This window comes from Symphodus melops, assembly GCF_947650265.1.
Source record: "Symphodus melops genome assembly, chromosome: 5".
NCBI classification, from domain to species: domain Eukaryota; kingdom Metazoa; phylum Chordata; class Actinopteri; order Labriformes; family Labridae; genus Symphodus; species Symphodus melops.
Genome location: NC_136695.1, coordinates 24,179,256 through 24,317,046, shown reverse-complemented (window position 1 = coordinate 24,317,046; position 137,791 = coordinate 24,179,256). Strand labels below are relative to the sequence as shown.

At 40.4% G+C, this 137,791-nt stretch overlaps 15 protein-coding genes and 1 long non-coding RNA gene across 23 annotated transcripts in view; 11 read left to right on the top strand and 5 right to left on the bottom strand.

The window, feature by feature from the left end:
- Positions 1 to 2,167, top strand: part of zc3h12aa (zinc finger CCCH-type containing 12Aa) — a 7,203-nt gene extending 5,036 nt beyond the window's left edge. Inside the window, exons 4-6 of the mRNA XM_079344808.1 lie at positions 1 to 60; positions 194 to 300; positions 442 to 2,167. The exon at positions 1 to 60 is cut by the window's left edge and continues 175 nt beyond it. Of these exons, the coding sequence (XP_079200934.1) occupies positions 1 to 60; positions 194 to 300; positions 442 to 1,466 (1,192 nt within the window). The 3' untranslated portion in view covers positions 1,467 to 2,167. The remainder of the gene's footprint in view (positions 61 to 193; positions 301 to 441) is intronic.
- A 1,026-nt stretch (positions 2,168 to 3,193) lies between these two features.
- On the bottom strand, positions 3,194 to 7,610 carry LOC306823990 (uncharacterized protein). The gene is made up of 8 exons (XM_079343947.1): positions 7,441 to 7,610; positions 7,182 to 7,325; positions 6,971 to 7,055; positions 5,312 to 5,496; positions 5,142 to 5,238; positions 4,910 to 5,057; positions 4,010 to 4,246; positions 3,194 to 3,401 (listed from the first exon to the last, which is right to left on the bottom strand). Exons 2-8 carry the CDS (start codon positions 7,254 to 7,256, stop codon positions 3,344 to 3,346), a joined length of 885 nt encoding a protein of 294 aa, XP_079200073.1. The 5' UTR covers positions 7,257 to 7,325; positions 7,441 to 7,610; the 3' UTR covers positions 3,194 to 3,343.
- Positions 7,611 to 12,009: 4,399 nt separating this feature from the next.
- LOC306824022 (uncharacterized protein) lies at positions 12,010 to 17,561 on the top strand. Its single transcript, XM_079343979.1, has 9 exons — positions 12,010 to 12,097; positions 13,563 to 13,655; positions 15,073 to 15,675; positions 15,798 to 15,844; positions 15,948 to 16,043; positions 16,226 to 16,385; positions 16,511 to 16,581; positions 16,751 to 16,846; positions 17,065 to 17,561. The coding sequence occupies exons 2-9, from the start codon at positions 13,625 to 13,627 to the stop codon at positions 17,314 to 17,316; spliced, it is 1,356 nt and encodes a 451-aa protein (XP_079200105.1). The 5' UTR covers positions 12,010 to 12,097; positions 13,563 to 13,624; the 3' UTR covers positions 17,317 to 17,561.
- A 1,845-nt stretch (positions 17,562 to 19,406) lies between these two features.
- inpp5b (inositol polyphosphate-5-phosphatase B) lies at positions 19,407 to 39,142 on the top strand. Of its 2 annotated transcripts, XM_079343529.1 has the most exons (23): positions 19,407 to 19,637; positions 20,113 to 20,191; positions 20,538 to 20,635; positions 20,801 to 20,830; positions 20,947 to 21,057; positions 22,439 to 22,582; positions 27,002 to 27,092; positions 28,427 to 28,597; positions 30,338 to 30,439; positions 30,730 to 30,844; positions 32,119 to 32,235; positions 33,198 to 33,385; positions 34,134 to 34,245; positions 34,342 to 34,451; positions 35,201 to 35,336; positions 35,602 to 35,712; positions 35,941 to 36,106; positions 36,366 to 36,601; positions 36,695 to 36,802; positions 37,424 to 37,508; positions 37,963 to 38,090; positions 38,195 to 38,306; positions 38,617 to 39,142. In XM_079343529.1, the coding sequence occupies exons 1-23, from the start codon at positions 19,580 to 19,582 to the stop codon at positions 38,724 to 38,726; spliced, it is 2,718 nt and encodes a 905-aa protein (XP_079199655.1). In that variant the 5' UTR covers positions 19,407 to 19,579; the 3' UTR covers positions 38,727 to 39,142. The 2 variants fall into 2 exon arrangements, with proteins under 2 accessions (XP_079199655.1, XP_079199654.1); XM_079343528.1 differs by lacking the exons at positions 19,407 to 19,637; positions 20,113 to 20,191; positions 20,538 to 20,635; ... (1 more) ...; positions 20,947 to 21,057; positions 22,439 to 22,582 and adding an exon at positions 24,302 to 24,467.
- Positions 39,143 to 39,210: 68 nt separating this feature from the next.
- On the top strand, positions 39,211 to 53,279 carry mtf1 (metal-regulatory transcription factor 1). 3 transcript variants are annotated; one of them, XM_079343526.1, is made up of 11 exons: positions 39,211 to 39,296; positions 40,498 to 41,029; positions 43,614 to 43,852; positions 45,384 to 45,515; positions 45,826 to 45,899; positions 46,744 to 46,877; positions 47,301 to 47,378; positions 47,815 to 47,911; positions 48,019 to 48,641; positions 49,259 to 49,328; positions 49,782 to 53,279. In XM_079343526.1, the coding sequence occupies exons 2-11, from the start codon at positions 40,562 to 40,564 to the stop codon at positions 50,255 to 50,257; spliced, it is 2,391 nt and encodes a 796-aa protein (XP_079199652.1). In that variant the 5' UTR covers positions 39,211 to 39,296; positions 40,498 to 40,561; the 3' UTR covers positions 50,258 to 53,279. The 3 variants fall into 3 exon arrangements, with proteins under 3 accessions (XP_079199652.1, XP_079199653.1, XP_079199651.1); XM_079343525.1 differs by lacking the exon at positions 39,211 to 39,296 and adding an exon at positions 39,307 to 39,769; XM_079343527.1 differs by lacking the exons at positions 39,211 to 39,296; positions 49,259 to 49,328; positions 49,782 to 53,279 and adding exons at positions 39,306 to 39,769; positions 48,905 to 49,135.
- A 1,014-nt stretch (positions 53,280 to 54,293) lies between these two features.
- Positions 54,294 to 60,414, top strand: yrdc (yrdC N(6)-threonylcarbamoyltransferase domain containing). Its single transcript, XM_079343530.1, has 6 exons — positions 54,294 to 54,544; positions 55,716 to 55,911; positions 57,221 to 57,335; positions 57,421 to 57,540; positions 57,697 to 57,827; positions 59,647 to 60,414. Exons 1-6 carry the CDS (start codon positions 54,403 to 54,405, stop codon positions 59,714 to 59,716), a joined length of 774 nt encoding a protein of 257 aa, XP_079199656.1. The 5' UTR covers positions 54,294 to 54,402; the 3' UTR covers positions 59,717 to 60,414.
- Positions 60,415 to 61,659: 1,245 nt separating this feature from the next.
- Positions 61,660 to 75,940, bottom strand: LOC306824054 (glycoprotein endo-alpha-1,2-mannosidase-like protein). Its single transcript, XM_079344013.1, has 4 exons — positions 74,976 to 75,940; positions 72,356 to 72,465; positions 63,617 to 63,693; positions 61,660 to 62,820 (listed from the first exon to the last, which is right to left on the bottom strand). Exons 1-4 carry the CDS (start codon positions 75,484 to 75,486, stop codon positions 62,184 to 62,186), a joined length of 1,335 nt encoding a protein of 444 aa, XP_079200139.1. The 5' UTR covers positions 75,487 to 75,940; the 3' UTR covers positions 61,660 to 62,183.
- Positions 75,941 to 78,928: 2,988 nt separating this feature from the next.
- Positions 78,929 to 88,044, top strand: lin28aa (lin-28 homolog Aa). Of its 3 annotated transcripts, none has more exons than XM_079344670.1 (4): positions 78,929 to 78,953; positions 79,830 to 80,002; positions 83,935 to 84,119; positions 86,976 to 88,044. In XM_079344670.1, the coding sequence occupies exons 1-4, from the start codon at positions 78,944 to 78,946 to the stop codon at positions 87,193 to 87,195; spliced, it is 588 nt and encodes a 195-aa protein (XP_079200796.1). In that variant the 5' UTR covers positions 78,929 to 78,943; the 3' UTR covers positions 87,196 to 88,044. The 3 variants fall into 3 exon arrangements, with proteins under 3 accessions (XP_079200796.1, XP_079200795.1, XP_079200794.1); XM_079344669.1 differs by lacking the exon at positions 78,929 to 78,953 and adding an exon at positions 79,158 to 79,343; XM_079344668.1 differs by lacking the exon at positions 78,929 to 78,953 and adding an exon at positions 79,476 to 79,598.
- Positions 88,045 to 92,279: 4,235 nt separating this feature from the next.
- mecr (mitochondrial trans-2-enoyl-CoA reductase) lies at positions 92,280 to 95,933 on the top strand. The gene is made up of 10 exons (XM_079343674.1): positions 92,280 to 92,546; positions 93,590 to 93,687; positions 93,859 to 93,990; positions 94,087 to 94,230; positions 94,648 to 94,750; positions 94,995 to 95,097; positions 95,205 to 95,278; positions 95,370 to 95,430; positions 95,526 to 95,598; positions 95,685 to 95,933. The coding sequence occupies exons 1-10, from the start codon at positions 92,386 to 92,388 to the stop codon at positions 95,846 to 95,848; spliced, it is 1,113 nt and encodes a 370-aa protein (XP_079199800.1). The 5' UTR covers positions 92,280 to 92,385; the 3' UTR covers positions 95,849 to 95,933.
- Position 95,934: 1 nt separating this feature from the next.
- On the bottom strand, positions 95,935 to 99,347 carry smpdl3b (sphingomyelin phosphodiesterase acid like 3B). The gene is made up of 8 exons (XM_079343675.1): positions 98,865 to 99,347; positions 98,550 to 98,763; positions 98,317 to 98,414; positions 97,985 to 98,128; positions 97,702 to 97,871; positions 97,272 to 97,452; positions 96,985 to 97,118; positions 95,935 to 96,829 (listed from the first exon to the last, which is right to left on the bottom strand). The coding sequence occupies exons 1-8, from the start codon at positions 98,923 to 98,925 to the stop codon at positions 96,467 to 96,469; spliced, it is 1,365 nt and encodes a 454-aa protein (XP_079199801.1). The 5' UTR covers positions 98,926 to 99,347; the 3' UTR covers positions 95,935 to 96,466.
- Positions 99,348 to 100,357: 1,010 nt separating this feature from the next.
- Positions 100,358 to 106,772, top strand: rpa2 (replication protein A2). Its single transcript, XM_079344257.1, has 9 exons — positions 100,358 to 100,514; positions 100,685 to 100,779; positions 100,990 to 101,091; positions 101,810 to 101,923; positions 103,184 to 103,258; positions 103,459 to 103,575; positions 104,412 to 104,537; positions 105,342 to 105,436; positions 106,315 to 106,772. The coding sequence occupies exons 1-9, from the start codon at positions 100,502 to 100,504 to the stop codon at positions 106,400 to 106,402; spliced, it is 825 nt and encodes a 274-aa protein (XP_079200383.1). The 5' UTR covers positions 100,358 to 100,501; the 3' UTR covers positions 106,403 to 106,772.
- A 378-nt stretch (positions 106,773 to 107,150) lies between these two features.
- themis2 (thymocyte selection associated family member 2) lies at positions 107,151 to 115,247 on the bottom strand. The gene is made up of 7 exons (XM_079344248.1): positions 114,973 to 115,247; positions 113,302 to 113,422; positions 112,782 to 112,922; positions 112,267 to 112,692; positions 109,250 to 110,466; positions 108,902 to 109,016; positions 107,151 to 108,343 (listed from the first exon to the last, which is right to left on the bottom strand). The coding sequence occupies exons 2-7, from the start codon at positions 113,402 to 113,404 to the stop codon at positions 108,231 to 108,233; spliced, it is 2,115 nt and encodes a 704-aa protein (XP_079200374.1). The 5' UTR covers positions 113,405 to 113,422; positions 114,973 to 115,247; the 3' UTR covers positions 107,151 to 108,230.
- On the top strand, positions 114,736 to 120,356 carry ppp1r8b (protein phosphatase 1, regulatory subunit 8b). The gene is made up of 7 exons (XM_079344256.1): positions 114,736 to 114,861; positions 115,364 to 115,424; positions 115,781 to 115,934; positions 116,118 to 116,335; positions 117,561 to 117,705; positions 117,953 to 118,017; positions 118,436 to 120,356. The coding sequence occupies exons 1-7, from the start codon at positions 114,803 to 114,805 to the stop codon at positions 118,787 to 118,789; spliced, it is 1,056 nt and encodes a 351-aa protein (XP_079200382.1). The 5' UTR covers positions 114,736 to 114,802; the 3' UTR covers positions 118,790 to 120,356.
- A 401-nt stretch (positions 120,357 to 120,757) lies between these two features.
- cyp4t8 (cytochrome P450, family 4, subfamily T, polypeptide 8) lies at positions 120,758 to 128,228 on the bottom strand. The gene is made up of 12 exons (XM_079343933.1): positions 127,862 to 128,228; positions 126,124 to 126,265; positions 125,972 to 126,016; positions 125,761 to 125,888; positions 125,479 to 125,603; positions 125,189 to 125,343; positions 124,960 to 125,066; positions 123,170 to 123,360; positions 122,905 to 123,038; positions 122,460 to 122,524; positions 122,279 to 122,361; positions 120,758 to 121,242 (listed from the first exon to the last, which is right to left on the bottom strand). The coding sequence occupies exons 1-12, from the start codon at positions 128,045 to 128,047 to the stop codon at positions 121,065 to 121,067; spliced, it is 1,539 nt and encodes a 512-aa protein (XP_079200059.1). The 5' UTR covers positions 128,048 to 128,228; the 3' UTR covers positions 120,758 to 121,064.
- A 2,544-nt stretch (positions 128,229 to 130,772) lies between these two features.
- On the top strand, positions 130,773 to 131,807 carry LOC306824643. Its single transcript, XR_013779167.1, has 3 exons — positions 130,773 to 130,869; positions 131,431 to 131,646; positions 131,732 to 131,807. It is a non-coding gene; the product is annotated as an uncharacterized lncRNA (long non-coding RNA).
- Positions 131,808 to 132,820: 1,013 nt separating this feature from the next.
- On the top strand, positions 132,821 to 136,521 carry med18 (mediator of RNA polymerase II transcription, subunit 18 homolog (yeast)). 3 transcript variants are annotated; one of them, XM_079344650.1, is made up of 3 exons: positions 132,821 to 132,971; positions 134,386 to 134,487; positions 135,868 to 136,521. In XM_079344650.1, the coding sequence occupies exons 2-3, from the start codon at positions 134,415 to 134,417 to the stop codon at positions 136,422 to 136,424; spliced, it is 630 nt and encodes a 209-aa protein (XP_079200776.1). In that variant the 5' UTR covers positions 132,821 to 132,971; positions 134,386 to 134,414; the 3' UTR covers positions 136,425 to 136,521. The 3 variants fall into 3 exon arrangements, with proteins under 3 accessions (XP_079200776.1, XP_079200777.1, XP_079200775.1); XM_079344651.1 differs by having other exon boundaries at positions 132,821 to 132,975; XM_079344649.1 differs by lacking the exon at positions 132,821 to 132,971 and adding an exon at positions 133,807 to 134,231.
- Positions 136,522 to 137,791: the final 1,270 nt, after the last annotated feature.

Here is a 137,791-nt window from a genome sequence, read left to right as displayed (position 1 = left end):
ACCAGAGTGGAAGAAATGCATCGAGGAGAGGCTCCTCATGTACTCCTTCGTCAATGACAAGTAAGCGATCGGCCAGTTTGAGGCCGTGACGTTTCATATTTTCCTTGTTTAAAGTTGTTGCATCATGTGTCTTAAGGTTGTGATCACGAAAACACAGTTGTAGAGTTCATATCTTGTTTTTCTTTTTCTACAGGTTCATGCCCCCAGATGACCCACTTGGCCGCCATGGGCCAAGTCTGGAAAACTTTCTGAGAACAAAGCCTCTGCCTACAGAGCAAAAGAGGCAGCTCTGTCCCTATGGTAAGACGTGACTAATATGTGGCTTTAAAAGAGGAACCCGTCTGCTGACTTTCGTTCTTTAAAGGTTTTGGTCAGTGAATTAATGTGGTTTCTAAATTCGATGAGCACTAACGTTTGTGTGTGTCCCATTTTTCTTTTCAGACAAAAAGTGCACTTATGGCATCAAATGTAAGTTCTACCACCCAGAGCGAAATAACCAGTCGTACTTGTCCTTGGCTGATGAACTGAGAGAAAAAGCCCAGATTTCTACTGTCAAAGAAGAGAGAAATGCCAGGTTTTCACCCAAGCAGCTTCAGGCCGACCCTAAGACTACCCACAATGCCTGTTCCTATCTTCAAGACTCAGAGTACATAAGAGGGAGAGACCAGCAAAGTTCTTCATGTCCCAGTCTGGTTAGTGAAAACGCGCTGCTGTACTGGACGGACCCTAGAAAGAGTCCTAATCATATGCCGGGTGCAGTAACAGGAAGCCAGTGTCAGAATGACTGGTCAGGGATGAACCAGCTGCCCAATCATTACTACGCCAACGTCTCTCAAGAGTACCTGGATTCTGGCCTTGGCTCTTTTGAGAGCCAGTGCTCTGACTTTTCATATAGCAATAATACCTCCCAAAGGCTCAGGGCCCAGCAGCAGAGTGCCCTCACAGGATGCAGACATACCTCAGTGCCTTTAGAGAAAAGAAACCGCTGCCAATGCAACCATTGCTGTTCCCATGTAGGGTCCTCAGCTCCTCAGCAACATCATGGGAACCTAGAGTCAAAGGGTCTAACCAAATATCACACCTACCCTTCTCACATGTTCCAGCATGGTGTACCACACCAGCAAAGCCTTCCAAACCATTACAATTACCAGGAAAACTACTGGTCAGATCCCTTTCAGGGGCTTCCCCAAGCCAGACAACCATGTAGCTTGCCCCCCTCCATCCACTCTTCAAACTCCCACAACAACTGTTGCTCTTACAAAGACCATCAGCATCATTCGTGGGGCCAACAACAAGCTGCATCTGCTGTGTTAGACCCGCAAAGGTTGGAACTGCGAAAGAATCTGCAAGCCATCTTCAACCCAAATCAGGTGGACGCAGTCTTGGAAATGTTTCCACATCTGATGGATGCTGAGAAACTGGCTGCAGAGATCCTCAGCCTGAAGGCTCAGAGAGGGATATTCTGATATATATATATTTACACAGTATATTTGTGTTGAAACAAAAAGCAAAAAAAGACTCTCTAATAGTATGTACCATTGGTTGGTTTCAAAGCCAATCATTACTATGTAATGTGCCTTTATAGAATTGTAATTTGCTTGGCTTGAGCTATATGCATTTGTATGACATTGTCGTCAGTTGTGACCATGTCGTCCATGTTTTGGATGAAAAAAGCCTCTGGACCAGAAGTAATCAGTACTGGTTTTCTAGAGTTTTGAAAGTTGATGCATATTGTGTCGAATTTTGAATTTTTTAGTCCTTTAATCTTAAAATAAGTTGTCATGCAAACATAATTCTCCATATAAAGTGTTACTTTAATTCTCCGAGAGTTCTCCTGAACTGCCTGCTGTTCAAACTCTGAGAAGTGGACTTATTTTAATTAGTATTCCCAATCACATGGGATTACAGTAAACCCAAACTGAGCCAGGAAACTCAGAAAACACTTTGACACGAGCCAAGAGTATTTTTGCTTGTAATTCAGTTTACAAATATTATGTCGCTCTCCATAAACGTGTTACTGTATAATGAAAGATTTTGTATCTGGAACTAAGTTCTCATGAACACGGGTAATTTATGGCTTTGTAGAAAATCACTTTGTGAACCTAAACTGTAAAAAGTCATGTTCAACCTGTAAAGAAAAAAAAAACTAAGAATTAAAAAATGTGAAATGTAAAGCGAAATTCATTTAAATTGCATCTGTGGTCAGTATTGTGGTCTTTCTTTTCTTGTAAATATCTCATCGGTGTCCAAAGTTTATTTGGAACTGAGCAACATGACATTTACACTCCCTCTACTGTATATCAACCTCACTTCCACTAAACACCCTCATAGTTACATGTCATTCCTAAGTCTTCTTTTAACAGACTTGTCTACTTCCATTCCATCCATTTTTTTTTTTGTGGAACAATGTTGCCAATGCGAAGGATTTGGAGACATTTTTACCCTCCATCTCATGTTGCAAGCGCCAAAACACTTTTTGTTGAGGGGAAAGGTCAGCCTGTGTGCTATGGTTTGGAATCTATGGTTTATCATTTTGTACAGACATCTGGAATCTTTCAGCACCACCATTAGCTTTGCTTTAGAATTCAGTGATCCATAACCAACACAACCATGGTTTTATGGAAGAGATATTCTGGTGGGGTAATAGCCACTTACCTGCAAACTAACAACACTGCCATCAACTCTCAATCTACCAGGTTTTGGATAGAACTGTTTTTTAGTCCCATGGTTATTATTCTTAATTTTTTTTTATTTTTTTTTACGCCATAGCTGACTGAGTGCTGGAAGTTCAGCATTTCTTTGAGATTGACATGTAAGGTTGATTTGAAAGCAGATTTGAATACCATACTGTAAGTCGATAAAAGAACATCTGATACCTTTGTGTTTCTAACATGAGATCACACCCACATTTAAACAAAGGATCTGTTTGTTGAAATAATATTTTATTGAGATTATCCGATAAGCCAAATGTAGGGAGCAGCTGAAGGTTAAGGTTAGAAAACAAAAGTAAAAGCCATTTTTCAATCCGTCACCACAGATGGTAAATCTGTGCACACAGACTTCCAACCTGTGTCTAACGTCTCGGTAACATTACTCAGGGTGTTTTTCAACTGCACACAATTTTTCAAACTTCAGGCATGGTTTTACAAGCTGTGGAACTGATTTACAAACAGCTTTTTCATTTTTTTACTCTGAGCCTTCAGTTACTCGGTACAAATGGCATGCATAACTTTAGGTACAATATGTCAATACGAAGATGTGTTACATTATAATAAGGTAGCTGTAACTACTGTTGAGCAGTCAGTTTTCTGGCGTAACCAGTTGCAAAGCTCTGTAATTTTTGTCATTCCCAGGCCATCAGTAGTTTGTGGAATGGTACAAATGCCCCATAACCAGGTTTGCTGTAAAGGGAAGAAACAGAAAAGGCAAAATGTTAAAATAATGTTTTTGTTTGGAGTCAAATTAAATCAAACCTTCGAAAATGTAATGAGAAAAAACTCAACATCAAACAACAACAAAAAGTTTTCACTTTGATGTATTTTCAGGTCAAACCATTTTGTAGACTGCATTACTTCTGTGTATCCCGTTTTGTTTTTTGTTTTTTTCCTACAGGAAGTCAGATCTGTCATAGCTGCCGGCAAATGAGTTCACATCTGAAGTGCACACACACACATCACTACTTAAAAGCTGTAGCTGTCAAGATTACCTCAACCTGAGATTTGCATATTCACCTCAACAACGAAGAGCACAGTCATGTCTGGAGGCATAGTTACAGGGACTGTGATGTAATGTCTTCATTCTCAGAGTGAATCCTATCAAATATTATGTTTAACTGAGGCACTGGAAATCATACTTTTTTTAAAAACAGATAAGCATGCAAATACCTTCTTCAGACACCTTATGTGTAATTCTGTAAAGTAGTATCTTAGTTTAATCATCTTCTTCTGTCTAATCAGTGCTGAGTTACATGTGGCTTCTATTCACTCAGTAAGAAAAGAAGATCAGTAACCATTCAAAGTAGCAGTGTCCCCTGTGGTTGCCGTCATTCATTCCGTGATGAGCTGTTTGCAGCTCCACCCCAAGATGGAGATCTGCCTCCCCCTGCAGGTGACCCAGGAAACGGATTGTTCCTGTGCTGATCCTTCCATTAGGCAGCATGATTCTGACACGGTGACCCAGCTCCAGGTCCATGGGGGAGTGTGGTACAAAAACCCGGTGAGGCGGTTTGGATGTCCTCCATGATCGACTGGGGGAACAGAAAAGGTTCAGTTTATTTTATAGAGCTGAAAGGGGCTGCTTTTAAAATATAAGTTTATTCATCATACCCTACCTAGAGGATTTAAATCTCCACAAATCTTTCATCATTGCTGCGTAGTTTGACATTTTTAAACTACTTTGTTTTTCAAGTACAGATTTGTATCAAGAGATTGACTGTACTCTGTTCAGTAAGGCCTGGCCCTCTCTGAAAGGTTATATGTAAAACTCCCGCCTACTGCTCCATGTGTGTTTCAGTAGTAGAAACACAATAAATGGACACATTGCTCTCCTATGCACTTGTCTTATATGAGAAGGTTTTTAGTAGTTCTCTATTTAAAGGTTGCACATTCCAACAGTAGCAAATCTGTCTGCACAAATCAGTATAGTCTTAGATTTTTCTCACTTGTATAGCTCTTGTAAGTCAAGTCTTTCTCCTTGTTTTACCTTTTTCTTAAAATTCAAAATATATGATATTGATCAGGGAGCTTTGCAGGAGCTGACGGATGGATTTTATAATACATGGAGATGTAAGACTAGCTTTTTCTCATGTTTCAACTTACCAATTGTGGGATGTAATTGGTGTTTGCTGTATTGATACAAGAATTGTCTTGTCGTACCATTCTTTTGCAAACCTTTTGTGAAAAGGCTTCACCTGGTGCCTGAAGACGCCGAGGAGACAGGTCTGGAGCTCATTGCTGAATATGCGGAGAAGTGGCTGCCTGTCAAACTGCTGGCGTACGTGAGGCCTCTCGTTGACAAATCAGATCCTCTGCGCTGGTACGTAATTCTCGGTAGGTTCCCTGATCATCGGAGAGTCGCAGAACATGTTATTAATGAATTCAGTAGCATTGTAATGTTAAAAACTAGATGTTATTGTCATTTACTTGGACACTCCTGATATACTTCGCCATTGTCCACTCCTGACCTTCCCTGGTCATCAAAACTGCCCACTTTCACCAACACTCCAGCCTGAGAGGCCATCTAAGGAAACAGACATCAGTTATTCACTGCATACACACACCTTTGTCTGTCACTGACACATTTAAAAGCACACCTGATTGTGGAGCTCTTCCTGTTTTCTCTGCAGACAAGCAAACCTCCTTTCCCATGATGCTCTCTCACAGGCAAACCTGGTCTTGAGCGACAGTATCTCCTTCTCGGTTTTGGTGATCCGTTTATGAAGGGCTGTAGTGCGGTCGGGACTTCCTGGTATGGATATAATCCCTTTACTTCCAGGACCTGACAAAGAAAAACAAAGGAGGTAATCACATTGTGCTTGCACGCTGGGATGTAACGTAGATTTAGCGCGCGATGCAGATAGACCTTTGGCTCTATAAACGAGATAAGATTACACAGCTTGTAGTTGGTTCACGTTCAAACCCGATACATACTAAATAGACTTTCTGTTTTATGTATTATGCCAGGCAGGTGTCTATTATCAGAAATTTATGAATGAGATGGAGGCACCTCATCAGGCTGTTCACACCAACATCCCTGGTTTATCATCAAGATGCCACAAAGTGAAGCATTTGTATTTGACATGTCACCCATGCTGCTGCCATAAAAACATAAATCTCTCATTATTACCCTATAAGGCTGCTGTTCCCCAAACGTTTTCTTTGTGGCCCACATACACATCACGTGTACCAACACACACCAGACACCCTCTTTGCTAATGAATTCAGATATTCTTAGAATTTATCTCAAACATTGGCTGCAATAAGGACAGAATATAGCGACCTAAGTGTGTGACAACAAACTAATAAAACTAACGATAAGCTTTTAAGGAGGAAGGAATTAAAAGTGATACTGTAACAAGAATGTGCCAAATTTGTGACATCTGGTGTAGATTCATTTTCTCCTTTGCGGGTAGAGAAAAATAGAGTGCATCGTTTTTGTTAAGCCTCCCTGCCGCAGTGGAGGTGATATATACATCTTCTTTATGTGTTAAAAGTTATCATCAGTTAAAGATAAATCATCATTTGTTGACCAGTGATGGGTTCTGGGATTGAATTACTCTCAACATCAACCATTTCCCCGCACAGGCTACAGCTTAAGCCTGCTGAAATTCTGGTGGATGAAAGTGCTTGTACTACAAAGGCAAACCAAAATCCTTCAAAAAACAAATCCCAGTCTATTCCAACAGAACTGTGTTTTCATGCAGACACTTCAAACAGAGATTGGCATTTACTCTGCTCTGAAGGGGAGAGATAATTGTAAGTTTATCGCCTGAGTGACACTGTCTGTGTTGCTGCTTGTGTGTACAGACACAATCCTGAAGCATTTATAGACTGAGGAACTGATCGACTTCAATCATTTCTGTTTAAGACAAAAAGTGTCTTGCTTTTGTTTTTAGTTTCTCTCTCTCAAAGCTGTCATACTCTATATATATAGTCTAAAGAAATATTAAAGCCTCTCATCGTCTGTATGAAACATTAGCTTGTAAAAAAGTTGCAGAAATTTTAGAGAGGCGTTTGCTACACGCTATTACGTAGCAATCACATTCATTTAGAATAGTAAACAGACAATTTAACTGAAACTAACTTATCGGTGTCAAATTCTCAGGATTTAATCGACATCCTTCACTACAGGCTCATGAAGATAGGTCACACAAGCTAGTCTAAACACATTTAATCCAATTAAGTCTTATTAGCTGAATGCTTGTTGAGGTTTTATTGGGTAATGTTTATCACTAACTTTATATTATCCTTACCCACAAGCTTTCTCTGCCGTCGGCTCGTTCCCTCAGTGATGAATTGTTGCCTCGGCAAGAATTTGATTGCATTATATGGACAGATCTGAAATGCAAATCAACATGGTTTACATTAAGCATAGAAAAAAAACCCTCAGCAAAAAAAACATTATATGGATGAGTTACCTCAATTTAAATACAAATGACAAAATCTCCCAAAGCATGCACTCACCCACAGGTACCTGCAGGTGCACAGGAGCCCCTTGAATGTCCATGTGAACACACTCCAGAGGATGTATGCCGTCATGTTGAAGCATGTTCACGTCACATTGTGGTATGTCGTAATGTCAGCTTAAAAAGGAGTGAATCGCTGAAGCTGAAAATAAATTAGATCAAAACATTGGAGTGGATTGATGAACAAAGAAAAGGATGAGGCACAATCTGCAAAACGCAGATGTACAAAATGTATGGAAACAAAGATGAAAGCTTACTATTAGAAAATGTGCAGGAGGAGGTGTACACTGACATTTGCCAGGAGCTCAGATGAAGGATGGTAGGAAACAATCCATGGTCTTAAGGAAATGATAGCTTCCATTTCGGCCCGGTTGGTCCATGTCCTAGTCCATAGTGAATCCTAACGTGGTGCACAGCGCTCATTGACTTGTTGCTATGCATCAAAGTCTGAGTGAACACTCCTGCTGACGAATGCTGGGTTGGTAAATCTCATCTAATCTTCTTACCTTGTATTAACGCAGTTCAGTTACGTCCAGGCTACTTAATTTGGTCTACTGAGCCTTATCTATAAACAATGTGAATAAGATTCCACATAGAGTTCAACTGTTAGCCTTCTTAAAGGAAGGAGGTTTCAGTGTCAACATCTGTCTGCCTGTCTGTCTGTCCTGGGACACATAGAGCTGAAGTAATACAAACATGTAAGGCTGAAAATATGCTCATATTTCCTCTAATGTGCTATAACGGTTTGTTTTAAAACAGTGATAACAAGATATTAGTGTACTCTGATTCTACTGAACTGTAACTCATGACTGATCCTTTAGGTGGGCCCATCATGGTCCAAAACATGTTGAATTTTGACATCTATATATATATATTTTTTTCTTTTTATCAAACTTTGCCAAATAAACTCATCATATATTGATTCAAAACTATTTAGATTTAAGAAACATTAACCAAATATTTCCTTCCATACCTTTTTATTAAGATTTATTTTATAATATCAAGCAACATTGTTGAGGAATTTGGTTTGCTGTACTTTGCTGTCTCTCTTGGACAACATGCATTTGTTGACAAGCAGAGATCGGGAAGAAGGGCTTTTCGTCCATTGCGAAACTCTTCTTTAAAACTTTTACATGTGGGTCCCACATGTGTCCCATTCCCTAACAGTGAAAGTGATCTTTTTCTTGTAGCATTATTTGTTAGGGGGTTATAAAGTGCCTCTGCTATCCTTTCACGCAATAGTATCATTATTGTACAAGGTGGCACATCTCGACAGAACAAGGGCAAAGAGGTTGTGAGACGTCAAAGAACTGTGGACTGACAAGGTACGATATCTGTACTCTTGTTTGTCTTCTTACTCGGTTAATCTCTCTATCTCTCTTTTTTCTGAGTTTCATTCATCAGGTTTTCATTTTTATGTTATCTATACAGTGAAAGGCAAATAAAACCCAAGGGACCTTTGGCCTTGTTCTCTTGGACAAAATTGCACATGCAGACTGAAAGAATTCTAGGAAAAGTTATCAGAGGCGGTAAAAAAAAAAAAGCAAATGAATCAATAAACACATGAACAGTGAAAAAACAAGCACACTCTTATTTCCAAAACTTGCTGTGAAGAGGTCAATGTTATAAAGCCACTTTGAGGAACTTTTAGTTTGTTTATTTTGGCGCCCCCTGTGGACAAAGTGGTACATCGTTTTGCTCCTCTCGCTCTAGATGTGTGTGTTTTCATAAGAAAAGAAACAATCCTTATTTCTTTTAACAAGCAGAAGTGTAATTCTCCATTAATCCCTGCTGAGTGAAGTGTTTTAAAAAAAGCTAAAAAGGGTGTTGTAAGTCAATTTTTCTGACAAAGCAGCAATTAAAGTCATTCAGAAGAATGTATAGGAAGTTTTGATCTTGGTACTAATGGCCGTGATTTTTTTCTTTTTCTTTTTTTTTTGCAGGCGATAAAGTATGTGTTATGACCAAAAATAAAACTCCTCACTGGAGCTTTAAAAAATCCTAGCCAGGTTGGCTTACTTTCTCTTTTATTTAAATATGACTGAATGGATGAATTATTTGGCTTCATACAGTTTAAATATATTTTGAGAGCTGTAATAAGCTATGATGGGGGACTCTTGAAAAAAACTCGGAAGGACATGTGTTGTTGGTTTAGTATTTACAAGACAAAACATTGAGCCGATGCAAATTATTTCATCCCAAGTCATCTAGAACATTTCTTAAGATGTGTTTTTTACACATCATTGAGAAGCTCAGACGAGCTGAAACAAAGGCGTAGTGGCACACACTTAGGAATCTGAACTCTCGGGTACAAACAAAGATCGTACTGTTTTGAATAAACAAAGCTGTAAGATTCAAATAAACTTTTGTCTTGATGTAACTGATTGTAAATAAACTTGTTTACTTGAACTTTCTATGTTAGGTGCTGGTCACAGAAAGTATTACTGAGGACATGTTTTTTTTTTCAACTTTGATGCATTGTGCATCATTCATTCATAGGAGAACAAGTTCAAAAAACACAAGTTTTTAGTTTCAAGGAAAAACATTTGCATGAAATCTGAGCCTTTTCAGGGAACATTTAAAGGGTGGGAATGTGTATAGAAATTCTGCCTTTACAGGGGGAGTTTCTGTCTCGGCTTTGCTCTGTATATCTGTTGTCTGCACGCAGAGAGACAGAAAAACAGTCATAAGCCCTCATACTGTACAAACACAGCATACGAATATGCAAACAACAATTTAACAGTCAAAATGAATTCAAGCTTCAGGTAATGACAATGATGTCTCTGTTATGTGCACTTTTCAGACTCTTATTTGTGATGTGCAAATAATTGTAAAGGTGTCAATATAAGAGACATTTTTGAACAAAGGCATTTAAGACATATTACGCGTAGCATACACCCAAAATTTGTCATTAACATTACAGTATAAAATAACTTTCCTTACCTTTGTCAACCGAATGAAATTCTTGAGTTAAATAATCCACACTTTCTTTATGTCTTGTGACCAGACGATAACTGCTGAATTCAAAAGAAGAAAAAGGGCACAACATAACAGGAAGTGCTCATCAAATAAAAACTGGCTAATTCTATTGAGTTGGATTTATTAAAAATTCTCTTGATTTAGAATTACATAAACATACTGATTACATTTAATGCAACCAAAATAATCAGATACTATCTTAAACATTTTTGTTTGAAAGTTACTTAAATAGTTGCCACAAATTCAAGGACGCATTTATATTGAATACATTTTATCAGATAGCTTAAGTTCAATGTACATGACTACAGAATCATTTATTACAGTGTTATAACATAAAGATGCAACCTCAATATCATTCATACTTTATCTTGTTATCTTGTTATCGGGACTTGAACCGTCGACCCTCCAGTTCCTAACCAAAGTCCCTAAAGACTGTTCTAAGTGCCAGAAAAACTCTGTCGTGACCTCTACAAAAGGATGGTTTTTTGATTTTAGACATCATCCTCTGACATCACACACTAATTGATCCGGCTGGACTGCGAGACCTCCCGTTTACAGTAAAGAGCCAAAAGGCCTGTCGTGTGTAACCAGCCGAACAAGGTGTTGATATGTAATCTTTCTTCATAACTGGTTTAGAAAAGGAATTGTTGTCAGCTCTGATTTTGCTCTTAAAGTGTAAAAGACACAATTGATATTTTTTTAAATTTGATGAAATATCTCTGCTGCTTTTTGATTTTGTTTTACACCTGATACAAATGTCACCCCTCTAGAGGCCACAAAGATGTCCAGACCACACAACCAAGTCAGTATTTTACATCAACATTATTAAAGTGTATCCTAGCACAGCTATATACACTGTGCCTATAGAGAGCTAAACAAGTTAGTAAAATATTAAAATATTGGCACTGATTAAAGCCACAGTTGATTTACCAGGATTACGATTTAAGAAACTGACATTTAATTTGTGTTTACTGGCAAAACTTCAAATAAGGCATAACCAGCAGTCAAATCGTGTTGCTTTTTATTTCCAGGCAGCTTGGATGGAAAGAGAAAAAAAAAAAAGGAAGGACTTCTGTCACCTAAATTGTGCAAGTGCCTTTTGTGATGTGCCCAAGAATTCTACGTTCTTTTTGGCCACAAAGAGCTAATTGTAGTCTTTCGGGGGCTTTATGGCCGACAGAGAGAGGGGGTCTAATTTCACATTGTGCTGAACAGAAACCAGGAGTTTCCCTATACAATCAGCCCCCACAGGGCTCTGAAATCTCACCTGAGCTCTTATAGGCCAGCAAAGGCTTAATCCACTGAGCTATTTTAGTAAACCTGTGATTGCTGTGTGCACAGTTTGAGTTTGCTTTCATTAAAGCGACACAAGTCGTGAGTTGTAACGTAATACATTCCTTAATACAGAGTTGACACACATTTACATGGTATTTAAGAATATTTGTACAGCTCAGAGTCACACAACAGTTGGAATGTTATTCATTATTTTAATCTGGCATAGTTTTACAAAGAGTTCTTGAACATTCAGCACACTACTTTTACTGAATTACAGTGCATACAATATTAATGTAATTTTATCATCTCTTTTTATGACCAGTAAAGATGGGATATTCATGAAAAATAATAGTTCTCAGCATTGATGAAACATGCATATTTTTCCATTCTTGATTCATTTTTCTGAAAATGACTGTCACAGGAGTTCTGGAGCATCTTTAGACGCACCCAGCAACAGCCGCGTTTAGCCTCCTCCTCCTCTCACACTGAAAAAGCGGGGCAGGTGAAAGTTTCCACTTATTAGTTTGTCACTACAGCACTGTGGGTAGGAGGCGGATGGGGGGAGGTGACAGAGAGTACTAGAGAAAGGGGACGCCAGACAGAGAGAGCTCATTCACTTCAACCACAGCTGACTAAAAAGCCCAACGAAGAGCAGCACAGGTCAGTGGTCTTTGGTCACAATATTGCTCATTTCAAATAATTAATTTTGGTAGCGTGATGTAAATTCAGCTACATGGAGCTTCGATATTATTGCACGAACAATCAGGGACAGATGTCGACGAACAGTGGTACTATTGTAGCCTGGATGATATGGCAGATAAAGGCTCTGTATCTGTTAAAAGGGTCTCTAATAATGTTTAAAACTGTCGTTCATCATGAACGTGTTTTCATAAATGACTAAAGTTAAGCCAAGTATTTCCTTTATTATCAAACAGGCTTATCGGTTTTTTTCCCCCTATTTCTCTTGAAAGATAAAACTTATAACTGGACTCTTGTTCCTTCAGAAGTCAGACTCACAGTCTTTATGTGATCCTATGTTGGCTGATTACACATTTATTCCCTAAACAGAACTATGTTATAATATCCACAACACATAGGGACCATGTATTCACATTAAATCGATTTCAAAAATATCTTTTGAAGACAATAACTGTTCTTAGGTTTCTACCTTTTTCACACCTGGTGTTGTTGTCAAGGTTGTGTGATATCATTTCACAAGTTCAGTAATTAAATCTTGTGCATGACTCATCAGTTCCAGATGATGAAAATGTTCATCGAGAGTTTACGTAACAGGCACATGTGCCGTTTGCTCTACGATGATTTAGCACTTTAACACTCTTGTTGATGTATTGTAAATTTAATAAAATATTCTCTATGGAATTATTTATTTTATTCAAAAAAAAAAATTTCAAAAAAAAAACTCTTCATTTTGACCTGGAAGCCAAAATGGCTACTGTTGTCACTCAGTTTCCAGGGTGTAGAGCCCAAAGGACCCGGGCTGGGATCCAAGGGAGAGAGGGAAAAACAACCTGTGCTGCTTAGAGGTCCTCCCAAGGGGACTGAACGACGAACAAACACTTTTTAATTGAGTTCAGTGATTGACCCTCAGCACACAGAGACACTCATCATATAATCCTACGTCACTACAGAGGACTTTTTTTAGTAAGAGTGACCTCACTTGGGACTGACCATTGCTGAAAATTTGCTTATCATGCTTTAGAAAGTTTTCACATAGGGAGAACAATAATCCAAAGAAGGGTCGAATTTCAGCTTTAAAACTAAAATTCATCAACCTGCTGTCGTGAGTGACTCATCCAAACAATTATGAGATCAGTTTCAACAGAACAGTTGGAGAATTGTTATAAAGAGTAGACCTCAAATGACTCTCACAGATCAGAGGAACTGCCAGGGTTGTTACAATGAGTGGGCACAGCTGCAATTCAGGGACCAGTTAGGAAACAGTCTGAATTGTGCCTGCAGCTACATCCATCACAAAGGTATTTTATCAACACTTAAATTAAGTTTGTAACTCATCAGTTTATTATGCACGTTTCATGTTTGAGGATATTACAAACAGAGCAGCGGTCTGCTGTTTCATTAACAGTGTGACTCTTGTCTTTCCCAGGATTTTGTTAGAAGTTGTCTCAGGCTGGATAAATAGCTCCCTCCGTTTCTGCTTATGAGACGATGGCCTCCATCTCCTTGATAAAAGACAAAGGTATGATTGTATTTGTTCTTTTAAAATCACTTTCTGTCCCTACTCCCCTCCATCGCCTGCCTAATGGTTTGACACAGAACAACTACTGGAGGGTGGACTGACTGGCACAATATGTCATATGTACGGAGTAGACAGAGGTTAAAGTATAGTAAACTGTCAAATTTGGGTTTGTTTAAGCACAATTAAATGTTTATATTTTGGGAATTTGACCTGCATTTACTTCAGGTCTTTCTCAAACACATATAAACAGGTCTGTCTGTAGGGTTAAAAGGGTTGTTTGCTGTTATTTTTTACCCAGTGATTTTTTTTAACATATATCAACCCGTACATCTTAACAATGTAGGTCACAGTGCACTGTGGAAACTTTCATAAAGTACCGTACATAACAAGTGAGTAATAAATTAAAGTAGAACCGTTAACACTCTGGGACTCCATTGTCAGTGTCCCAAAAGTAAAGATGAAATAATGGAGCTCTCTCATGAATAGATGACTCACAAACGTTGGCATAGATACTGCACATGGGCTTCTCTGGCCTGCAAGAGAAAAGGTGGGGATCATCAAAGATTTAAGCGTTCATTGTGTTAGGATAATTTAATATCTGTCATAGAATCCATGGTAATGCAACCAATAGATAAAAGTCATTGTGATTCTCGAGACTTTGACATCTTTACTGATTTCAAAGGCCAATGTTGGTCTTCCCAGACCCAGATACATGTACAACCCAACAGCAGACAGGAGTGTCAGAGACAAGTAATAAATCAGTACATTGGCAGGGATGTTCAACTCTTAAACTTTCATGGATCTTTACCTTGGTGTCAGAGATAATGTCTTGGGATAACCAAACTTAACATGTATAGTCTGAAACCTTTAGTACAACATTTAATGGCAAATAATGCAATATTCAATGCAAAATGGTCTTCATCAGGCTGAACAACATTGTCAACTCTCGAGCAATGAATATTGTTTAACCTGTTCACTCAGGAGCAAAACATTTGCAATTTTAGGTGGATTTTGAGATTTTATATTAAATCAAATTCATCATCAGGGACTTTGTATCATATTTCATTGTCATCAGTTCATCAATTTTTAGCTAAAAAACAAACAAACAAATAAGCCATGGTAGCATTAAAGGAAGAGTCAGGGAATTGTAGTCAGTTGTTTTTTATTCTGTGAGGAACATGGATTGAACCAAACTTCATACATAAGCTGTTTGTATATCCAAGTGACACACTGATATTCGAGTATCATCTAAAGTGAACATTTATCAAGAAATTATTACATGAATCATTTATATCTTAACCAATGTATTGTTTTTTAAGAAATACACAACATAGCTAAAAATAAATGAATTGAAAATCACATTTTTGGATTTCTTATGCTAAAATGCATGTTCCTCTTGTGTTTCCCACAATGCCAGGCTGCAATGGTATCCTGCGCCTCCTCATATTTGGAATATTTCTTCCATCAGTATTAGTATCGGGTCAAATTACCACTGATAAGACTTCCACTGCTTCAACTGGTACCTCCACCGCCAAGACTGCCATATCTACTATGATGTCCACTGGCAGGCCCACAGGTACATCCTCAGGAAGCCAGGGAGCCTCGACCAATCAGCCTACCGGCGCAAAAATGACCACTACCACCACCCAGTCTGCTAAAACCGAAAGCACCTCCACAGACTCAAAATTCACCAACACAGTCTCTATTTCAGCATCCACCTCCATCCAGTCTCCCACCACCACCGCCAAGACAATAGGCTCAGCACCCCCCACAGGGTCCGACCAAAGCACAACTTCTTCTACCGATTCGTCATCATCATCCTCACCTGTCAACTCTAATCCAATCAGTTCTACTAAATTAGAAACCAGTTCTGCCCCCTCCACAGCTGGTTCAATGGCCATGGCCCAGTCCAGCACCACCATGAAGGCTTCAAGCCTGACCAGTTCATCAAATGATATGACTTCAGGCTCTTTATCCTCAAACACAATGATGACCACCAATCAGCCATCAACCGCCACTGGTATGGTTTATTTCAACCACTAAAATCATGTTTCAGTTCACTTTTTAGACTTTTTGTCCCCCATGAAAATTAAAAAAAAACGTCTTTCTTCTTTGGGCTTTCCTTCTATCTTTTTGCTGCAGGAGCCATGTCCGGTATGACCAATACGTACCCTTCTTCAATGGGCATGGCAAGTCTAACTTTTAAGATGGAAGAATGTTGATGTTCTCTGCCTTTACCACTCCATTCTTGTTTCAATTGTGCAGTCTTTTTAAATCTCTCTTCAAACACAGATCAACTGCCCCTCATTCGCCTGTAACTATTCAGACTGCTACTCAATGTACATGAGTCAGAACACCACTTCATGCGCTCCTGGTTATTGGTGTGAGGTAAGAGAAGGCAACTGACTACATCACAACCTGAACCAACTCTTAAAATCTATAATATATGTGCAAAAATGTATTACGTGATAACATGCATAAAATTATAGAATACATTTATATGTTTGGTTCAACGTCTTGTGACAAGATCATTTACATGTATTCTTTTGTGTCTGTCTGCAAATGATCAGCTGATAAAGCAAACGGACATGTACTACACTGTGGGCTGCAGCGCCTCCTGCTCTTACAGCTGCTTCAACTCCTCACAGACTAACTGTTCTGTCAACTGCTGCAACTCCACAGGCTGTCTCAATGACAGTTTTGCATCCATGATGATGACCACAACTCCAGGTGAACACACTTACAAATCTTTTCTTCCCAATTTCAAAAGCTCTCCTAACTGTTCATAGAAGTGCACATTTAGTCTTTGGTTTAAGTTTTTTGACATTTGACTGAATTTTGTTATTTGAATTTAGCAATGACTACCACAACTAAGGCAACTCCAGTGGTTACGACCACAGCCATGCCCCAAACAACAGCAAACAAAGTAAGGATGAAAAGATGCATGAGTGAGTCTGTGCTGGCTTTTGTCTAAGAGACGTCAATGTCTCTTAGACCAAATATGTAATATTGTGATGGAATAATACTTGTCCTAAGTGCAAGTCAGCTCTGATGTTAGTTTAATGCGATCCTTCCCTTGTGTGTTTTTTTTCCAGGGAAACAAATGCAGTCAGGGTAAATGTACAGGTACAGAATGCTACAAAACGTTCAAAACCCTACAAACGTGCTCCTCTTCAGAGATGCACTGTCAGGTGAGAACTGCTGTGATCAACACCAACTTAACACAAACGTAACATACATTTTGGCTGATAACACACAACACAGTTCTGAAAACATTAATATCATATATCCACATATAGGACTGATTAAAACGTATATGCTTATGGAGACCAGGTTGCTTTCTTTTCATTGTTTAGTACAGTTACGCAGGCCTGCTTCTGTTCTAACTTACTCACTTTTGCTTTTTCAGCTGAAGAAGGAGACTGCAGGGACCTCGTTGCAGTGGACCGCAGGCTGCACCACCAACTGTTCAGCCCAAATCCCATGCAAGGCCTCCACGACACCTCCATGTCACCTAGAGTGCTGCAACGCCACGATGTCCTCCTGCCTCATGTTGAACGGCACGCTGAATCACCCCAACTTTGCCACAAGAGGGCCTCATCTAAACACAGAATTGATTGCTTCCTTACTTTGCCTGCTCGCCCTCACGCTGCTGCTTTAAGTGCGTGAGTTAAAGCTTGCTCAGCAGCTGTGCGGGTCATTAGGTAAACAAAGCTTTGTGCAACTCACAGTCTATCCAGGAAACTAAAAGCTTATCAATGCAGAGGATTAACACTACTACATTTACAACGATTTATCTCTGTGTCCTTTAAATATCAGATTGTTGTATATATGTAAGGGAATATGGCAAGCATTTTTTTAGGATGTTGATTTAAGTTCTTGTTTTATAAAAACTTCTCAAAAATGTTTGATGTTTGGTTCAATCAAAAAAAATGGCTTTGAATAGTATTTATATAAATGAAATCAAGACAGAAGATGTTAAAACAAGCCAGATGCATTGAAGGAGTCTATAACAGTCGTGATTAAAAGAATCACAATTTAGACAATCATTTTCTATTGCTTAACACTTTGTCATTTGTTTGAGCCATGACCTTACCCATTGCTTTGGTGGAATTCTTGAAGAAAGCCAAAAACTGATTCAGTGCCTTTCCATTTTAAAAATATTTTTACACCTATTTCTATTTTTTTTTTGATGGGTGAGTGAGCATAAACACACACATTCAGTAAACGTGTTTATAAAAAATGACATTACCAAAACGTCTCCATAGAATATCCTCTCTTAAAGCCATTGTGAGAGTGACACAGCTGTGACTCTATATGCACTTTATGAAACACAAACGTTGAGCTGTTACAGTGTGTTATGAAGGTTTCCTGTAGCATTTCTGTAGATGCAGTCTGAATTATTTGTGCAATTTAGTACATTTAAGGACAGATGTGTTTGTGTGTAGTGATTTGGTTGCAGGTCTATATTGTATGGTTTACAAATTGTGCTTTAATGTATAATAGTGTCATGTGAATGTTGAAATCAGATTTTTCCAAGCTGTTCTAGTTTTGTGTACTGTATGAATATAATGGTTGCCTTTAAATGAAATACAGTTAATAAAAATATATAAGGATGAAGGGTCAGGATTTTATCGAGTCATGTATTTGCATTAGTGTTTTGATAGAAAGTGGCTATCAAGAGACAATATTTCTACTGGAGTAGCAATTGTTTTGTTTTCAAAAGCTTGCTGTATTTCAGATGTGTAGCACGAGAAACATCTGATCCTTTAAACATTACAGAGATAAAACAATTCACGTTTAGCAAAAAAACAAAAAACAAAAACACAGTGATGAATTTCAACTTCTCTGCCAATTCATAACTATTACAAAAGCCCTCAGATTCATTTTAGGGTCCTTTTGAGGGGCCCTCCAAAGGGTCATTTCCAGCTATACAATCCCCATTAGTTAAACTACTTTTAGAAATAAAATGTAAAATGTAATGTTTACTGATACATTAATATTGAAAATATAATGCTTTATACAATAATAGAGCCACTTAGTTTGTGGTTCTACTTTAATGTGCAGTTTTAACTTTTGAAAGACCTTTTTTCAACTTTCAACACTATCTCTGTCACACTTTTTAATCTGATTGTTTGTAACATAACAGTGATGAATGGTAGTTGGAGGGGCCCTGTGTAAATTGTTTGCCTATAGGGCCCTAACAGACTCTAGAAGATCTGGGTTAGGCAGAGGGCCTTTCCCAGATAATGGGTCTTCTACATCAGTTTATCTGGGTCATGTGTGTCTTTGAGCTTTTTAGGTTGATGCCAAAACAAAGCTTGGCTAAAATGGTTCAATATCAGTTCCTCTTTTTAGTCCTGTTGCAAATGAGCAACGGTCACCAGGCCACACAACAACAGAATTGACCATGGAATGAAAAGTACCACATGCAGGCTATTCGGCTCCACTCTTGATAGGCTACATCTATAGTCAAATCCTATAGAACTTCCTATAACACACACCAGAAACCATTGACCTCATCAAACTTTCTCGAAAGCGTCCACAAAACGTCGTTTAATCAGTAGGTCTACGGATCCTGCCCTTTTGGAGGAGCTAATCCTCATTGGATCACTAATCCAAACCAAACCGAGTAGACGATGACAGCCCAGGTGTGACGTCACTCGGGCTGCACGCAACGATTGTGAATCAGTGCGTGGCAGTCAGACTGGGTCGGGCCAGCGGCGGAGGAAGAAGAAAACATCTGGATCGAAAAAGGGAATACAATGCCGGATTACAAGGGACTCTTAAAGCCTCTCTTCTCCTGCTACACATTCATCTTTTACTTGTGATAGAAATTATTGTCCTGTTCTTCAAACTCCTCCGGGTAGTTTCGTGTGGGGAAACCGAAGTTGTCACATAGCCTCCTGCGAGCTGTCATCGCTATGGATCAATCCGTGGCAATTCAAGAAACTTTGGAAAGGGAAGAAAACTGCATCATAGTATCCTTTGAGACCGTCATGCATTGGTTTGAATCAACGCCACGTCAAATGGAGAACTGCCTGATTCAAACTGCATTGAAATGCGACAGTGTTGAAGACTATCAAAGTCTTGAGACAGGCCTGTGTGATTAAATCCTCCTGACACATGGTGCACCACTCTGTAGATATGTTGGAGCCAACAACCTCACTCGGATCGTCATTTTAATCCAGACGATACATGTCTTCCAGCTCGTGTTTTTCCAGTGCTTAGGATAGTCGGGTGTGACTTCCCCCCCAAAAAAATAATATATATTTGTAGGAAAACCTTTCATCCACAAGATGGCACCTTTGTTCCACCAGCTGCAGCTGCTCTCTTGTTAAACTCAGTGGAGAGCGATGCACAGCCTACTTTTATTTTCATAAGCAAAAAGTAACAATGCAGGCTTTTTGTTCTATCATGCATAACCTGATTGATCCTTAACATAGCTTTAAACATGCTGTCCAATGTGAAGTCCTCTTTGATGACATCGTAGAAAGCCGGCTGCTGGGATTGGTGGAGACTTCAAAAGAACATGCGTGAGTTTTGATAAATTGTATAAATCCGCCCCATTGTACAGCACTGTGTTTGTGGGCTAACTTTAAGAATGAGCCCAGTGCCAGCAACATCCTCTCCAGACAGGATGTCATCACACACTGCAATGAAAATGACCACACAACCTGTGTGACCCAGTAACCAATAAGTCATGTTAAAACCATGCTGCTTTAACACTGCAGGCCTCTTTGGTTGTGATTTCAGTGCCTTATGATTTAAAACCAACACACAAACAGTTGAGTCAGAGTGCCAACAAAATCAGTTCAAACATGATTTAAATTAAATCAAATACTTGTTTAAATTAAACATCCATCTTTAAATATTTTGAAGAATCTTTATTTACACCCATCGGAGGATGGCGATTACTGCTGACGACGTGTCACTGGAGGACATCCTACCCATCTCCCTTGAGTTCTCTGTTGTGGAGGGTGAGCTGCTTTCTTTTCTTTTTGTATCATTAAAAACAGAGTGACAGTTAAAACACCACATAATATCATGTCCCTCGAGTTAAATATAGTTTCCAGTGAAATAACAGCATGGCAGTCATTCCTCTGAAGTGCTTTCACACATTTCTCATGCTCCTCCCTTTGTAGTCTCTTCCCCAGAGGAGCTCGCAGTTGTGGGTGAGTTGCCCTCATTTCCCGAAAAGCTCTGTCATTCTGTGATGCCTAACTATATTCGTCACATAAATAAGCATTTTTTTTTTTTATCGTTCTTGTCTGTCTTCTTCTGATTCTAGGTGGTGATACCAGGGTGAGAGTCAGTTTCCAGGATGAGGAGTTGGAGCTTAGACTTCCTTTCGGCTCGCACTCGCGGCTCTTCCTCAGTGAGGTCAACAGAGCGTGGAGTGGTAGGTCAGCCCTCTGAGACATCACACCCTGCTGTCATTGCTTTTATTTGGGATTCTTGCAGCCTTGCAGAAAAATCCCAGAAAGTTTGTCGGGGGAGAAATATATTTGGTGTGTTGCATTTTACTGACAAATACAACACTCTTGAAACTGCAAACAAGCAGTAAAGGAACACAAACATGGACAGTATCCTCTTCAATTCATGCGCTGTAGGCCTGCTGGAAATGATTACGGTAACATTATAAAACTTACAGTTAAACGGGTCTGACTCAGTTAAAACAATTACACTAAAAACAAGAATGTGCGACTGTGTTAAATGGAATGAACGTATATTAGAAACACAAGTTAATGCTAATGTTTGTTCATCAGATGGTGTTTATATGCCTGATTATAACACCTGACTGAGGCGTTTGTCCTGGTATGATGTGGGGACTCATTCTAGATAATAATATTTTTTTTGTTTAGGTTTACTTATGTCTGAACCTAGTAGGAGGAACATTTTGTCTGAGCATCCACAAAATTGCACTCCAACAACCCATTTAGAAGAAACCTGGTCAACCAGTCTTATTGGCCTCGAGGTCACATTGTGGTGCAAATCATACCATACTTCAATTCGTGTAAGTTTGCCCTCAGTTAAAGAGAAGATGAGTTTGACAGCTGAAATAAAAACACAAATACGTTTGTGATACTCTTCGCTGTTGGGGTTAAAAAGTTGAATAGAACTTACAAACCTGTAGTTTCACTTCACCTGTCAATCACCGTCTGTACACGACACATGGCTGCCAAAAACAGGGAGGGCAGAGAGAATGGGTGGAGTTTGGACGTGTTTGTTGAGTTTGTCTTGTCACAGAAAGTAAAAACCAGCTTTAAAAGGACGAGTAACTTCCTCTTCAGTTCATCTGCTTACGTTTTTTTCCCCCCCCCTGTATCCTGTTCTTTTGAATGGAGTTATCCACTGAAAGGTGAAAAGAGCATCTCCTTTGTTAGGACTATGTCAGTTTCGCCACTGGCTCGCCTTCTTTTTCTTTTTACATGGAAAACCCCACGTGAGCATGGACGAAGACAGATGTGCTTTAGTTTCTTTCCATGGTACTCTGAGATTAACCACAAATGTTTTTAACGCGTGATGGAAAGATTAAAAGAAGTGGCACCTGATTTTGTCAAAAAGAGGAGTGTTAAAAAAGGTAAAGGTAAGCAAGCGTATGCTACCTCTCTGCACTGTATCTGTGACTTTTTGTGACATTTAAACTAAGTGAGTAATACAAAGCATACAGGTGGCTACATACAAACAAGGAGAATGAAACTGTTGCTTCGAAATGCTTTTACTTAAAACTATCCTAACATGTTGTAATTTCCTCGCTCTCTCTTTGTGTATTTCTTCAGATGTTTGCAAGTCTCCAACACAGCAACCCAAATTTGAATGGATCAGCAAGTACCGAAAAAGCTCGAGAGGCCAGGGAGTTGTCAAACAGACCTTTACACCCCTCAGCAACACAATTACCAGACTCAACCAGCAACGGAAAACAGGTTTGCCATCTTGTTTCTATTTGTAGACCTTCACAGTCACCATGTCAGTCCCATAAACTTGACTGAATTGAAATAGGTTCATGCAGTGTGTAACAGGAAATGCTCCTTGTTATTGCTTTAGTGTTTGCTCTGTTCTGACATAGATAGCGTCACACTGATAAAGGTCTGCTTCAAAGGATTGCATAATGTAACGGGGTGGTTTTGCAAGAATCACTTCCTTTGAATGCAGTTTGTCAAACCTGCATATGAATTGTGAAATTGTATTTAAAACAAATTTCCCTACAAGTCTTCACACCACTGTCACATCTGAGCTAACAGAGCATGGGCGTGTCACTCTGGACACAGGTGTCTAGAGTGACGAAATCTCATGGTTACCCCAGGTGCAACCCCAAAATCCTAGACTATTATTGGCTATTTGCTTTGTCAGAGGTGGTATTTATGTTGCAGACCAGTTTTCAGTTTGCAGATGTTAATTAGGATAGGATGTTACTTTATTGATCCCCAATGGGGAAAATTCGGGCGTTGCAGTAGCAGTGCAGAATCAAAACAAAAAGTCAAAAAAACGAATAAAATAGTAACATAAACATAAATACAATTAACAATATAAGGAAAGAAAGAGTCGGAGCTGCTGCTGACTCTCAGCACCCCGGAAGTTAACAATGGAGTGTGTATTGTGTGTATTTTTAAAAATACTTCAAATTGTGACCTTGGACATGTTATTTTGAGTCATTGAAGAACTGAGCTTCAAAAATGTATGTTGCCATTATCTTGAGTTACTTAAAAGTCGATGTGATTGGACAGAAGGGGTAAGGTAGGGTTAGGGTTAGTTCTTCATTCATGCGTGTGCACAACCTTCAGTTCAACCAAGCTCAAGTCAGCGCCCCAGTTGGGCAAAAGTTTGGACACTCCTCTGTGACACAGTGATCACATTTGTTATGGCTCCTTTTAATTAAGTGTGGCATTTAGCCAGGCAAGCCAGCGTGGCTGCAGTTCGCCCGCAAGCACGACAGTAGGTGGCAGAACTTTGTAAGCATTAGTAATTACACAAGAGCTTTGCCAGCTAACACATGTAAAAATGAATGCAAGTACAGTAAATAAGTTAACTTTGTTATGTTCACACCTTTAAAGGTGCTGCCCAGGGGTACATAAAATGCAATATCTAAAAGCAATGCAAGGAAATGCTTCAAAAACAGAATACACAGCTAATCACTGGCTATCCTATACAGAAATTATATAATATTATCTAAGTTAAGTATAATGCAGATTCAACTTGTCTGATACTCCTAGACAAAAGCAAGATCACCGCTTTACATCATGGACTGATGAACGTTTAACAATATTTGGTGCACAATAAGCCAACACAAGGCCACATGATTCTTTATGGAGTTATGATGTAAATAAACAAATACATTTATGCAAACATGATCTCTGTTGATGGCGCTTTTTATACAGCTTTCATTATATCATGTTTTCGCAATGCTAAATAAGAGCTAAAAAAAAAACTTGTTAAAACGTCAAGTGTATCATCAAAATATACACCACAATTAAAACCTGTAAGAAGCGATACGGGACATTGCCGTATCGCATTTTAATCATTTTAATTATTAATTTTTTACAAAGGTTACATAAGAATATGGCTATTTAAACATGTATTTCCTTTTTTCTCGTCTGTGAGCGTAATTTCCTGATCGTAATACTTGTGTCATTAAGTACTTTGTGGTCGCATGTGTAGTGCATAGTAGTGTCGTTGTTTGTGTGCAGTAAGGTAAACTCCTCCTCCTACGGCGTTAGTATGGGCAGGTCTCAAACCGGACTGGACATTGCTCTTGTGCACAGAATGCGAGGGAGAGGTACAGAGAGATGTCTACGGTGATGAGAGATTCCGGTATGTGTAATATGTAAAGATTTGACGATTGTCGAGGCGGTGACAGCGAGCGTCGCTATTTAGCACTTAGTCTATAGAGCCTATGTGTTTTAGCTAGCCTCCAAGCTAATGCTAGCAAGTTGGAGTAGTAGTTCTGATTTTAAAGAAGCTATCTTTAGCCAAAAAAAAGAAATAGCAGGAGAGTCACTGTCCGTGTGGTTCGCTTCAGATATAATTAGTGTGTCTACTGCTGCCTTAGAGTCAAGCTACATGACTTCATGTTAGCCTTCATAAACTCTTGGTGCACTTGTTCATGCTAACATTAAACTGCTCATGATGGAACTGGTCGCTAAGTGACAGAAAATGAAAACACCTGTTCAGATTGGAGTCGGCTCATATTTTTTTCATTTATTAAATTCCTGCTTTTTGTTTTGTAATTGAGGCTGTGTGTTGTTTCATTATCGATCTGTTTTAGAGATTGTGGCTCACCCTCCCTACTTAGCATGTTAGCCTGAAATCACTGAAAACTTTCTTCTTCTTCTTCTTCTTCTTCTTCCGCCTCTCAGACAGACAGACAGAGAAGAGCTGAACTGTGCTTTGTCCTCTGCTGTAACAGAAACCTCTCTGTGATAAACTGCAAGAGTTTTATTATGAACATTGTTGTCTTTTTTTTTCATTTAACATTTGAAGAAATCCTCATGACATTTAAAGAGCACGAAGAGAAATTAAAAGCACAGTGGAAAACTAACAATTAAACAAAAATAAACGAACAAAAACAAACTGGTTACATAAGTCTCAGATACAGGAGCTGATCAATGTCTGATACATTTATAGTACAGGGATAGTACAGTAATAGTGTATGTGTCTACATACAGACAGATCTGGACGCACATGCAAACGCATCTAAATTCATATTTCAGTTCATACACACTTATGTAAATATACTTACAGAGAAGTCACACAACACACTTTTAGGGTTAGGCAAGTTTTACATCCACATATAAGAAAGATGACAAAAGTGGTACCCCATGCAGTTTATCATCCATAGTTTTATCTAATTATTATTAATGTCTGTCTGAGTCCTGATGGACTACGATGAGTTTTATAACATGGGGAGGAATTGTGCAATGTTGTTGACCTTTGTGCAAAGCAACCACAGTTTTAATTCAGAGAGTCTGTGAGTCCTGTTATAACTACTTTGCATTTGTGCTGACTTGCGATTTAGCCACAGATAGAGAGGTGTTTGTAACACTCACTGAAGATTTGAAGAAAAAGAACAGATGCTGTATCGGTTTGTTGTCAGTTTGAAATATCAACATTGTCTGAAGAGCTTAAAGAGTGTCTTCTTAAAGTGTGTTTATTTCATTGACAATCATAAATTCTAACCTTCATTTGTTTCTAGTTCTGTAGGTTAGGTTGGGTAACTCTTGAGACAATTTGACAGCTGCATGTGGAGGTTTTTTTTTTTCTTTTTCTGTGGGCACATCACATTTCACAGTTTGGTGTCGATTTTATCAGTCAAACAGAGAGCCACCCCTTTGTTTCCTTTCACACAAAAAACCGTCACTGACTAAAAAATGCATCATCAGTTGATTGTAGCAGCATTTCCTTTTTAATGATAGTTCCAGTAGATGCTGTGCAGCCTTACCTTTTAGTGCTCTACTTCTTTCTTTCTTTTTGTCCTTTGATTTGATTCACAAAAGGAGCAGACATTTTGACATTTTCAGAGAGTTTGTTACATGGTTACATCTCGAGTCATATGAACATTTATTTTGAAGCAAAGAGGCAGCAATAACACTGATAATAATAATCTGCTAATGATGTCTTTGTTTAGATCAGTTAATGTCAGCGTGTTCGAGCCCTCGGTCGATTAGTTGAAGTCTTCATACGTTTCAGAATAAATCCCTCACAACATGTGATGGCATCTTAAGAGAAGAGACAAGAGAGGTCAGCAAAGTAAAAGCAATTACAAGCAGTCATGCTGTCTTGTTAAAAAATAAGTAATGTAGTGGGACATTAAGCACGTCTGTTGCTCAGGTGCGCTCGTAATAATCTATCCTGATTCGTGCTTTAATTTGAAGGAGTTTAATTTCCTGCTCTTAAGGCTCGGCTTTGCCTTTTAGAGGAGCCGGCTGTGTTGCCTGCCAAGCTCCAGCAGACAGGGGCCATGCTGTCTCATACCTCACACTCGCCCATTAAATCCAGCTACTTAGGATGCAATAACTGTAACCAGCTGCAAAACACAGCTTCAGGAAACGAGAGCAGACAACCGAGACCTGACTTTGCTCTTTGCATCGACTTGTGTGTTACTGTGCTTTGTTGTTAGTGTTCTTTGTCATCATTAATTTATTCTCCATTAGAATAATTTCAGAGTTGTATCGGGGTTGTTCAGGTCACGGTTCTGTCTCAGCAGCCTCTCATTACTGAGGGCAGACTCTCAAAAATGTTGATGGCAAGATCTCCCTCAAACAAGACGTCTGTCATTCAGCTCATAATACTACCGTGTAATCCTCTAATAGTTATTAACACTTTTCTCTCCTGCTGTTTCCAAACAGAAAAATCCTCGGACAAAAAGGGAAATCTAGACAAGGAGAAAGCTTCGAACAGCGTCTCGCAGAAGTCCAAAGCGTACTCCAGCCCAGAGAGGTGAGGCCGCTCGTTCAGAGTCGCTCCTGGGAGCTTTCAAAACCAGAACTCTTCATTCAGCCTGAACGCATGAAGCTTTGTTTATTTATTTGTGGCCCATGAGCGAAGCATGGTACGCAGCGATTTGCGGAGAAGAAGTCACCTGTTGGTAAAATGTGTGTTCATGGTGACGCGTGAAAGAAAACGTCAGCAGTGTGGGAGCCTTACGTCACCTCTCGGGTGAAAGTTGTTCTAGTTAGTTTAAGTTTTCTCGGGCGACTAAACAACCTTTTTAATCTATTAGAGAACAGGCATGAAGTATCACAACCAAAATCTGAATCTGCAAATTGGCTAAATTGTTGTTTCGGTATCGACCCTACATACCACCTCATGTTAACCTTGAGCCTGGATCTCATGTGTTCTTCCTGTGTCTTAATCAGTGTTAACACGTTTGTGCTGCACAAAGGCGTGTGGGTCCTGACGGCTCCTGCAGACTATATTTGACACGTATGCAATGCATCGTTACACACTCGATCTGCGTCCGGCATTCTTAACAGTGCGGGAGCATTGTCGGTGCGCGTTTGTGTTTTTTGATGCGATCACTTCACAGTACGATCTGTGACATCGTGTGAAACTATTGGTGGAAGTGTTGAACTCATCTCCTGCATTTCCAACATTAAAACAGAGTTGCACTTATACATTGCTCCATGGGGCTGATAAGTATCACAGGTTAAAGTGATTATTTCAGTATGACTCAGTGCACTGTATGTAGTGAGGAGAGTAGCAGACTGAAGATCAGCTGTGTGCTGTTATAATTCTACTGTGTACATATCTGAAGGCAGCTCGGTGATGAGGGTTGATTTAAATATGTTCATTTGTTTAACCTGGAAGCCAGTGCTGCCTCTGTTTGAATAGATCCTTTAGTCCCACGTGGAATATCGTCATTCCAGCATATTCCTGGAAGATTACAGGCTCCAGGGGTTTCTCATTTCATATTCTACAGCATAGAAAGTGAGCTTCCTCACACAGCCGGAGTTTGTCACTGTGGTGATCCACTCTGCGTCAGGCTGTTAGTCTGCAGCCCACTGTGATGTCTCTTTAATGCCATGTTTTTTTATTCTTAGCTTCCTGCAGCTGCATGGCTGCATGCAGACCGAGCTCAGTATCCCGAATGTCAACAAGGATTTCTACACGTCGACACAAATAGAAAAAAATCCAACTGATCATTCATTCCCTCTGAAATTGCACCAGCGTTACATGATGACCCCGTTTCTATCTTTGTCTGTCTCCACTCTCTCGCCCCCTCCCTCTTCCTCCCCCTCGCCTAACTGTTACTTCTTCTCTCCCACGTTCAGCCAAGTCATCACCAGTCGAGAGGACCGGGATGACCTGGTGCGCTCGTCCAGCCACACCCCGTCTAACAAAGCTCAGATACTGGCCATGCCGCAGTTCGGCCTGCGAGACAACCTCATCAGGTGTGAGCTGCTGAAGAATGAGGACCTCTACACGTACTTGGAGGATTTCAGGTAATTCTATTTCTGCCTTTCATTGAAGTGTTGGACAGATTTGTCATCCATCCATAAAGAAACAACCATGACCATGTCCATGACGTCATGGCGGTTTGTCTCTTCAGATGCATCTATTGGTGATTTCCTGTTTCATCTTGCATTAATTCATTTAATCCACAGTGCTGTACGCTGTTTGTTTGTTTTTCATAATGAAACAAAGTCAAACGTGTTTGGGAACAGAAAGGTGAAGCATTTAATCCAAACCAGAATATGACTCTGTGCAGAGCTTTTTAAGCCTCTTAACTGCATGACAGGGAAATAATAACTTTGCAAATAAACGTTATGCTTTAAGTTTAGAAGGCGACGGTGTTGTCTCTGATGTCCACTTCCTAGTATGGAACCGTTTTTTCAAAAGTTGTTTTGAAGGAGCCGTGTGTGAGCCCACAGTGTTACTGTTACTTCCATAGAAGTGTTATGTAAAAAGAATGAGTCAGCATCTGTGGGTTTTATGTCTGCGTGTACTCAGCTCTTCTCTAAATCATGCAGCACTACATCTGACGCCTTCAAGACATGCTCAACCCAGGGGCTCCATCACGCTGTGCCTCAGATCTTCAGCTCACTGTTTGTTATAGTCTGAAAGGATGCATTTTTATGAGTCAGCATCATGAACCACACTGCCCCCTGCTGGTTGGTCTCTGCCTTGATTTTTTTTTTTTTTTACACCCTCGCAAAGAGTAAAGAAAATCCTCGACATGAGTATTGATATAAAGGTACATGGAATCTGTTAACCATCCTGCCATACAGTAAAAAAAAATCAACTGTATGAAACCCTCAGAAAGCAAAGACACCAAAACAAACCTGTTTCTCTCACGTTTTGATTTCCCCATCCCTCCCCTGAGTGCTCCTATTTCCCTCTACAGGTCAGAGCTGAAGCCCAGACTAACCGAGACTCCTCTAATATCTGGAGATCTGAGTGTGAATGTGTTTTTTTGTTCAGGGTCTGACTGACCCACGTTTCCCTCAACTGGGGGCTCTAAGCCGTCTGGGAAGGCTTTTGATCCTGAATCAAGTTTTTGTTTAAAGAGACAGTATACTACATATGTTACTGTTAGTATATCCAGAAGCTGTGCAGTTTCTTACTTTTTTATACATGTAAATACTTTTATAAATGTAGCAGGCTGTTTTATACGCTGGAGTTGCAGAGAAACTAAAACGGTGTGTTTTGTTTGGGCACATGCTTTCTCCTCATATTACAGTCAATTCCAAGAATGTGCTGAAATCCATGCTGACCTGCATGTATAGGGGAGGAGGGGAAAGGCCTAGATAAGCAACTCTGGAAGATGTTTGTTGTAAAAGAGCTTCAGCATCTTTCTCGTCAGGCTGTTAGGGGAGAAAGTCAGCACACGCTGGAAGAGCTCCTGTGCAGCAGCTCTATGGAGGTCCGAGAGGAGGGGCTCCTGCTCACTTCTGAAATGCCAGAATACATCTCAAGGACCCTCTTTAACATTTTCTCACAACTATGGTGCTCTTCAACAGCCATTAAAGCTCCAGTGGCGCTGCTGAATGGTCCACTAATAACTCTTTCCAGCCTCTTTGCATCGTGTGCTCCTCTTACAGGCAGGGGAGGTTGAAATAGGACATTTTTGAAAAGGTTTGCTACTGGGTCAACTCAAAAATAGTAACCACTTGTTCAAACAATCTGTGGCCCTGTTTTCCTTTCCTGTACGCCCAGTCCTGACCTCTCCCTGTTCCATCTAGCATTTTCCTCGGCACGTACAATGTGAACGGACAGATTCCGAAGGAAAGCCTCCGCCCTTGGCTGAGCTGCACACTCAACCCCCCTGACATCTACTGCGTGGGGTAAGTCACAATCACCTGTCTTGTTGGAGAACAGCCGTGCGATTCTCAGCCTAATCCCATTACAATGAAAGAGATATACTAGCAGAACCTTTGAGAGGTGTACGCATCATTGATCCTGTTTGAAGCAGGAGAACAAGCCCACCCACAGATTCAGCACCCAAGTGTTCACTAATCCTGCCTACATTTCAGTTTGCTACTTTTGGATCAGTTTGACCATGAAAGAAGTGAGTAAAGCTTCAACATGTGAGTCGACCTCTCAAATGGGTTTCATTGTTTGTCCTTCTCGGCAGTTTTCAGGAGCTCGACCTCAGCAAAGAGGCTTTTTTCTTCAATGACACCCCCAAAGAGCTGGAGTGGACGAAGGCTGTGTCTGAGGCCTTGCATCCAGATGTCAAGTATGCCTTAGTAAGGAAGTCTTCTTTTTTTTTTTTTTTGATTTGTTTTGATAATCACAGCACCTCTTGATGAATTATGAGCATTTGGACTGTCAGTGTAATTGCACCATAAATGCTGCAGGATGCTTTCTTTTTGTCTTATCCATCCCGTTATTTTGTATCGCCCCAATTCTGCATTCAAAAAGCAAACTGTTTTTTTTTTGTTTGTTTTTTTGGAATGCATGCAGAACATTTTCTCGTTGGAAAATATATGTTTTTGAGACTTCCACGTTTGGTTCAGCACTTCAACCTTCGCAGATCAAATAATATAATCCAATGACCTCAAGGAAGCAACGTGGATGTCAAAAAGTGTGGACTCTGTGTGGATCGTCTGTGCGACGGCTTGTTCCATATTCAGCTCTGATCAGTTGAAATATATTCTCGTACTTTATTTGAATCTGCCGGCGAGTTACACGTATATGAATGTGTTCATGTCACAGTGAAGTCGCAGCTTCCTCCAACAGGTTCTGCCTATGATCCATATAATTATCTACTCCAAACTCTGTCATCACATTACATGGATGGTTTCACAGCATCATCCTCTGGGACGCTCATAACAGCCCTGCATATTTCATGAGCCGTGTTCGTAATCATGTTTCTATCTCTATTTTCTTCCCCTTTGTTTTTTTGCTTTCATCGTCCTCTTCTCTCTCTCTCTCTCTCTCTCTCTCTCTCTCTCTCTCTCTCTCTCTCTCTCTCTCTCTCTCTCTCTCTCTCTCTCTCTCTCTCTCTCTCTCTCTCTCTCTCTCTCTCTCTCTCTCTCTCTCTCTGCGAGTGCTGACTCGAGCTCAGCAGCTTCTTCCTTTTCACGCCGAGGCTGTTTTTCTTCAAGGATTAGACGGTTTGTGTAATTCAAGGAGCCAGCATTATGACGTGTCACTTCTTCATCCGCGGTTGTTGCTGACTAAAGCGCACTCCGCTGATCTGCAACTGACACTTTAGTTTGCTGCTAACTGACTGTTAGTTCATGTCGAATTGAAATTATTAAGCACATCATTTTGCTTCTGTTTGTCCTGAATATAAGATGAGCTGCAGCGCCTTGGACTTGAAATAATTCCAAAGTTCTCTCTGAAGTCGAAACTCAGTAAAAATGCTGATGGAAGAAGCAAAGCACATTAGGTTTTTTTTAATGTGGCTGCGGGGTCTTTGGTCCCCCTCCGACGACCAATCAAATACAAATACTCAGCATCTTTGAAGTTTCAGTAACTTTGTGAATTCTGCTCATTCTGTCCTCCTCTGTTCCAGGTGAAGCTGGTGCGACTGGTGGGCATCATGCTGATCTTCTATGTGAAGAAGGAGCACGCCGAGTTCATCTCTGACGTGGAGGCTGAGACTGTGGGGACGGGCATCATGGGAAGGATGGTAAGGACTGACAGTGCAGGTCCTGTTTGTTCACGCCCAGCTCACGTTTATCCTGCTGTTATGTTACAAACGTTTACGCTGTGTCTTTGTACACAGAGCAGTGAAGGAGCAGCAGCATGACTGGGAGTGCAAACCTTCACTCATTTAAAAAAAATGGGGCTAAAAGACATTTGGCGATGGACACCAACATTGTTGATCCACTCACACCTCCATCAGAGGAGCAATGATCATCCTCTGTGCTTAAAACAAGCTGCTCAGTGCAGGAACGCTACGGAGAAGATGTCGTTTATCCACGTCTTCGTCTTCGTCGTAGCTCTCCCCTCTGTGATGTTGTAGTAAAATGTCTTTTGTTTCTACAAACTTAAAGACACCTTGCATTCATTAGGAGCACCTTTCCTGAGGTAAGACGTGACCTTAAAAAAAACAAAAAAAAACACGGAAGTAGCAGACGAAGCAACAGAGTCCGCTATACGATTAAGCTATATTAAGCTTAACATATTCACAACATCCACAAAAGAGTGAAGAACAACATACTGAAGAACAGAAGCCGTAATGCAGCCGTTGAATTACGTCCACAGAGTTTTAGAGGATGAGAAGTCTTCTCTCTTCACTTTCAAACACTTTCATTCACCAGCCTCTTTTTCCCGTAACTCCCAACTTGATTCCTCGTGCTGTGCAGCATAATAAGTTATTCCTGTCTCGTTTGTGGCCTCGCTTGCTTAGCAGTCCCTGCGGCACACAGCAGATGGCTGGCTGTGACCAGTGGAGCCTTTGTAAGGTCGCTCGATCCTTTCCTGCTCGAAAGAGAGACTGGTTTTATGAAACGCACCAACAAGCCTCCGAAAAATGTAGAGTATTGAAGTGCCTGGATAATATGGGATTAGTGTCAGGCAAAAGACCATACATAGGTGTTTTAGTGTTTCTGACTTCATGTCTTTCTCCCTCTCTCTTTTCATTCACAGGGAAACAAGGGCGCTGTGGCAATCCGTTTTCGCTTCCACAACTCTGATATCTGCGTGGTCAACTCTCACCTCGCTGCGCACATCGAAGAATACGAGAGACGCAATCAGGACTACAGGGACATTTGCAGTCGTCTCTTGTTTCGCCAGCTTGACCCTACCCGGCCTCCCCTCACTATCATGAAGCACGAGTATGAAACATTAGAAGTCCTTTTCCTGCAAACCAATGGAAGATTAAGGCGTCTTTTTTTTTTTTTTTTTTTTTTCACAGTGTTTTTCATAAAATTTATTATATTTTCTTCCGTTTTGTTTTCTTGGGATTGTTTGATTGATTGTACACACGTCCGGGAAAAAATAAAAATCATACAGTAAAAAGTAACTAACTCACATTGGTCATACAGAAGCTGTTGTCATAGAGACGGGACAGATGTGCAGCGCTTTTCTTCTCCCCGCACAAATGCTTCATGCAAGTGCTCCAGGAGCGAACAGCCAGCGCTTGCATGAAGCCTGGGGAAGGAAAAAAAAAAACGCTAGATGGGACAGAGGGACAAAGACTTTGTGAAGAGGCAGAGGAGGGTTTTCTGTTGTGCATACAGAATGAAATAGCTTGAAAAGGTCAACAAGCTCCAGCAGCTGTTGTTTCAAGCTTTGATAGGCCCGCGCATTTCAGCTTGTGACCTTCATCCAACAAGCTGAAATGTGTTGGTCTAATAAAGTTGTTCTTTTTAAGTGTGTTGTTGGAGCCAGATTAAGACTTTGTCATTAAAAAAAACAAAAAACTTTAAAAACTATAATTATAAATCTAATTTGTTTGAAATCCAGATTAGTTTTGATTTTTGTTTCAGCTTAATTTGCTTTGTTGCCAAAAATAATATTCCAAAATGTTTTATATTTGATCACATTCAATTTATATCACTTTGTCTCTGCTTCCTCCCTTAGTGTGATTTTGTGGATCGGGGACCTCAACTACAGGATCAGTGACCTTGAAGTGGACAATGTGAAGGAGCTAATCAGCAAGAAGGACTTTGAAACACTGCACAGTTATGATCAGGTAATATCAACAGTCTCTTCTCTCCTATTCCTAAATGAGTCTTTACTTATAATCCATGTTCATGAGTGATCCTTACCAGCTCCATATTGTCCTCAGCTCAAGAGGCAGATCGATGAGGAGGCGGTGTTTGTTGGCTTTGTTGAAGGAGAGATTAATTTTCAGCCAACCTACAAATATGATACCGGCTCTGACATGTGGGACACAAGGTAACTTGATTTGATGACAGCCTGACTGTGGAAATGATGATGGGGCCTCACGTTAGGGGATTATGCTTCAATGAAACCAGTATGTTTATGTTTTAAGGGGACATATATTATACCCTTTTCCCACCTTTTCAAACAGTCCCCCGTGCTCTAAATGAAACATCCTGTGCTGTGGTCAAAATATAACATGAATCAAGAACCAGAGGAGGTTTGTGACCCTGTAGAAACCAGCTCACTCAGAACGCTCGGTTTTGGTGCGTGTCTCTTTAAATGCAATGAGCCATCCTGAGTTTTCCCAGCAGACATCACTCCTTTGTGGAGAGAATAAAAATGGCTGACCTGTGCAAAAGTTTTGCTCTCGGCTAGAGATGAAATCCATGGGTGAAGATACCAGGGGGAGGGCAGGGGATTTTCTTCCCAGAATCCAACTTGTGATGTCACAAACGGAGAGAATTTGAAACTGAGCATTTTTCTCTGTTTTGTAAGATGTATGCAGACCACAAACAAAGGACTGGATAGATTTATTTCAACATTTGTGGGTAGATGGACACTCAGGTTATCCCAATAAACGTTTAAAAACACTCTCACTATTTACATGCGTGTGCATCTTAAATGAGAGGATCCTCTTTCTGCATGCCCTGCTACCCTATAATAACTTCCTTTTAATGGAGAGTGTACTACAATAGCAGTATGGCATCTGACATTGTCATGAGAAAGTATTCTTCATCTCATGGCTCTTCTTCTGCTTTCAGCGAAAAGTGTCGCGTGCCTGCCTGGTGTGACCGTATCCTGTGGAGAGGGAAGAATATCAAGCAGCAACATTACCAGAGTCACATGGCTCTGAAGACCAGCGATCACAAACCAGTCAGTTCTGTGCTGGTCACAGGGGTAAACACTTCAGCCTTCTGTCCTTAGTGTTATCATGTTGGTATTAGTTGTTTAGTGTAAAGGTTCAGTGGTAAGCCTTTTGAACTACTAACCTGATTTTTTTTGTTTGTTTTTTTATTTATAAAAAGCATGTGAGGAAAGAAGAAGAAGAGATGATCATTATATGAAAAGTGCACTGAAATTGACTGTGTCAACGTTTTCATCTAAAAGTTTGTCAGCACAGAAGTCTTGTCTGCCTTGACACATTTCTCGTCTATCCCTGCAGATTAAGAGAGTAAATGCTGACGACTATAAGAAGACCTTTGAAGAGATTGTTCGTAATATAGATAAAATGGAGAATGAGTGTATCCCATCTGTAACCCTGTCCAAGCAAGAGGTAACAATTCCTATCACTGTCCGTCCCATACAGTGTAACACGAGCATTAAAAATCTCTTGTCAAATAGCATGCATTAAATATTCCTTTCATCATGTTACTGATGTCATTCAGTAAGTGAACCACCACTAATGAATGTGTGTATTGATCTGCGGCTCTGAGTCTAATGCAGCTCTTTACAGGATACATGCACATGAAATAGCTGAATGAAACCTTCCCTCTTCTCTCAGTTTCACTTTAAGGACGTGAAGTTCATGCAGCACCATGCAGAGACACTGAGCCTCTTCAACGACGGGCAGGTCCCGTGCCAGTTTGAGTTCATCCAGAAGCCCAACGAGCCCACGTACTGCAAGCCCTGGCTCACAGCCAACCCCCCAAAAGGCTTTATCGCTCAGGGTGAGTGGTGCATTCAGATTCAGAAAGAAGCACACAGCACAAGCTATGAGGCCTCATCTCTTTGACTCGAAATGAGGAGATGACATTCAAGCACAGATTAGAGATGTCTCGGTGATGTTCTCAAAGAGCACTACCTCACTAAGTCAGCAGTAACCCTGCCACAGTTTAATAACTCGCTGGTGATGCAGCTAGCACATCATGAGATGTGACAGTCCAATCGCCTGCTTACTCTCTGTGTTTTGTGCTCGTCTCTCTCTAGGTGGCTCTGTGGACATTGAGCTCGAGGTGTTTGTTAACCGCTCGACAGCGCCTGATCTAAACTCTGGAAAGGAGCAGATCGAAGACATCCTGGTGCTTCACCTGGAGCGTGGCAAAGACTACTTTATCTCTGTGGCAGGAAACTACATGTCCAGCTGCTACGGCACATCCATCCGCTCCTTATGTCAGCTGAGGGAGCCCATCCAAGACATGCCGCCAGAGTTCCTCCGTGAACTGGTGAGTGCTCAAGCGTGCAACGCAGCGACAGCGTCCTTCAAATATCTCCTCTCTATGAACGATTGTCTCCTCTCTTTTTGATTTCTGCGTCAGGTGGAAATGTCTGGAGATACGAATGCAGCAAAAACTGAAAAGCCTCTTGACATTCCTAAAGAACTGTGGATGATGGTGGATCACTTGTTCCGCAATGCAATCAAACAGGTGAGGAAATGTGATGCGGACATTTTACTTTCGGTGTCATAATGAAATCTAATAACGATGTTCTTCTACATCGTTTTTTTTTTTGTGCCCCTTGTTCTCAGTACGTGTCGGTAAAGTCATTATTTAGAGCTGTTTTAATCTTTCCGACTCCACAAATAAATACAAGTTGCTGCAGGAGTTACTCTAAATAAACGTTTTCAGATTGAGGAATCCAATTCACTGATGTGACTCTGCAGTTTTGACTGCAAGCCAAATAACTGAGGAGATTTGTTGAGACTTAGAGGAATTGATATTTATTTTCAAAAGCCTTGATTCAGGTCATTCTCACACAGGATTCTGCTTTTTAGTTTAATTGAGTTCATCTCAGCTCAACTGTGGTTGAAACCGTAAGAGCATTTTCCTGTAGGCCAACTGAGCCTGTTTTTTTAGCTCGTTTTTAGCCCTATGGCTTTATAAATGTGCTTTTTAAACCCAGCAAGGTGTAATCACACTGCATGTGTATTTTTAATTGACTGAAATGAATACTGATGCATAGTCAAAGTCAGACTAGTTTATTCGAAAGGAGAATGATTATTTGTGTGTAATGAAGTTTTTTTTTTTTTTACTGTCCTCTATTTGCAGGAAGACATTTTTCAGCAGCCGGGGCTCCGGAGTGAGTTTGCAGAGATCAGGGATTGTCTCGACACTGGCATGCCAGATTCTCTCCGTATCCTTCATTACGTCAGAGCGAGAGAAAAAAACATGTTGAGCGCTAAAGAAAATTTCACTAATTATCACATTGTCATCCATACATTTTATTTTTTTGCTGGTTTGTTAGTGGCTGTTAAAGAGGTGACGTTTGTCAGACACGGAGGGAATGATCATCCATATCATTCTTAATCTGCCCTTTGTTTCCCCTCTTCATTTGATTAAAGCAGAAAGACACTGGAGATATAAACTATCAAATTAAAGCTGACTGTTGGCACTTTGCTCTTTTAGTTTTGTAATGCTTAAATAACAAGAAAAATGTGCCACTTAAAGATTCTACTCTGTATCTGTCGATCTAATGGTTAAATGTGTCTAATAGTAGATTTATCTCTAGATTTATTTTGCACCTACTACATTTCAAACAGATGCACTTTCTGCTCCAGAGCCAGTTCCTTGACTTTGTTGATCTGCAGCGGGAAGCAACCACTCGGTGGCAGAGGCCTTGCTTCTCTTTCTTGATGCCCTCCCAGAGCCTGTGGTTCCCTACTCCTTTTACCAGCAGTGCCTAGAAAGCTGTTCCAGTGCCAGTCTGTGTGAGAAAGTGAGTTTGACAGCCCAGAATTTATAGCTGATCAATTAGTGTCAAATTCACACAATAAAGATCTTTGGATGTTGTCATATTAAGGTGATTCATTTTGTCTTCAGGTTGTTTCTATGCTACCTCAGTGCCATCAAAATGTGTTCAACTACTTAGCTGCCTTTCTGCGTGAACTGTTGAAGAATTCTGCCAGCAATCGGTTAGATATCAACATCTTGGGTAAGAAATAAAAGTAGCTGCACTTTGAATTTTGTATTTTGTTGCTTTGTGCTGGAGTCAGCATGATGAGGAAGTAAGGAGTCATAATAATAAAGCAATAAAAAGGGAAATGAATGATGTTGCTGTTATGTTTGTGACTCAAATGAAGTTTGAACTTGCTGTCTTTTTAATACTTACTTTAATACGTAAATGTTTACCAATCATAGACGACTGATTGACCATTATTTGTGTTGCTAATGCTCATAGAAAAAATACAATCCAAAAGAGAAACCCCCGTTTATATAAATTATTTCCTTTTTCTTCTGCTTAGCAACGATTTTTGCCTCCTTGCTCCTGAGGTCGCCAACAAAACAGGATCTTGCAGAAAAGAGGAAGACTCGGGAGTTCTTTCAGCACTTCCTGACCCAAGGCTCCTCGTAGACAGAGGAGGACTTCTCCCTCATTTTGTCCATGCTGAAGCTGAACACTAAAACTGTACAGTCCAGTATTTGAAATAAATTTCATATATGCTAATTTGGCTCTTTGTATAGATGTAGAACAGAATTATTATAAGGGACATTTCTTATCTGATATTAGTTTGTTTCAAAGAAATGTTTGTAATCTGTTGATGCAAAGAGTTTATTGTATATTGTTGAACATCTGTAGAGTGCTAACAAGATTTTAAATGTATGTATATTTTATTTAAAAAAAAAAAAGATAATTTGTACATTAATGTTTCTGATTGCAGCAGAATATCACTTTTCTACATAAAGCTGTTGGAAAAAAAATGTGTTTTTCTTTTATATGTTCAGCTTATCTAGAAATGTGAGAAACAAAATAAAAAGGATAAAGTAACATTAGTTGTAAATATGTTTTGCTTCATTAAGCGTAAGAATAATGCGTTTCCCATAATTCATCACGCATGACGTTGGCTGCCTTTCTAGGGAGGGGATATAAAGAAAGTGCTAAACATCAGAGCATAGGGATAAAGCTAAAAAAAATTACACGCAGGTAAATATAATTTAATGTCATTTCGTTGAATTTGGTAAACTCTGGCGTCAGAATGTAATTTTATGAAACATGAAACACGTTTTCATTGCACGGAGGAGAATTAATGCTATTTGTCGACATAGACGGAATAACGTTTGTGGCTAACTCACTAGCTTAGCGGTGAGCTAAATGTGTAGCTAGCTAGCAGAGCTATGCATGTGAAGTGAAATAATAAGGGGACAGTGGACAACAAGCCTGAGTAAAGCTAGCCCACCCGACGGGTCTAAGACACAGACAGCGATGGTTACTGTAACGTTCACTTCGCCATCAAGACGGGAAACGTTCAGAAGCGTGAGTAACGAAAGACGTGCAGTTTATATTCAACATAAGAAAAAGGAAAATGTAATATGTGTTTAATAAGGGGAAGCTAGCTACTTATCACTGAGGAGGCTAGCAACGATTTGACCAATATGTACTCTGAGAATTAACACCAGGTCAGTAAAACACTGCTTATCGTGTATCACATTTACAGTCACTGTTACTACAGGTTACACTTTTTTTTATTAGGCCACTTGGTGTTTGTAAACGGACTTGTTTTTTTTATCGTTAATGTTAGCTTGTCGATGGACGTCAACATGATGTAGTAATTAACTGTCATTGTCTTGTTAGTGTGACATTATAATGTATTAGTTATTACGGTGTTTTAAAAAGAACGCTTTCATAATGAGTGTAATGTGTTGGTTGATCCAGACGCATGTCCGTGAACTCTCGTGACTGCTGTCATAAAATAAGAAAGTTCTAGATGTCGGTGTCCTCTCAGCATGCCTCTCAACCATTCATAATAATATCTTTATTCATATCGCACCTCTCAAGAGCAGTGCTCACAATTTGCTTTATGAGAACTAACAAAAATCTAACAACAACAGCCTCCCTGAAAATATGAAGTCTGCTGCCTCATCTCTCAGCGCTTTTAAATTCAGGCTTAAAACCTTTCTGTTTGCCTTCACTTGTGTTAAATTCGAGCAAGGATTAATAATGAAAATCCTGCGTTATTTTCATCCTACTTTCATGTTTTTAACACATATTTTAGCTCCTTTTTTTAACTATAAGATGCTCATTTCGTTTTCTCGTCTTCAAGCCTTTTATGTCTATGTACTGATTTAAAAGCTGATGTAAACTTGTTGGAAAGAAATAATCAGTGCTTTACCACCTGTTTTTTCAGGCTGTAACGTTTACAGTGTGAGTGTGCAGTCCTCCTCGCCAAGGAAGGAGAGGCACCAGGGACCATGAGTGAGAATGGCCCTCGTTCAGAGGCGACGATGTACTTCGAGGTGGAGGTGGATTCTCTAGTGCGGGACGATGATGAAGAGGAAGACAAGATCCACTACGACAAAGACGATGACCTGATTCCCGAGCCTTCGTCGTCTTCGGGGCGCGTTTATGACCGCACGACGGTGCTCATCGAGCGGGACCCCATACGCCTGGATGAGGAGGGCGAAGAGGAGGGTCACTGCGGAGGGGATGACGATGGGGTCACCTTCCTCACAGAGGGGGAAGGCGATGGAGATGAGGAGGAGGGCTCTCTGGCATTTATGAATGACCCTGATGGGATGTCACAGGGTTATGTGCATCACACCATTTCACCGGACCAGATCCAGTTCACAATAAATCCAGGCTCCACCCCCATGCCCCGCAACATAGAGGGTGCGACCCTGACTCTGCACTCTGAGTGCCCCGAGACCAAGCAGAGAGAGGTATATTCTTTACTTGATGCTTGGTTTGATCTTTGTTAAAGTAAAAAAATTGTTGAGTTTGTAGAAGCGCTTCAAGTTTTTCCAGTTTGTTGTTTTAAATACCTGCTGCTGGTTTGAAGGTTGTCATGGTTCTGACTCACAAACAATACGTTAAAGCCTTGTTAGGTAGGACCAAGACGAAGATAGTGATGTGTTGTTGGTCTTTAAAATGAGCTTTAAGTTGTCACCTCTATGCAGTAAACATTTCCGGTCCTGATGTTTCCACAGTGTTTTCACTCATTTCTAGACCTTGGCTTAACCCTCTCAAAGAATAATCCGCCTCCTTTTCCCATCCTCATGAGTGGAACTGGACTATTAAATGATCTGACACAAGGTGTGCTCTGGAAAAGCAGCTCGTTCTTTTTCTGTGTAAGTGGGCAGGGTGCCTGAACGACTGCATGGAATTATTCACACGTTTTAAACGTCCTAATGTGCACAGAGGCTCTGTGAAAAACAAAAACAGTTATTTAACCACTGAACAAGATCAACTTCTTTTACATTAATTCAGTCCCTGTCAGCAAAGTAAACGCACTGAGCCCTTGGAGTTGGGGAGACGAGGTAGAAGAATAGAAGTTTCTGTCTTGTGTTTTCTGCATGTAAATGACAGCCATCGTAAAGACCAAAGCCATAGGCAAATTGGCAATAACACTTCCTTTTCCACAAAGGAAATGATTTGATTTGAAATGCTCATCCCTCTGCCATTACCAACAACATCAACACAAAGTCAAATCATTAGAAGAATGGAAGGAGATTGTTTTTGAAAGTTATGGAGCCGTTGTGATTCTTGCTTCTGAGTGAAACATGTTTCCAGCAACACTTGAACAAGCAAATGTTGCAGCACCGTCACATCCCGTTTTAGTGAAAAGTCTTTGATTACACGAGGTTGGGATGCATAGTGCCTGGAAGTGTAAACAAAACAAAGAATGGTATGGAGGAGTGAAATGCAAAGTCTGTGTAGGAGTGTTTGTGTGATTTCTTGGTAGTTGTCCTGTATTTGTTCGTGTTAGTGCAGTGAGCTGGGAGTGGGTTTCATCTGTCTGTTATGTTGGAAAGGTTGTCATTACAGTTTGCCGTGTTGGTTCAAATTTCATTGTTGTGCCTTCTGTGTCACTCTTTGTCATTTTAAGGCTGAATTTTGGGATGTCAGTGTTTCGATGGTGACATAAAGCTCAGGATGGACATCTCAGAGACAACACGCTGCACCATTGGTGACAATGTTCACTTTGACTTTGCACAAAACGCTCAGCCTTAGTAATACCACGGATGATGTTGTGACTTGTGACTGTCAGGATGTTAGTTTGAGCACACTATGCAAACATGTGCATTCACTCAGTGTGTACAGTATGTAAAACAGTAGAAGCCGCTCTGCCCTCGAAAGAACATCAACTCAGTTAGAGAATTTAAGAGCTGCTGTTTTCTGTTAGCAACAGAAAGCTGTGTGGACAAGTTAAGCTCCTTCTAGAGATATAACTGTTTGTACCGTCACAGGACCGTTCCATTAAAACAGATACAGTGGGCTCCTCCACTGTGCCTGCAGGAGACCATCACTGTCTTCTAATGATCCAGCTGATGGGGAGGAGAGTCACGATGGTGTGGGAGATAAATACAGCACCACGCTACAAGCTGCAGCAAGGTCCCCACTGTGGCTTTGTGCTCATGTTTCCTTAACAAACGACATCTCCCACATCCTTAAACATCAGAATGAATGGCGTTTGATTACCCATCACTCAGATCAGTGTTAGTTGTTGTTGTCTGCTTTGTGTCAGCCCTCCTATCAGGAAGCTAAGCGGTGTATGTGTCTTTTTTTGTTACAATATGATACAAATGGAAGTTTGAGGCTGCTCAGTTTGTCAGTCATGTTATTCATGCTTCTCTTTTCTGTGATGAAAATACTTTAAATCATTCTTTGCTGCGTTTTGTTATGATTCCGAAAATTAAAGTTAAAAACTGTGACCTGATTTAAGCCAGCAGTAAATATGCAGTCTTATCTTGGTTGACAAATGAATGGAACATTTGGGGGGGCCGGAAATAGTTTTCTAAATATATGCCATGGAACAGTTAATGTTTGCTGACAAATGGGATTCGCTTGTAGCGCTCGCAGAACAAAAAAAAAAAAAAAGTCCTCCTCCTGATTTCATGTTCAATCACAAAAGGTCTTTTTTTTTTAAAGAGGAGAAAGGAGCCTTTTTCTTCCCACTGCCCTGAGGCCTTCATTGTGAGAAAAGGAGCAGGAGACTGACACACGGCACTGAAGATCGCTGTTGTGAAACCGAAATGGACGGGATGTATTGCATGCTGTGTTAGTCATCACTCCTGTCCTCTGTGCTCACCCGCTTCATCTGCTGACGGGTGGCTGACTCACTGAGGTCAGGTTCAGTCTGAAAAGGTTACACTGACACAGACGGTCACTTCTTTGCATGGCAACGCCGGATATTACTTCCTCTCCTGGCTCTTTGAGAGATTCTAACATTCAGGGTCACGTGACAGACGGCGATTGTTTTCCTTCAGCCGGGCTCTGATGCTGTTTTCCTTCTGTCTCCATCAGGTGAAGCGTTACCAGTGCATGTTCGAGGGCTGCACCAGGACTTACAGCACGGCGGGAAACCTGCGGACACACCAGAAGACTCACCGGGGAGAGTACACGTTCGTGTGCAATCAACAAGGCTGCGGGAAAGCCTTCCTCACGTCGTACAGCCTCAAGATCCACGTCCGCGTTCACACCAAGGAGAAGCCGTTTGAGTGTGACGTTCAGGGATGTGAGAAGGCCTTCAACACGTTATACAGGTCGGCCTCGTTTCCATCACCTTTATCCCCACTCACCCAAATACATTAAATGTTGAACGTGAAGCAGCTCTGGCTTTCTGATGACGTTGATGTTGCAACAAGTTCCAAGTCACACAGTTGAATGATCTCGTTCTTTGGCTAAGATAAGATAAGATATAACTTTATTGATCCCCAATGGGGAAATACGGGCGTTGCAGCAGCAGCAGTGTGGAATAAAAAAAAAAGTCAAAAACCAAATAAAATAGCAACATAAATACAATTTCAAAAGTAGTAGGAGGGAATACATACAGAGGACTGTAATGGGGTGAACTCAACAGGACAATGAAGAAATAGTGTGCAGTGAATGGCAGGTTAAAGTGGCGTGTGATCAGAGGCAGTGAGTTATATAAACGGCAGATTGACAGTTATAAAGTATAATATAGTGCAGTAAGTACAATATTCAGTTATATGCATCCGAGCAATGTGGCTAAAAGCATCGGTATAATCAATGTGGTCAGCCTTAAAGCCACCTGGAGAGATTGTCACAGGCTAAAAAGAAAACTTTAGGACGAGTGTGTCGGTGTGCCCCGACGTGCCCTCGTCATGCTCCGTGTGCTGACAGCAGAGGAGCTGCAGCTTCATCCAGTGTGCTTAATACCGAGCAGACTGTCGGGTCTAAACGTTTTCCCTCCATGTGGCTGACAGTTCTGTGAAATGTACTTGTCAAACAGAAACTCTGCCCTTATTTATTTATCTTTAGCTGTCAGTCTGTTGAGTGCTGAACAATTCTACTTGATTTACTGTACGGGCTGCTGCTATACATTCACTTAGGTAACCTGTAAGCTCCATTTATTTATGCATCTTGTCATGACATGCATTTCTGAAGTTGTATTTCTAGATTAGCTAGCTCTTCGTCTCTTGAATTGTTGTTACTGACATGTGAATGTAAATGTCTGAATGCTGCTCTGTTCCTCTATGTTATATTTGCTTCTTTCAATGAATCAATACGAGTCAGCACGCTGACTCGTCCTTCTGCTATCAGTGAAGTCATTGCTTGGACCCCGATCCTGCTATCTCAGAAATGTCTTATTTTTATATATACATATATTATCCCAAAAAGAACTATGACTTATTCAAAAGTGAAAACCCATGACAAATGAAATGACACAAAAAAGAGTGATGTCATCGAAACATCATGTTTGTGTCTGATCGTGCTCTTGTTCGACATCTAGTCACATTTGACTGTGTGGTTGGGATCTCGAGCAGTCCGCATCCGAGCCCTCTGGCCTGTTTTGGTTCAGTTGCTATGACAACTTGTCTGGGGCTTTATGAAGCTGTGCCGCGGCCGTCAACTTCCTGTCGAAGGCTGTTACTCAGAGCAGCCAGCTGATGCCACCCATGGGTGCATTCTCTCTTTCTCTTTCTACTCGCAATCTTCACAGCGATCCAGAGAGAGAGAGAGCGTGATATTCTTCTAATATTCAGTTTTTACTCGTCTCTCTGCATGTTCTCCCGTTGTCGTGTAATAAAACACACTTTAATGCTTCGGCAGGCTGAAAGCACACCAGAGACTTCACACAGGCAAGACGTTCAACTGTGAGTCAGAGGGCTGCACAAAGTACTTCACCACACTGAGCGACCTGAGGAAGCACATTCGCACACACACGGGGGAGAAGCCTTTCCGGTGAGCACTTCATCAATGAGCAGCTTTTATTGTTTGCTTAACTACAAAAATATTGTTTGTTTTTCTCCTTTTATTTATAAAATCTTTTTTTTTCATCTGATTGTGACCAACTGTTACATTTTACAGAAGCCAAGTGAATCAGTGAGATTCACTACTTATCTGCTGTTTTTAAGAGTCGTTAACTTAATGTCGATGGTTCTTGTTGGTATTCCCGTCGATGAATCATCAAATCCATGTGCTTAAATATAACTTTGTTCTCTTTGCCTTTCATTTCATGTGTTCCTGTTTTCTGTTTCACCTTTGCCCGCAGGTGTGACCACGACGGTTGTGGTAAAGCGTTTGCTGCAAGTCATCACCTGAAAACACATGTACGGACGCACACAGGTACTTCTCTTTGATATCGCTTCGTATGGAACCTTCTTTCATTTAGGGACGCTTGAATGGAAAACGTCCCTCTTGACGCCGCCAACATTGTGTGGGTTTTTAAGATGTAGTGAAAAGAGTTGTCAGGGAGTTTGCTGTCAGTAAGGGATTTAGAGCGAAAAAGATACGTGTGTTCATCATCATCATGCCGCTGAGCAGGAGAAGACCAACCCACTGTGTTAGACAGAATACAAAGAGAAGTGTTCTCTCCACTTGATCTAACAGCAGTGATGACCATCGTGATGTATACTAGGAACTGTTTGTTGTTTTATGTTCCATCTTTGAGTCATTTGCGCTTGTACATATCTTATTATTCCAGTCCTGCCTGCTACTTATTTTAGTATCTGTATTTTATTTTAGTCTAAATGATTTCCATACTTCTGAGTTTTTGAGCATCGTTAACAACCACATTTCTCCCTGGGATTAATAAAGTATTTCTGGTTCTGATAAACTGAGTGTAGGGTTTTTGAGAGTGAAAGCAGAGGCAGGCCTGTAGATTATATATATATATATATATATATATATATATATATATATATATATATATATATATATATATATATATATATATATATATATATATATATATATATATATATATATATATATATATTGCTAGAGTTGAGGACTGACTTGTAGACTGCTCCCACAACACTTTTCCTACAATAACGGGGCAGTTCAGTTACGTCCAGAAACCTGAGTTTCTGCTGCAGGTTTCCAGTGAAATGTTCCACACGGTGCTTAAATGTAAATGATTCATCCAGCCGCTCTGCGTTCTCTCTCTGTGTTTGCACTTGTTCTGTAGGGGAGAAACCATTCAACTGTCCGAGTGATGGCTGCGAGAAGACCTTCAGCAGCCAGTACAGTCTGAAGAGTCACATCCGAGGCCACGACAAAGGACAGACCTTCAGCGTCACTCTCACCCATCCGCTCTCTGAAGTGAGTCACAGCTCCAGTAACAGCCAGTTCTCAGTGTGTGTGTGTGTGTGTGTGCGGGACACTCCAGCTCTCTGTGTTGGCCCAGTCTCTCTGTGATCCTCTTCTCCTTCACGCTTTCCAAACGTGTGAAGATTTGATGTGAGATATGTTCCAAAGGCTACAATGTTCCCAGCGACGTTGGCAGAATTTCTCACATAATTTGATTAACATGTGACGTGCTGTCAAAATAACCTCATGTCAAATGATATAACAAACAGAATGGGCCAGCTGTATGTATGCACTGATGTGACCACAGCAATGCTGGGAGTCTTTATGACCCGAGCAAATGTCATGCAAGATTTAAACTTGAATAACAACACACTGTAAACGTCACATTCTCTTCATGAGTGATTTAATAAGCTCGCCTTCGTGTCTTCAATCCAGGATGCAAATCACTCGCTGTGCCTCAGTGACTTGAGTCTCATCTCTACGGACTCGGAGCTTCGAGAGAACATCAACAACGTAAGTCTGACCATGTTTGACATCGGATTGAACTACAGCTGGGTGATCAATGAGTTTTATGAATGAATCTAGTTTGTATGAAATCAGGATTTAAAAGAATCGAGATTTTCTCTTTGACATACTCCGCCACTCCCTGTGGCTTCCCGTAGTTCACATCCTGCCCTCTAGTTATCCTCCTACAGAGGGGCTGAGCGGCCCCAGGTACAGTATGTGCTCTGCCTCATAGTGAACTTTTGAAGTTTATGAACTGCAATTTAAAAACGGGTTCCTTTTTCTAAATCAATCAGAGATTTTATTTTTAGGCCACTTCATCCAGCTCTATGTTGAACTGTCGAGACGGTAGAGATGTGAGCAGGCAGCTTGTTTAAATAAGTAATCAAGATGTGAAGTAGAAAGATAGTTTCCTGCTTTTCAGTAGTTTTTGCTTTTGTCACAGGCTCAAAATTTGGACTTCAACACTCCGGTGAAAATCTTTGAGCTCATGTTCCAGAGTCCTGAAAACAGCGTCAGCCAAGATGATGCCCATCCACATGGTCAGTACATTTTCCATTCCAACAGTCAGTGTACTTTGAAATCTGTCTGCGTTAAAAACATATCAAATCTCCCTGTTCACTGATGTTTCTGTTTTTCATTTCCTCAGAGGGCCTTTGTGAACACTTCAGCCTTGAAACTTCTACCCATCCTGGAGCGACCGATGCCTCATCCATCATCTCTTTCACTTTTAATCCTACCTCCTCAACTCACTGTTCCAACACAGCTGCAGTCAAGGAGGCTCCCTCCCAGCTCAGTCAGAGCTCTCCTCCTGAGGCCTCCCCCCCTGCTCCTCTCTCCGCTCCCGTCAGCTCCAAACAGCCTTCACCCTACATGACACTAAGCGGGCCTCATCAGATCTCTGATGTGCCGGCTTCTGTCCAAGCATTCCTGCAGCCAAACAGTGCCACCCAGGCCGCTCCTCTGCCGCAGTCCATCCCTGCTGCTCCTCCTGCAGTGACTCCAGCACTGAGCACCGCAGCACCAGGAGCTGCTCCTGGGCCTGCTGCTGCTGCTGCTGCTGCAACAGATGCTCTGGCAGTTGTTGCTCAACCCGTGCCTTTGGCCAACAACCCTGTCCCCAACTCTGGCCCTGGTCTGCCATCGACCCCGGCCACCATCACCATAGCTCCAACCCAGAACCTGCTACAGCCCGGCCTGGTCATGTCTGACCAGAACCTGCAGTGGATCCTCAGCAGCGCTGCCAACAGCCAGCAGAACCCAGAGCAGGCGGTGAGTACTAGTCCTTTTTAAAAACACATCCCTACATGCATCAGGTTTTTATTCTCCACAGACGAGACTGAGACCATGAATATCAATGAAAAATCATCACACAAAGCAAGGCAGAGTAAAAAGGCTTTAAGTTCTGAGACGAGATAAAGACCTTCATAAAGTGCTCTCGAGTACTACAACATCAGAATGTGTATAAAAGTCGAGTTAAAATGGAGCGCTAAACCTCGGAGCTTTAAACCTACATTCTTTCTCATGACCAGCAGGGGGCGACTTCACTTGGAGCAAAACTAAGCCAGAAACGTGACGATGAAATGACACTACTGTTAGTTGATTCACACCTCAGGAAGGAGGTGTGTTTTAGTCTCAATCACTTCAGCTTTAAGTCTCCTTCTGCACAGCCGGAATAGAGCACTTTACCTCTGATTGGCAGCTCACTAACACAGAGCAACAACACTTGCTCTGCCTTTTCTGGACTTCTTATCCACTGATTTTAGGAGGGGGGGAACATGGAAACAGCAGAAAAAATATCAAATTGAAGGCAACAAAGCAGGAAGAACCAATAGTTTTAAGTGTATCAATCAGTATGATGCTTGAACTGTGGTGTTTAATGTTCACAGGCCCATCAAGGAGCTCCAAAAGTGGAAAAGGTTTTCTTCACGACAGCCATACCAGTGGGAGGAAACGTCGGTGAGTTAATCAACATGATGGGAGAGTTTTTCAAAAGGCTGGAAAGAAGTTTGACACATTTTTCTTACCAAAAACATGTTTAATTTACTCTGCGTTTGTTTTTCTAAATCCTGTTAGAATTGATATAAAATCAGATCTCTAATTGTGAGAGCCTTCACCACAAGCCTGGCAGGAGATAAAATATGTGAAGCTGAGAACTGTGCCCAGTGTTTTAAAAAAAAAAATCTCTTAAGAAATGACATCACACTAAACAAAAGCACTTTAGGTTGAAGAGATCCAAATCAGAAAATATTAGTTTTGTTGATCATTGTGTCACTTTCTGTTCATTTTGCTTTGACTCTCGTCCACTTTTTTTACAGACTGTCTTTTTCTTGAGAAATGCTTGCAGGTCAGTGTCACAGTAACTGATTAATGCAACCAACTTATTCGCTTTGCTTTTTTTCTTCTTTTCAGGCAACTCGGTCCAACAGATCGGCCTCAGCCTGCCCGTCATCATCATCAAACAGGAGGAGTCGTGCCAGTGCCAGTGTGCCTGCAGGGACTCTGCGAAGGACAACAGTTCAAAGAGTGCCTCCTCCACAGTTTCAGCCTCGGCACAGCCTCCGTCACAGCCCCCTCCTCCCCCACCATCGGAGCCCACAGAGCTTCCCTCCGCCCCCTCTTCCTGCCTCCCGGAGTCTTCCTCCGAGGTGGGTGAGCTGAGGCCGGACGCCCCTTCTTCATCCTCTTCTCCTCCCTCGTCCTCCTCGGCTCAGACTCTCTCCACGATAGCGAGCAGCACTGCCGCCAACCCTCCCTCGTCTGACGGGTTATCCAACATGGATGTCTCGGACTTCCTCTCGCTGCAGAGCCCCGACACGGCTGCCAACATCGAGGCGCTGCTTCTGGTCGCTGAAGACTTCAGCATGGCCACCGACGGCCATCCTTAGAAGAGACGCCTTCTCAGTGCGTTTGTCTGTTGTAACCACTCAACCACAGGCATTAAATCCAGACACACCTCCAGTCCTTCTCCACAGTGACACCTCGTCTTACTCCATATATGGTGTGTGTGCGTTAAAGCCCTTATACCTGCAGTGCATTCAGTTCTGTCTCACCTTGTGCAACAGGAACATGAATAACGTTTCTGTTTAGTCTCATTGCAGTGGTTGAGGATTAGTTTGCTCACTGACATTTAACAAAGTTGATGCAACACACCGGCAGTAGATCCTTTTGTTAGAAACATCAGTCTGTACATATGAACCCTCGATATCCACTCTGAAACGGACGAGTGTCGACCAAGCACTGATCACTTCAGAGTTCCATTTTCCTGGCTTGAAGGTCGCACACGCCTGAGCACGAAAAACACAAAGTGTGTCTCTATATCCTTGTACTGTACTACAGGTCCTAACAATGCTCAGAGCTGGCATGCACATGACCAGATTGCACTGTACGTGAGAGGAATTATCTCTGATCTTAACAAGAATCTCTCCCAGTAGGAAATTGAAGAGGTCGGCCTCGCAGCCCCTCATGACGATCATAAAGTATGAAGTGATTTCCTCGTTATCTTTTTATTTTCCAGGAAGTAGTTGGTCCAGAAAATGTGATGACTCTTTTATACTTTGACAGTTATTTACTAGTTAAGAGAATAACCTGTGATCACATCTGCCTGTCTTTTAAAGTGAAACTAAGTCAAGACATCAATACGTTGCCTATAACTTAAACTAATTTAAAATTGTACATGTTAATTTATTTAATGCTTGATTCTTTCATTTTACTGGTAATAATATTATCTTCAAGATAACAGAGAAATCTATGATTAATTTATTCCGATCACTTGTATTTTTTAGTTGAGTCTTTATGTTACTGAATTTGCTCTCATTTTGTAAGAACAGAAAAGCAAGTTTGAGAAAAGAAGGAAAAAAAAAGGCACCTTTAGTCGACTGCACAGTGAAGACAGTTATCCTTTAGGATCTGCTTGTTTCTATCAATCGGCCACAACAAAACGGTGAGGAACTACTGTCATCATCCCATGTTTTAAAGGGTTCGAACCCTCTCAGGGATGCATCAAGTCATAACTGTTCCTGATTCCTTTGATTGGTTACTCAGACAGGTTTACTTCCTGGATGCACCGCGCTGGCAGTAGCCTTACGTTTTGCTGCACTCTTCCCCGTTTATTGCACACAAACTTGAGCATATTAGCTGAGGTGCAGCACCACTACAGACTATTGTACACAACTGCTGTAAAGTAGCATTTAAAGACGGTGTCCTGGCGACAGTGTAAATACATTTTTGTGTGAAGAAACGTGTAGATTATTCTAGAATTTGTATTTTTGTATAGACTTTTGAATTTCTAAGTGTCAGAGTTCGGAGCTTATGTATCCTTGCATTCTTCCCCCGGTCACATGTATGCACATGAGTTTTTGGCTGTGTTTAGTTGAATAGTTCTTCTAGCAGCTGGGCTTTTGTACAGTCTATTGTTACGAAATATGTAACACATAGTGTCCCTCTCAGAGTGTAATTTAGCAGTATTGTTTTCACAAGGGACACAATGCAATGATGATAGTGACGGCGTCGCGCCCTGTATGCTAGAGTGTAGAGCCACTTGGCCTTACAACACGTTTTCTGTGAGCCTCCTTGCCTTGACAGTCTCTGCTTCAGACTTGCCATTGACATGATAACGCGCTCATCTTCATCGATACTCATGCTATCACTTCAGCAGATTACAGGCTCAAAGAAAAACCAATAGAGACAGAAAAGCTTCTGCTTTAAAGCGTCTGGTTTTTTTTCTGCCTTCTGTTTGGTTATGGATGTGCAGCTATGCTAAAGATATAATGAACCATATAACAGATGCAGGTGATGCCATCAAAACCAAACAACTCGTGTCTCGCTTTTTTTTTTTTTATTGTCTTTATGCCATTATTTCATTCCCTTGGTTCATGGGTGCCAAGATGGCAGATAGCTATGTTGTGAAAGGCTCGGGTCATGCATTTTGTTCTCTCGATCATTCCACGTATGCAGTATAGGATACATAGGAAGCTACCAACACTCACCCTTGGTAAGGCATCCAGTAAAACTACTGCCATGAGTCAAGCTCATTCCTGTAGAACATCATACATGCATACTGTCACTGAACACAACTATGCAATTTTAGGTGTGGCATTCATGTGTATGAATATTGACTTCAGGACACAAAGATTATTTATCCCCTCCCGTGTACGTGTATGCAGAACTCAGAGGCAGATGTGGCTTTTCTGATGCATTTATGTTCGTCACGTTTTGTATTTCACAATCCGATGTCTGGACCGATGTTATTTGAAAGTTGTATAATAGTAACCCCTTTCATTTGCTGTTTAAAACAGACTGGATGTGTTTAAAGGACTACTTAGTGAATGAATGATTCTGTTTTAAGAATTATGTTGGTCAAATGTATGCAGCTTTTTTTTTTTTTTGTACTTTTATGTAAACATGTTTCGTTGGGATTCACTCCACTTATATGTAATGATCTCAGCCTTTCACATATTCTGATTTGTCATGCGTGTAATTTGTTGGCTCATCTTCCTTGAAAGTCAAACTCGCAGCCGCTGATGTTTTTGTTTGAGTTAACAGGCAGAGATTTTTTTTTACGGTGTCTCAGCTTTCTGTTTCTTAACTTTACCTGGAATGGTTTTCAGCAAAACACTGATGGTGACATTTGTTTGGAAGCACATTGAACAAAAATGTACAGCTCAAAATGTTCAGAGTTTTGCCAACATTTTTCCAAATGGGCAATATTTAAGTCAGAGAAATGGGGACTATATGCTTCCAGAGGAATGTCTTTACACCCAAAGAGTGAGTTGTAAAGGATTTGTATTTTTTAAAGAATGTATAATGTGAAAAGTTGCTTATGCTTGTTTCATATAAAGTATTATAAGAAATAACTTTCTGAATTGAGAGCAATATAATACTAATAAAACCTTATCCTCATCACTGAAACACTTGTTCTCCACTCTTCATTTTCATCAAACTTAATGAAATTTATTTAATTATAAAACATAAAAAGGAAAAAATAAAATAATTTAGTGTCCGTCTGGTCACTTCTGAGGGGGTATGGACGCATCCACAGCTGATTTCCTCTGTGGAATAAAACCCAAGATGAATTTTCAGAAATCAGCAGCATGTCCCAAAGGTGATGAAGATCTCACCGCTAGGACATCCCTGAGATCCTTCAGGTCATTGAGGACTGCGTTACAGAAATGAATCCTCTCAGACAGAGTCCCCAGTCTGCTCTCCACATGCTCCAGGATCTATGGAAAAGGAAACATATCGCTTACCCTTCAGTTTGAGGACTCAATAAAGTGTGCAAGCTTCAAATTGTGTCTCACCTGTGTGACCTGTGACACGTCCTCGTCAGTCTGCACGGTCAGACAGTCGTCTGTACAATCTGTAACTTTAAAAGCACAATAAGAAAAGTTTGACAACTATGCTTGAAATGCTCATGTGATTTGTATTTTACCTGGGTTCGAGGCCATGACCAAAGACATATCTGGCGTGTTAACGCTGTATTTCCAAAGTGGATTTGGCCAACTGCGTTTTTACGTCGGAGTTCACAGGTGATATAAATTCCTCTAATTAATGTGACGTCAGGAGGGTGACAGGTTACGTTGACGACTTTTTTTACTGAAAGAAGAGATGGCAGAAAATGTCTTTCATGTACATACGTTTTTTTTAACGTTGAATCGTTTACTTAATAGGAAATTAAATGTTTGACACCAAACTAGATAAATATGATAGATAATTTTATTTTACTTATTCATTCATTTTAATCAATTTATTGATAAACAAGAAAACGTTTTGTGGGTCTCACCAAAAATATCTACTGTTGTGTTATTTTGTGCTGTCTATTAGTTTCAGAGTTTTAATGTTCTGTTATACTGCAGTAAAAACGCCAGAGAAGTTTGGGGAGCATTTTTGCGAGCGCGTATGGCTGCTGGCCCTTTAAGAAAGGTAGCGTCATTGTTTAGGGGGCGTAACCCGGAAGGCTCCTGTTATTTCATCAGGCAACAACCAACATGCTCCAGCCCCGGCTGTTCTGAAATGACAAGTCCGCGTTGGTTTCATGAGGTCTGTGTTTCTTTTTGCAGTGAAATCGATCAGATCGAGAGGAGGAGAAGAGATGTGTAAAGAGCTAAAGACCAAAGTGCTGCGTTTACTGCCGCACACCTCCAACGGGCCGTCTGTCCATCAGGCCAGTCAAACAGGTGAGAAACTAGAAACACGTGGGTGCCTGATTGAGACTATGTGTTTGAATTTAGAGGAAAGACTCTGGTGTTTGTTTGAGGTTGTATCACATGAAGTGTTTGGCTGTCAGTAATGGTACAGACAATAAACATTGCACAGTGTTGCATCAGATTCCTGTTTTTCCTGCCGTCATGAGTGACATGAACCCTAATGACAGCCAACACCTACACCACACTGCAAAAGAACTCGGTTCACTGTCCAATGATTTTTAGACAGTGAAGAACACAACAGCTGTCTGTACAAACGTCACATCCGGCCGGGCATCCACTTTTTATTTTTAAAGTTTTCACATGGCACCTTATAGAGTCGGATGTTTGGCCGAACTTTGGGAAGTTTATCCTTAAAGTGAAGATAATAAACATGTTAATATATAGCAGCTGAGGTATTATAAATAGGAACATAGACACTATTTCTATTTAATACACTCAAAACTTTATTTTTAAATTAGCTGGAAAACCATTGGTCTCTAAAGTTACTCATGGAGAATGGACCGAGATGAGATGATTGTATTTGTGGAGACCTCATAAGTTGATGTGGAATAGTCTGCACAGTTTATTTTATTTTGTTGTTTGTAATGTAGATGCTGCAGGAATTTTTTCTCGATTAGGTGCAGCTCTTGCCTTGATGTAGAAATGATCACAAGAAGCGTTCACAATTTTGATGCATTTTCCCAGCAAAGTCATGAATAAGTGATTACTTGGTAAAACTATGGAACAAGAAGCCGATTTTCAGGAGAGAGCAGCTGAAAATGATGGGAGATGTTTTTCCTTGCAATGCCTTGAAATGGTTTAACGTCAATATCTCCTACATTTCTCTCAGTGCAGCTCAGTTGTAGTTATTTTACAAGAAACTACGACTCTCCATCGTGAGTAAAGAGATTGTATGTGTAATACTAGTTGAGGGCCCTTTGGTGAGAATTTATAGATTCATTCATATCATGTGTTAGTATCCTCCTCTGCTAAATAATGTCCTTCAGCCGTCTCTCATTTTACCATAAAATCCTGCAATATGAAACTCACCAGTTTGATGCAGTGTCACTGATAAAAGTGAATGTTCATGAGTGAAGCCTTGACGTTCTGTCATCATCTGTCTGCTGCGATTGAATGGTGCGATGCCTAATTGAACTTGCAGACGCTGCAGAGATCTTGAGCTGCACGGTGAAGGCTCTGAAGGAGGGTCACGTGGTCGCCGTGCCCACTGACACCATCTACGGCCTGGCATGTCTGGCCCAGAACTCCGACGCCATCAGAAAAACCTACGATGTGAAAGGCAGGAACGGACACAAGCCGCTGGCCATCTGCGTGGGAGAGATCGAGGATATCTATAAGTAAGCACGCGTGTGGGCGTCTGCTGGTTTACCTGCCGAACGACAGGACGGGCTGCTTTTTGAGCCGGGTTCTTTTTGAACGGTGATTCTGAGAAGCTCATATAACAGAGCGAAACATCCGTGTGTTGTGTTTAGGTGTCAGTCCGTCAGAAGTGTGATGGATTTTGTGTAAGGCCTTCCATGTTGCACAGATATGAGTCACACTAAGAAGAGGCTAACTTCCTTTTTTCACACCAACAAGACACACATTTGCATTTTGAGTGACAAGCACACCTCCTGTCGCACAGAAACCCGTCTTTGCATCCGTGATCTGTATTTATTATGGCTGCAGATGAAGCTCGTTATTGACTAAAGATACAAAGATGAGTCTTTTAGTCTACAAAAGTAACTGGACTTTTTACAAACGGCACATTTTTCAGATTTCTGCTTGAATGTTGTTTCAAACAGATAATCAAATATCAGAGAATGTACCCTAACCCTTTATTTATATATATATATATATATATATATATATATATATATATATATATATATATATATATATAATCCACTGGTCATTTAAAGTTGTAGACACATTTTAAGATTGGTGGTGATCGTGCGTTTGAGGACACCGCTCCGATCCTCTGAAATCCTCTGTTCAGACAGGCCTGTTATTAATCAGGTCCACCCTGTCGACCCACTGATCAATGCTTCACTGTGACAATGAGTGTTCCTGGTTAATGCCGGTCCATGAACTACTCATTTGTTCCTCCTTTTTTTATTTTATGTAGCCTATGTCGTTGTTTTTTTGTTGATGTAAAGCAAAACTGTTGATTTGTAAAACAATCCTGAATTCATCACAAATTCAGAAACACAAATTTGAAATGTTACTTTAAAAATGAACTCGTTACATTACAGGATCACTGTTTTCATGTTACTGTGATACCCAGTGAGAAAAGTGACGCGTTAAGAGTACTCGCCCCACGCTGTTCTTACAGTCTGTAATCTGTAACTCTGCTGCCCAACAACAGGGATGACACATGCAATATTCCTCTTTATAAAAATAATGGGAACATTTCCACTAAGTAAAAGCTGCCCTCTTTGCTATCTTACTTATCTGTGCGCTGACACGTCTGATTGCTGAACTTACTATTAACAGGTTACTTTATGTGCTGAACTACCACTTTCTGTTGCTCATCACTATGAAAAAGTAATTTGTAATCTTGTATCCCGAACACTGTTTTCCACACATGAGACTGACTTGGTCCATTTTTACCAAAATGTTTGGAAGCGTTGCTCTCCATGGACACGTTTGTGCTCCTCTGCTCAGGTACTGTAAGGTGACGGTGAAGACGGCGCTGTTAGGGGACCTGCTCCCGGGTCCCGTCACTCTGGTGTTTGAGAGATCGGACGTCCTGAACACGGATCTCAACCCCTTCACTTCAGTAAGTCCACCCACATCATAACGGTTTATTGTTGAATGAATGACGATCGGCGTGTTCTTCACGTGTCCGTGTGTTTATGTGTTAGCTCGTAGGCGTCCGCATCCCTGATCACGCCTTCATGAGACGCCTCTGCCAGACGTGTGGGGAACCACTCGCACTCACCAGCGCAAACATCAGCTCCCACACCAGCACTGTGGCCGTACATGTGAGTGTGTGAAGTCTTAGGATAGGCTGTTGCGATGTTAGTTAGGATCCTTCCCAGCTCGCAGATTCACGTTGGAAGTGTGTTTGTCTTTCTTAATCAAGTTAAGCTAGCTGGAGGTTCCACCTTTTTAAAGCTGCTGTGTTTCACCCTGTGAAGGAGTTTCAGGAGCTCTGGCCCAAGCTCGCCGTGGTTGTGGATGGGGGACCAATAGGAGACGAGAGCCGGCTCGGCTCAACGGTGGTCGACCTGTCGGTGCTCAACAAATACCGAATCATCAGACCCGGCTGGTGAGTTCACGATATTACATGGACTCATCGAGCTTTACGCATACAAACACGTGACATTGGGGTCGGTCTATGTGACACTGCAGCGTCCTCACAGAGGATGTGACAGTTCAGATGTCAGTCATCAATAAGTATTGATCAGAATGATCTGTGTTGAGACTGACGGAGTCAGCATGGCACGTCAATAGAACAATGACTTCTACATTTCCAAACATTAGCCTTCTCCAAGATCCACAAATAAGTGTGAAAGGAAAAACATCCATCCAAAGCCGACAGGACGGTATCAGCAGTTTGGAGAGTGAGCGTTGATGCCAGGCAGAAAACCTCAGAGGTTGAAATATAGTCGTCATGGTTATTGTCCTCATGGGCACACGCACCTGTTTTGTGTTTCATTAACAATTCGTGTCATCCAGAGTCAGACGTGTAGCTGACCCGAATGACAGGTGAGCGTGATGTAACCGTTTGTCATCAGGCAGCCTCAGCTCCAGCTCTCAGCCTGTCCTCAGGTTGCCTCAAAGTCAGGCTCAGACGGTATTAGAAGCCGATGAGCCTCCGGGGTCCCCCGACGGATCACTCGGGCCTTGTGCAGGAACGTTAAAACTCTGTGGTTGATGCACAGTATTCTCCCACAATGCAATGTGTAACAAAAAAAAAACCCTGTTATGTCGTGTGTGATTGTTGATTGTGAACTCAGCTGTTCTTTTTCCTTGGCTGCTCGTGCTCATTTTAAGTGAAAACGTAATCAAAGCTTTAGCTCAATGATGGCTTCACAATGCCTGAAGATCTGTAAGATCCAAACGCTCTTAATTAGAGCTCGACTGATTTAATCAGACAGATAACATCAGCTGATATTAGCACATCCACTGACTATTGGTATCGGCTAATTTTATTGCAGATATGCGCTGACATTAGTACATTTATTCATCAGTTAAGTAGCCTTTCATTTGAGCATCACTGTATCACACGAGCAGCTCTTTTTCAGGCTGTCACCAGCAGAGGGCGCTTTATGGATTACCACTAGCAGGACCATTCTGCAGAGTACCAAACGGTGATGCACGAGCATGTGCAGTTACTTCCCACTTTATGACAACCTTTGCTTCATTATATATCTTTTCCGCAAGTGTTTGAGGACTGCAATTGACGGATCAACACAATAAATGTGTCGTAAATCTAAAGACGGAAATAGATCGGAGAAAGTTACTGCCCAGTTCCAAAAATCACGCACGGCTCGGAGCCCACTGTTAATACAGTGTGTGGTTTTTGATCCATCCCCTGTTAAAGTTTTTCTTTGGTTATTATATTTTTGGTACATTTATATTTTATTTTATGTCTTCAGCCCAAAGATCACACAGAAGAACAGCGAACACATTCTCACGTTTTGCCACAGTGCAGCCTTTAAATGAATTAAAGACGAGCGAATAAACACAAGACCGGAGTGTGACGTGGCCGTTCCTCCGGGTTTTCTTTTTTACTGTTTGGCTCAGTAAGAGATGTGCCAGAGGTTAATTTCTCAGAACGATGCACCTGCTTTCAGCACCTGCCAGTGTTAAGACCTTCTGCTGTGTCATTAGAAAAACAGTCGTCCATCACTGGCAGGATGATCCGTCTTCGGTGCCTGCTCAGATGAGTCACGAGCAGACTTTGAATATGATGACCACAGAAAGCCATGACTGCTGTTCTGCTGAAGAAAAAAACAAAAGCCACAGTTAATGTCACGTTGTCATTACAAACGATGTGCCACCCCCAACCTTCAAACCTCTCACATGGAAGTGTGCAGGAGACTCCCTACATGAAACAAGACATGACTGTGTTTCTCTTTCAGTGCCCTCTCCTCTACGGTCGATGTGCTGGAGCATAAATATGGACTGTCCGAGGACGCCGGGGAAGCGTGACCTTTGAACTTAGAGCACTCCACGACACACGCGCTGAGACACACAGCCGACATCGACCCCCTCTCCCTCCTCAGAAATGACGTGTCCCTTTTTCAAGCACGCGTGGAAGAATGATTGTCCCGGGAAAGAACTGAACTCAGGAAAAGTCAAAGAGTTAAACTTGTCATGGTTGATGGTGGCGGTTTTAAAGTTTGGACTCTCTTTGTTTTCTGCCTTGATGTCTCTACTGTGGGATGAATAAACTCTCATTCATGTCAGCGTTTTCATCACAAACATAGACCGAGTAAAGCAGTTTGAATAAAAGTGAAACTATAAGAACATGGTGAAGCTGAGTTAACAATGTTTAGAGTTTTTATTTGGATGTAATATTTCTGCAAAGGATTGAGTTGTAGTGGAAACATGAGGGATGGGAGAAAATGTCATTAATATTGTACTGTATGTATATTTATAATCTATTGTGTGCCCAGAAGTATCTCTTAAATAATCCCTTGTTTGATTTAGTCTAAGTCACAGTTTGATCTACAGGACATTATCTACAAGATGCATAGCACTGTAATCTGTTCAAAACTGCCACGTTTGTTTTTAATTCTCATTTCTTGACGTCAATTCATTCTAAGGTTTTTACAACCTTGGACCCGCCACAATAAAAGTTTTTTTTTCTCGACTTTTCACAGGCACATTAAACTATCTGAAACATTCTTCTGTCTCATTTCTAAATTCATCATTGATTCTCAAGCAGTGTGTGAAATACACCAAACTAGCAAAAACCTATTCAGAAGCCTCCTTCACACACAGAAACACTAAAGAACAAAGTTTGATTTTTTTTGTTTTTTTTTGTTTTGAGGAAATTCAAATCGACAGCAGGATTTTTATTTAAATCTAAACCGCACGCATCGTTTAAGCAGCGAGCCACAGTCGGTGGGATGTTTTCGTTCATATAGTGAAGTCTTAAGATACTATCTGATTCATTCCTTTGGGGGTTTTTTTTCTTTAAAGAGGAAGGTGAGATGCTCCACCTCTCCTCCTCAGATGGTTGATTTCCATTCAGGTAATCCCCCCAACACTCAGACGAGTGAGGTCTGTCTTCATTTGGAGGATTTTAGTTGATTCTGACTTTGACTGTGCTACCTGTCAGATGGATTGACATTCTCTGATGCTGAACACCTGTTATAAAAAAAACCCAACTGAGTTTCAATGTCCAGCTGTTTTTCTTTTCATTCATTTCACATTGTTAGACTGTTTCCCTAATTTCCTCCTACTCATGACTCAAATACACGAGTGTAATACAAACCTCTCTTCACTCGTGGCCAAAGCTCTTTTTTTTTTTTTTTTCGCTTTTAAAAATCATTTTATCAGCGTATCTGAAGAGCTCTCTGAGCAGAAAGACCAACATAAGTGTCTTACACATTCAAGAGCTGTGTGTGTGTGTGTGTGAGGGAGAGAGAGAGTGTGTGAGAGAGAGACCACCAAAGACAGTCTTGTAATCATTTCCACTGTTTAACTGCACAGAGGGAAATGAGGCTCTCATGGTGACAGGATGAATATGACAGGAACTTTAGACAGCCGGTGTGTTTGAGACGAGTAAGTCACATTTAATGAACAGAGATCATAGTCCAACTAAACCTTTCACAGGTCTCTACTGTCAATAGAAGAAAGACCAAAGTATAATTCAGTGAACTCCTGGACTGCTACTGGAGCCTGTACACACAGGCTGTAGTCCTCGCAGCGACTCTATCTGCTGTCCTATCTTTACACTAAAGACATAAAACATGTCTCACTCTCCAGAGTGCCAAGCGGCCATCTTGTGACCATCATGTCGTCATGTGGAACTGTACATCTCTTCCACAAGTGTTTGATACCTGCATTTAAGAGATCAACAGAGTACCATCTATCTCTACAGATTGAAATAGATCAAAGAAGGATATCGGGCGATTTATAAGTGTTTGTATTCTCTCTCCCCCCATTTATGGTATTTGCCCCAAAAATCTCAAATTGTTTGGGTTCTCCTAAAAACCCCATAAAAAATAAAAATAATGGAGCGCAAGATTCACTAAAGGAAACTTTATTTGCAACTACATTTGTCTTCTGTGATTTGTGTGCTGCAGTTCTGTCTGAGAGTCCACTGAGTTATAACATGAACGTGTAAGGTCCTTCTCTACATGCACACACATCCATCTGGTGAGTGGCTCAAGTGCAAAAGTTTCCATCTTCTTAGAAAATGGAACAAATTCTGCAGAACGATCCTTTAAGTAAGCTTCACCTGAAAACAACCTGACGTCACCGTCACAGAGTCGAGATCGGACAGATCGGCACGTGTGCAGAATAAAACGCGCCCGCAGAAACTCTCCCGTTCAAGTCAAGTCGATAAAAGTTGAAAGCACTCCCATCAATCTCTACATTCACTCGGCCCTTTCACGGAAACACACTTCCACTAAAGCATGCTGTGTCAAGTCACTGCGATGACCTCTCACATGAGCCACTGCTCCTTCTCCTTGTTGAACTGCTCCACCCAGTTCCGAGTCAGCTCCAGGTAGTGATCAGGTCCATGAGGCTGATAGTCCAGGTACACACGGGTCACAGTTTTTTTCGGCACCGCCCTCTCTATCTGCGTCCCCTCGTGCCATTCATTAAAAGACGTGATGGTGACCATGTCCGGCCTGGCGTTCAGCGCCGCCTGCAGGGCCGTCTCATAGTAACGCCCGTTCACCCTGTTGCGCATGTTGTGGTTGTTCCACGGCCGGATGCTGGTGTCGATGTAACCCGGTCCGACGCTGGGGATGAAGAGCAGGTTGTTGCCGTCACAGAAAGCTTTGATGGCCTTCCAGTTCTGATGAGAGGAGCCGAAGGAGAAGCCGTTGGAGGCAAAGTACGAGTACATGCCATCGAAGCCACCTGCGAGGATGTCGTGCTTGTGCCGCTCCTCCACAATCAGGGCGATGAAGATGGAATCGTAGGCTGAGCCGCGCACACTGTGGGAGCCGGTGGGAGTCAAGAACTCAGACCAGGACTCTGGTGGAGTCAGATAGGAGTCGTAGACGTAAAAGAGAGGGAGACTCTTCCCTGTGCTGGTCGTAAACTTGTAGAAAGCTCCATGGTCACCGTACCTGTAGAAACAGGATTGAAGAAAAATGATCACACCATTAGTGTGGATTAGTGTCTGTATTGTTCGTTACACAAATGAGCAGCAAATAGATGGTGGCAATAAACGTGGGAGCCTTGAACGTAAGAACTTGTATTTAGAGTGAGACTATAGAGAAGAATGCAAATGATCCGAGAATAATTGTGGTTAACAATTACAATGACAGTGTAATCTGCTTGTTAGGAATGAAGATTTTTATTGAAGAGACAAGACAGTGTAGAGTTAGAAAATCAGAGAGAGTGACAAGGTCGGATTTGAGCCAAGGCCGTCCGCTTTGAGGACTATGGCCTCTGTACATGGTGCGAGTGAGCTAACCACTAGGCACCCTGCACCACTGTAAGTGTTTCTGATGAAAGGGTCAGAGAACTGATGGAATGTTCTTGTGTGCATTGTCACTTTCCTCTGAGTTTCCTGGTAGAAAAAGACTCTATGTAATAAGATTTTTTTGGCTATTTCATGTTTTAAAGAACTTCAAAATGTAATGTCTTTGAGGGGTTTGGAGAGTAAAGTAAGTATGTATGTACTTGACAGCTGCCTACTTTCAAACCAGAAAAGATTTTTATTTTTTTGCCTCAAAAAGCTTTTCATAAGTCATGACAAACTATCCTTACATAATCAGAAATGCTTTTATCTGAAAGTATCTCAGCGTTGAAACCACCTTTTTTTTTTTTTTTTTTTGTTCAACTATGTATGAAATTTTGATTCGATTCTATTTGACTGAGAGATGGAGTGTGCAGCCCGACAGTCAGACAGCTTCCTACCTGTCGATGATATATTTGATGTTGTCATGCACAGTCTGGTCGTTTCGTCCTCTGTATGGTTGGAGGTGAAATGCAACCTGGGAACACAAGCAGAAAGACACGATTAACTGTGTTACAGCTCATTTTATACAGACAAGAGTCAGCACTCACAGAGGATCAACACGTTTTTTTCAAAGAGGGGAAAATTGGTAAATTAGACGCTTATTGTTTATGAGTTGTACCTTTTCAAATGTGTGAAACCAGCTCGTCACACATAATTTTGGTCCCTGTGTGACCCTAAAGCATCGCATGGCATCAGGTGTCTCTTTTCTCTACACTTGTACTTTTTATCCAGATGACTTTATCTGTTTGCAAGGTTTGAAAAACCCCATGAATAAAAGAGTGTCTTTGACTTTGGTCGCCAGTAAACACGGTGAGACATTCTGACAGATCCTTTTGGACAGGACGTGCCCGTGAAGGACCATTGTGTAATGGTTCATGACAAAGTCTGTGGCATTGTTTCAGATGTTTTTTGTTTGCTTTCTTCACATTGGCGCTCCTCTAGGACATAATAAATGGCTCAGTTAATGGGGTACACATTTTCAAGTGATGAACAGCAGCAGCAGAGGAACAAGGGACCTGAACTGACACGTCCACAAAACGTGCTAAAGTTGAATATTTTAAGGCCCGGCCAGAGAGTTCAGTGAGTTTGAATTATGTATGATCAAAGTGAAACACTTTCCTTCTCCAGCAGTGGAAACCCAAGGGAAACAATGTGGAGGTAACAGGCCAACAGCAACTTAATGGATGTAAGCTGTCACAGTCGGCTACATGAGGCTGACCTAAAGTATGTTGGACGATTTTTACCCTTTTCAGGGCAAAAACTTAGAGGAGGTCTGCATTATTCAGATGATCGAGAGAGGTGCTTACAAGCTCACCATGACTTATGCTAAGTGTTGACTTTTACCATGGAAACCATATCAGTTTTGCCTTTTAGCATGCACAAATGTGCTACTTAGCACGAGTTATAAACCAAATGTTTTTCAATCTATATATTTGCCTGAAAGGAAAAATTGATACATTACTATTAAGCATTATGTTGAACTAGTTTTGAGTTTGTCTTTCTTTACAGCCTGTGGGTTGACTTGTTCTCAGATTAGCTACATTACAAATAAAATGTCATGGGTTTAGTTTACCACTGATACAGCATCAAAGCACATGGATTCTATAGCTTCTCTGGAAAGAGAAAAAAAAAGATGCACTTTGACCTTTTGTTGAGGATTTGTTCCTCATACATAATGTATTTATAGAGAGCTGAGGGCAGTGCTACTTCACCTTTTTGTTGTTGCTTTGAGTCTACCAGTTGCAGGAAAAGGCATTTTGGTCTGCACCCAGGGATGACTTCTTAAAAAAAAAAAGAGTTTCCAGACAAATGTCAGGAAACATTTGTCCTGTCATGACAAATGTCATGTCAGGCTACCAAGCGGCATGCCTGGTGGGGTGATCGGGTCTATTCGGCTGACCACGACACCGCCGTTTTGGCGTGGGCGTGGTCAGACCGGTGGATCTGACAGCCTTGCTGGGCGTGCCGCAGGTGCCGGCTGTCAAGATCTGCCGGCTGACACGTCACACGCTGTCAGTGAGACACTGAAGAAGGCGAGAGACATTCGCCGAAACTGTCAGGTAAAGAGCTACATCTCCTCTAATACTTTGTCTGAAAAAAGAAACAAAAACGCAGCACTGAAGTTATTAAGAGTTTCTCTTTCTCCATATTGAAAGTCTAAGCAGCTCCCCAGACTTTTTTCCATCCATCTTACAGCTCAACTGAAGATATTTCTCTGAATGTTTGTGGCTGACAGACTTGAGTATGCAACCCCTCGAGCCGAAATGTTGCAAATAACATGGCAGAGAATGATCGTACAAACCTGCAAGATTAGAGAGCATAACTCACTATCCTAAACAAGGACCCTGCAATGACCAATGTTAGGCTATATGTGAAATATTCTGGATTAGGGGCATTGCATAGGAATCAAACGTTGGACAGCACTGAAGTTTCTTTATGAAAAAATCCTTTGTGTAGCGTTGAGTTTATCACTGTGACATTGACCACACACGTGTTAATGGATGAAAGTCATGTTTTGAATAAACTAAAGCCTGAAAAAAATGCTTAACCATGAAGATGTCAAGGGAGGAACAAGCCAGAAAAACAGCGCTACTTGTTCCATTAATGGATATGTTGAGAGTTTAAGTGTAACATATATTTTGATAGAGTAAGATGCACACTGCTAGAAAATCAAAAAATCAATAGAGAGAAATATCCTGGCAATCTAAGCCTATCTTGGCCTGAAAACAGCATTAATGAAGCCATAACTCTTTGGCCTCTCCAACTGCTGGCTTCTAGTCACGAGAAATCAAATATGGACCTGTTCTGGAAACATTGAAGTCATTGCAGAACTGGACGAGTTATCTGAATTTAAACCTTAGTTACTGGCCGCCCTTCTAGGAACACCACTGTGTCTATCGGAGTTGCTTCTCAGCTCGGTAATGCTTTGGGAAAATAACGTAGAAGACCTTTTAAAAAAAGGAACATGCATAGTGTTAGGTTATGACTTTTTTTTCCGGTTTGAACAAAAACTGCCAGAGCCAAATCTTCTTCCCATCCAGCCCTGACTCATTGTCATACAGTAAAAGCTGTTATTGTCTCCCGCTCACTGCAGCAGATCAGCCACAAGAAAGCTCAGCTAATTTTGCAAACACACCGGCACATTGCTCAGTGGTAATTTGTAGGTAAATGAGACAGAGTCGACACATTAATACCTCATAAACATCGACAGCCTGGACCACCTCCAGCATGATTTATGCTGAGCAGACTGGAATTTAGTGCCATGTTATGCAGAAACAGTGAGGGAGGATGATGAGCCAACGCAGAGAGATAACGTCCAGACCTTCATAACAATGAGCTCAATTTGAACTAATCTAAGTTGAGAACATTTTCATGCGGGAGCGGCAGCATCAACTCTGTGGTCCACACCGGTGGAAACGCATTACAACAGAAGGTCATGTGAGTGTGAGGGTTAGCCACACGGTACATTTGGAAATAAGAAAGAGTGGCCAATCATGGGGCACCCCTGGGTCTTATTCCCCTGTGAACATGCAGCTACACGGCCTACTTACTTGATAGAACTTTTACAGCCCCTCGGGGTGCATAATGTTCAGGGAGGCAAACTGAGTCATGGGACCAATGATGCACATTCCCCCTCTACACCCACCCTCCTGCACCCAGCTTCCAATACCCCCCACACTGTCCCCATCAAACCTCCTCCACCCTCCCCTGGGCAGAGAGACTATTCAAGCTCCTCTTCGAGCTGAGGTCGAGCAGCAGCACTACTGTGGAGGCTCCATGTGATCTGCTCTCCAACTACAAAAACACAAACTACACGAGCTGTGTGTGGGTGCTGCTGAAGAACTGCTCAACTTATATAATAAAGGGTACATTGCTTTTCTTGTACACCTTAAAACCCAGAGAGGGGTCGGTGTGTTTTTAGCACTGCGGTGTGGGATTGTTAGTATGAAAGTTGGATTTGTTTCTGGTGAGCTACCTCTGCTCACATTTACATTTATCTCGTTTTCAACTTATCAAATATGTGTTGAAGTGGAAAGTTCCCTTTGTAGAGGTGCATACACCACTATCAGTAAATACAGCTTCCCCAATGTTGGAAAAGTCTATCTATGATAAGAGGTTGTGAAAAAATACAATGACCAAAGCTGAACTGTCTTCCTCTGTAACTTGGATATCTCTTCTGTTTTATACCTTACATGTTTAATAATGCTATAATCCCATTTTTTCTGTCCCTGTGAAACCTTCACATATTTTAAACTCAGAGCATAAACACTTTCCAAATCCTACACCTAAACATACTTAATGACCTTAAAGCTTTTAGGAGCCAGCAGAGCAATATTGCAATAACAATTATATTTGGCGGTGCTTATTTCATAAGAGGTAAGCTCACTGTGCTTTACAAGGAGAGTTACGACATTGGAATTTGGATCAGCGGTGGGCTAGTGGTCAGTTTGCACACTCCATGTACAGAGGGTCCAGTCCAGGTTCAAATCCGACCTGTGGCTCCACATTTTCATTAAAGATTGGTCAAGAAAACCACGGAAAGGCTATTTTATCACATCATTACTGTGATTAGAAGAAGGATTAATTCATTATTTCCCCAGGTTACGTCTGCAACCTTTCCTGTGTTACAGCCTAAGTGATTGACACTCCTGCTGCACACAAGACGAGGATTTTTTAGTGATATTTATGGTCTTGGTCTTGGTTAGTGTGGTGTTGACTACAACTCTACTATTTTGTCCCTTTAGGCACACCACAGATAAGCCTCTGCAGTATGTCGTCACAGTGATGGAAAAGCTCAATCTAACATACTGCTACATGTTTAAAAAGCTTGTTACAACCTTTTTTTTAAAACACTTTTAAACAGCTCATCTGTGATGGACCTCAGAAGGACCGCTCTCACCAGAATTAGATCTTATTTTATGGGTACGACTAAAAGACCAGGAATGTACTCCTGAGCTGAGCTACGAGTCATTGCTGTAATCTGTCAATCGAAGTAGTGCTCTCTTTCCAAATAAGCATGATGATGTTCCACTTTATAGTTTTCTCTCATCCTCCTCCAGATAAGAAATCAAGTGAATGAGGTGTTGGTGGAGGCCAACAGACCTCGACACCTCCATAACTCACTACCACTTAAACTCGTGCTGGCTTCACTTCTCACTTCTCAGGTCTCAGGAAAATGGCTAACAAATGTACAAAACAATGTGACATATTACAGAATCATTTGGACACACATCGCAGTAATGAAACGTTTAATTCTGCTTCACATTTATTCTTATGACTTCATAACATAGCTGTGATGATTAGTCTTGTTATTGGTTGGATGAATAATTACAGCAATTACATTCATTGAGAAATAATGTCCAGCTCCAGCTTCTCCTGTGTGAGAATTTCAATCTTGTGTTTGTCTGATATGATTGTAGTTGTCTAAATAAATTAACTTAAGATATTTAGCCAGAGCCAGTTTTCATCTGAGGTTCTTTAATGAATTAACACAGTGAATAATCTAGGAAAGGTTCATTTAAGCCCCATTGAGCTTCATAAAAGCAAAATTGTTACATACTGTATTTGTATAATCTCTCTTTTTGTAATATTTTTGTAACTGAAGGAGTCCAAGACAAATGACCCTTTCATGACAGTAAAGTATATCCTATTTCATATTATAATATTATTTTATATGATGACGTAAGAGGATCAAAAGCTTTAAAAAAAGATCTGCTCTTAAAAAGGCAGAGGTGTAGCCACATTGCCTTTAAAGTAGTTTGCAAATAGGTGAATTTCCTGAATCCAAGTCTTATATATATATTTTCATTTTTTGGGCTGTTTCCACTTCTCCTGAGGGACCATCTGTCCTCCTCACTTGGGTTTCCCTCCCTCCTTTAGGCCTGCCTTTCAGCAGAAAAGAGCAAAGACATTTTTCAAGATTGTATCTTAAGGAACATTTGCACCACAGTTTGAAATGATCAGAGCCAAAGCTCTTTACCTTGTCAGCGTTTTGCTTTAAAAAAATGAATAAATAAGGATGAAGAAGCACTCCAAAGATAAATGTCCCTCTGAGCAGAGGGAGTGGGAGGAGTTCATCAAGAAAAAAAAGAGAACCTGGAAGCAAACATTACTCCGAGAGGATGCTCAGTGTATGCTGCATTGCACACAGAAACATTTTATTTGGAAGGTTTTCCTCGCTCTGCCGTCTGATTCAAATCTTTTTAAAAGCTGTCATAAGAAGAAGAAAAAAAACGTTGTTGTGTTTTCAAAGAGGTTCTGAAATGCTCGGCTGATTTTCAGACGGAGCGTGTCACCGTCCGTCTGTCAACACACATGCTTTCTTTACACTTGTATGAAAAATATCATGCTTGCTGGCTCACTGATGACAATAGACCATAGCGATCAGTTCAATCTATAAGCTCTTCTCCCGACACCATCATGTGTAAAACATTATCAGCTCAGCTATGCATGTCTAATCTGAGGGTTCTTGGTTTGCAGGAGGAGAGGTTCATTATTTCTTTGCCTGTGGCCACAACGAATAAAACAAATGTGGTTTCAATACGGACAGACTGGCCTGACAAACCTTCTGTCTCCAATCTGATTTGTTCATACAGGGGAGCAATAGCAATGTGAATCACATCTCTGCTGGAAAGAAAATACTCTTTACATCAGGAAACACAACCTTTATATAACTGGGACTCAAATAACCCAAACATCTCAATAATATGACCCTTGTTTGTCTATGTATGTCCTCTGAACATCAGTTACATAACATCCCAGGATTGTTTTAACCATGTATTAGCTTATGTTTCTTTCAGGGTCTATTATTGTAAAGAAAATAGAATGAAAAAAATGCCCTTTGCATGTGACGCCTTAGCTTATCTTTTGTTTGGCTAACAGTCCAAACACCAAACATATTCTGTTTAAAATGAGAAGACAATGAAAAGCATCAATCCCTTGATCTTAAAGGCTTCAACCACAGCATTGTTTCACTGTCTGAGGTCCGGGGCTCCGCTGATTTTAAAATAATACATTATTATTGTAGGAGGGGTGCAAGGCTTTGTCTGCTCTGCAAAAAAGAAATTAAGAAAGTTATTTTTTTATTATGATGTATCTCTTGTTTCTGTGTGTGTGTGTGTGTGGGGGGGGGGGGGGGGGGGGGCGGCAATCCAGATGCTTTTTTCTTGTTCCTTATCACGTCAGCTGGCTTATTACTAACTCAACTTAAAGATGTAGTGTGTAAAAAAAACACTGTTGATGCATTATTCATGGTACCTGCTATGACATAGAAAAACTCTTACAAGCCTGTCCCTCTTACATGTCATTTTAAATGGATTTAGAAAGGAGGTTCACTTTTACTATCTATTAGAGCATAAAGACGTGAGCACGTTATCTGCCTTAGTGTTTATGTCACAGACTTTTTTAATCTTTGAGGGGAAAAAAAACATATAAACTTAAGAATCAGAAGTGATCAGTGTGTCATTCTGTTCATTTGACACTGACAGATGTCTTTAAAGAAGTTATGGAAATTTTTCTCTTTTCCTCTCCATCTTTATACAGAGAGAATCTGAGATGAATAGAATCACATTACGGGTCAGCATTTCCTCCTAAGTAAGCTTTTGATTCAGTGGCAGGCTGTAGGGAACCAACATGGGCGGCAGTTATTTCCGACAACATGCCATTTTCCAACCTAATTGGCAATTGGTCGTGTGGTTCTGCTTCCCCCCACCTTTGTGCGCTGCTGACGATCATTCAGGCCTCACTGAACAACTGATCCAGCAGCAGCAGCAGCAGCTCTTTGACCTGTTTTTGCTCTAAAGCCGGAGATGTCACTGCAGCTGTAAACATCCTGAGTCAAATCCCTAAGTAGCAAAGACAGCTACATAGGAGGCAGCAGAGTGAGTTCTACAGCTCTCAATCTTACTCTCCAGTGACAAAAAGAAACGACCGCTTCTGTGTATAACTCACCCAAGCACACTGGCCAGTTGAATAAAACTACTCTGAGCAGTGCAAAGCTCTCAGCTACAACTCAATGAAGCATTAGCAATAAGCCATGTCTGGATCAATACTATCTTAATAGAGCAAATAGATTGGCAAAATAACAGATATTTTCTAATAATTACCAACAAAACTCTTCCTCATTCAGGCAACCATTCACAAGAAAAATACAAAAGCTATTTGGAAATGGACATTCTTACCATGAAACTTATATTTAGCACATTTTCTCTGGTTTCATTGGGGGTTTTGTGGATAAAGCCAGAATGTCCAGATCAAGCAGACTAATTGTACTTTATGGAGTGCCTCAAGGCTCTATGCTTTGACCACTTTATGTTCTCTTCAACTTTTTGTGTCCCTCTGACAAAAAAATTAAAAATAATAATTGGTATGCACGTGATAATGTGTTTTAAAGCTCTGGATTTTCTTTCCCAGGAAGATTTTATATGCAGATTTCCTAAACAAACTAAGTAATCACTCTTTATATAGTGATATTTCTGGGGTAAACTATATAACCTATTTCCATTTGGACAAATATTGTCATTTAAATGTTCAAAATCTTTTTAATAAACCTGGACTTTGGTTTGATTGCTTTAATAGATATAAAAGTCCTATTTTTAAATTCAAATTCAGAAAGTAATTAATACCATCTTTTGAAAGGTTTTAGATTATTTTGTTTATCTATATATAATCAACAAAAGTGCCTTCCTCTGTTAGATAGTTTACAATAGCATTTTGAGAATTGTATTGAATCCATAAAAAGTTAAAACACGATTGACTATATATTCCAGTGATGTGTTTCTCTGACATTTTTCATTGAAAGAGCCAACAAAAAGTTCATCTTGTTTTATCTCAGTCATTATCTATGTCATTATCTCAGATTACATACAGTATATCTTCTGTCCAGAGCTCAAACAGAGATGGCTAGAAAAGAGCAGTCTTCAAATGGAAATAAGTTAATGAATAGGGCCGCTCATGCTAACTAAAACAGAAAAGAGAACTTTATATAAATGCTTCTATTCATAATACTGTCTTTTCTTATCCTACCTCCAGTAGTTTTGTAGGAATTTAGTTTCGTTTTGTCTATTACTCTTTCTACTATTTGTTTCAAGTCTTGCACACTTTTACACACAAATTCAAAACTTGCTGATGCCTTTTACCTTGAGGTTGTGTCGATATGCAGCATCCAGTACAGCTGGTACCAAATCCTCAGCGGGTTCCCCGTTATCGTCAGCCAGGCCGGGAGGATACCAGGACAGGACTAGGACCCCTTAAAACACACACAATTCATGAGTTTGATCGTCCTTCCTGAACCAAAGACTATACAGATGAGATGTGTCTACGATGTATTAAAACCTCTGAGACTTCCCTCTTACCCATTTTTCAAAGAAGACATGGATTACACAGTTTGCAAGAAATGCTGATAATTCTGGAGGGAGAAATTGGAGCTGAAAAACCTTAGCTGTCATTAATCAACTGCAGGGTTTTCATGCAGCCCTTCAGACAGTTTTACAGACTCATCTGATACCGTGAAATGAACACAGCCAGTTGCACTTTTATTGGACATATTATAAATATCTGTCCTGGAAATCCATTAGGGTAATTACCACATGTTTTGTGCATAACTCAGACAGATGGTAGGGTAACTAGGTGTTACATGGATAGGCAGATTATAAAAATAAAAGAAGAGATAAATAGGCCCCACATAGAGTGGGACACACAAAAAAAACAAAACCCAGCTCATTGTGTTGTTTATGTAATCATAATTAACAAAGTCTCTGGGTGATTTGTGTTGGTTCTGTGTCTTATGTGGTTGTTTGGGGTCTCTGTGGTGTTTTTATGTCTTTGTGGTTGTTTTGTGTCTCCTTGCATTGTTTTTGCATATTTTGTTCTATTTTCTACAACTGCATTGTGTCATTTTGTTGTTTTGAGCTTCTTTGATGAATTGCAATTGCTTTACGGTGGTTCTGCATTTCTTTGTTAAAATTATATGTATGGTGTTACATCTCTTTGTAGAATGTTTGCCTTTTTTATTAATATTTTCTAAAGAATTGAAAATTCTTGTTGTTTTTTGTCCTTTTCACATTGTTTTGCTTCTTTTTGTAAACATTGTGTGTCTTTGAATTCATTTAATTTACTTGTCATCAAGAAATGACTTTACAAGGAGAATTTTCCCCTGATGCCCTCTCACTCCTTTAGTTACTGGATATATGTCTGTTAGGCCTGCTCAGTAGTCCATCCATAGTTGTATGCTGGACTGTTGGTTTTTGTACATCAAATGCACCAAGGTTCAGCACCTGACTGATGAATACACATCTGCATCTTTTGACCATATATTGTCTTGTTTTAGTGGAAGTCTCTCTATGTGCAGCTTGAATGTGACAGCTCATAAATTCCAACAGGAAAATGCAACCTCATGCTCAAATGCTGGGTAAGAAATAACATCATATAAGCCAAAGGGTGCCTGGCACCAGAGGTTCCTGGCGCTTTAAGATAGTTAATTAAACTCCTGTCAGTGAGCTGTGAGGCTGTGTGGGATTACAATAGCAAACTAAGTCTTTAAGAATATGGCCACAGCTCTTCATTTTATTTATGAGCCACTGTAAAGTCATGGGGAATCAGTTGTCAAGCCAAGTGGAACTGTTTCGAGTTTGGCTGCATGGCTGGGTTTTCTAATTTAATGGATTGTTTTAACTAGAGATTGTGAGCCGGCGCTCCCATAATCCATCTGTCGCTGCGATGACCAGACTGGATGGATCGTCTGGTCATCTTTCCGGATGGTGTACAATAACCTACTGAGCCGCCGGGCAGAAACATCAGGGCCTATCATGTGTTGGCTGCTGATAGCTGCACAGACCAGGCTGTTACACGATACCCAGCTACAAGATTCTGCTGCCTTTTAGGAAGGCGGTACTCGTTTTTAAGAAGACTAACAACATATACCATTCAATACTTAATGAGACATCTAAAAAACTGGTTTAAAACTGAGGTCCTTAGTTTAGAAATGAAGGATTTAGGGACTGTTTGATATTTTAGAGTGTGAGAGTATGGATTCACCATAGGGGTTTTAAATTTCTTCTGCTGGATATCTTTGTCTCTTTCCTTTGATTTAGTACATGTATCTGTCATTCAATGTTTGTTTGTCTGGCTTTAGAGGTGTGGTTTCGTCTTAGTTTGTTTGTTTTTTTTAATTGTAAATGGAGAGGAGACCATACATGAGGACACGGGAATAAAAAACATGTCTAATATATTGACTTTCAAAGAAAACGTATCATAAGAGAGTATTTTAGCTTTGTTTTACCTGACTGTCTTAATGATTATTCCAAAACAGGCAACATTAGGTAATATAGTTAATAAGCCTTCAAGTTGAACAGACAAATTCAAAATCCTGTTTATTATTTCAAATTAGGTGCCATGTATGTGCTTATGGTTATCATGGCACTAATGTCAACTGATTTAGCTAACAATTTGGAAAATATTGTGTAGTTAAAGTACTTCAAACTGTGCTCATTGTATTGACTCTGTTTTGAAATTGAGATATTTTAAAGAGTAAGTCGACTTTTTTTGTAGTCTACAGACGTTAACCTGAAGATGGCTTGGGCTGCTTTTCTCCATAGAGTTTGCTGTAGAGGACAGAGCGGGGCAGAGCTGGAGGACTTGGAGCTGAATGTGAGGAGCTGTCCGGTGGTTGTGTGGTGCTGAAATGTTTAGAGCGGAATTGCAGCAGTTCTGCGTTTACAGAGGCCAACCTAGCGTGCCCTTTACATCTATGAACTGTACCTGCTGCGGAAGCCCCAATCTGCTCCATGTGGGACTCCAACACGTCCGGGTCTCTGGAGCTGTACGGACTGAGCTCGGGGTAAAAACTGGAGCCGATGTCCTCGGGGGGCATGTGTCTGCCTCTCGGATAGCTTGATGCGATTTTCGGGTCCCAGTGAGGAACCAGGATGTGGTCCCAATGAATGTATTTGCCGTCCATATTCGGGGTGCCGTACCAGGTGTAATAAAATATATGAACATCGTAAAATATGGTGCCCTCGGGGCCGGAGTTGGACAACACTGCTTTCGTGTTGCTTCCTGCCCTTTGGTCTTGACCCGGGGACGAGGTGGCCTCCCTGGACACGGAGCGTCTGTCCACCTTTCCTGCCATCATTGGCAGGGGGTCCATGCCCGGAGCAAGATCCGAGAAGCCGTCAGTAGGTTTCAGAGTCCTCAGTCCCATCATTGTCCCAAAGACGAATATGGTGAAGAGAAGCAGAGCTATGCAAGCTTTTCTCCGGAGCCTTGCCATGTTTGACCGAAGAGGTAGGCTACACAGACGGGACGAGGAGCGCAGATAAACCTCACTGCCCTGGGAGTTATTGACAGTTCTCCCCGCAGCCTTTAGGGACTGTTCTTTAAAGTTTCCTGTAGCCTACTGCTTCCAGAAAAAGGTCAAATCCTTCTGAGTTCATAGCTCAAATATGGTTACATGATTGCAGTCCAGCAGCAAAACAAACTACCTGAGGCAGCTCGAGGTAAAGTTATTAACTTTCTTCTGCATCCTCAGATTATGTTCTCATTCTGCCAACTTCGTACTGAAAACTGTTAGATATTACCGCAACGGATACAAGTCCGCGTGTCCTTCAGCTCTTGTAGGAAATGTCGTCCTTATGTTGTAACAAGGCGGATAATCCCGATGTTGTTCCAATTAAGTCGTTTCCTCACTGATCCTCAAATAGTCACTCTCCCCCCCTCTTGCTCTGTGGATCTCTCTCTCTCTCTCTCTCTCTCTCTGCCTCTGCCTCTCTGAGCTGTTCATTCCTCCAGCAGGCTGCCTGTCCCGCCCAGAATCGGATCCGTCCACCTGACACCGGACACATGATCGGCGTCGAGACGCAGCGTGCACTGATGTTTTCAGTAGGGGGGGGGGGGGGGGGGGGGGGGGTATCAAAGGGGCGGGCTCGTCTGATTTGTTTTTACTTATTTGTTGATAACTGCTGAGAATAATGCAAACTCGTACAATAAAAATAAATAAATAATAAAAATACTGTCTGCAGATAAAAAGCCAGATGATGTTTGGTTACAGTTTTTTTTTCCACTCTTGAAGAGGGAACATCAAAATGACTCAAAACAGAGTCCATATCCTCTTAAAAAAAGAACCGGTTCAAAACCGGTTCTTCAAACCGGTTCTAAAGATAGATTTTTGAATTGATTAAATTTGAATTGAAGTTTGCCTGAATGGCGGGGAAAGTTGCTGCCCTGCAGAGTAACTTCAGAGTCATGCTGACATCTAGCGGCAATTTAATAGAACACAAGAGCACTTCACCATGCTGCATTTCAGGTATTAAACTTCTGGGGATTGTCAAATCAAGTTTATATTGCAAATTTCATACGTCAGGCGTAGACTCAATATGATAAAATGTTGCCTCTTTAAATTTGTCGGAAGATAAAACTTGATAAATAAATTATGCAAAACGTTTATTATTATTATCATGATTATTGTTAATATAACGTGAGACAGGTTGCGATGTTTTGTTTTGGCCCACTTCCATTGAACAAAAACTACGACACGTTTCATGGAAAGCCACATGTCGCCCAGAGGACGTCATCCTTTATTAATAAATTAGCTTGTTGCAACTTGGCTGGAGTCCAGCAAGAGATCCAACCATGTTGGCTCACTGCCAACACGTTTCAAACACTTCTTTATAAATGACTTGATTTGTTGATACAATAGTTTTCTTTGTCCACGGATTAATTTGTCTTGATATGGGGGATTTATTGGGGGGGGGGGGGGGGGGGGGGGGATCCTGAAGTAATTATTTAATTAGCCTAACTCAGAAGCCTATTCTATTTAAAAATAAATGGTATTTTTTAAATGTCCGTAATATCAAACTCGTACACTCCAGTTTTCTAGTAAAGAAAATGAGCTCAGTAGAAAAGTGTTATTGTCTTAGTAGAAATGCGGTCTGGATATTTAGTGTAAGGAAAAGCAATTTAAACATGTTGCGTATACAATGGTTAATATTGTATTTGCTTTCTTTTCTGTGAAAAATGTCAAATCTGGAGAAAAAAAAATTTCACATGAATTTCAAAAAGAAAAAATGAAGGCAGGAACAATCATCGACATTTGATTCGCTTCTTTAAATCCAACATCTCAGAAAAGAACAGACAAAAAAACTTGAAAACCAAAAACATTGGTTATATTTCAATCCAAAACTCCACAAAAGTTTTTTTCTGTTTGACAACAATCTTTCTGATTTACAGTTACTTTAAAGGCCTACATTTTGAAATATTTGACGCTGTTGGTATACTCTTTAGGCGGGTTTTAAGGCTCCACAAGGGGTCGTTGCGGTTGTGATGAAATCGACAGCTATCCTTCATCAGGCCTTACACGAACTGAGGAGCTGGGACTAATGTTAGAGTTGATTTCCAAATATGTATTTAATATGATAATATACCTTACTTATTAGATTAAATATAAAAATAAGAAATATGGCAAATGAAAATAAACATTTAACCCAATTCGTTGTCTTTGTAAAAAAAAAGAAAAAAAATCTGAATGAAAGGCCCATATTAGGATAAAATAACTAATTCATATTTGAATACCTAAACGAATAGTTTAACCTCCATTAGCTAATACTATTAATATCATATTTGTGTAAAGGATGGTTTGTTTGTTTTTCCTTTAAAAATTAAGTTAGGATCGTTTTGATTTTAATATCGTTAGAAGGTCTAAGTTTTTCCTTTCGTTAGTTTTTCCCCCCTCTCTGAGCTTGGCTAAAGATCACTTTCCACCATCTTTGTTTCATCCATCATTCACAAGGACACGAGTCAACATCCTAACATGATGTGATCAATCACTATCGATTCATGAATTCGTTTGACCAGCTTGGCTTGTTTTCATAAAGCCACCTCTTTATGTCGGATCTGTTGTTTAGTTCATCTGGTCTTGGTTTCTTCTTCATCGTGTTTTCACTCAGTTTTAACTGTCCCTCACGTTGCGTACGTTGTGTATGAGGAAAACTCTCCCCCCTCCATGTTTCATGTGGATTAACGTTACAATTCTTTCTCCTGCATGTTGGCACAGCAGGACATCAACTCCCTGACTGCATGCAAATGTCAAGAGGTGCAATAAAAAAAAAAGGAATTGGAACCTCATCAACTAAATCAAGAGGATCTCAAAGTATAACATTACGTTTATTTAAAAAAAAATCACTAGCCTATTCTTCAAACCAGATGTTGTAAAGACAGACACGAGCTGGACTCTATACCTGGTTGTTTCCTAAAGCATCCCTCGACTGCATCTTACACTTAAATTACAAAGACAATTTTAAAAAGTAAACCGCCTATTCTTGATGATTGTTGAGTTTAATGGTTCTATGAGAAAAATATCAAAATCGGGTTTACACCGATTTATAGGTAATCCCAGACTCGATTGTACATACCTTAAAATAAAAGCATTGTTACAAATTGACTTAATCTGAATAAAGTAGCTTGTAGATCAACAGAAGCCTTAGTAGGATATTAATTTCAAAAATGGGTTAAGTGTGATTGGTTACTTCATTTAGGCTCCGCCATCAAACAATATGCAATCTATCCTTGGGGAATAAAATTGAGAGTCACGTGGACATGACCGAGCGGTTGTGGGGGGTTTGTAAAATGAGAAATGGTCATTTAGTGTTGACCAACAGAGCTGACCGCTGCAGGAGAGCCATATACACACATACAGACAGACAGGAGCACCTGGAGTAAACTGGCCCTCAAACATGGCAGAAGGTATGCTGGGATGCTTCTTTAAGGGATTTATCTCTAGGAATGGTAAAAGTACTTTCTGAAAATGGCACGGCCTCATTGCATTGTTTTTAGGACTTCTTTTTGTGTTGGGGGGGGGGGGTATTCGGCAAAAAAAAATCTGTCCGCTGACCCCCACCCCCCTCCCCTCATTGTTTAGGGGGAATAGGTTGCCGGCCCCTTTTGTTTACCTCCCTCTCCCGCTTTCCCTCTCGCTGCGCAGTTTCTGCTTTTCACAGCATTTTGCATGAAAGTGGCAATCTGTGAGGATTACCCAGTTTGAGGGTTAAAGAACGGATACTGTAGCTTGGGTGCTAATTTTGACTCAAAGCCGAAGTAAAGAGATGGGCTCCGTTTCTAACCAGGAATTCCCAGGTTGAGTAGCAGATTTGAATTTCTCTTTTTTTTTAATTTAGGGTATTTACATTACTTAATGAAATTGTATTTTTTGATGACTTTCTCTTTAACTGTAACGCTTCTTTTTTTTAACACAAGTCATGCAATAGGCTACGGGTCTAATTAATGCACGAATTGTTCTTTAGGATTCTGATATCAAGAAACAATTCTGTTTCACAAACTCGTTGCACATGTTTAATCGGAAGGATGTATGGCTGTTTTCCGTTCTTTGTGGTAAGGTTTGCAACTATTTTAGGCAAAAAAAACCGTCCCAGTGCATCCCAGGTTGTTGCGGTTGTTTCATTGGTTCACATTGATTGATGATACAGCAGCACGAGAGGAGTTTTCCGGGTTTATAGCTCCGATCCCCTCTTCGCTTCTTAAACATATTCACAAATTGCAAGTGTGAACTGATTTTGTTTTTCTTGGTTAATTACAACACAACGCGTTTTGTTCTCTTCGCAGGAGTGTGTAAGACCGAGGAGGACGAAGGACCGAGCACCGAGGAGGACTCGCAGCCGGTCGGCGGGGTCGGCGTGTGTAAATGGTTCAACGTTCGCATGGGCTTCGGCTTCCTGTCCATGACCAGACGTGAGGGAGTGCCACTGGACGAACCGGTTGATGTGTTTGTCCATCAGGTAGGACGACCTTCTGTTTTAAGTGAAACTTGTAAAGTAAGCTGCTACAAGACTGTTTTTTCTCACTTTGAAGGGGTTTGACTTGCGTACAAAAACATTAGAAAATATGGAGAGATTTCTCCAAGCAGCCCACCTGTTTCCAATATGCTTCAACTTAATTAATTCAGGATTTTCTTTTCAACTCAGCCATCTTTTATGACAGAGGTGGAACTGGCTGAAGTAGAGACATCACTCTGATAAACACAATGGAAAACGTTCATTAAACATCCAATCAAGCAGTCGTGTTTGTTTGTTATGTTTAAACAGAGATTGGGTATTATTTGAATGAATTGACCAAGTTAAGGTGAGCGTTTCTCTGTAGTGTGGTGGGTGTTTCTCCTTCAGGAAACACGTGTTGCACCCACAGGAGAGTCTTGCGCGGGCCTCCCTCGTGGATTCACAAGCGTAAACCAGTATAATACGAGAAATAAGTGTTTTTAAACGAATACACGCGAGAGGCTGACGTCACAAATGACTTCAGGTCACAGTGAGTGCCGTGAGCTGCTTAAAAACGTGTCTTTTAAATGGGTATGGATCCTTTTCTGGAGCTCTTAGTTCACCATTGTTGTTTCTTTGTGGAGTTTGATGATAGGATGTCACATTTTGCCATTTAGCATTGCATGTGAAAATATAGTATACAAATTAACATTGATTCAAATGGTTGTAGGTCCAGATTGACCCAGAGTAATTGGCACCAGTACCTTGCCTTTGTAATGGTACATATGCTTTAAAGTAATACATGTTCATAATTAGCCTTTTCTGTTGGGTTTTTCCCAAAGCAGCTTATAAAATCTCTCAGAAAAATGATGCAAGACTGTCCTGAGTATTTTTGTCAGGGTATCAATTAAGTTCTCCCTCGACTTATATTGTTTCGTTCTCAGCGTTAAGAGATAAAAGAGAACTCTAGAGCTCATCCAGGTTTAACCCACAACCCTTCATTCACCTTTTTAATATACAACTGGTGAGGTGGGAGGTAGTGAGGCGGGGGTGCGTTTCCCTCCCACTTCTCGTGTGAGTGAGCGCCTCCATTGCTGTCTGATAAGATAAAGGCTTTGCATGTGAATGAGAGGAGTCCCCACTCTCTGCTCATTCACCTCAAGGTTCCTGTCATAAAGTGATTTAAAAGCTCTTTGCTGTCTGCTCAACCCCCTCAATGTTTGGGTATGTGTGGTATACTGTGCAAGCTTTAAAGAGGAAAGAAGCTCTGAGGGTTCTTTTTTTTTTTTAAAAGGTAAACTTCCTTGTCTCCACTCTCCCAAGGCCCCACGCTGTGAAGACAAACAAAATGCATCTCCCTTCTTTTAATGTTTAACTTGTTATATCAATGCAGATAAAGTTAGTCACAACGGTAGGTTTATTTTAAAAATGTAGTATTTTCTAAACTTGGTCAGAGACAGTTTTATGGAATTTGTAGCTCTTACTCGTTTCAGTTTTTTTAGGCGTCTGCATTCTTAAGACACTTCATGAAGCAAGAATGGGCAGGGCTTCTGTAACTGACAGATTTTCTGACTACACATAAGCTACTACCTGCTTAGTCATATAGGAATAAAAAAACACAAGACAGAAACACAATACCGAAATGAGTAATTGCATGAACACCATAAAACAGCCATAAAATGTAGATTTGAAAGAAAACCAATCCACATGAAGAACTTAATGTCTATGCCTTGGAAATATGATGGCCATTAAATAGTCAAAAGATTAGATTAGATTTTCTAATTTTATCTACACAAAAATGTATAGCTAATAGCCGTTTTTTGTCTTTGTCACCAGAGAAGGTAGACACGCGTGTCAATGATGGATGTAAAGAGGTTATGGCGACTTAAAAAGCCTCGGCACTAAAATTAGTGGCCGTGTGTCAAGGAAAATTAACTCCCAGGGTCCACTGGCCTTTGTGCAGGTGGACAATAGAGCCATGCATCCGAATGAAGCACCCCTCAGCCGTGACCGAGCCCCTCTTTGTCTCAGCAGCAGTCCTGCTTTTGTCCCCCACTGCTCTGATGTCTTTCTCTGCTTCGCTTTGCTCCCAGACACGTTCTGGGCAAAGTTTAGAGTTGATCCTGCTCACAGCTAGTATCTTAAAATCAGGTCCTTCATAGCCACCCCATGATGAGTACCTGTGTTTGTGAGTGTAACCAGGTGAAGAGCATGTGGCGAGTGAAGGTTTATTACAAGGGTTTGGAGTGGGGGGGGGTAGGTCACACATGAGAGAGGAAATGGGTTAACGGTCACCAGGCCAGAGAGGGGCCTGATGGGATTTGGGGCTTTGTGACCATTCGTGTTGTCAAACGAACGTCAAGGCTCAACAGTCATGTTTGGTAGTTGCTCAGGACTTCGCAGCAGATGCTCAACTGTGAGTGAATGTTGCAGGGTTTGAGAAGATGGTGCCTTTGTTTGTTATTGGGGCCATAGGCTGTGATTTTAACAAATCTAACTGACATTTTAAATGATTGTTGAAATTAAGTTTTCTCATTGGTTGATATCAGATGACTTTAAAATTTTAAATTAAACATTTTAAATTTGGTAAATTTACAAAATTAAATTTCCAGATAGATTGTCCTATTCAGTTTAAATCTTTCACCTCCAGTGAACAATGCTCTTAAGAGATTGTTGTTTATAATTCAGTGATAGATGTCATAAAAATGAAAAAAAAAAACCAGGACAAATGTTTATTGGTACTTTTTACTGATTTACTTACTTGTCTGCCATAGTTGGGACGAGTTGATCCCCAAGTCCCACCAACGATTTAGATTGAAGGGTTCTATCCATCTTATAAAATGTACAACAGTGTCCCTTTCTTCATTTCTAGTTTTGATACTCTGGAATTATTGACTTTGAATGGTCAGCTCAGGCGATCATTGAGAGAATATGTAGGCAAGAGGCTAAATTGGTGCTTAATTACACTGTTCCTCTTGTTGATAAATTAAGCTGGCATGCCTCTCCAATCTTTGTGTTCATCACACAAATACCAAAGGAAATCACCTTGTTTCTTTCACAAAAAAGATGTCACACCTTCAGTCACTGATATCAAAAGAAGATATCAATCATTAGGGCTTTCTCTCAACTTTTATCTTCCACCTCTTTCTGCCAAACAAATATCCAAGGAATGTCCCCCTGACCCCCAACCTACCAGAGAAGAACCACTGCCTTCTCACCCCACCCCCAGCCGTAGCACTAACCCCTGCATCCTGCAGTTTAGGGTTAGTGGTGGTCAGTGTGTTAGTAGAGCTTTGTGATGTGGGTGGGACGTGAGATGTGGGTGGGGGAAGCATTGTGGAATGCTGCTCCTCCGAAAGGGGGGGATGGGTTGAAGGTTATCCTCATCAGATTTACCACCCAAACACAGAAAAATGACAAGGCAGCTTTAAGTTAAAGGTGCCTATTGTGGAGCTTATTATGTGTAAGAACTGATTGAAAGAGTAGGGACAACAAGCTTTGTGGGCCTTCTTGTGTATCATGTGAGGCATCATGGTGCCCAGATATCTGATAAGTTCTATCAGGCTCTGATGGTATCATGTAGTGGAGGCTTGTTCGGAGTGGCTTTTCAGGGTCAAAGTGTCTACAGGTTTAACAAAGAGGTGGCTTAGGCAATTCATGTGTATTAGGGCAGGTCTAAAACAAATGCTACCATCCTCTGTGGTGTGAATCTGTGTGTTTGACATACTGTGTTTAGGAAAACCAAAATGGGTTCTATATCTCAGGAACTATACAACCTACAGAGCAACATTTTTGCTTGTTTACCAAATTTCATCCAAATCTGGGATGGTCAGGTGGGGCGGATTTCTAACATTGGACCACTTAGCATGGAATGACCCAAACTGTTCTATATCAGGAGCTACACTGTAAACGATCATTTTGATGCTGAATCCTTTTCCTATGCCCTCCTCTTTCAGAGCAAGTTGCACATGGAAGGCTTCCGTAGCCTGAAGGAAGGCGAGGCAGTCGAGTTTACCTTCAAGAAGTCATCAAAGGGCCTGGAGTCACAGCGGGTGACCGGACCAGGTGGTATCCACTGTGTGGGCAGTGAACGGAGACCCAAAGGCAAGAAGGTCCAGAAGCGACGTTCAAAGGGAGATCGGTAAGTAGGAATGAACTGCGAAACAACTTAAATACTCTAAGATTGTTGTTTCCTTCCGATTGTTTTTTAAAAAAAACAAAATAACTTAGTCAAGATTCCTCAAATTAAATGACTCCTAGGCTTTAATTCACAACGCTAGCTGTGCAGCAACTTGCTATTCTACAACAATTTTAATATGCAACTATAATGAACTATGCCTCTCCAAAAGATAGACCAAGATGTCCATCTATTTCTTGAAGTAGTTGTGTTTTCAGCAATAGGACCACGCATTTTTATCCTGTAAAATTAGCTTTCGAAGAATAAGAACTATACAAAATAATACAAGTTTGGCTCAACAAAACAAAGACACAAATTGCATATGCCAATTATTCAAGAAAATGGGTATGCCGCTTACAGTAGGGACTTTAAAAAAAGCTGAATTTCTCAGCTGTGCAAAATAGTCATTGTTCTATCCATTTTAGATTAGATATTCAATGTTTAGCATCTCCCCGTTTTCCTTCCTCTTCCTCCACCCCAAACCCCCCATCTCCTGCCCCAGCAAGGGTCACACCAGCAGGCTTGACGTGTGACCTGGATCAATAACTGTTTAAATCTGCTGGCCCCTAGTGAGTTCACACCCACTCACTCTTCCTCTCTTCCTTAACTTCTTCTGCCAATGTGATTTAAAAATTCCAAAAAGACAAAACTTCTTTTCTTGGTCATTTATACAAAAAGTAGGGAATTACATTTATAATGGTACAAATTAAAGGCATACTTCACCCATTTACATGAAGCTGTGTATCATTAGAAACATGGTAGTAGTGTTGAATGGTCGTGAATCCAACCCTCATTTTGCCCTGAGACGAGAAAAATGTGTTTTTCTTTGCCTGGAAGTTTTTTTCATGTGATGCAAAAAGCGTCATATTGCATCACATGAAGAAAACTTCCAGGCAAAGAAAAACGTATTTTTCTCGTCTCAGGGCAAAATGAGGGTTGGATTCACGACCATTCAACACTACTACCATGTTTCTAATGATACACAGCTTCATGTAAATGGGTGAAGTATGCCTTTAAGTTAATGCTGTGACATGCAATTCCTTGTTATTGCCAAAGTGGTTTCCATATTTCTGTTCGTACCTGTTAATAAAAACACAAGACAGATTTTTAGTGCTTTCAGTAGTATGAGTTTAGGCTCTGCGAAAAATACTACGCAGCAAACAATGCATAAATCAATCTTTATATTTCTTTTTATCAGTAAAAAAAAGTTTTTTATAGATTCAATGGTTTTATGCAAAGGAAAGAATTTCCCTCCGAGGGAAAGCAAGAACGGCAAAGTGGGAGCCTTGATTTAGACGTTATTCTTTGAATATAGCAAGGGGTTAGAAGTGTGTCAACTTCACCCGCCTGTCAGTTGTTATTAGAGCCAGAGAGTAGTCAGTGTGAGAAAACGGATCATTACAGCCTCAAAGAGTCCTGGGAGGCCCGCTGTGGTTCAATAAGTCTCTGAAGATCACACTGATCCATTGATAAGGTATCGTTTCCCTCTAGCATATTTCATTATACAGCTCTGGTTGGTGTTTTATTGGTTCATATAATTGATTTGTATTTGTAACTAACAGTCAAATATAACTGGCACAAGAGTAACATTTTCTTTCCATTTCTGACTTGTGGGTTAATGCTGCCAGCAGCTGCGTTTAAGTCTACCTTCTTTAGACCACCTTTGTAAAGTGAGTGTGCGTTGATATGATCGAAGGTAGGGAAAAGCTCCTGTCCATTTAATTGATAACAGATGTAAGAGCTCTGGCACGGGGGTGAAAGGTCGTTGTTGTCATGGCAACAGTGTATGAGTAGATGCAAGAGGGCTGGGGGCTGGGATGGGATTGGGGTCGGAGGGGAAGGGTGCGGTGGGTCGAGGGGGCAGGGTTCAGAGGTCATTACTGCAGCTTTTTTAGACAAAGGGACCACTTCCCCTTCCCTCCTTTTGCCTCCTGATAAAGGGAGGTGTTGTGATGTGGCGGTACAGACCTTGACACCACCCCAATAGCCACTGTTACAAAGCCACACTGACCTCCAGGCAGCCACACTGACCAAAACTCATCTGCTGCTTCAGTGGTGGCAGGGGGTCTGCCGTGGCACAGGCCGAGCACCGCACGCCTACACCCATCTGTCCTCCGCCCCTACACGCGTGGCCATTCTATAGATTGTGTCTGAACAATTGTGGAAGACAGCATCCCCGATGGCTCTCGCTTGACCCTTGCATGGTGTTCATTTCTAAAGTTCAGAGCCCAACATGTCCAACTGGAAGTTTTCGGCAGTGACAATTTGACAATAACACAAGCTGTTCAAGACACTTAAAGATAATATCAGCCATTGTGACCATAAAAAGTCAAGAGATCCAAGTCCCTGGTACTTATGGTTCTAATCTTTCCCCCAACTTGAATAGTTAGATTGTTGAGAAACCTTTGTTGCTTTTGAAGGAGATTGTTTTGTGCGTAATTTTAATCAGTTAATGAAAATGTTGTGACTCCTTTCGATGGTCCAAACTGTGCTCTGCCAAAGATCAACGTGGTGTGACCTGGAATGACCTAATAAGATTGGCCATAGGTAACTCGGCTTGATCCTGGGAAAGAGAGCTTGTTGCCATCTAGTGGCAGAGGGGTGCAACCTATGTCTCCCCCTACACTTAGTGAGAGTTTTTGATGGTTGAGTTTCTCTTTAACCTGAGGTATATACAATAAGTTGGAAGCAAATTTGTGTAATGGGCTTTTCAGTGAGAAAGCATTTCTTTCCAATAGTGGAAGACATTGATGTCCTTGTGTTTTTAAGAAGTCAAATCAATTTAATGAAAAATTTGTCTGATTAAATCTTCTCTTTTAGGTGCTACAACTGTGGAGGCCTGGACCACCATGCCAAAGAGTGCAAGTTACCACCACAGCCCAAAAAGTGCCATTTCTGCCAAAGCATCGACCACATGGTTGCCAACTGCCCATTAAAAGCACAACAGTCCTCACCAGGTTCTCAGGGAAAACCATCCCCCTCGAAAGAAGACGAGAAGGAGCAAAGCCACATGGCAACGGGTCCTGTGACCTCTGATTAAATGAGAAGTTGGGCATCATTAAAAAAAACCGGGGAAGCACAGAGGCCAATCAAACTACTCTGACGGTAGAGATGGGACACAAGACCCCAGTTCATCTGTCGAGGCTGCTTTTGGAACTACCTCAGGTTAAAAAAAAAATGCTGATGAAGAATGTTGCTGAAGTTTTTTTTAATTTTTTTTTATTGTTTTCATTTGGTGTTACACTCAGGAATACTGCTGTATTATTGCACTCAGGACGCTTTCTAAATGTTGAATCACTGCTGTGTTTTTGAGGGGATTGAGATGGTAGTTAGCTACGACACAACGGATTATGTTGACTAGTTTTTCTAGAATCTGATTTGTCTTTTAATGAGCCACTTTGCCTCTCCTATCCGCATTATACCTCTTCTGTTTTTGCAGACTTCTTGGTCAGTTTGCAAAGTATAAATCTTAACTTTAGCTGCCTTACCATATAGTCTTATATGACACTGTTACACCTCACCTTCTGTCAAGGCAGAGGGTAACAGTTAGTACCTCTTAAATGAATGTTATGGTGTTTACTGCATGGGGAGTGGGAGGGCTTGCAAAAACCCGTGGGATGTGTTTTAGGGTATAAATGCAGGCTATTGGTGTATGCCCACATGGCAAATGATCATCCAGTAATCCTCGAGCCAAGTGAATGTTGGACCAGAAGTGGTTTCTAGCTTTTGGTCAGTTACTTTTCTTTTGGAACAATACTTTCATCCAGCATCTTGCTGGCTATCTTAAAGTGCATTCTACCTCATTGGTGCATGTTTACTCTACTACTTAAATCTCTGAATCTACTGCTGATGGTAAACCAGATACTCTCAAATTACAATTTTGGAGATTGAGATTCAATTTGAGAAAAAATCATATTATTTTGCATTGTAGTTTTTACACAGTGGTGCCACTAAAACATTGGTCTGATCATAGGTTAGACTGTCTTAGACCCATTATGACATCAAGCCCGGTCGGATCTGTTGCCTTCTGTAAAACTTGAGAATGTAATGTGTTATAACTGGACCACACTACATAACATAATCTGTACATGAAAAATATGCTATATAGGGACCATTGACCAGGTAAAGCAAGGTTAAATAACTCAGATTTACTAACATGATCTATCTTGTGCTCTTGCAGATTTATTTGGCCCCACTTCTATCAGACATATTCTTACCAGATTTAGGGCCAGACCTATCACAACCAATTGTTCAAAATGGTTTGGTATTTAGCTACAAGGAGAAATGTTTTGTAAAATAAGATGGCTGCTGCTTAAGTGAGATGTTCTGGATCTGTTGAGGCATCAATATGAGGCAAACGGGGCAAATGAAACGCAATGGCTACTTAATCACCTCTGCAATGATAGTCCATGTTGTACTACAAGCCATTTGACTTTGACATTGCCAACAGTCCAACAGTCCTAATGAAAACATTTGTTGTTGCTCTGAATGGAAAGAAATCCAAAATAAACTAAAAGGTTGCAGACTATTTTAATGTAAAGAAAATGTCTGGGGTTACTAGGCTAAGTTTTACACAGAGAAGGCAGCTTGATAATCTAACTTTCCTAACTAAGCACACAGTGTTCCCTCCTTTTATTGGCGATTGTGTGCAATGCTGCTGCTTTACAATTACCTCAACTTTGTTTTTAATGAATTCCTAACAATGTGATAGTAAACTCAAAACGCATACCTCATCACTTGAAATAAGATGCTTGACCTGGACTGAGTTTCTGAGGGTCCAGCTAGCTCTCCTCTTTGATACTTGAATACAATGAGGCAGAATCAGTTACAAAGTTGCCAGCGAAAAGGCCGGTGTTTTTGTTTGTATCCAGTTTGATCCACAACTAGGTAGTTATTTAAGACATTACCTCCCTATGACTCTTAGTAGGGTTATAGATCAGGGACACCTAGCCTGCGCGGAGGAGCATGTAGAACTAGCTAGCTATTCAGCATTTACTCCCGTTTTACAGGAGAAGCTGACAAACTTTTACACCCAATTAATATATATAAATAATTATTCTAAAGTCCTTTTTTAAAGAATCATACTTTTTATTTATTTTCATCCAAGAGCGCTACAGCTTTTCCTCCTACTCACGTTGAAGCCTCTCGGCAATGAATGTTCTTCCAGACATCAAATAACTGACAAATGTGATTCAAAGCTCCGTTTGACTTGAGACTATGAATATATTTGGGTAAACCTATTTTAACATCAAGGTACTTCTCCGTATTTTTCTGTACATATGTGCTTGATAAATCATTTTCATTGTCCTCGATGGTAATTCAATGCAGTTTGAATAGAATGAACTCACCAAGTTACAAACAAACACTTTGCTAATGCATAGTATTACGAGGACTTACGTAAGCTGTTAGGTTTTTTTTTTTTTTGGTTTTTTTTACTTTTATGGGTTTTTTATTCATTTTTGTTTGAATGGGTCCCAGAAGGGATTCTCATTGTTTCTATCTATGCCAAACCCAATACAATGTTACTCTGCACTAATCTTGTGTAAGATGCATTACTTTGTTTTTTTTAATATTTAGTTTTTATCTCTTTTGAATATATGTTCCATATCGCAGATTATTTTTTATATATTTTCATTAATCACGAACAGTTGGTTGCTGGTAGGATAAATATTTCTCCACTCTAATACTCATCTCAGGAATTGTTAATCTGAAAGCTCAGGGAATACTTCAGATTGATAAGGAGTTGAAGAGTGTTTACTCAAGACAAAGCAGGGAACAAACGCACATCTGAACCATGTGAAGCATACATTTTTGCCAAAAGAAGAAAAAAAAAAAGGATAAATGATTGTAAACAGTTAAATTGAGATTCATGTGCTTTTTGACTTTGATTTTGTCAACTTTCAATGCACACAGCTTGGTGATGACCTTGATATGTTGGTCTCCTTTACATAACTTGCCATGATATATAATATGAAGAAAATGTTCCACTATAAATGTGTTTTTTTTCCTCTTTAATCGTTGTAGATGGGGATGTAGTAGAATGTTATTGAGGGGATCGGGGCTTGTAGCATATAATCTGGGGTTGTCTCATCTCAAGACATGGCCGATTGGTGTTTCAGACTATCAATGCTTGTGACAAAAAGAATGTGTCATGGATGATTTCACACTCAAATGTTTTTGGATTAATACTTCACTGTTAGGTGGTGTTTGTGTTCATGATGCCAGTTTCAAGGTTGCTGAAGTGAAAACTGTTTTCTTTTAAATTTAGGACATGTAATGCTGAAACAAATGTTGAAGTATGTACTCTGGTAACATAAAAGAAACAACATGACAGTTTGTTTTTCATCGAAGTGTATTCCTGTTTTAAACATGGTCCTTTTTCAACATCTTAACACATGAGATGGATTTCTATCAATCTTTCTTACTTGCAATTTAAATGACCTGAAATCATAAACACAATCATCCACTGATTTCTTTACATGACATCCACTTCTTAGAAAAAGGTAGAATGAAATTGTATTATTTACGTTTGCAACATTCTGCTGTTACTAACGATGTTTTCAAAGTATTATTTGGAAACTCAAGTCCAATAATACATTTTATGGCAACCACTGAGTTTAACCCCTGAGTGATGTGTTATTGTAATATGATTGTCAGGTATTAGACGGGTGAGATATTCCTTGAATATTCAAGGCCATGTGAGACTTGAGCTTAATCAGAGTAACACAAGAAGCACATCAAAGAATTCTGTATCTCAGGTAACTTCATGTGTGATTGACATGATGCCTCTGGTATGGGACCATCAGCCATTTTTTTTGGTTGTGCTGAATGTTTAAGGATAAATGGCTTGATCAACTTCCAAAAGAATTTATTACTGATGAATGTATTGATCGCTTACTGCCATAAAACTAAAACTATCTTGATCTATCTTACCTTGATTTGAATGACTAGATTGTCAATGATGAGCAGCATGTAGGCTTTTCAAAGTATTACTGTGATTATGTTTCTATATGTAAAGATCTGCTCCATTTCCTAGTAAATATTTCAATATTCATGTCTCGTTTGTGTTTATTCTCTTCCAACAGATACAAAATAATACTGTTTGTCTAGCTTAAGAACAAACTGACTCAAACATTTATTTTATCTTTGGATTTTTTTAACCAGCCCTATTACTTAGTATCAAGGTGTATCTCTTCTGTAATTTTAGTGAAAATCTGAGCTTCAGTAAAACATTTTGTATAAATCAGAATCAGAAATACTTTATTAATCCCAGGGGGAAATTTGGTAAAACAAGGTGAAGAATTTGGATTGATCTATAAAAGAATTCAGAAATTGTAAATGATACAAACCGAGCCTCTTATTATGAATTTAAAGCAAATATAAGGGAGGACATTTTTAGACAGTGGAACCCATAAACTGATGTTTAACACAGTTAATGTACTTACCTAATTTTTAACATAACTGTTTTTTTCTGGTTTTTCAGTATGACATTTTTTTCCACCAGGGTTTTGAATACTTTTCAATTTAAGTTAAGAAGATGAAGATGAAATCCCAAATCTGATATTTTGATTGGCAATTTTGTAATCTCTATTAATTGGGCACATGAAGAAAACATGACAAAATCTGAAGGTTGTGACCATAACCGATAGATAAAAAAGCAAACTACAAATACACCAAAGTGAATTGTTCTTTTAGAGAGGAGCATCCTGTGGTGGTTTTTCCTGGTCCTAATTTAAAATAAGTAGTCCGCCCAGAATTAGACCAAGACAAAGACAGAGTAAAATTGCGTTCAAGAAGGGACTGGGATCTTTATAAAGTGGTCTTGAGACGGTCTTCTGCTTGTTGTAAGCTTATTAAATGAAGCGTTCTGTTGAAGTTTAAAACATGAATGTTAGTATCATAGATGCTGATAAAAGCTCTGTATTCCTTCCTTTGGTTGAATTATAAATCCAGCTCAGACTGTCCTACAAATTTGACCCACTGGCAGTGAGAATTAAATGCATGTGGCTATTTTACTGTGACCTTAGTTGCTCATCCCTGTTATAGACTATTTTAGCGAATAACCAAGTTTGTCCACATGGGGCGCTGTTCTCTGTTTATGTTTTCAATGACACAACCCCATGCTTGAAATCCAACATGGCCGTATGCTAGGAACCCACCATTCAAATGAAAAGCATTATACCAACCAGTCATGTTGTTCTTGTAATTTGACGGATACTTCAGAGTCGTGATGTTGTTAACACTTCGGACAGTCTGTCGGAGAAGTTTCATCTTGTCCTGTAAGAAATGTTCACTGCACAGGGCTCATGCTGCCGGCTCACTCCACACTGCGACACAAACATGCAAGGCTCTTCTTTACAGGAGACACGGAGATCCTTCTCAAGTGGTTCAGTAAGAGTTCCTGTCTTATACATTATGAAAAAATGTGTTTTATTCGTGCGCATTACTTTTAAATGCGATAGATGAGGTTAACATTAGCAGATTAAATCTTAAGGAAGCTGCTGTCTGAAGCTCTTTGAGACATAACTAATACAAACACTTGCACGAACCAGCTGTTAGGTGTGCATGTGTAGAATTAAAACACTTTCTGAGGATGTATTTAGCTCACCTTCAATACATTCAGATGTAGCTTCTTTTTTTATATTTTGCTGTACATGTCATTATTGAGCTCAGTGCTGCCCCCTTACTCCCGGAGGACAGAAAACACGAACTGCAAGGTTGAAAGAAAAAAAACATAAAACAGACTACTGTAGACATGAGAGGAACCAAGGTGCTTTAAAGCAGCTATAGTTATAGATTTCACAGCTTTCACAGGGCAGAAGACTAACTTGACGGTTGATAATAACAGACAAATTACTTTGACGTTTGTGTTACCTCAAACAGTCACTGGGGAAAAATAAAAGTGCATTTCACATTTATTAACACAAAGAAAGCTGTCATGTATGTGTTATCAGAGCTGTTCCTGCATAAAAGTGAAACAATTACACAAGATAAGATTTGAGAGAGAACATTTTTTTGGATCCAAATGTACTTCCTGCTCTCCCCAGCTCCGTAAGATATGAAACTGACTTTTTTTATAGCTCTTCTGACACCATCCAACACATATCAACAGCCAAGTAATGTGCAAGGCAGCAGTTTAGGTTGATGTGTTTGAGTTGATTGGTGTATGCATTTCACGGTAAGAGGAAACATTGCAGAAATGTATTTTGTATTGCTTTTTTCCAACTTCCTCTCTAAACACAGTGGCAAAGCCTATATTTACTGTAGAGGTCAAAAAGCTCCAGCAACATTTGTAGTATTAAAATCACTTTTATTAACTTTACAGTTTAAACTTGTGGCCTTGGTCAAGGTCTTAGAGGCCATGAGCAGAAATACGTCTTTTGTTTAAATATCGATGAACAGATTATTTGAACAGGTTTGTTTTGGGTTTCTAGGTTGGAGGAGGTAGAGCTCCCCACCTTAGGTTCAAAGGATGTCCTGGTTAAAATTCTGGCTGCTCCAATCAACCCATCTGACATCAACATGATTCAAGGTTTGTTTTTTCACTTCCACACTTGTCTTAATTTAAAACAGCTCTACTGATTGGAGCAACATAACAAAATATTTGTGCTTGATGTGATTCTTATTGGGGTGTTTTTAAGGGGCTTGTTCTATTTTTAAATCTCTGAAGATCTATCACTTATCTGAAGGTGTTTTTTTAAAGGTACTTATGCTATCCTGCCAGACCTCCCAGCTTTTGGGGGCAACGAGGGAGTGGCACAGGTTTCAGAGGTGGGCAGCCAGGTCAAGTCCCTGAAAGCCGGAGACTGGGTTATCCCAAGAGATGCTGGTCTTGGTAAAATCAAGCTTTTTTTTAATTTATTTTTTTACAATACTTGGAACAGATACTCCCAATATTTGATTTCAGAGTTCCTTACCTTTGTGTGAGCAGGAATGTGGAGGACAGAGGCAATATTAGCTGAGGACGATGTCATCTCACTGCCCAATAACGTTCCCTTGTTGAGTGCCGCTACGCTGGGAGTGAATCCCTGCACTGCCTTCAGGATGCTGTCGGACTTTGAAGAACTGAGGCCAGGTAATCATTGCCACACATTGATTCCTGTTATTATTTTTTCTTTCAAAGAAGCTGTAGATTGCATATACAGGAAGTTGAAACATCCCTGATCGTGGAAACTCTCAGGAATAGCCTTAAAACACATTTTAAAAGAATAAGATTTTTTTAAGATAATTTTTTGCTTCAATTGACCATTTAAAAACATCTTTATTACATTTTTTTGCATTAATATGTTTTATTCACGGGTATGTTGCAGTTACAGTGTCCGGTTCAAGGAAACTCGTAGACCCATGTTGGGACAACATACCTGTTTACAATACTGATGGAAAGAAATATATAAAAAGGCATTTGATTTGAGTTCATCTCTAAAAACCTTCCAACTATGCAGCAGTCGTTTCCCCTCATGTTACATTTTCCCTCATTTGGCTGTGTTCTCAGGTGACTCTGTGATCCAGAATGCAGCCAACAGTGGAGTCGGACAGGCTGTTATTCAAATCGCTGCTGCAAGGGGAATAAACACTATCAATGTTATCAGAGACAGGTAAACACAGTCATATTAGATTAACCCTTTAATGACCCCCGTTTCTTCTTTTTCTAGAAATTGTAGTTGAATCACTTGTTGCATTATACTTCTCCTTTCTCAATACACTACTTTTACTTTTAAAAAATACACAAAATGTTACCTGTTGTTTCAGATTATCAGTTATTCTGTAAAACACATGTCACAATGCAAGAATTTATAGCTGCTGCAGTCAACTTCCTCATTGTGTATCTCCTTTTAAAAGGCCAGAGTTCACACAGCTCAGCGATAGGCTGAAGGCCATGGGAGCGACTCACGTGATCAAAGAAGAAGCACTTAGGCGGCCTGAGATTAAAGAACTGTTCAAGGTCTGGGGGTTTTGAACATGAGTTAAAAGATACGGTCATTCCACTGTGGCTACTGGTTGTTAGACACAGTCTCAGTGTCGTTGTGTTTGTTTTTTATCCTCAAATAGATCTGCCCAAAGCCTAAATTGGCTCTAAATGGAGTCGGAGGCAAAAGTGCAACAGAACTGCTCCGTCTTCTTAAGTGAGAGTGCTGAGTTTTCCTGTTTACAAGATATAACATTTACACCTAGGAGAAATCTGATAATAATAATCGGATGTTCTATGTATTCCAGATTAGGAGGCTCTATGGTGACATATGGAGGGATGGCCAGACAGCCAGTTACTGTTCCTGTGGTAAAATGAAAACCTCCTCCATGCTCCCAGGTTAATTATTGGACATAGAAGCTTGTTTTCAGAGTCCACAGTAAACTCGCTTTTTTTTTTCCCAGAGTGCCCTTATTTTCAAGGATGTGAAGGTTCGAGGATTTTGGGTCACACAATGGAAGAGAGATCACTCAAAAGGTGAGACAGTACGAAGCATCCTTCCTAACAGCTCAAGTTCAATAAGATAAGCCTGTTCATTAATTAAATGATTTTTTTCTTCGTAGACGGAAGTGCATTTAGAGCCATGCTGGATGAACTGTGCAGCCTGATCCAGCAGGGAAAGCTGACAGCGCCCGCCTGCACCGAGGTGGGCCTGCAGGACTACAGCAAAGCTCTGAACGTAGCCATGCAGCCTTTCACTTCATCTAAACAGGTCCTGATCATGTGAACCAACCGACTGCTAGTCCCTGGACTGAATCTTTATCTAATACACTGCTCAAGCACATGTTCCAATAAATGTGGCGTCAAGCAGACTCAAAGTCCAGTAAGCATGACTTTACTTACTGGCACTCATTTGAAGCTCATGAAATTGTTTTATAGTTTTTACAAGATAACAGCAAGCGTTACAGCACCCAGCTCATTCAGTTTTATCTCATATATTTGGTAACAGGTTGAATTGTTGCGACGTTGTATGAACATGAGTGTTAATGATATAAACGGATTGACTGTTGTGATTATGCTAATAAGGCAATAAATAACACTATTAGTAAGCTCTTGTTTTATGAAATAGATCCAGTGAACAGAAGGGATTGGGTATACTTACTGGAAAACTAAATATCACTTCCAACAAACCAAGGAGAAGTGGCCACACTACAGATTACTGGAGGCAAAGGTTACGTCCTCCTAATTGAAGGACATACATTAACTGACTTCATCATAGATTTCATATAATTTAAACATGACCATTAAAAATACATATTAAATGTTTTTTATTATGAATTTAAGAGTATCTACCCAACGACTCCCTGATGCTTCAGTTATAACCTTTAAAAGTATAAAAAAAATATCAGTGATTTGCCAACACCAGACTTACAGCCACTGAGAGTACAGACAGTAACCCACCGTAAATGGCAGCTGCCCCTTCTTTTAGCACACAGTGTTCATAGCTTTCAAAGTCTACCTCTCTGACTGCACACACGTGGTCAACGCGGCAGTCGCTGTCACACTGTGTCAGGTCATAGCTGACAGAGTTAAAGTCATAGTACTTCTGTAGATAGTAGCGGTCATTAGCGATGCGATCCAGAGCCTTATGCATGGAAGACGGTGAAGCGTCTGGGACTCTGAAGCTCTCTGTGAAGCGATACTCCTTTTCCCAGCATTCCCCCGCTGCATTTGCATAAGTCAGGTTCAGGTAATAGGTCACCACATCCTGAGTGTTTTTGAACAAAACAGAAACAAAAACCATGAAAAGGTTAAGCAAGAGTGTTGAGCTTGTAAAGCCTTTAAAACATTTGTTATATTGCAGCATAAAAAGGGTTCCAAAAGATTCTGAAAAGAAGTTACACAGTTACATCTTTGACTTACTTTGACCAGAAGTGTTTGGGTGTCATATTCAAAGACACGAATCCCAGGGTTGTTGGCTCCATCCACGACTCCAGGAAGTGTAGTCTTCCACGGCGTGACACCAGGGCTGAGGAACATTGCACTGACAGGAGAGCCTACAAAGACAAGAGGTCCAATTCCTCTTATTACCAACATCTCATAAGCCATAGTGTAATGTTGATTCCCTAATTTAAGAAACGTTGTTCAGCACAGTCACAAGATTAAACAGTAAAACTCAGACATTGGTGGAAATTAAAGTCTAAGCTTACCCGCTGAGTCATAGAACATCCTGAAGGTATCAGTATGATGATGGCCGAAGAACTGTCCAAGTACAACTGAGTGATGTTTCTGAATTAAACCTAAGTACTGTTTGTTGAATTTAGCTGTGAACCAGGGTTTACTTCTCTTCTTCTCAAAGAAACCGGGGGGAACGTGGCCAATGATGTACACCTGTGCAGACAAACAGTTGTAGATTTAGCAAACAGTATTGCAATTGATCTATTAGCAAGGCCGGATGCAGATTTAGGAAGTGTCTCCATGACATTATTGCTCTTAGAGGGGATGTAAATAGAAAGTTTTCATCCTGTTTACCCTGGTAACCAGCCCAAAAGAAAAGAGGGATAGGCAGCCGTTACACAAGAAAAGATTTACAGTACTGCCCATCTGGCATCATAGATGGATTTAGACGAGATGCTTTGCCTTTTCTTTGTTGGTGGCCGCTTCTGTAAGAACTTGGTCTGCCCAGCTAAACTGGTCCGCTGGGTCGTCCAGGTTCTCAGTCTGTTTGTTCTGGTCATAGTAGAGATTAGTATTGAGGACCAGCATCCTAAAACCGGTTCGATTCAGAAGCCTTTCAGTATAATATCCACCTTTGGGAAGCAAAGAAATATACAAGGAAATGCATGAAAAAAGTAGTAGAGTGTGTTGACTTGATAAGCATAAACAAAATAAATCTTTTAGTACCAAAGGAGTCTCTGCTGACCTTTTTTAAATGTTCTTTGGGATTCTGGATCCAGCCAATCCGTCCACATTTCTGCTATTCTCTCATACATGTGGTTTGGGGCTGCAGGAAGTTGGCTCTTAGGGTGGTAGTCATGGTTACCCAAGGCAGAATATATTTTAGTGCCTAAGGAAGTATCAGTTATCCAAATATTTTGTTATTAAAATAAAATATTAGCTTAAAATATTGGAGGCATTATAAATGCTTAAGGAAACAGTATATGTTAATATAAAATATTAGTAACAATATAATATTTTATATTAGCTTATAATTTTCCCTTAAGCGCCTATAATTCCCCTTCACCTCACACTTACTTGGAAACACTTGATTCAGGATGTGGGTAAGGTTGCTTATAATTCGGAGCACTGCTTCTTCTCCCAGATCCTCATTGGGTACATGCGGTGTATCATCTCTGATAAGAAATACAAAAATGTACTATAGAGATGGGAAACTGGTCAATAGTTTCTTGAACAAAACATGCACATACACTTGTGCCAGTTAGATTTGGATTTCTTAATTAATCAATCAGCCTTATGCGTCAACCCACCCTGTCCATACAATGAAATCCGGGTCTGGTAGAATATCCTTCATTGCATACACAGACGAGTTGATTAGGTGCCATGGTGAGTCACAAACATAGTCGCCAAAAGCCCCTGCATTGGCTGCAGGACGTTTGCCACTTGATGCGCACACAAGTTCAGGATTATCTGTCAGCTTGTATGTTGGGTCCAAGTGCTGATCCGTGATGTGCCAGAAGGTTCCTGGATAAAAACGATGCGTAATTGCGCGCATGAAGTTCCTGCACTATAAGAATGTTTTTGTATTTTTTCTATAAAAAAAAAAAGTTATTTTGGGCACATACCTGACAAAGCAAATGTGTCTTTAAACAACAGACAAGACAGGAGCAGCCTTACTGTGGACATGTCAAAGTCTTTGAAGAAAACAAACAGCTGGCAAAAATCACGTCCAGGAGGTTTGAGAGGTAAGTCTATAAAGGGCAAAGCAAGATAAGAAAGCAATTGATGACGCGTGTTTGGCCTAAAGGTGGTCCGCACAAATGAGGAACTTTATATTGTATTCCATGTTGTTGTGGCAGCTGTAATCAGGTGGAGGCCTCAAAATACCATAAAAGGCATTACAAATAAACGAATCCGGGAACGTCAGTGCAGAATCACTTGATAGGAACTATTTTTATGTGCATGGGCAATAAATGAAATAACAGCGTCTACTCCTAAATGGCCCCACAATAGATATTAATGCATGTTTTGATTCTATTCATGTTAAACTGCAAATACAATATTTATTTGACTAATAGCCCATCTAAAGAAACACCCATTTGGAGGTTGTGGCATTCTGCTGCATTCAAGTGCTGCTCGGATGGTCCAATTATCCGAGTTGAAAGTCATTTTCCTACTTAGAGTAGGCCCATTATAACAACAGCACAAAACAGCGTCGAAGTGTGAATGTCTATGTTACAACTTATATTAGATTAAAAAGCGTGATGTGCAATACGAGAAATAATAATAATACAAAAAAACCATGTCCCTCCACCTCATTTGATGACGATTCTGATGTCAGGTCGGGCACTTAATTCTTTTCCGAGTTGGTTCCATAGACTGTTGGTTCCGACTTGAGCAGGTGTTCATGTGCTTTTTGCAATTTGGAAACTCGTTTTTCCGATGTGTTCGACACTACATGAATGCAGCATTAATAAATGGCTAAAGGCTTGTATGTTGCCTTCAGGTGATGCTTGTTCCTCCAAAACGCGAACGCAAAGCTTGTAATATAGCAACTTGCGAGGTGGTTTATGTTTAACTGCTGTTAAATTACTATTAATAACTAATAAAGGAGTAAGATGTTCAGTACTGAATAGTCTATATATTTTAGATTTGGCTACAAATATTTCAAACATACATGTTCATGCCATTATCATCATTATCTACGCGTAAAACTTTCCTGCTAAGAGATATACGATACTACTATAACACTATTAAAAGAGGACTGCACCTTTTTTTGCAAATTGGGTTCAACTAAATAGATCTATGTTCATTTATATCAAACATCTTGATATGATGCGAATGCAGCAACTTTCTTCGTAAGTGTACCCCCGAGTAATATCTATCAGGTTGTCCAGTTCTAACTAGAACCGACCAGAGCAATACATTCAACCAGATGTGGGCTACAAAGACAATCATTGTATCTTAGGGGGCCTCACTCAAAAGTTTGGGGTACAAATGTTTGCTATACAGTTACTATTTCAATTCACCATGAGCGAAAAGTATGCCTGACAAGCACAGAGTAGGGCTCAAAATGGATCATGACGTCTGCGTTGGCTTCGCGGGACTTCTGCTACGCGCATGCGTTATACCTTGAGTTTGGCGCGCGGGACTATCCAAGGAAGACGTCAACACCAACAACGTGCAGCTGTTATCCTTGTTTCATTGTCAGAAGCAGTTTATATTTTTTTTATTTAACTGAATTATTAACGAGCTGCACATAATGTGGAATCAGGGTGAGTCTAGTCTCTGCACTGTTCTGCTCTAAGGGTGGTTTTGTATTCTTGTTCACTTTGCCCAGCTTAGGCTAACATTAGCTTGACTGCAGAGTTTGCCTTGCTCTGTTATTGTGTCGACAAAACATTTTTGGTCGTCTTAACTGTTGATACCCTTTTCGTTCTTTCAGGAGGGTTCAATGCAACGAGTACGGTCGGAGGGTACACGCAGTCTCCTGGAGGATTTGCATCGCCGTCCCTGTCCCAGGGAGGAGACAAGAAAGGGGTTTGTAATACAACCTTACCCAAGAGCTTCATACAAAAAAAACCCTTTCATAATAAACAATAACCCTGTGCTGATCAATTTTGATCAATTAACAGTATCATAGATTAGATTCATATTTGAGTCGTTTACGTATTAATCTGTGTCAAACCAAACCTCTCCAACTGTGCACACATATTCCTTTGAGTCCTCAAACTGTGTGTTTATTTGCAGAGAACTCGTGCAAACCAGATTATCCCCTGCACGGTATCTCAGCTGATGTCTGCAGCTCAGGCTGATGAGGCCTTCAGAGTGGGAGATGTGGAAGTTGCTCAGGTAATCTAAAGAAGAGCTGAGACTTTATTCAGAACACAACCAATAAACATTGTTCAGTGGTGCATTTTTTGTTATTATTAAAGTCCTCTGCTGTAAAAAAAAAAAGGGGGGGGGGGGCATGACATGAACAATGTGTATCACAGCTCAGCAGAGCTTTTAAGCGCCTGTGATGTCATATAAGTCAGTAATCAACCAACTGATTCATCAGCAGATAAAAGTGGTCTTTATTTATTTCTTATTTGTGGAAATCACTCATTCTTTTTTTTCTTTTTCTTTTTTTTAACAAAATGACTTGAAACACGAGTTAATTTTCATCAGAGATGTGCATTTTGTTTTATCTAACGATGAAGTGATCTGCTTATAGCATTTTTATCCAACTAACAGACACATCTGATGGCTTTACATTTACAATGGTATGAAAAGTACGATTGGGATATCATGATTCGAAAGTTAAAACAACTAAATGTTTGGTATTTTATTTAAATCACGTGGATGTTTTTGAATAATCTATTTTGGGGAAGTCAAAATGCTTCCGCACCTCAATTTTAAAGAAATGGTGGTACTTCCTCAATTTTAAAATTTCGCTCTACAGCTGCTGACGTTCACTATATTATTGTGATTCTTTTTTTCTGAGTTTAAATCTTGACACATCTGAATCAATTTGTCACGATTTTCATCCCTATTTAATATTAAAATTTCTTTTTCTTTTGATTCAAAGGTGACCATCTTGGGCGTTATCCGGAGCACAGACAAATCCATGACCAACATCCAGTACAAGGTGGATGACATGACCGGCGCCCCCATGGATGTGAAGCAGTGGGTGGACACGGAGGTCAGTGCTTCGACCTGTGCACATATAGTACATACAGGGTCTGAAACTCACACCTGCTAAATGCAGCTAGATTTAAAAAAAAATGTTTTACCCAAAAGTCATCAAGACTCTGCCATGAGTATTAAACACGGTTTATGTATCTGCCTGAATCTACTTGTCCCTGCTCCTCTCTCTGCTGTTGTGACTGAGAACACTGACACTCCAACAAAACATTTGTGCGCACAGGCACGCACACACTGGAGCGCCTGCCACCACGCACGGCATCAGCCCGCAGTCTGTGGTTCAGACCGAGTCCCTCTCTCTGTGTCTGCTCACACGATAACAAGGTCCTGTCTCAGTCTGTGAACGTCTCCACTCAGACTCTGTTAAACAGCTCTGAGTTAGAAACACTGTGTGCACGCTGAATGCAGTCAGAGAGTCACGTCTAATAATGAACTTGCTGATTATATAAAGAGTCGAATGTTGTCAAAAATTAATGCAAGAGAGAACTTTTAGTGGAATAATAATGTATTCTCTGATGGAGTTTTAAATCTGTTATGTGGGGAAGGGGGGTTCAGACAGGAGCAGGAGGAGTCTGAGGACTTTTTAAAAAATAAAGGCCAGCAAATATATTTTTTAGATTTCTCAGTTTCCTGATCTGATAAATCGATTCAATCTGTGACTTAAATCTGGACAGAACAGAACATAACTCTTTCTCAGTTGAATGGACTGTAACTGATGTGTATGCAACACTAAAACACAATGTTATTTTAGCGGGGGGGGGAAATATGTTTGGCCTGTGATTATTTTCATCTACCTGCCGCTTTGACCGGTGAGTGAAACGGTTAATTTTGGACCCTGAACACATTTAAGCTTCAAGGTCAGTCAAGACGGCAGACTGGCTCATTAGTATTTTAAAATGTGAAATGCCTTACTGCAGGTGGTTTCCTCTTCAAATGATATCGCATGGTGATGGTAAACAGTCATTAATAACTTTCTCACCACTATAGTCACTCTTTGAATTTCACTTCTCAGTTTGAGCTTTATCAACAAGAGGCCATTTTGGTTCACACGCACATCATATTAACGAATGCTGAAAATAAAGATGTCTGCAAAAAGACTGCAGATTCACAGTAAGACTGTGAGATCAAGTCCACTGTGTGACTTGGGTTCATTCCACATAAGCTCGTGCAAAAAGCTTCTTTAAAGTTGCATCACTTGTTGTTGTTCACTTTCTTTTGAGCACTTGAAGTCTTTTGCTAACGCTCGTGTTCTGTACAGGACCCCGGTGTGGACAGCACTGTCCTGCCTCCAGGCACATATGTCAAAGTCTCCGGCAATCTGCGCTCCTTTCAGGTGAGTTCTCTGACCTGAAGTCCTCTTCTACCCAGGAACAGCTCAGAACAGTTCCCCTGGAACGTTGTTTAAAAACTTTCACATTGTAAATACAGAAACGTTTCCCCCTCCTCAGGAGGATGTGCACAGCAGCCATGTGTTTAAAATCGTCTGTGAGTCTTTCTGAGGGTGTATGTGTCTTTGACTTCCTGTCTCAACAGAACCACAGATCCGTCGTGGCGTTTAGCGTCCGGCCTCTGGAGGACATGAATGAGATCACCTCACACATGCTGGAGGTGGTGCAAGCTCACATGGCGCTCAACAAATCCCACACCATGGTAGGAAATGTTTAGCAGCATTAAACGTCGAGTTGAAACGCCAAGCGTGAGGTGTGATTCTGTTGTCCTGTTTGAAGTACGGCGGCCGGATTCACAAAACCTTCTTCAGAAAAAAAAAACGTCATAAGTGCTGGTTTCTTCTTTAACTTCAAAAGTTAAGAAGATTTGATATTCACGAATAAAAAAATCTCATTTATGAGAAAAAAGGTTCTTAAATTTCTTTCTAATTTTAACGTTCAGATCACAATAAACTTGTACAACAGAGTGAAAAGGTAAGCCTCTAAATTCATTCAAACACGTCTTAGACGAACCTTTTGGATTTTCAGTTTTACCAAACGTGCCTTAACTTTTATTGTTCATTTTAGCCACCTTTATTTTCGGTGTAAGACTGGTGTAATGCTCATTAGAAAGTTTGGAAATAACATTTCAGTCCTCGAGTGAATGATTTCACCACAGTACACACACACTGTAGGTTTATTATGTAGAGCTCTGCAGTGTCAGAGATGTTCTTGCATAAGAAAATAAAGAAGTCAAGAATTACATGTCAGAACATTCTAAAGAACTTCCCACATTTTTTTTCTGAAGAATCTTCTGAAGTTTTTTTCTGAAGAAAATGTGTGTGAATCCGGCTCCTGATCAGATAAGTAGTGGGAGTAACATCCTCACTATGTTGATAAACTCACCTCCTTCGAGTTCATGTCTGGTAACCAAAATCGACAGCTTCTTTGAAACCTGATGTGACGTTTTCTTCTTGCACGCAGTTGACACATTGTCATAACGACGTTTTATCACTTTTCTAAATGTGATGCGTCATCACCACTTGGTTTGTCTTTCAGCCCGCTGTTGGAGGAGGGATGAACAGCAACGTCACAGCCATGTCTCGAGCTGACACAGGAAGCACAGGAGGGAGCTATGGAGGCGCCGTGGAGATGAACAACGGGCTGAGCCCAAATCAGAACCAGGTGAGCGTGTGGTTCATGTCTGGACTGAACTGAGTGAGGGTCCTCAAACTCACGTCAAAGTGTACAACAAACTTCACAAAGCGAAGTACAAGACGTGAATGGATCAGGGAGAGTTCTGAATTCCCGACAAAGTGAACTCACACGACCTTGAAATACACTTCAAAGTGTTGCCGGTGTTCTATTAAATATTGCTACCATGCAGCTCTGTGCGGTGCAGAGAGCATCATTTGAAAGGGCCTTCTGTTTATAGAGAAATGCTTCCACATAAACTTTCCATAATGGTTTCATTACAGCCTATAAACACATGCTTCCTGTTTGCTTAAAGGGCACATGCAGCGATGAGGTGGTGTTTTTGACATTCTGAACCAGGAAGGATTATTCCATCTTTAATAATGGAGTATTGAAAGATGCTCCCTGTTATCTGATGACACACACACACACACACACACACACACACACACACACACACACACACACACACACAGGGTGAGTTCATGTTGTGACATAGACACAGAAAAGAAACAGAAACTATTAAAGCTCACACGTTTGTCACATCCATTTATCAGCGTGTGGAAATGTGCCGGATGAACACCAAATACGGGAAAGGAGCCGCGCCTCGATCGTGATCTTTCCTAACAGCCGTGGACTGTGAGAAAACACATGAACCTTGTGTTGCATACTGTCTAACTTCCTTATTTGTTTCCTAGTATGAAGTACTAGGAAATAATCAACTGAGAACAAGAAGAAATTCTTTTGAAGGATGCTCTTTCATGACGTGTTGTGTTTGTTGTTTTCTGTGTCCAGGTGCTGTGTTTGATTAAGAGCTGTCCAGACGCACAGGGCATCAGCATCCAGGAGCTCAAGCAGAGACTGAGTGGCATCAGTGTGGCTGTCATAAAGTAAGATGTGTTCTGTAAAAAAAAAAGAAAAAGATAACAAAGCATTCGATCATTTGTCCATTCAGCCTCCTCTCAAAGTTAGTTTAACTTTGGTTTCATTTCTCTTTTTCATGTGACTCTGAGTCACATTAAGCTGGCTTAACCACAGACATCATCAGGACACCGTTTGTTCATGTTCAGAGTTCCTTTATCTGAAAGCACTCAGTCTAACATTAACTGGTGCATGAAAGGAAGGCTCATCTCTATGTACATGTGTCGAAGATAAGGGGTCCGCAGGGAGAAACCCACGAGCGCTCTCCAGGAAACCAATCTGCTCTGTGTATTTAAGTTGTCAGGATGACCAATGAGAGGATGTGTGAAACCTGCAGTCTGTGGTGAATGTTAAACACCTCAGAGGGACGTATTTCTGCTTTTGAAGCCTCAGAAAAGCATAGATGCTCACTATGCTCACACCTCTCCTTTTATTTCACACACCGTCTTTTATTTATTTATTTATTTTTAATCTTTTTGGTCCGACGTCGTCCACTTTCACGAATACAGTTTACTCTGTGTAATAATTCCTTAAATTTTAGTGTTTCCTACACATACACACACACAAGTACATTCACTTTCCTTGTCCTATGTTGGAGCCTGTTTGAGGATTCAGTTGATAGTAGAGTTGTGTCCTCTGAATAGTTATTAATGTCAGTATTGAACTTCCTCTGTCAACCTCACACATCTCTGCAGAACAACGACACAGTATGAGAATCGTCTTTACTTAGTTAGAAAACTTGAAACGTCCGTTTTACTATTTTCTTATTCACATTTTTTTGTTCAAATTGAATGAGTTAAAAAGTTAGCACAATTGGAAATAAAACAACTCTTTTGTTCTCTTTCAGGCAAGCAGTCGATTTCCTCAGCAATGAAGGGCACATCTTTTCTACCATTGATGAAGACCATTACAAATCAACTGACAACGATGAATAAATCTCCTTAGCACCTGTCGGGTTATCTTTTGTTTGTTTTTTTGATTATATAGATTTTTATAGCACAAAGCTAACTGATACTACGTTATAGCTGAGTGAAAGACCTGCAAGTGGTCTCGCTTTAGTTTCTGTGGTCAGTGTGGCTAACGTTTGGTGGGGTTAACACGTCCTGCGTCCCTGAAGACACTTCAGCCACTCTTGAATCCCAAAGGTGGTGCAGTTAGAGAAAGAGTTGTTGACAGTGTCTGAACAAGTACTCTGCATTTCCCCCTTTTCTTTCTAAAGCGTTTTGTACTTTTAAAACATTTGGAACACAAGCACTCAGTTTCACTATTGTCTCTGTAATAAAAAAAAAAATACAGAAACCTAAAGGACATCTTCTGTTTCAGATACACTTTGAATAACACCACACTAAAGTCCATGAGCCGAGTGTGGAACTATTCAATCCCTTTGTATTTAGAAAAGCTCTACATCGCCTACAATGCCATGATAGAAACAAATACGCAAATGTGTTCAGGTTTAAACAATAGAAATGGCTCATCGACATTTACACCACAAACCACAAACTGAAGTGTAGCTTCAGTCTTTTGGTCACACTGATATGTTAAGTTTCAGTTTGTGTACATTCAGCTGTGTTTCTGCTTCAGTTTATCATGCCTGATCATATTTGTATAATCTCATAATAAACTGAATGAAGCTACTCTTTTGGTCTGATATAGTAAAAAAAATTATACTCCAAAAAATATGTATTTGAATGTTTTCTTTTTATTTAAACTTATCACAAATAGCAATATTAAATATGAATGATTGTTAGCTCTCCATGTCCCCACATCAGAACGCTCAAAAAAACATAATTATTTCATTAATTCAACATCCTGCCAGTCCACAGCGTATACACGTAGAGCACGCCAACAACATGCTGTTTCAGTGACAAAAATAAACAGGATTTGAGATGACGTGTAGTATCCTCATGTGCTCTCGGTTCATTAATTTGCCCCAGCGACGAGTTGAACTTCTGCTTCTACTAGCTATGAAGTCTATGTTTGGGTGGAAAAGCTGCAGCTCTGCCATTTTGCTTTTTGTGGTTAAAACTGTTGCTGTGTAAAAACAAATGACAGACAAGCTATTTCTGTTAGAGTTTGCGAGTATGCTGTATGAGTGTGAAAACCAAGTGCCTGTAGAATCCAATACAACCAGTCTGACGTTCATTTAAGTGCCTTTTATATAAAAAAAAAAATATTCTCAGGTCATTTTTAACTCTACTTCATCTTCGTAATAAACACGTCGATTTACAAGTTACATTACCACCTCTTTCTTACAAGTTTGGATACAAATGTCCTACACATATTTCACAACACAGCCATAGTGCATCAGAAGCAACTGTTTGAAGTACACAGCACAGCTAGAGCCGATAATGCCTCAAAAAAACAACAATGTGGCTCAAGCAGAGAGATACACAGTCGATGAATGAAGACCGAAGATGCAGGGGTGCCATGTTTTTGATGAACAGGGAGATGTGGCCTTGATATGAAATCATTGTGAGGGCCCCCTTAACTGAATGATGTCCCCCTCATTCATCTGCCTTGTTGTCCTTCCAGTTTAACAAAGTCATCAGTGCTTTGAAACTGTTCTCTACTTTGTTTCAAGTCATCAAAACCTCTCCTCTGTATAGTTTGCTTGGTTAGACTGTAGAGTCTGAATATAAAACAGTGCCTTGATATGAAAGTCTAAGATTGCTCAACATAGAAAAGCTTAAAAAACGGTGATTTCTGAATTCTTTTCACACTGTCCCGATGAGATACTTGGCTGTTGCAGCTTGGCATAATGTGTTAATAGAATACGACACTCTCCTGCGCTGTCTTCATCATGTCCATCAAAGACTCATCCATGGTTTCATAGTCGTGGTCGCTGTCCACGTCTGCTTCCACTTCACACATCGGCACTGAAAGAAAGGGGGGAGAGATGTTTTGGTTTACAGATCAGTAAAACTCTAAACTGAACTATTCCATCAAAAGACAAAAATCTATATCAAACAGGGACCAAGCCTGACACAGATCTCTGAAATAGTGTGATAAAGCCTCATTTTGTTACAGATAAGTCACACCAAGTGGATCATCACAGCAGAAATAAATAGTCCTGGATGTGAAACTGATACAAAACAGAAGTCATAATGGTAGTTATATCAAATTTATATTGTCAGCTAAAAAAAGAAGTAAATTCCAACGTTGGAACAATATATATCCACTCCAAAAATACATATCCAACATTCAGCAGCTTTTCTTAAAAGCAGCTGTGCTAATAAGTGACATCTTTTATTTAGTACATTTTCTGACTTCTTTTTAAGAATTGAAAATCAAAACTTTTGTCTCAGGCTGAGTGCCACAGCGGGAGTCGGATAGTTTTGTTGCTCAGGTCCTTTCAAGATAACGCCAACATTTTCTGGGCAATGTTGTGGGTGTGGCTGAAACCTGGACGGTTCAGTCTGCAGATAAATGCTCACCGTTTTGCTTCCTCTCCTCCCTTTGCACGTAAGTGTTTGGCAGGGCCTTGGTTTTCATTTCAGGTGCAGAGTGCTTACGGGGAGCCAGTGGAGGAGGCTGATTATCTGAAATATGCTGCACAGGAATGATAAGAAACAAACTATTTATGACACAGATGACTTATTTCACCACGACTTAAAGAGGAAGCTTCTTGTGTTTGCATATTCACCAGTCTGAGATCTCATGCAATTGACAATGTGAGAAAATCTACTTAAACTTTGACTGTTAGCTTACAGAGAAACATGACAGAAAAGAATAGATTCTAGAGTATGTGTGCATGCAAAACATGCATGAGAAGTCTCACTTACTGGAGGCGGGGGAGCTGGGGGCCTTCTTTTTGTCAAAGTCAAATCAGCAAACTCTTTGGTTGGGATGCTTTTGTCTGCACGATGTTTGGCTTTGTCTGCCTTGGATGGCTTCTTGGACGATTTGGACTTTTTGCAAGACTGTGAAGAAGACAGATTCCGCTTTGGCGGTCGAGGTGGAGGTGCTGCATCTGAGTCCCCATGTTTTTGAAATTCATAAAAGAACCGGTCCGTCACTTCTGTAACTCTATCCACGCGGCATTTGGGTGGTTCACCGCAGGGCCACGGAAGGGGATCTTTGGTAAAAGAGACGGACATAGTAAGCCACTTGGTTGGGATTTCAAAACAGTGGTCCGGCCTGTGTAGAAGGCTGGCCTGGATGATGGGCTCTAACATAGCCCCCTCTATTCGGAGACACTGAAACCCAACCAGCGGATCAGTCTCAAGTTCAGTATCACGGCTCACCACTTTAACATCCAGCGGCAAACTAGACTCCTTCCCCAGGTCCCTGAGTCTGTACTTCTTGTTATCAGTGATAACTTCCACAAAGTTACCCTGCATGTACAGAGGAAGAAAAACCTCCTCTCTCTCATCCTCCGGCTTGACCTTCTCTTCATCATCCTCATCGTCGTCATCCTCATCGTCGTCATCTGGCTCTTGAAGGCGCTGGCACAAAAGAGCCTCAACTGACTGCTTCTGTCCCTTGATTTCAGTAGGCAGCACCATCCTCTCGCAGCGAATGACCTCCAGCTGTTCTCCCACACTGAGAGCAGGCAGCCCCTCTTCCTCCACCTCCTCAAAGTTCCTTGTCACACTGACTTTCAGTCCCGGGATCTTGATCGAAGCGACATAAAGCTGGTACACAGACTCAAACTCCCTCGGCTTTTTCCGGAATCTTCCACCATATTGCTGGGAAACTAAAAAGTACTGCTGTGTCTTTCTGCTTTTCATGCTGGATAATAAAACCAAGGCTGAGGTGCCTGTCTTATGGAAGACCAGGTGCCTTCCCTTGCTGAGTTCGGGCAGCCAGCTGCTCTTGAACAGAGAGAGGTTGTCAGGGCTTTCCAATATCTCCACCACTGCAGGGAAAGATTCATGTGGCTGGGATAAGACTTCTGTGAGAGTGAGCGGGCTCACAAAACTCACATCCAGACTCAGCTCGGTGACATCGACCACATCCACTTCTAAGCTGGAGGGAAACTTCAACACATTCTTCCTCACTGTAGAAGAAATGAGAGAGAGGATTTTAGAATGATTAATAGAAACACCTGATAACATAGAATGAACCAAAACAATTGTACAGTATATAAGTGATGTAATTACTCTACTGGAAGCAAAAGTGCTACTTGTCAAAAGGGAAAGGGAGGACTTTTGACTGGTTGGAAGTGACCACAATAGACCTGTCGCAGCTCTGATACCTTTGAGTTTTGGAAATGACTTCCAGATTGTGCTGCTTGTTTTCAAACGGCCAGTCTTCAGCATGCTTCTGTGAGCTGCTTATCCCCCAAGAGCCTGACCGCTGCTTGAGATGCTCCAGCAGAGCCGTACTCTTGGTTGCTACATTTAGACTGCTCAAAAAAGGTGACTCAGCCTTTTTGCAGTTCCAGCCAAAGAGCTGTGGCTGCAATCGTCTTGAATCTCACTTTTATTGGCTGCCTTTTCCTTTAATTTTCTGTAGGCTTTTTTGTACTTTCCTTTTTTTTTAAATACTTTTATTAGTTTTTATTGATGCTTGTGGTCTAATTTAGCACATTGTAATTGCTATCAGTCTTTGTTTGCCTTTGATGGGGTCTCCCTGGTTGTTTTTTCAGGGGATGGGCGTGGCTTCAGGGATGTTGGCGCTCCCTGCACACACACTTGATGCTCATCACCTAATTACCTGCCACTATAATTATACCACAGTTCTCGTCATCCACATTGCCAGATTGTCCCAGCCAGTTGCGTATCAATCATCTTTTCAAGTGGCTGACCTGCAGGTGAAAATCTGAGAGGATTCTCTGTGTCCTCTCGTTAATGCCTGTGCTTCCTGCAGACGAACACTGGCACCTCACCACCCATCCTCTCACCGTACGCCTAATCTCCTCGAGTTGTACATCTATACCTTCAACCTCAAACTGACCAGTTTCTCTCGCTGCCACTACAGTAAAAAAAAACAACTAAATCCCCCCCAAAGAATTTCATTGTTAAAATATATTTGCCTCTTAAATGTGGTGAGGAAAACCTGAAAACTCATAAGTTAAGTGCAAGTACTACATAATCATATTCAATGCAATATTTGAATGGTAAGGGCGGCAGTAGCTCAGTCTAGGGCGGCAGTAGCTCAGTCTGTAGGGACTTGGGTTGGGAACCGGAGGGTCGCCGGTTCAAGTCCCGGCACGGACCAAGTCCGGAAACTGGTCTGGTAACTGGAGAGGTGCCAGTCCATTTCCTGAGCACTGCCGAGGTGCCCCTGAGCAAGGCACCGAACCCCAAAACTGCTCTGGAGCGCTCGCTGTGGGCAGCCCCCTCACTCTGAGACCTCTCCATTAATGCATGTCACTAGAACCCTGTTTGTGCATGAGTGTGTATCTCGGCCTATGTGTGTCTTAGACAGAGTGTAAAAACCGAATTTCCCCTCGTGGGATTAATAAAGTGTAAATTAAATTAAATTATTAAATGGACTTGTAATTTTTGAGCGCCTTTTTTAGTCTTCCCACTAATTAAATTGCTTTAACGCCACATATCACCTTTACCCATTCACACGGACAATCATACACTGATGGCAGAGGTTGCCTCACAAAGTGCCCATTAGTATTTTCACACATTCACATGCTGTCTGCAGTGCCTCTAGTTGCAATTTGGGGTTCAGTGTCTTGCCCAGAGATACTTTGACATGTGGCTATAGGAGCTGGGTATCAGACCGCTAACCTTCTCATTGATGGATAACCAAGGATACCAATGAGCCAAAAAAACGTTATCAATTCCATTCAACAGGTCAAATCTATGTAACTCTTGTAAAAAGAACACTGGCGTATACTCACAGTTCATGATGCCGCGGACTTCGTATATTGGACTGAGGATAAGTGGCTGTTTCCACTTGGTTGTGTTGACAAATCGAAACCTTCGACTTCGCAGGCAGGGCGAAGACATGATCTCCTGCAGAGTGAAGCACTCCTTGCTCTCACACTCCCTGAACTCCCCTTGGGCAGAGAGGGGGATACACACTTCTGCAGAGGCTTCCTGTTGCCCTTGAACGTGGCAACGCACCTGATTCTCCTTGCCCTCGCGCCGCTCAATGGAGAGGACTGTCAAAGCTCTCCCGGCCCCCAGTGTGAAATTTCCCAGGGTCATCTTGGAGCTGCAGGTGAAAGTGAAGGGAAGGCAGGATTCAAGGCCCACAGGCCTCATGCTTAACATCTCCTCCACTGAACTGTACGGCATCTCCTCCGGAACTACTTTGAACAAGCCTGAAAAACAGTAACAAGTGTCAGTGCTCAGCTACAAAACATATACCCTGTCTCTTCTCATGAGAATCTGATCTACAGCTCAGACCGACCTGTGTAGTTGATGGGAAGCTCAAACTTCTCATTGTTGCTGATGTCTTCACAGCATACAGATAAGAGCTCAATGTCAATGACTTTTATTAGATCCCCTGTAGAAAAGCACACTTCACTCCCGGAAAGTTCATATATAGACCCTAAAACAAAAGTAAACAATGAAGACAAAGAGAACAAAACATGAGTATAAAACATCATTAATAAGCAGATAAATTAAGCTTTTATGTTTCTTTTGCTTTTCAAAGCATTTACACAATAATATGAACCCTATTTTTTCTTGTTTCTCTATTCTAACAGTAAGTAATGAAACTACTTGAAATGGCACATTTGAGGAAGAGAGGGAAACAGAAACAAACGCTATATAACTAGATAAACACAAAATTGATGCACCAACACAAAATATAACAGCTGACATAAACGTTTTTGGAGTGATCTGAACTCAAGTAATCTCTTATCCTCTCTGTCCTCATCTGCACTCAAAGCTTCGGTTCAAAGTGAATGGGACAATAAAAATCCTACCTTGGAAATACACTCCAGAGCAAACTTGTAGAATTTTTGGAAGACAAGTGTTGTCCAATGAAGCAATGAGCTGCTGAAGTGGCAAAGCAGTCATGCCTGCCATCACTGCTGCCTCTGTGAGCTGCGAGCAAAAAAGAATGCAGCGTGCGACTGACAAGAGCAGCATAAAAGGGAGACGTGTTCTCTGTCTAAAACCGCAGAAGCAAATGAGGAAGTGACAGAAGCCTTTTGCACAATGCTTGCATTCACAGACTGAGGACAAAGCTAAGAAGTTGTTATATTTTGGAGTTGTTGAAAATGTTGACTTCTTATCCTGCAGATGACTGAAAATGTGATATATAGACATGGAGATGTGGACAGTGACCATATATATATATATATATATATATATATATATATATATATATATATATATAACATGGAAAGGTGGGCTATACTTAATGTGCAAACATGACATTCAAAGAGATAACCTAATAATATTTCAAAAGAATATAATCATTTATCCTTTCATAACCAACACCCTCCATTTAGTTCTTCACATAAAACAAATGGTTGAATTAGTCGTCTGGTCAAAAGCAAAGTTACATTGTGTATATTTTCTGAGACAGAATAGAATGTGTCCTCCTTTCTACAGCTTAATAATTTAATTAATAAAAGCTTAATATTGGTTGTCACTTGACAGGGAGGCCATTTTTCACCCTGTGGGGTAATTACATTTTAGTGACTGTAGCTTCTTTTTTTTCTCTAAATAAATCTAACTCCTTCTTACAGGAAGTCACCCCGTGTTCTGTCATACTACATCACAATAGAAAAAACATATCTCCCTCAGTCACTTCCTTCAGTAGATCAGCACTGTGAAGACTCATCCCACCTCTGTTGCATGATGCGAAGGCCCCTCACAGCTACTGACCACAACACTTTCCGAATAACCTGATACAGCAGCAGTCAGAACAGCTTGTTCTGCTGGTTTAACCTCTTAAAGGGGTTTCCCCCAACTTTTCCATGATCCACCTTGGTTTTAAGACTGTTTAAAATGTGCCACACATTGTCAAAAAATCATACACCCCCAACTTATTTCCTAGCCCACTATAAGAAGAGGAAACTATTCTAAGAGGACTGCAGAGGCAAGAAAACAGAACTCATTATGTGTAATATGGCAATGAAAATTTGATTTATTAACGCTCTTAAACAACGCGCAACTAGATCCAAACACAAGGCAAACCTCTTTTCCCTCAGCACACAACTTGTGTGAGTCAGATATCTGGGGACCTCTAGTGTTTCTTTCAGGACCTGACCATGGATTCTGTCACCTCACTTCATCAACCCAATGAAAACAGTCTAGTTATCATATGTGTCTCTTAAAAATATGCTGCTACATTCATTAAGAGGTGTAATTTTGCAGTTTTACGTGAAATGATTACAGGACTACAACTCCAACACAACTCATACCCAGTGCGACGTTTACCCAGCATGCAGCTCGGCGTCGATAAGACACGGCAAGATGGCGACTAAAATAAGCAAAGAGGGTCCCGGTCCCCCTCCTTTTGATTGTCCAACATGGTGAGGAAATTCACGTGTTAAAGTTACAATACTGACGTTTCATGCAACATTAGATGTGAATGAGCAGAACAACGTTTCTGCATTTATAAAAGAAAAATCCTCTTTACTCACCTGTAGTCACCGCAGCTAGTATTAGCAACATAGCTACCGAGCATGCTAACTATCCAACGCTTGCGTTCACGCACTAATGAGATTTTCTTTAAAGTTGATGCTTTGTGTGTTGTGCTTTTAGTGTGTTTTAAAGGGAAGAATGCAGGCGGGGACATAGAGAAGACACTCAGTATGATGGGTAGTACTGTAGTGTAGTATTAACGTGTTAGATAGCGTTTCTCTCGCAGAAGATGACCATGAGCTAACTGTGAAACGATACAAAAAGGTTGTTTTCAATTAATATAAATCTTTCCGCAAAATGAAAGAAACTAAACAATGTGTTAAACTACTTTATTAACCACATTTAAAGTATATTCTCTATTGAAATTTTTCTCCAAATGTTGTTTTTCAGGGCAGGCAAGCCTCCCCCAGGTCTCCATCTAGACGTGATGAAGGGAGACAAACTGATGGAGGTATCTGGAAACTTGGATATCTTGATCCAAGCCCTCCTTTTTTTTTCTATTAGTTATGTTATTGTACACTCATATTGATGCATGTAATGGATAGCAGTGTTGGTCCTTGAACGCACCAGATACTGGCCTGGCAGTCCACCTGGTCCCAGATGTTTTGCACACTGGGGTCGTCTATGACTGCACGGCTTCACACGGTGCGAGAGCAGCTTCAGCCCTGAGATTTAAGCTTTTCAGTGGGGAGCAGCACTGTTAAGTTATGGCTCAAAGGCACAGACACTTTGCAGACTGTTTGCTGACTTTATCGTCAGTCGATGTGAGGATGTTGTTTTTAACTCAACGTGTTCCTCTCTCTTTAGAAACTGATCATAGATGAAAAGAAGTACTATCTGTTCGGGAGGAACCCAGACTGGTGTGACTTCACCATCGACCATCAGTCCTGTTCACGTGTCCACGCAGCCTTGGTCTATCACAAACACCTGAAGAGGGTCTTTCTTATTGACCTCAACAGCAGTAAGACTTCCTTCAAAATACCAGAAAAAGATGTTTACCAGACGAAGCGATGTTTTAATTCATTGGGAAATGTTTGAGTAAATAATGAGTTTAAGTCCTCATCACAACAAAATATTCAAGAGATGCTCTCTGCTAGATCTCACATATTACAATGCCCCTTTTCTTGTCTCTTTGCTGCTGTAGCTCACGGTACTTTCCTCGGACACATCCGCCTGGAGGCTCACAAGCCTCAACAAGTTCCCATAGACTCGACAATATCTTTCGGGGCTTCGACGCGGACCTACACCATCAGAGAGAAACCCCAAACCCAAGGCACAGCTGGGACAGGAGACAGCAAGACGGGCGAAGACGAAGAGCTGAAAGGACTGCTTGGGCTTCCAGAGGAAGAGACAGAGCTGGAGGTACATTTAGTCTTTATTATTTATTTATATGTAGATATTCTCAGAAACACATGAAAACTTCCACATTTCATGTCTTGACCTGTTTTAAAACACTGTCTTGAATGCGTTTTGATCCACTTGCGTTTTTTTTTTTTCATTTGTAAGTTAGCTGCATAGTGCTGCTGGATATTTTGCTGCTCTAGTGTGTTGTAGGGCTATAAAAGATAGATCACACAGAGTGTATCCTCGTCGTTCTTCATTGTAGGCCTACATACTGCTGCAATCCAAACCATCATACAAGCAGACAGATGGACCTGAACTCTCTTTTTCTTTTTTTAGGACAACAGTTTGTAAGAAGCTGCATTATTATTCATTACAACCTGACTTTGTTATTCAACAGTACAAACACAATACAGAACTCCTTCTATACAGTTTCTGTAATCTGCAGCAACTACATATATATTTACATATAGTGTTTATATTGGGGCCTGACTGATGTGGAATTTTTGGGTCTGATATCAGGGAGATAAAGAATCAGTAGTGATGTATTGTTGATAGATGTATATACTTATTGTGTTGAACCCTTAGTCGCACTTATCAAACATTTGTGAGAGAGATTTACAGCATAAGGAAGACACGATAGTCCTACACTGGGAAAGTAGTTCTTTTAAGTGCATCACCACTTGACACCGGAGACTGAAAATGCTTGTTGTAGTCCATATAGCACCCTCTGCTGGTGAAACAGAAGTGCTGCGTGTTAATTCTCTGGCTCTTGTGTGTTGGCTGAGTGTACAGCTACAGACTACAGGCTGTGGCACAACATTACATTATACTACAGAGAGTGTTTACACATAGTTAGGTGAAGGATTAATGCAGGCGTGCTGAGAGTAGATCAATTGTCCTATATGTGGAAATAACATTTTACATTTCTTTTCTGTGTTGAAATCAAAATGTGAACAAAGCAACGACTTGACATTTTTAGAGCAGATCCACGACCTCTGCACGCTACTCCAACACTTCTCTCTTCACTGAGAGTCTGCGTAGTGATTTATTGGCAGTGAATGTATTGTACTCAGTGTGAATTGCGCCTGATCACACGCAGTCTGAACTGTAGCGGGGATGATGCGAACAGATCACAGATAAACTTAGATTCAGTGCATCATTTACATATTTTAACTGGATCTCAAATTCAAACACATTACACACATTTTATTATTATTTTTTTTTGCTGTCTGCAACCTGCCAGAACCTGACAGAGTTCAACACAGCCCACAACAAGCGCATCTCCCTACTGACCATCGAGGAGGGCAACCTAGAAATCCAGAGGCCGAAGAGGAAACGGAGGAACTCTCGGGTAACGTTCAATGAGGACGACTCCATCATTAACCCAGGTACAAACCAAAGGGAAACCAACTCTGATCTGTCACTGACAGACATCCTGTTTGTTGATGATAATTGGAGGAATGTGTTTCCAACATGTAACCTAGAAGTCCTCCTTGGTTTCAGTTCATTAAGTCTTCTCTTGAATGCTGTTTACTGTCCACGTGAATATCTGTCTTAAGCAACGTGCACTTCTACTTTTAAAGACGTGAAATGCAAATAAAGTGTTAAACCTTCTTTTCCCTGACATCCTTGCAGAGGACATCGACCCCTCGGTGGGACGCTTTAGAAATATGGTGCAGACGGCCGTCGTCCCGATAAAGGTAAACCTCCGTTTTGTCGTTTAAAAAAAAAAAAAAGTCTGATTCAGCTGCTGAACATTTGAGCTATGATGAACTGCTGTGTTAAGCATTCTAGTCACAGTGCTATCTGTAATGACAATCAATGACTGGTCTGTCTAGGTCAGTGGGTGAGCATTACAGCAGTATTATCGTTATGGTCAGGTCTGTTTTAATCTAAGACGGGTGTTGTAGGTTATCACACTGAAGAGGAGTGAGGGAGTTTGCCCTCTCGCTCACTGATCCCGGATGACGATCTTACACAGATTAAAAAATGAAAATACTTTGGCCGCCTCTCGTACACTAAGACTAACTAGTGGTGTCTAAAAGTGGCAGTCAGGTATAGTATGCCAAGCTGCTGAAGTTGTAATTAATAGTTAATGCTTTGTTACACCTTCTGCAGAAACGGAGATCAGAGGGCCTTAACAGTCTTGGTCTCGATGACATTGGTTCAAAGCGTATCCACAGCTACAGCTTGGGCGGTGGTCTCTATGGTGACTTGCCTCCCACCAGTCATGAGAACCAGCCTACAGGTGCCCCAGGAGGTGCTGCTATGCAGGGAGGGCTCCCTCTGCCCTTCCCCAATCCAGCCCCAGAGGTGGACCTGGCCCCAGATGCTCCACAGCCCCCCGTCACTCTCAACCCCACCCCTGTCACAGCCCCCTACCTACCAGAGACCCTCAACGAGCCCCGCAAAAAGAAGTACGCCAAAGAGGCTTGGCCAGGAAAGAAACCCACCCCCTCACTACTCATCTAACCGGTTTGTTCAAGCCGCTGACTCTCAGGTTACCGGCGGATACATCAGGGACTGTGACCTGGCAGGGGGCGGAGTCAAACGCTTCCAAATGTTTTTTGTTTTTGTTTTTTTTTATTTTTTTTTTATCGGTTGTGCTTCTCGTTGTCATCACAGGAAAACACCACAGCACCCCATGGACATTAATGACGTCAGCAGTTGGGTACAGCAGAATCTGGTCATGTCTGATGTTCTTTATCGCAAAGAAACCATATCCAACTTTTTATGGCCTACTGTTAGCATTGACATTATCAGTGAGTCCCAGTCTACACGGATGTGATGGCCCTCTTGTTTTTTGTTTGGATGTGTTGAGGTGTAAAGTTGGATTTCTTTTGTACGAAGCAAGTTTGAACAGTTGGTTTTTGTCACTCCAGTATTTTGATAATGCCGTCAAAGGACTGACAAAAAAAAAGTACTTTTTCTAAGAGATTTTACTGTGAGAGGTGAGAAAAGGTCAGAGACATGAAGTGAGTTTCTGTCAACACACAGGGCTGATTTTCATTTTTTTTCAAACTTGTTGATATAATGTGATGAAGTGTTTGACTCACTTAAACATTTCCATGTATGTAGTTGACCAACATGACATCAACCGAAGTGTCTTTTATTTGTCCTATGAGTCACTAGATGGTGACTTGTGCACAGAACGTTTGGCTGCAGACTTTAACAGATCTTAACATTGTTTAAAAAAAAACCATGTTGCACCCCATGAACAAGTCTCAGTGTATGTTCCGCATATAAAAAGCCATCCTTTTTTAATCTAAACAGACTTTGGCTTTTGATGAACTGTTGGGCACCAGTAGACTGTAAATACAAGGATCTTACAGTTGTCAATGTTGTCAGATGCATCTCTCATTAGTAATAACAGTAAAGCAGAATTTAAATGGCAGCACATTAACAAATACCAACTTTGCAGCACAATTAAAAGCTAGTTTAAAAAAAAGAAAGGACTTGATTACTGTCAGTATGATTTGAAGGTCAAGTAGCATGTTAGCGTATCCACTTGCAACAGAGGGCAGGGCAGCTGAAAGAGTGTTTATCTTTTTTTTTTCTGTTTTACCCTGGACTGATTTGAGATTGAGGAACTGTGTTTGCACAGACGCAGAAAACCTTGTAAGGTAAGTATGAAAGGTAAATCCAGGACAGTGATCAAAACTCCTCAGCCGGAATCTGACTTGGGGGGGGCGGATTGTGGTCTTCTATGAAAATGTTAAACCACAGGTTTCTGTCAGTTTGGCACCTTGGCAGTTCAGCAGTCAATGTTGATGTAAAAACATAGGGCTGGTATCTTTCTGGAGAATGCGAAGTTGATACTAAATTCATACATATTTTCTGTAAAGACTCTAATGTCAGTGTGACATCACAGCTCCTGTGGCCATTTCATAGAATCTTAAGATCGTGTGTAAGGGTGGAAATAAAAGGACGTCGAGGAGGTTCACTTTCACCATCTGCTGATGACTTTTTGCCCTTGTGGGAGCGTGAATTTTGTATTCTTATTCCTGTAAATAAAAAATGAACTACTTTTGACTCAAAAGCCTTTACACTTAATTCAGCCATTGAAACCCTTGATGGAAGCATCTCGGAGATTCTACGTTTGAACAAACAGACTGAGAACCAACGTGACACAATACATCTCTGTGTCCAGTTACACTTTGGACCTAGTTAAAAAAATGCTCATGCAGTAAAGGAAACTTTAAATTGTAACACTTGGATAATTAAACTTTGTTAATGTCTAACTTTTCAAAGAGGTTTAACATTGATTAACATGACCGTGCTATTTTCCTGGGTGACCAAAATGTCAATGAGCTTCATAAAAATGGAGTAGAAAGGATAGTACAGCAGCGGTATCATAACATGAAGTATATTGCAGTCCTGCATTTTGAATAACAGTTCTATTATCTATTAGAGTGAATTTTCAAATGAAGCATTTAAAGGTTTAATGTCAAAGATGTATTTATTTACTCCATACAGGATGTCACAGTACAATACACTGAAGCTTAATTTCCTTTTTTTTTTTAAATAAAGTGCAACATTGAAACCTACTCTGGTATGATAACTGATCATCTGTGCAACTACACAGTAAATGCTACTCTTGACGTCTATGAAAATAAAATCAGTTAGTGATTCTATGTCAGTGTAAAGCTCTATAAATATTAGAAATTACAAAAGCTTTGCAAAAAGTGCTTCCTTTTCTGATTGCAGTGTTTCCCTCGTTCACAGTATTTCCTGTGGTCACTTCTCTTCACTCTTCTGGCTCCACTGCTTTGATCTTGATGTAGATGCCGTTGAGAGAGCGCATAACCAGTCTGGGAACGATCTGAGGCTTCCTTATAGGGTCTTCCATCAGATGGTATCTCTTCAGGGTCAGTGCCGTCACCACTTTGATCTCATTCATGGCAAAGTTCTGACCGATGCAGTTTCTGAGGGAGAAAAAAAAAAGCAAACTAAATGCAACACTAAAGTAAATGCAGATAAATTGTCATAATCACAATGTTGGCGAATTGAGCCAACAGAAGCCTTAAACCAGCAGGCTGTCTGAGATGATCAGTTTGAATGTGATATAAACTAACCCCAGACAGCCATGTTTTTTTTTAAAGTGAAGCTGAAGGTGTTTTTATCCCTAAATGAATTATGGGCAACTGATGAATAAGAAATGGTAGCTCTTTCCAATAAGCCTCTCTATAGGACCATAGTGTTGCTGATAGTACACATTTCTGTGTATTTGTTCAGTTTTGGTACACATCTATTCTGAGTAGCTATGACCATACTTGAAGAAACATATATCATTTGGAATGTCTCTGAAGCAAAAGGTATTGACTCAGTTAGCGGTGTAATGAAAGATTGTTCTAAATAGATGCTTGACATTCAAAAAGTAAAGTTAATATGATTCTCCATACCATGTATAGAGCGATCTAAAGCTGGAAGGAATTTGTGACGTATGTTGTGAACTGTATTTAATGGATGCACAGAGATCATTAAACTTGTCTGTTCCACAGTTTTCTGTCGGAGCCTCGATTGGGTTATGTCGTCTTCTATCTTCATGTGATGACTTTCTCAAATCATTTTAAGTAGAGTAAAACTTTTAAAACTGAGAAAATCAAAAGACAGATGAACAGCTGTCCAAACAGAAGATGGTTTTTGGTTAAGCTGTGTGCTCAGACGTTTTCTCATTCTCTTTCTATAAACTCCCTGTAGGATCAATTCAACAATTCTGATTCCGTTTTACAAAACTACAAAACGTTAACATTCCACATTTCTTTTGACCACCTTAACAGTCATTCCTGGTTCGACCTGGAGTTCAATGAGATATTTCCTCACTCTGACAACCCAAAAAATCCCAAGTCCAGTTTTTTATTGTGTTTACGACGTCCACGCACCTCGGCAGATAAAGCAAAAAGCTACAAACTATCACATGTTCTAAGTGACCCGGTCACATGGTGTCAGTCGAGGACAAACCTTGGACCGGCTGAGAAAGGCACAAAAGCATGAGGCGACCTCTTTTTGACATTCTCCGGTAGGAAACGCAGTGGATCAAAGACCTGTGTTGAAACACCATGGGAGAAAAATGTTGGGTGTTAATCAACGCAGCAAAGAGGCATCAATCTTTAACATGTTTCACTGATTAGTGTCGACTTACATCAGGGTTTTCCCAAACTGTTGGGTTCCTGTGAATCCCGAATATGCTGGTTCCAATTTGAGTACCTTTAATACAAACATATCCGAGCTCAATATGTTTAAGTACAAACACTTCTACTACAATTCAACACCTAAGCACATAACCGCTGGACATAGGATTAGTCATTGACTATTAGCCGATGCTTCTGTATAAAGTCAAAACCTTCAATCTTGAGGTGTGCGCTATCTGAAACACTTGCAGACACTGTGAACTTTCAGCTACTTCCATGAAAGCAAAAAGGAGTACATGTAGGTTAAGGGGAGAGAAGTGACATTACACAATAAGTAAGAAGACAAAGGCGATTCAAGTTAATAAATAAACTTTACACAGAGGAATTCAAAGTAAGGATGTCTGCAACAGCATTTTGTCTTATCTTAACAACCGTACCAAACATTTTACGACAAACCTGCAGGCAAAGTCCTTCCATCAAAGAAAGTCATGGGTTTGGTGATTTTTCTGGATATTCCTGGTACAGGAGGGAAGAGACGGAGGGATTCCTTTATGCACATCGTAGTGTATGGGATTTTACTCAGATCCTCCCTTATGATGACACAGACACACAGAGCTCGTTAGTGATGTTCTCAATAATAATGTGACTGCTTTAAGCTCACTTCAACCAGCCGTTAGAACTTGCATTGCGTTGGGCATGCTCTTTCAATACAGACGCCTACCACTCCATGGTGTCCTTGCCCTCCAGGACTTGATTGATCTCCTCCCTGCACATCTTCTGGTGCTCTGGGTTACAGGCTAGACAGTAGAGGATAAAAGAGAGGCCACTGGCTGTGGTGTCGTGGCCCTCAAACATGAAGGTGTCCACCTCTGCTCGCATATCTTCATCTGACAAACCCTGCTGGTTCTCATCCTGAGGGGAAAGATGAAATATTTAAGTTAAGCAGTTTAAAGACACAATGTGTTAAAGTGCCAATTAAAATCACTCATTAATTTAATAAGCCGTTCTTAAAGAAAGTACAGTAAAACACAAAATCATCACATTAAGGGGCATTGATAGCCTAGCGGTTATGTTGTATGCCCCATGTACACATGCTATATTCCTTATCTCAGCAGCTGTGGGTTTGAACGGGAGCTGAGCCCTTTGCTGACTATCTCTCTTCCGCTGTCCTATCTTATAAAGGCTGAAAGGTTAAAAAACAAAAAGCCGTCAATAATCAAATGAAAAAATCAAAGAGCACAATAACAATGTCTGTGTTGTAGGAAGTGTTGATGTAGATAACACGTTCTTCTAATCATTCACAAGATCGATGGTGGAGTGAGCAGAGACAAGGGAAGTGGGACTTTTCAAATGTAAAACAGGTCAAACAAGGGGGAAATGGAAAGCTTTCTGTGCATGGAATTGTCTGTATTGAGTCATTTTCCCCCGGTGGTTAATAGAATTTAGCTCAGTTTATTTTTTTCCATTTCATTTCTAAATTACGCCCAACATTAGAGGACCTCGAATGACATGAGAAAGTGTTACTTTGCCTTTATAGGGACTGTTATTAAAGGTTAGAAAGTCTGGTTGTTGGACCTCCATATTAATTCATCATCAATAAATAAAACAGAGCTCTGATCTCTGACATTACGTTTGAACCACCTTTCTTCCTGTTGTCTGGTAACAAAATAAGAGCATGGGAACACATTTGAGTTTTTGTCTCAGTGCTGAAGGGGGCCTCGAAAGGGGACAAAAAGCCTGACTGTTCTCTTTGTACCATTGGCCATTAATAATCAGACCATTCTGCACGTCAACAGCAGATTTTTTTTTCCACGTTTCACTGGGATTTGGTCACTTGCATATAATAATTTATCATAAAAAATAATTAAAGTAAAAAATATCCTGAAGTTGTATATGTTTTCAGTCACAATTATGACGAGTTTTCAGACCAAACAGTTCTGCTTTATGAACACTGAGGGGTTCCCTGAGAACAACACATCATGGGGACTTTCTTTCTGTCTGCATTCGCACCGTCATGGTACGCACTCTAAGGCAGGAACAAAAAAGGTTCCTTTAAATGGAGTTCTTGGAAATAAAATAGCTCATAGTTTCTGCAGTGCAGAATGAATAAAAATGGAGGAGACTTCCAACAGTTCCGAGAACTATGACAAAATTCCTGCAGACCAAAAACGGCTATTGTTCTTTCAGAATTGTCATTTTCAATTTTCAGGAGTTTTGTGTAATTTCCTTCGTTTCTAATTTAGTGGCAAGAGGCAAGGTAGGTGTTGCTGTACATCAAACCTCCTTCAGTTATTAATATTATAATGCATTAATTAACCTTAGTTGATGGTATTAGGCTTTTTCATTTCGCAGAAACAAACAGACGATACAACTTAATCCCACTTAAAATGTACTTATAAGCATTCAATAGTTTTCTGCCTTGTTTTTGGTATGCAAATGTTGTGCTTTAAATATCTAAATACTGTCACGTTATTAGTATTCGTAACGGATTATCTTTAGGAAATAACATACTCTTGCAAGAAGTAGAATGTCCAGAAAGTCCAAGTGTCTCTTGTGCTTTATGCTTTCGAAGTCCTTCTCAGCGTTCAGCACTTCTTTCCTCTTTCTTATGACCTTATCTTAAAAAAGACAAAAATAATGTCGAAGATATGCCAATATATAGTGAAAACATAATGGGTGAGTGTGCCCTATTGCAAATTTAAAGTCAGTGAATAGCTCAGGTTGTCATATCACGTCTTACCTGTGTGATCGTGAGCCACCTGGCATGCCTTTCTGTATTTGTAGCCAAGTGGGCTCAAGTAGAAGATCAGGTTGTTATGGTATGGAAACGTCCGTGCACGCCTGTTAATCAGTGTACTGAGCTCGTACACTGCTTTGATGTATGCATTTTTTTCACTGAAATGAGAGCACAGGAAATCATTTTAAGATGCATTTGATCTACTCTGTGATTCAGACAGCTGAAGTTGCGCACCACTTGAGAACGCACGGGTTAAACTGAAGATGGTGGGATTTTGTTTTGAATATAATCACCTCTCCAGTTGACAGTTGCTGTTGTGACTGAAGGCACACTTTAAAATGCTGTCCAGTGTCATGAGGCTCACATGTTCAAACACCTCAAAGGACTCATTGTTGATTGCGTAACTTCCCCATTTGTCCTGGCAGCAGTGAGAGTACAGATGTGAGACCTCAGCAATGGAAAACTCCAACCCACTTGCTCACTCGCTCACTCAAACGATTTTGACAAAAGTACACAGCTAAGGCCTATACATTTTAATTGTGATAAACACATTTACTACTTAATCATTTACATACCAACATGGTCTGGGCTGAATCGGACATCAGCTTTACATATGGCTTTAGGACATCATAATGAAATGCTGGGGTTAAGAGCCTTCTGTGCCGAAACCACTTTTGCCCTTTTGACACCAACAGCCCGTCCCCTGAGAGAAAAACAGACAGCAGGTGTGTGAGTGAGCTTGTCTAAATAAGCAAGTCTGCCATTTGCTAAATTATGCAGTCTTACCAATCCAGGACGTAATAAATTGATATGCAAAATCATCCTTTGGCTCTGTTGGAGGACAAATAAAACTGTTATGTAATTTAGTGTAAAAAGTGAAGTCAAGCTAAAGCCTTAAATGAGCACCATTTCAACAAGGCGCATCATCTCTCACTCACCTGATGAAGACAGAATGGTTTTGACGTAATCTGGATGGTTAATGGTGAAGGAACACACAAAGGGACCAAACCACACTGGGAAAATGTAAGGGTACTGCTGGGACCATTTCAAGACGTTGTTAAACTCGTCTCCTTCTTTAAACTGAAAGAAAAATAAACAATCACGATGCTTGACAAAAACACTTTCGAGTTAATTGTACCGTACTATCCGACAAGAACATTACGTTCCCAGAATGCACTGCTCGTGGTGCCTATAGTCTCTAAAAGTACTATGGGAGATAGAGCCTTTAGTTATCAGGCACCGCTCCTTTGGAACCAGTCGGAGTCTGGGAGGCAGACACACTAGGTACTTTTAAGAATAGACTTAAAAAAAAATTATTTTTGATAAATCTTATAGTTAGGGCTGGCTTAAGACCAGCTCATAGTTATGCTGCTATAGGCCTAGACTACCGGGGGAACTGGCACCAGGATCTCTTATCTCTCTCTCCCTCTTTCTCTCCCAGCTTTCATATCTTTTTACTGCTTGTCACTATCTTTATATTCTAACCTCTCCTTTTTTTGGGAGCTCCTGAGGTCTCTTAGGTTCCTTGGGACTGTTGGTGAGGATGGCCTGCCCAAACAACCCCCCCCCAACCTATCCTATCCTATTCTTCTTTCTGCATCTTGTCCCATCTCCCCCATCCCATTTTCAAGCCCAGCACAGTTTAGCAGATGGCTGTTCCGTCATGAGCCCGGGTCTGCTGAAGATTTCTGCCTGTTAAAAGGAAGTTTTTTCTTGCCTCGCTATGACGGATTAAGCTGGGCTCTTGTAATCTAGCCATAAGTAAGGTCCTTTACCTGCTTTTTGTAAACATAACAATGAGCATGGTCTTGTTACCTGCTCTTTTGTTAATGTTAACAGACAAACAGTAAGGTCCTTTACCTGCTTTTGTAAAGTGTCTCGAGATAACACCTGTTATGAATTGACGCTATATAAATAAAGACTGATTGATTGATTGATTGATTGATATCATGTGTTTTTAATGGCTGTTAAGGAAAAGGTTTGTGGCAAACGTTTTTTGTGCTTTATAAGAAGGGGAAAAAAAGCCAATCTGATTTAACTAACTAAGTTTATGGGATTGCAAACCAGCCTAGAAACCTGTATGCAAGGCATCTACTTTGTATTTAATCTACGAAGCAATGTTCACTGCATGATTCCCTGTTAAATAAATCAAATTAATAAAACATAGTAGAAATGTAAACCAGTAATAAAGTGCACTAGCCTTGATTAGGCAATGCTCAACAGAATTAATTTACCTGTGTGACGTCACTGTATATAATTAAAGACGTAGTACAGTAAAAACACCAGTAACGTAGTTATCGGTTAATTAGTAATCAACGTAGGTTACTCAGTATTCTACATAGGTCTACATAGACACTTAGTATTCTACATAGTTTAGGCTACTCAGTAATCGACATAGGTTACTTAGTATTGTACATAGTTTACTCAGTAAACTACATATGTTACTTAGTATTCTACATAGGTTACTTTCTATTCTACATAGGTCTACATAGGTTACTTTCTATTCTACATAGGTCTACATAGGTCACTTAAAGTTAACTCGAACACTTTGTACTTGTAGCCTACTTAGTTGCAATCAAAACCACAGTCATAGCTGATGTGCATGTTATATCTACTCGTCCTGTAACACAAAGCCGAAGTTGCATCTACGTCACTTTGAGCACGCGAGAGACTTACTTCCAATAAATTTCCAAAAAGCCAGTGTCTCGGTGGTCCTGGGAAATTGTCGGAGAGTCGCAACGTCGCTGCTCTCTTCGAAAGCAAGGTGCTCAACTTGTAGAGGACGGCGGCAGCGCAGACAAGGGCAAACAAGTGATGCAAGTGCTCCAACTGGTATCTCACGAAAGCTGCCGTCAGCTCCATTACGGCGAAGCTTGTGAAGAGAGAGAGAGAGACAGAGAGAGAGAAAGAGAGCCTTTCTTCCACAACAAAAGTGACTTTTTTATAAGGACACTGTTCGTTAAATGTAAACTGTTGTGTTTATGGGTGTTGCGTGATCGTCCGTAGTTACGCGGTGGGTGGAGCATCTGCGCCCGGTATGTCAATCAAATGTTTACTTCCCGTGTCGACAGATGTCTCTAATGTCCCTCAACGACACAGAGGTACACTGGACTACACTGTAAACGGAACAACAGTTTATTTTAGTGGGTTTGGTTTCAAAATACATTTAAGTTACCTGTTTTACAATACTTTGAAACGTACATAATAAAGACAAAGCATCTCATCTTTTTTATTTTTTTATTTTTAAAGGTTCAGCAGGATACAAGAATGTTTAGCTTTTGTTATGTTATACAACAGTTAACACACAAGCTGAACCTTGCTATATATAGTTTGCCTTTTAAAGTATGGTTACCATCTGTGGCACAACGATTTGTTTTCTCCAAATAGGCTACTTGAAACTGTGTCATAGTTAATGTCACTGGCAAGAGACGTTAAATCATATTAACCTTTAATGCAAACTAGCCTAGTAGTCCATTTTCTGCAATTTTATCAACACGTTTCTTATTGATGAGTAGATTATTGCATTTTAATTATTAAAATTCTAATGTGATTTGCAATTAGAACCCTTCAGCCTACTTTTCTTTGCAGAGTCTTGTACACCATTCAGTGCTTTTTCTTCACAAGACTATGATATATGTTATAGACAAACTTTGGACTGTGCAGGAATACAATTATCTGCACCTTTAAAGAGCTTCTTTATTTAAAAAAAAGAAGAAAAAAATTAATTAGTTTTGCTTAGTTATAAAGAAAGAAGAGTCAAAAACCTGTATGTAGGCCGACAAACCCCAACAGAAAACAGTTTTCCTGTTTACATCTTTCTATTACACACAATGGCATTCAAACAATCAATGACCAAAGGAAAAGACTATCCCACAATACTTAATTATAATAACCCTAACCCAGAACATCTGTAATACAACAAAGAAAAGAAAAAAAAAGCAGATGAACGCCAACATTTTTTATTTATTTATTATTTTACGTTATTATTAATTCATTTGGCCAAGCTATCTATTGTCTGAAAAGCATCTGTATTTTATTTGACCTGTGACCATGTTACATGTTGAGATTTGAAAAAATTGTAGGAACAAAATATGACACCAAAACATAAAGATTTCAAGTGTGAATAGGAATAATATTTGAATCATTAGACCTCATCAGACTGTTGCGATTATTTGACTCAGATCTGATTAGTTTGTGCCATGACAAATGTTCCGTTGCTGCACTTTCCAGACAATAATCAGTGTTGGCTCTTTGTTTGACCATAATAATCTCTAAACCAACAGAACACACAAATTAACCACTGGAAACAATTACTGTGGTCCATGATGATCTATATTTTATGAAGTACAATGAGACTTTTGCTTCATGAGAGAGCTATATATACACATATATTAGTGCAATAACAGTTGTTATTTACTTCACTGGTGGATAAAAAGCAGTAATGATGACTGACCGTTTTATCGCTTCACATGATAAAGTAAACATGTTGCTCACAGTATTTCAACACCTAGTAGGCCTATGCTAAAAGTGAGTAAATGTGACACCAGCAGAAAAAGAGCGTGGGTGAAAACCACATTAAACTTCCTCTGTACACGTATACTGACTGGCAGACCACTTTCGGTCTGTGAACTTGACTTTTGACGTTGCATTCAATCAAGATAGTTTCTGAGATGCGGAGGAGTTTCAGCTCGGATTCGTCAAGCAATAGCTTCACCACTAATGACTTTTTTTAAGATTTCATTCCTTCCTCAAGCACATAATGCAAAAAAGCTTAATTTTTCTGCTCATAATTTGGAACACATCTCCTTTTCCCTCAGGATACAGTAAGTAACCCTCCAAATAAGTGATATTTCACTGTATCTTAAAAATCATTTTAGGAAGTGACTTTGTTCTGGTAATTGATTGTTCAAATGTAACAGCTTTAAAAGTTTAACAGAAAGTGTGTATTTTAGCAGCTACAACCAAACTGGAGTACCTATTGGGATGTCAAGCTGTGATACCGTGTCAACATCCCAGAAGAGATGCAAGCACTTTCAAATGGTTTTACAAGAAGCAAGAACAAAGCAACACAGAACTGATACTCTTTCAAGACAATGCAGGACAAATACTCAAAAAAGAGCCGTTTCGACCCAATATTTTGCTCCTGAATAATAATTCCTTGGTCATTGTTTCTTTCACAGAGAAAGAGCAAGGGCTTTACTGGTGTAAAGTTTGTTTTCAGAATGATTGTATGACGGAACAGCCAACAGTCGTCAGTATAAAGAAAGGTCAGAAAAATTCAATTGTCATTATTTGTTTTCTGAAAGCAAAATACTTAAATCTCTTTATCCAACAGCTTTATACGTCTGTTGAAGCCCATCCTCTAATCAATTTTATTTATTTGTTTATTTTTTCAGAGATTCTTAAAGAAACTCAAGAGACATTCATCATTCCAGCAGGGTACAATTTTTCTCATGCATGTCTCAGTGATTTAACTAATTTAAAATGGACTTTTGAAGCAAATAAAGTGACGGCAGACAGAAATACAGAACCCGGACAGTCGTATCCTACCCGTCTTACTTTTAACAAGTCTTTAAATATATTTAATGTCAATTCAAAAAATGCTGGAAAGTATACATGCTGGACACGTGGATGTAACAGACAGTGGAAACAACTACATACCATCAACCTCTGTGTGGTAATAGGTAAGACAACACACACAATGTCATGATCTGATTTGATTTGATAGAACTTTATTGTCAGATATGGTCTGAAATTTCTCTTCCATCACAGTGACTCCATTTACAAGATACAAAGATCTGACACAACATCCATACAGCAAACAGCTATTCAGAGGTTTTCAATATGCTGTGATCTGGGTTTCAGCTCTGCAGTCAATTTGACTAGAGTATTGAGTCCTGCTGAACAAAGTGTTTTAGTCTAAACTAAGACGTCAGACCCTGTATCTCGAGTCTGATGGTAATATTCATGTTCTGTATTCAGAGCGTGCTTAGGATAAGAGGGGATGCAGTTAGGCAGCCATAGCATGTTTTTATAGGCTTATTCAGCTGCATTAGTTGGCCTACAATATTTGAATCTAAGTTTAACTGTTGGAGCAAAGCAGTGGACAGACACATGAGGTGTTACTATCGTGAGTATTGTAGGACACTTAGTCAAGTTAAACAAAAACTAGAATTTTTTTCTCTATTCGCTCCAAAAGACCTCAGTCAGGGTAACTTAGAATCTTTTTTACCCTCTTGTTATAGTACATCGTACTGAGGATTCACCTGCTTCTTGTGCTGTGGTGTGTGACGTGGAACCCAGTAACGTCAAACCAAACATCACATCAAGTATGAAGGCAGGCACATGGATGATATCAGTGCTAGTAGGTCAAAATGGGTCTTTAAAATGCAGAATAATGCCAATGTCTGGTGGAATTAACGATCCAATCGGACGAGCGAATGCATTTAACAACAGAAGTGGTGGGTGTTTTTTTTTTTACTCAATCATTCATTAAGAAACTTAGAATTTGAAGTAAGCAGTAACAAGGTTATTTTGCTTCAACAGGCACAGAGGCCGAGCTGATTCCTGGTATTTCTGTAACATTATCAGCCATCGCATGCCTTCTTTTAATGGCTTTTTTAATTTACTACCTCAGATCAAGACAACAAGGAGGTAGGATATAAAAATCTCTGATTGAAATTCCATTTTTTGTTGTTGTTGTGTCTTGACACACAAATTCACATTTGACATTGAGTCAACTTTACATACCCTTCCTGATTCCGTTTTTATCTCTCAAAAGTGTTTCCTGTTCAGCTTTGTTGCTGTTGTTTGAATAACAAGGTAAGTATTACATCATGATATATATGACTATGTGTCTACCTACTTGGAACTTTAATTCTTGCTTCTTACCGCAGGAGGAAGAGGAGATTCAAGTGGTTTATTCATCCATCATCATCAGATCTGCTGACATTAGAAACACTCCGATGACTAAAAGCGATTGTGTGTATAGTGAAATACATGCATAGAATGATTGTTTGAGTACAGTGCTTTTGACTTCCTCTTGTAAAACATGTTGTGTGTGTTCCAAGTGAATTGACCAAGGCAACGGACAGGAAAATAGGTCAATGAATTATCTTTGAAATAAAAAAAAAGTATAAATCTATTTATTTGTTTTTCTTCACTAGAGCAAACACAATACTCTTATGAACATCTAAAGAATATTGTATGATCACTTCATGCTTCAATACATATTTAGCAACTCCAAAAGTCAAGACAGCCCAAAGCACTATCTCTTGTATCTTTGTTGATATTGTCCTGTTCATGTATGTATGTATGTATGTTTTTTTATCTTATCCTACTTTCATTTAAAGGTAAATATCACCTATCAAGCATCTTTGCAATGGATTTTCAGTTTGTTGGATACCTTCCCCAGGTAGTGGTCTCAGACAAAAAAAACCCCAAACAACATAAAAATAGTGAATTGTTCCACTGACTGTCTTTTTGTAGGTCAAAAAGAAGCATCAATATTAATGTCAGCCATTCTAAGAAAATAGCTAAAATATCCAACTTTAAGTGAAGGTGTTACGACACACACTATAGTTTGGACCCAGACGCACGAGACAAGGTACGCTGGTAACAAGAATTTTTAAATGAACGTCACGAGGAAACCAAGCGAGGTGAAATGTGCCCAAAGTCTTTGCTGAGCGCTGAGGTGAGTGAAATCCTCAAGTCCCAACACGCGTGAAGTGAAGACCAGCTGGGGTTGAAGAGCAGCAGCCGGGCAGGCAGGAATGCAAGTAAGCAGGTGAGTCTTGTTGAAGATAACACGAGGAAGATACAGAAGTAGGCTCCGGGTATAATCAGACATCGATTAATCACTTGAGCATACAATGATCGAGATACTAGAATTTGGTGTCACTGGTGAAGTCAATAATCCGGCGTGTCGAGACCTAGTTTATATACTGTGGTTGATGAGTTGACACAGTAGCAAATCATGACAGGTTAGATTATGTGGGTTTTGATTTGAAACGTATATCTTTACTGTCTTTTTTACGTTTTAGCTAGCATTCTTTCCTTCATAATTTTAATTGCAAGGGATTAACAGACATTTATCTAAGAGCTAGCTCCTTGCAGTTATTCAACTGTATGGCAAGAAGTTATGTTTAAACCAGTATAGGCTGTAACATGCAACACTGCAATTAAACGTAGGCGAATGGTTATAGTCAAACATGTTAAACACTTGTTTAATGTTCGTACTAATGTCGGTGTTTGCATTATAGGCAACATAGATTGTTATTTTATTTGATGTTGTTACTCTTCTGTTAATAACAAGTACATCTGCACAATATAATGCCTACATTGCGAACATTTTTTTGGATGCAGCCCCTTTTGTAAAGGTAATATACAGTATTTTTTAAAGAGTAAACATAGTGTCAGTGGGCAGCACATTACAGCCACCTACTGCAAAAAGGACACCGTTGTCCTTACATATCAAATTATGCCATGTCAAGTATAACCTCCCAAACAGTTATACTTCCCAAAAGTCCTGCACTTCTGAGCAGACTACTTCTTTATCCATATTAGTTAATGTAAGGAAAATGGTGTCATTTTTCCAGTAGGTGGCTGTAATGCGCGTCAAGCCTGGTTGTCGACCGCTGTTAAGAAAATCGAAGAAGAAAACCCCTGATGCTTTTTTTTATTGGTTATGCCTTATTCAATGTAAACGAGCTGTTGGTCTCTGAATTTCACCAGTAAATTAAATTAAAAGTTAAACTATTTTGACTTAGTCGACTCGTGTTCTCTTATTCTTCGCTCCGTTAAAGTGGCGTGACATTTAAACTCTCCGCAGGTGAACTCAAACAGCTCACATTGTGGTACGTTGACATCTTTTACTTAGCTAAGCTAACTGCTAACTAGCGGGGGTTGCTTCAGCTGATGTTGACTGAACACACCGTCAAGGCCTCCCGGATCCTCGGTGGTTTCTTTGGACTCTGGTTAAGTACGAGCACGCCTTCCGCTTTCCCTTCTGAACATTTGCATATTGTTGTTCTGTTCGATTTCTCAGGTAAGAAAGCAAACTACAGCCACCAGTGAATTAGTATTAGCTCGTTGTTAGAGGAAAATTAACATAACAAATGCTCGATATTCCTTGAACTAAACGCTTGTCGTGTTTCTTTTCTTTCTTTCTTTCTTTCTTTTTTTCTTTTTTTATCTTCCAGGATAATTAAAGAAGATTTTGGTAGAAAACATGGAGGCTCCACCTGTGACAGTGATGCCCGTCACCGGGGGAACAATAAATATGATGGAGTACCTGCTGCAAGGTGAGCTAACTGTTTGATTGAAACGTCCTCAGCTGATGACAGGAGTATGTCAGTATTCATTATTAAAAGGGAATGCCTTGTTTGCCTAAATAAAAAGTGAAAATGTCGTGCCATGTTATTAAAGTTTAATGAGATGTGAAGGAGTAATGCTGAGCAGTGCTGATATCCAGTACAACGAACCTACATCTCGAGTAAGAACACCAGGACTGTGATATTACTTTTATACAATAGCTAAATAAGCAGGAAACAGTGGTACAAAGTAAAGTCAATAAAATATTATTTTATCAACTCCACCAAGACAACTAGCTCCACTGTTAAAGTTAAACTAGACTGTTGCTAGGCAATCCAAACGTTCTTCTCTACAGCACTCCTACTCCTCTGTTTGTTGCCATGGTTATTTCAGTGTGGACCTTTACTTTATTTGTAAAAAAAAAAAAAAAAGCATAATTCCCTATCATGAAACCAATGAAATTAAGCGTTTGATTGACAAATGAAAGAAAACACTGTCAGCTGTAAATGTAAAATAAAAGTAATCAGAACTTCATAGGAGGAGCGATAAATACTGTGAAAAGTCCCAGTTCTACTACATGGTTATTATTCTGTCTAATCAGATGGTTTGTTGGGACAAATTTGTATAAAAATAACTTACATGTCTACAACCAGGGCATGTGTGCAGGTCATTTTTGAAACTGCTTAAAGAGCATATTGCAGGTTAAAGACAAAACTTAACTAATCATAGGAAAATACGTTAACAATACTGTTTTTAAAGAAATTCTGAAATTAATTACCCACAGGGTCTCCTGGAGACGTTTTAGTACGTGTTCGCACGTCTTTGCTTTTTACTTCCGCATTCGGCTGTGACGTAACATAAGGGAGTCCCGCTGAATCCCCATCTGTTTAACATAGAAAAGCATGGATCCGAGTGTCACTCCCGTCAATAAATAGGAAGAAAATATGTATTCCTTTACATATAATGGTGTGCTGGCTTATTATTCTGAACCTGTTAGATGTGATAGAGAGCAGAAACAGGCTGGATTAGAGGAATAACGGCCTCAGGAGAGAAGTGGAGTTGTTGTTGAGGAGAGACCCGGAGCAGGCGTCCTGCTGAGTGACAGGTGTCAGCTCACGATATATGGGCGAGTGCTGTGTTCACATCAGCATATGTAAAGTTTGTAATCACTTTCAATCAAATAAAAAACAGTTTGTAGAAGGTGCAAGTGCCGATCATTTTTCGTTTCCATGCAAAATGTATATTCTATGTTTTTCTTCTAAAAACCTCAGTTATGTTCTCTTTTATGTTTAGCCCAGATCTTACACAACAATCTTTGTATCTTGCTCTTTTATTTCTTTCATCTTGCTCCCGTCTGTTTATTTTTTCAGGTAGTGTGTTAGACCAGGCCTTGGAAAGCCTCCTGCACCGCCTCCGAGGTCTTTGTGACAACATGGAACCTGAAACTTTTACAGACCATGAACTGGTTTACCTTCTGAAAGGCCAACAAGGAAACCCTTTCATTCTGCGGGCCCGGCGCTCCCTCTCCCATCCCACGTCTCCATGGCACCTACGCTACCTAGGCCAGCCTGAAGTCGGAGACAAGAGTCGCCACGCTTTGGTGCGCAACTGTGTTGATGTGGCCGCCTCTCACAGCCTGCCAGAGTTCCTCAATGAGATGGGATTTCGCATGGACCACGAGTTTGTGGCCAATGGGCACATTTTCCGCAAAGGGGCTATGAAAATAGTTGTGAGCAAGCTATCACGCATCCTGGTACCGGGGAACACTGAGAACACAGAGCGTCTTTCACTTTCATACCTGGTGGAGCTGAGCCTGTTGGCTCCTGCCGGTCAGGACACTGTGTCAGAGGACATGCGCAGCTTTGCTGAGCAACTCAAACCTCTGGTGCACCTGGAGAAGATTGACCCCAGCAAACAGAGACATTGAATGACATCATTTAGATGGTCAAATCATCAATGACTACCATGGACAATTTATTATTTTATAACTCAAAATAAATACACTGCAACGATTTCTAAACAGTCACACTTCTGGTCATTTTTCCCCATGTGCTCAACATTAGTTGCATTAAATATATTTTCTTTAGTTTTTTAAACTAATTTGCTATAGTAATAGGTCTATACAAATACAAAATAAATGTCTATTTGCTAAAATTGTAAAGAAGCTGGAGGTCATATTCTTGATTGGATAAATGATAGATTTACCTCCTTCCATTGTAAGGTAGTATAACGAAGTTTGATATCATTTTGTAATCACATCTGTAAACTATGGTGACTATTGCCAGAGTATATGTTAAATGAACTCTTGAAGATTATATTTGACAAGACTTCAGTTCAATGATTCAAGCTGCAAGTTCTGCTCAACTTGTCTTCAGCACCAACATGTTATACCACTAGGGGGCTCTCTTGCTCTTTGTGTGGCTTTTGTGTTCATGCAAACTGAAAGCTACCTCAGATCATCTACGTGAGCTGTGGTTGCCATGGAAATAATTAGCTGTGAGATCTGCACATCTTTTCCCCCCACTCTAATTAGCTTTCTCAATTGCTTAATGATACATAGACCTGTGAAAGCCTTTCTTTCTTCCCCTCAACAAAAGCATTGATTTTCCCTCTCTTCCCCTCTCATTTCTTCTGTTAACCCATTAGTGCCTCTTTCATGGGAACTTGAGCTGGGACTATTACACATGAAAGCAATAGAGCTGCCTCAGGTTCTTCACTCTTCATGCTTAAAATCTAAAATGGCCAGTATACTAGTGTGTCAACATTATGGCCAATCTGCTGTAGAGACTGAAGTAACTAATGCACATCCTGTCAGTTATGATAATAATGTATGCAATAGGACATGAGTGCTTCTAATAATACCCGTACAGGAAGATGCATTTGCAGGGCTTGCGATGTAAAGTGACTGCGTGCATGTCTGAAGGGATCGCTGCAGGGCAGATGGCTGTCTCTGCATGTTGACCTACCTGCATATCAAGGCTGATGAGGACGAGTTCGCTGAGGTGGAAAGGTGAGATGAAATGGCTTTTACATACATTTGGTGCACCTCCAAAACAATCTTTTAGCATTTTGATTGCTAAAAAAAAACAAAAAACATTTTAAATTGCCTATATTTTAGGAAATCCATTTAAAATCCTCAGTTTGAACCCAGTTTTAGAGTTGGGTCTTTATCACACAAAGTTCCCCATAACTGGGAGTGGATTATCTGATGGAGACCGTTTTTTGTTCCAACAACCAGAAGCTGTCTGTCGGCCCTTAGGACTAAAGCATGATGTTTCAGCTCTGAGTGAATTA

Bases quoted from the DNA above. Each gene is read 5' to 3' on its own strand.
- mecr (XM_079343674.1), top strand. From the start codon at position 92,386: ATGTTGTTAACACTTCGGACAGTCTGTCGGAGAAGTTTCATCTTGTCC. The intron at 94,751-94,994 runs GTAAACACAGTC...TCCTTTTAAAAG, and splicing joins ATCAATGTTATCAGAGACAG to GCCAGAGTTCACACAGCTCA. The intron at 95,599-95,684 runs GTGAGACAGTAC...TTTTCTTCGTAG, and splicing joins GAAGAGAGATCACTCAAAAG to ACGGAAGTGCATTTAGAGCC.
- inpp5b (XM_079343529.1), top strand. From the start codon at position 19,580: ATGGATCAATCCGTGGCAATTCAAGAAACTTTGGAAAGGGAAGAAAAC. The intron at 20,831-20,946 runs GTGAGTTGCCCT...TTCTGATTCTAG, and splicing joins AGAGGAGCTCGCAGTTGTGG to GTGGTGATACCAGGGTGAGA. The intron at 21,058-22,438 runs GTAGGTCAGCCC...GTATTTCTTCAG, and splicing joins GGTCAACAGAGCGTGGAGTG to ATGTTTGCAAGTCTCCAACA.
- rpa2 (XM_079344257.1), top strand. The intron at 103,576-104,411 runs GTAGGAAATGTT...TTTGTCTTTCAG, and splicing joins TCAACAAATCCCACACCATG to CCCGCTGTTGGAGGAGGGAT. The intron at 105,437-106,314 runs GTAAGATGTGTT...GTTCTCTTTCAG, and splicing joins ATCAGTGTGGCTGTCATAAA to GCAAGCAGTCGATTTCCTCA.
- ppp1r8b (XM_079344256.1), top strand. From the start codon at position 114,803: ATGGCGACTAAAATAAGCAAAGAGGGTCCCGGTCCCCCTCCTTTTGAT. The intron at 114,862-115,363 runs GTGAGGAAATTC...GTTGTTTTTCAG, and splicing joins CCTTTTGATTGTCCAACATG to GGCAGGCAAGCCTCCCCCAG. The intron at 115,425-115,780 runs GTATCTGGAAAC...CTCTCTCTTTAG, and splicing joins AGGGAGACAAACTGATGGAG to AAACTGATCATAGATGAAAA.
- LOC306824022 (XM_079343979.1), top strand. From the start codon at position 13,625: ATGGCCTCCATCTCCTTGATAAAAGACAAAG. The intron at 15,676-15,797 runs GTATGGTTTATT...TTTTTGCTGCAG, and splicing joins TCAGCCATCAACCGCCACTG to GAGCCATGTCCGGTATGACC. The intron at 16,386-16,510 runs GTGAACACACTT...ATTTGAATTTAG, and splicing joins GATGATGACCACAACTCCAG to CAATGACTACCACAACTAAG.
- mtf1 (XM_079343526.1), top strand. From the start codon at position 40,562: ATGAGTGAGAATGGCCCTCGTTCAGAGGCGACGATGTACTTCGAGGTG. The intron at 43,853-45,383 runs GTCGGCCTCGTT...ATGCTTCGGCAG, and splicing joins GCCTTCAACACGTTATACAG to GCTGAAAGCACACCAGAGAC. The intron at 47,379-47,814 runs GTAAGTCTGACC...CTTTTGTCACAG, and splicing joins TTCGAGAGAACATCAACAAC to GCTCAAAATTTGGACTTCAA.
- smpdl3b (XM_079343675.1), bottom strand. From the start codon at position 98,925: ATGTCCACAGTAAGGCTGCTCCTGTCTTGTCTGTTGTTTAAAGACACA. The intron at 97,872-97,984 runs GTCAGCAGAGAC...TGCTTCCCAAAG, and splicing joins CCAAAGAACATTTAAAAAAG to GTGGATATTATACTGAAAGG. The intron at 97,453-97,701 runs GCAAAGCATCTC...TTGTCTGCACAG, and splicing joins CGGCCACCAACAAAGAAAAG to GTGTACATCATTGGCCACGT.
- cyp4t8 (XM_079343933.1), bottom strand. From the start codon at position 128,047: ATGGAGCTGACGGCAGCTTTCGTGAGATACCAGTTGGAGCACTTGCAT. The intron at 125,604-125,760 runs GTATGTAAATGA...CACTGCTGCCAG, and splicing joins ATTCAGCCCAGACCATGTTG to GACAAATGGGGAAGTTACGC. The intron at 122,362-122,459 runs GTAAGTCGACAC...GTTTCAACACAG, and splicing joins CAGTTTGGGAAAACCCTGAT to GTCTTTGATCCACTGCGTTT.
- LOC306824054 (XM_079344013.1), bottom strand. From the start codon at position 75,486: ATGGCAAGGCTCCGGAGAAAAGCTTGCATAGCTCTGCTTCTCTTCACC. The intron at 72,466-74,975 runs GTACAGTTCATA...GTGTGTTTTAAG, and splicing joins GATTGGGGCTTCCGCAGCAG to GGGTCCTAGTCCTGTCCTGG. The intron at 62,821-63,616 runs GTAGGAAGCTGT...CTGTTTCTACAG, and splicing joins ATCAAATATATCATCGACAG to GTACGGTGACCATGGAGCTT.
- med18 (XM_079344650.1), top strand. From the start codon at position 134,415: ATGGAGGCTCCACCTGTGACAGTGATGCCCGTCACCGGGGGAACAATA. The intron at 134,488-135,867 runs GTGAGCTAACTG...TTATTTTTTCAG, and splicing joins GATGGAGTACCTGCTGCAAG to GTAGTGTGTTAGACCAGGCC.
- lin28aa (XM_079344668.1), top strand. From the start codon at position 79,556: ATGTTTAATCGGAAGGATGTATGGCTGTTTTCCGTTCTTTGTG. The intron at 79,599-79,829 runs GTAAGGTTTGCA...TTCTCTTCGCAG, and splicing joins GCTGTTTTCCGTTCTTTGTG to GAGTGTGTAAGACCGAGGAG. The intron at 84,120-86,975 runs GTAAGTAGGAAT...CTTCTCTTTTAG, and splicing joins CGACGTTCAAAGGGAGATCG to GTGCTACAACTGTGGAGGCC.
- LOC306823990 (XM_079343947.1), bottom strand. From the start codon at position 7,256: ATGACGGCATACATCCTCTGGAGTGTGTTCACATGGACATTCAAGGGG. The intron at 4,247-4,909 runs GTGAAGCCTTTT...CTGTTCCCCCAG, and splicing joins TCGGCGTCTTCAGGCACCAG to TCGATCATGGAGGACATCCA. The intron at 3,402-4,009 runs GTTACTGATCTT...TTCCCTTTACAG, and splicing joins GGACACTGCTACTTTGAATG to CAAACCTGGTTATGGGGCAT.
- themis2 (XM_079344248.1), bottom strand. From the start codon at position 113,404: ATGGCAGGCATGACTGCTTTGCCACTTCAGCAGCTCATTGCTTCATTG. The intron at 110,467-112,266 runs GTGAGTATACGC...TTTCTTCTACAG, and splicing joins AGTCCGCGGCATCATGAACT to TGAGGAAGAATGTGTTGAAG. The intron at 109,017-109,249 runs GTAAGTGAGACT...ATTCCTGTGCAG, and splicing joins CCCCAGCTCCCCCGCCTCCA to CATATTTCAGATAATCAGCC.
- yrdc (XM_079343530.1), top strand. From the start codon at position 54,403: ATGAGGTCTGTGTTTCTTTTTGCAGTGAAATCGATCAGATCGAGAGGA. The intron at 57,336-57,420 runs GTAAGTCCACCC...TTTATGTGTTAG, and splicing joins ATCTCAACCCCTTCACTTCA to CTCGTAGGCGTCCGCATCCC. The intron at 57,828-59,646 runs GTGAGTTCACGA...TTTCTCTTTCAG, and splicing joins CGAATCATCAGACCCGGCTG to TGCCCTCTCCTCTACGGTCG.